A 144,179-nucleotide genomic window follows, 5' to 3' on the forward strand; every position below is an offset into this window, starting at 1 on the left:
CCCGGAGGCTCATGACGCTGGCAGCCCGGCCGGTGGCGATGGCTTGCTTGGCCGGGTCCTCGGAGCGCAGTAGGGTCTCCCAAGCCTCCCATGAGGTAAGGTGCTCCAGGCCCCGCGGGGGAGGATCCGCCGGGCAGAGGAAAAGAATATGGTCGAGGGTGGCTTTGGGGTGGTGGCAGAGGGTACAGGAAGGGTTCGTGTGGACTGGGTGATATCGCGAGCGTATATAAGGGGAGGGCAAAGTGCGTGTTTGGAGCCGCCTCCAAAGTGTCTGATGGTAATTGTCGAGGGAAGGATGAGGTGGGGGGTAGAGCCGACGCTCGGCTTTGTAGGCCTGCGTCATTTCACTGAATGAGTGCATGCGCTCCCGCGAGAACCCCAGGTCGGAGGCCGCCGGTGCCCGGTTGAGAGAAGCTCGGGCTAAAGCGTTGGCGGCCTCGTTTCCGGGATTCCCGGAGTGGGCAGGCACCCATATCAGCTCCACATGGCGGGGCGCGTGCGCGGCGAGGGAGTCCAGTATGCGAAATGCAGGGACGTGAACTCTCCCGCAAGCAAAATTTAGTATGGCAGTTTTGGAATCTGACAGTATATATCGCGCCTCCGTGCGGGTGATGGCCAGGGCAATGGCGGCCTCTTCGGCCTCCTCCGAAGTGGCAGTAGGGGTTATGTGAAGTGTGGCAATGGGTTGGAGGGAGGGGTTCGTGATGGCGACAACCGCGTCCTCGCCCGTGCATGCGGCATCCACCCAAACGGCATACGGTTCCGTGCCATAGTATTTGTGGAGTGCCCGTGCGCGAGCTCTGCGGCGGGGTTCGTGGTAGGTGGGATGCATGTTTTTGGGGGGAGGTTTAATAAATAAATCGCGGTGAATGAGGCGGGGTACCTGGAGCTGTGTGGGATCGGTAACTGGTAGGCGTATACCGAGGGTGTGTAGGATGTGTCTCCCGGTGGTGGTTCTCGCGAGACGTATGTATTGTGTCTGTCGGTGGGCCTCAATAAGCTCCCCTATCGTATTGTGCAGGCCTAGTTGAAAGAGTTTTTCGGTTGAGGTATTTTGGGGTAGGTGTAATGCTGTCTTAAATGCTGTTCGAATCATGGCATCCAGGGTGGAGATTTCTCTAGCCTGGAGTTTCAGGTAGGGGAGCGTGAAGATAAAGCGGCTGAGGACGAAGGCATGAATGAGACGACATAGGTCATGCTCCTTCATGCCCCGGTGGTGTGCAGAAACGCGGCGGATTAGGTGTGATATCGACACAGTTGTCTGCTTGAGTTTCTGTATGGTGAGTGTGTTTTTCCCGTTGTTCTGGATGTGGAGGCCAAGTACCCGGAGAGTGTTTACCTCCGGGATGGGCCGGTTTTCCAGTGTCACGGTGATGGGGGCTGTGGGACAGTTTCGTGTTGTGGGGCGGATTATGAGGAGCTCCGACTTCTCCGGTGAGCAGGAGAGTCCGATACTCCGCGCATGCGTTTGGGTGAGGATAGCCGCGGACTGTAGGGTGTTCTCTATGTCTCCATCACTGCCATGGGTGGTCCATAGCGTGATATCATCGGCATAGAGTGTATGCCGAAGGTGAGGGATGGTTTGTAGCTTGTGGGCAAGGGGAATGAGAGTGACATTGAAGAGGAAAGGGGAGAGGACGGACCCCTGGGGGGTTCCGACCCCACTAAGGGTGTATGGGGGGGAGATGTGGGGACCGAAGTGAATTTCGGCCGTGCGGTTAGTAAGGAATGTTTGAATATAGGTGTACATACGTTCACCTATGTTCAAGGGGGAGAGAGCCGTCATGATCGCTTGATGGTCCAGGCGATCAAAGGCCTTGGAGAGATCCAAGGCTAAGACAGCTTTTGTGTGACCCGGAATGAGGGGGTCGAAAATGTCCTGCGTGAGTTGGAGCATGGCGTCCTGTGCTGACAGATGGGGACGGAAGCCCACCATGCTGTGCGGGTAGAGGTCTTGCTCCGCCATGTGTTGGGTGAGTCGAGCGAGTGCGACGTGTTCGAAAAGCTTGCCTAGGCATGAGGTTAGTGAAATGGGACGGAGATTTGAGGGTGTAAGTGGTTTGTGGGGCTTTGGTATGAATATGATTTTGGCATGACGCCATGATTGGGGAAGAGTGCCCTCCTGCCAGCATTTGTTGAAGTACTCCGTAAGCTGGGCGATCGATTGATCGTCCAAATTGCGGAGCATGGCATTAGAGATCCGGTCAACTCCTGGGGTGGAGTTAGAACGCCGTGCGGCGCGCCGACGGCGCGGCTGAAGCAACGCTGTTCAAGGTCATCCGTCCTTACCGACCCGGGCTGCGCGACGAGGGCAAATCTACAGTAGTATTGCTAACGCAATAAAAAATTCAGGGGGCACTTTGGCTCTCTAAAGTGCTGCAAGGCGAAAGCGTTTCCTGGCGCTCTGTTTGTTTCTATTTAGTTTTTCATTTTTCATATTTTTTATTTTTGCTCCTTCTCTTGTTTTGATTGTTTCTTATTTTTATTTTCATACCCTATTTTATTTTGTTCTTATCTTTGCTTATTTTCTTAATTTATTTTCCTTTTCTTGACTTTATTCCTTTTATTTTATTTATGAAACCTGTGCATTCACTAGATGCGCCTTTATTCATGCTGGAACCTTGAGCCTTCGTGGTGGAGAGGCAGAGTCTTCTCTTCAAATGCCAAAGGCCCTGGTTCGATTCCCACCCTCGGCGCAGTTTCTTTTTAAGCAGTGACGCCGAAAGGCGGGCAAATCTGCCGACGCGTCTGTCGACATACCTGCCGACGCGTCTGTCGACACTCCTGCCGACGCGTCTGCTAACAACAGTATGAGGCATTAAAGGCTTTCGCCTTAAAAGACGAACACACAAGGAGTGAACAACACTCCCTCCTTCATCTCTTCCGTTACTGCGCGGTTCGGGGTTCCACCGAGATATGAGAGATTGCTACTGCGTCATTTCCTCAAAACTAATCTTCAAATTCTTCAAAAAATTCTAGAAGCCCGTGTACTGTACGATATCAGCGCTCATTAAAGAACCCAAGTGGTCGAAATTTCCTAAAAGCAGACCAAACCAAATCCAACTTCCGGAGAATGAAAGCAATAAAAGCGCGAAAATTCCTAGTTGTGATTCGCAGCGACGTCCGTGCCTAGTACATACCAAAGGAATGCTTAAGCATAGGGTGACTGTCATTCACTATATTGCTATAAAGCACAGAAACTGCCTCACTGCGCAGTGCACGCATGACCTGCACCGTAGGTAGCCACGCGCACGTTCCTGTGGGCACACTTTCTCCTTCTCTTGGGGTACAAGTGAAATCGCAAGTTCGTGTCCAATGTAGCTTTCGCTACAAAATTGGCTGTGGTTTAGCTGTGGTTAAACCTGGTACAGCTCATACTACCCCAGGCACAGTTGATACAGTCCATGGCTGAACCCCACCGTTCCTCCTGATTGTAACACCTGTGGCGTGCCCAGATCCACACTTTTCCACTACCTTTGGGAATGTCCTTCCCCAAAGGCAGTACCCCCCCCCCCCCCCCCATCCCCAATCCCACTCCTTCTTCTTGGGAGGCTGCTTTACGGACCGCTCAGCCCAATGGCCGGAAATGGCTGGTGGATCGGGCTTTACGTGAAGCACAAGCCCGTGGACTCCTGGACCAGTAGGGGACCACCCTGAAAGATTTTTTTTTTAAATGAAGTTGTTTCCATCCATCCAACCTGGTAGAGTAGCGAGAGTCTAGCTTCTTTCAGACACGCAGAACTCGATTCAGCGTCACCTGTCGTCGTGGGTGTACTGTCGTCGGCTAAGCGGGCCCGTACAGCCGCGTCGTCCATATGTCGCTTATCGAGACGCTTAGCGCGCTCTTCCTCGGTCTCCTCGGCTCGCCGCCTCCTTTTGCCTTCGTTCCTGCGACGAGCCCTAGCTTCCTCCGAGCTTCCATTTCTACCACAGGCTCCGTATCGTTGATATATATAGCCTGAGTCGCTTTGGGACGTTAAACCCCAATAAACCAAACCAATATATATATATATATATATATATAAAATTCAGGGGGCACTTTGACTATCTAAAGTGGGTAGAGGCGGAAGCGTTTTCCGCACCACCTTCGCTGTTTCTGTGGCACCGGTGGCGTCACATATAATTGAGTACTAATTACTAAGTGATGAGAAATCACTAATTAATGGCTAATTACTGATTATTGCCTGAATACTAATTAACTGGTAATTAATGACGCTTAAGCTTCGCCTTTAGGAGTGGAACGCGACAGCGCGTTGTAGCGCTGCCAGGGAGTCCACGGAACACCACCCGTTCAGCGCGATGCCTTGCCCTTTGAACGCAACGCTTTTTGAGGAAAGGAAATGGCGCAGTAATTCTCTGTCATCTCGGTGGACACCAGAACCGCACCATAGAGGAAGGGAGGAAGTGGGAGTGAAAGAAGATAGATAAAGAGGAGCCGTAATGAAGAAAATGAAAATTGTATTTGAGGAAAGGAAATTACGCAGTAACTGTCTCACAAAATTCAGGGGGGAACTTTTTTGACCTAAAGTGTGGTCACTGATGCCCCTAAGAGTGGAACGCGACAGCGTCTTGCAACGCTGCCAAGGAGTCCATAGAACGCCATCGCCCATTCGGTTCTACGCCTCGCTCGTCGGTGAATTGGTTTTTGAGGAAAGGAAATGTATTTGTTTCTCATTTGTCGGTGGACACCTAAACCTCGCCGGAAGGGAATGGAGGAGGATGAGAGTGAGTGAAGACACCGTATTCACTAGACGCGCCTTTGTTCATTCCAAACCATCGAGCTGGCATGGCGGAGTGGATAGCATGCTCGTCTCTCACGCCGAAGACCGGGGTTCGATTCCTGAGCTCGACCAATTTCTTAATCGGTTTTATATATTTATATGGCCTGACTAGTAAAGCTAATTAGGCTAATTGGGTAATTAAGTAATTAACTAAGCTCAGTCCCACTTACTTGGAGCATCACTATACGATCCCTTCAATTGGTTGCATGGTTACTAGCGAAAGTACAATTGGCCCCGTTTGAAATTCGCGCACTGTGACATCACGACCGTTTCCACCAATTGAAAAGCGTGACATTTTCTGTCGACAACTGCTGCTTACAATGATGAGACATTAAAGGCTTCCGCCTTAATATATATATATATAGTGGCTCAGTGGCTATGGTGCTCAGCTGCTGGCCCGAAAGACGCGGGTTCGATCCCGGCCGCGGCGGTTGAATTTCTTTGGAGGAGAAATTCGAGGCCCGTGTACTGTGCGATGTCAGTGCACGTTAAAGAACTCCAGGTGGTCGAAATTTCCGGAGCCCTCCACTACGGCGTCTCTCAGAGCCTCAGTCGCTTTGGGACGTTAAACCCCATAAACCAAACCAAACCATATATATTCCCGCCACATCTCTGATGACACTGCGTGAATGCGCACAACTGACCCAGAATTGCGGATTTAACGAAGCAAGAAAACAGCCGCCGCGGTGGCTCAGTTGTTAAAATGCCCTACTGCTGACCCGAAAGACAAGGGTTTGATCCCGGCCGCGCCGGTCGCATTTCGGTGCAAGCTAAATTCTAGAGGCCCGTGTACTGTGCGATGTGAGTGCACGTTAAAAAACCCCAGGTGGTCGAGTTTTCCGGAGCCCTTCTCAACGGCGTCTCTCATAGCCTGAGTCACTTTGGGACATTAAACACTAATAAACCATAAACCATTTCTTTGATCTCACTGTTTATCCCTTCCTTTATGGCACGGTTCGGGTGTACATAGAGATATGTGAGACAGCTACTGCGTGTTCCCTTTCCTCAAAAACCAATTTTCAATTTTGTGAAGGAACGCCGTTGCCCATTTGGCGCGACGCCTTGCCCGTGGCGCCACAGCTCAGCGCGCAGCCACGCTGACCTCGCAATTTTCGGTTGGTAAACATTTATTTAAACAGTAAAGGGGCCGAAGGCCCAGATCTAGGGGTCGGCCAGGACTCCTTCGAATCTGGCAGCCTCTAGAGCGAGACCGATGAGCGCTCGTTGGTCGTCCAGGGTAGAGCTGAGTAGACGAGCCTCCCAGGTATGTTGTGTGGGTGTTGTTGTCGGGGGCAAGTCCCCGCCTCTTGGAGGGCAATTATTTCTGGGCGATCTCTGTATTGCAGAAGCTGTTGGAGGAGAGCTTGTTAACGGGTGAAGCCCGGACAGTTCCACTGCCAGAGGGGGAGACGGGTAGAAGTTTTATTGCGAGCCATGTTGGTTGAAGCGTTGCTCTAAGAGCTGTATTCGTGTTTCAACCTGCATGAAGCGGGCACCATTAGCTTCTTGTGTACGTGTCAACCTATCGATTACCTCTGCGAGACCCTGAAGCTGCGTGAGGACTTGGGTAGAGAACTGTTGAAAAGTGTTATTGAAAGTGTGTTCAATGTTAGCCATGCGTCTATCGAGGCATGAACCAACTGAGTATCTGAGTATGAACCAACTAGCCCCACAACGCATATTACTGGATTGTCTATCGAGGCGCGTGTCTAATGAAGGCGAGATTGTGGAAGTTTTGCGTTTGGGTGGAGAAGGCTCTTGCATTGAATCCTCCTCCTGCTCCTCGTGGGGGGGGGGGGGGGGGCAGCGGATCAAGTGGTGGAGTGGATTGGGTAGCTGGTGCGTTGGTAGTTGTCTGTGCGGCCTGTAATGCTGATTTAAGATTTGAAATTTCTAGTGCTTGCTGGTGTATGAGAGCTTTAAGTTCAGCGATTTCACGTGAGGGAGGTGGTGGTGGTTGTGATGGTGGTTGAGAGGCTCGATCTACCCAGCTTACCTTCCTCGCCGTCTTCTTGTTCAGGGTGTCACTGCCGGTAGCCCTGGAGCGGGATGGTCGGGATCTGGACCTGTAGGGTGACTCCTCGCGCTTAGTCCGGCTCCTGGCGTGTCCTTGATCCTGGGATCAGCGGGAGGGCAGCCGAGGGAAGGAGCGAGATCTGCTTTTGGAGCTGCCCTGGGACTGTTCCTGCTCCTGGTGCAGGTCGAGGCGGCTCTCGCGTTGCGTCTGTCAGCTTCCTCCTCGGACTTGTGAATATCCTCCCAGCGGCGTTTGTTCACAATGTATGGTGTACGGTAACTTTCTTCGCAAGTCTTGTCTCCCGTGGGTTGTGCGTCTCCGCAGAGGCGGCACCGGCGTTCACAGGCGTGGCCTGCAGCGGGTTTCAGCGTCCCGTACGTTCTGCAGCGTTGACTTGGCGCAAACATCGGCCCGATGTCTGAGCTCACCGTATGCGTGGCAAACTTCGTAGCGTTTCATGTAAAGATAGCACCCAAAGGGTACGTCATAGTAGTAAATCCATCTTGGGACGCGTTCGTATTAGAGAGCAGAGCAGATGGTGTCTTGCCCATTCCACGAAGTTTGAACATTGGAGGGTTTCGTAGGTCGTCAAAGTTCGCGTGGAGGTCCGCTGTTGTATTGTCGAGGTCGATACCGCGCACCACTCCTCTCCCGCAGGATTCCGGAGCCGCCGCGTGCACAGAGACTTTGTACATCTTGTTGTTGATGTGGACAGTTGATATTCAGGAAGTGATGAGCACGTTTCTTGCTGTGCTGACGATGACCGTGTTCTGTTTGTCGTTAACAAGGAGCTGATCGAGGCCCTTGCCGTCGGTGTCGCGGAGTCCGGCTGCTATCTTTACCGCGACAAAAAGCCAGGGAGCTGAGAAATTATCCGCAGCTAGACCGTCATGGGGCCAAACAATGATCTTGAAATCGTCGCGCGGAAGCCGTGGTTGATTAGAGCCGACAGACTGTTTTGCTAGGCGTCGGCCGTTGGGGAGACAGCTGTTACGTTGCGGTGAGTCATCGCTGCCAGCAACGTTCACGTCGACGCCGGCAGCTGTAGAGCCGCCAGCAGCGTTCGCGTTGGAAGTCCTGGCAAGATCTTGCTTGCGCTTCTTGGCGATCTTGATTATCCAGTCGGTTTGGCTTTGAAATTCTTCTGGGGGTATATCCGTACCTTCTACCACGTTCCTGGCACGAACGGAGAGCAGGCCCTGTGCCATGAGGAACCCATAGTCCGTGCCGGTGGCGGCGGCGGCCGCCTCGGCTGAGGTTAGGCTTAGCGAGACGGGCGGGCAAGGCTAGATGAAAAGCGCCGCGAAAGCAAAAAATACTCCATTTCTTGTCTTTAAAGTGGTATCGATTGATGTTGGAGCACTTCCGATGTCAGTTGTGATGAGTCAAACGTTGATCCGAGCGAAATTTTCGGCCAGCCAATGTACTTTGAAAGGAGCCCATCAGAGCCACGTCTTACTCCTTGACTGAACACCGCGTCTCAGACGCGAAGCGGCTGGCGTAGTGTAGCTCTCGCTACAAAAAAAAATCTCTGCCTCTCCCGTAACCGAGAGTAGAGTAAGCATGAAATGTTTACGGGCCTAATGTCATCTCGGTGGACACCCGAACCGCACCGTACAGGAAGGGAGGAACGCCACCACCCGTTCAGCGCGATGCCTTGCCATTTGAACGCAAGGTTTTTTGAGGAAAGGAAATGGCGCAGTAATTCTCTGCCATCTCGGTGGACACCCGAACCGCACCGTAATGGAAGGGAGGAACGCCACCACCCGTTCGGCGCGATGCCTTGCCCTTTGAACGCAGCGCTTCTCCCCCGGGCCCCTGTGCGCCTGCGCGGCTTTGTTTCGATGCGCGAAGCCCCTAAGAGATCACATATGGCAACAAAGTGTATCGTGGCATTGATGTGCTTTTTGCACGCGTTATTAGAAATCGGAAATTATAATTCCGTGCATTATCAAACACACAGCGACTGATATCTTGATAAACATTGAGAAGACACTGGCAGCAGTTATTTTTTGTGACTCCTTTGGAGTGCAACCGGCGCTTGCATGCCGGTCGCGTAGGAGGGCTTACAGAGTCTCGTTAAATCTCGTTAAGTCTCGTAGGGTGCCCGGATGTTCTCGTTTCAGAGCCCGGATGACTGGAATTCAGTGCCCGGATGAGTGGATTTCAGTGCCCGGATGACTCGATTTCAGTGCCCGGATGACTGGATTTCAGTGCCCGGATGATGGCTCTCGGTCTCGGCGTGACGTCACCACACTGCCGACAACGGGGGCTAAAAGCATTTCATGCTTAAAAATGGCTGAGGCTTAGCTAAGGCTAAGCCTAGTCAGATGCGAAGCATATTGATGACTAGGCTTGATAATACATGGCTTTCCTTGGTTGACGTTCATCCCGCTCTCCATCGGTCTCTGTGGCACGCTGAAGCTTTCGCTTCTCGTTCAAATGAGCCCTGCTTCTAGGCGGCATCCCAACACCTGGCCGCCTCGTAAGTGCCCGGAGAGCGAGGCAAGCTCAGCTTTATACCGCTGCTGTAGCGTCACGCGGTCAGCTGCAGCGCCTCTGATGTGGAGCCTCCACCACCGCGGCCGACCGCGCGAGCCGGCAGCCCATCTCTCCTCTGCTGTGACGTCATGTTGTCACGTGGTCAGCCGCCGCGCCTCTGATGTAGAGCCTCCACCGCCGCGGCCGACCGCGCGAGCCGGCAGCCCATCTCTCCTCTGCTGTGACGTCCTGTTGTCACGTGGTGTCACGTGGTCACGCTAAAGGTCAATGGTAGCTCCACCGCCGCGCTCGACGGGCTGTAGTGTAGCTCTAGTAATATGCTTCGCATAAAAACTAGAACATCTCAGCACTAGCTGGCTTTATCGTCATCGCTGGTGGCTAGATTGCGAGTCTCGGGCTGAAGCTGCTGCCTCCGCCTGGCTGCCTTGTCCTGCTGCGACCTGGATGCGGCTGCGTTGGTCACCGTGACCCATCAATAAGTCCGCTCTTCAATATATACTGTTTATCACTGGATCGCTGTTCAAATACGCGCTAGTACCCGCAGATGTAGTTTTCGTCACTTTTGAGCTCGCTCTCCAGGTTCTTTCGAGTCAGAATGAAAACAATAGGTCGTGTACACATTGTTTTTATGCGAAGCATATTGCTAGAGCTACACTACAGCCCGTCGAGCGCGGCGGTGGAGCTACCATTGAGCTTTAGCGTGACCACGTGACACCACGTGACAACATGACGTCACAGCAGAGGAGAGATGGGCTGCCGGCTCGCGCGGTGGCGGTGGAGGCTCCACATCAGAGGCGCGGCGGCTGACCACGTGACAACATGACGTCACAGCAGAGGAGAGATGGGCTGCCGGCTCGCGCGGTCGGCCGCGGCGGTGGAGGCTCCACATCAGAGGCGCTGCAGCTGACCACTTGACACTAAAGCAGCGGTATAAAGCTGGGCTTGCCTCGAACTGCTGCGACGCGCGTCTTTTCTTTCCTTTTTCTTTTTCCTCTGATCTTTTAACTCTCCTCTATCTGCACGTGGCAGCGGTGGTGGCTTGGCTCGAGCCAGTAGCAGGCCCGTGCAATTTCCTCTTCATCCTTCTTTCAGTCACAACAACAACAACAACTCTTCTCAGTCTGCACGTGGCAGCGGTGGTGGCTCGGATCGAGCCAGTAGGCAGGCCCGTGCAATTTCCTTTTCATCCTTCTCTCAGTCACAACACAACAACAACAGCTCTCCGGGCACTTACGAGGCGGCCAGGTGTTGGTATGCCGCCTAGAAGCAGGGCTGATTTGAACGAGAAGCGAAAGCTTCAGCGTGCCACAGAGACCGATGAAGAGCGGGATGAACGTCAACCAAGGAAAGCCATGTATTACCAAGCCTAGACATCAGTATGCTTCGCATCTGACTAGGCTTAACCTTAGCTAAGCCTCAGCCATTTTTTTTTCGTGTTGTATATAGCGCCAGCAAAAAACGAAAGCGCTGGGTTTTTTTGCAGCGTTAACTACATCGGCCGAGGTTGAGCCGTTTCGCGTGGCTCCTGGAGAGCCGTGCTGCGCATGTGCGAGGAGCAAGTGACGACACTGCGCACAGCTGGCGTGCCTCGCCGCGCGCACTCGCCTTCCTTTCCTTTCGCCTTCTTTTCCATAAAATGATCGGAGTGTAAAACGTTGACAACGCCAATGAACACAATAAACGCCGACGGCCTATGACTTCAGCGCCGCGTTTCTGGCACAACCTTCCCAATGCCTGCAGCCCACATTTCTCGCTCATGAACCCACGTACCTATAAGCATGATTCAGTCGTCCACTGACCCAGGGAGCCATTATGCCCACTTCCTTTCCTTAAAATGATCGGAGTTTAAAACATTGTCAACGCCCACGCCAATGAACCCAAGGAACGCCGACGGGCTATAGCTTCAGGGGTATCTGTTGTTTCAGCCAGAGTCTTCGCTTCGGCGCATACGGTTGTTGCGACGCGCGTCTCTTCTTTTAAGGCGAAAGCCTTTAATGCCTCATACTGTCGTTAGCAGCCATCCCTCAGGAGTGGAAATGCGCGAATCTAGTCCTCATCCCCAAGCCGGGAAAACCACCAACCTTGGCCAACCTCCGCCCCATCTCAGACACTGGCCACTTCCCGGCCCTCAAGACAATTGGCGCTGCCGACGCCCGGGCATCAGCGCCTCAACACGACAAACAGGTGAGCAGCTGGGCTGAGATCACCTCCTCTTCCTCCCATCCCTCACCCTCCCCCGTAACCGTCTCCGCACTCGACGCGGAGTACAAAAAACAGATAGACGTGCTCCGGGCACAGAATGAGCTTTTGCTCAACAAAATTCAGAATTTAGAGTCAAAATTGGCGTCCGCCGCACCGAGCCCGCAGAACTCGGACGCAATGGAGAGCGACGCGGAGATCTCGCCTGCCCTCGTGACAGCCATCTCTGCGATGGAGGAGCGCTTAACCTCTAAATTGCGATATATGATCGAGACCGCCATGGACCAGATCTTGACAAAGGTCAAATCTGCCGTCCCCGCGGTGGTCTCAAAACACATCTCGGACAACCCCCGCCTCCTCCGTCGGACGGGACCCATTAGGGACGTATCCCGCCCTTCAAAATTCAACCGTCTGATTATTGATTCGGACAATGAGGACAGCTGCCCCGCTCCTTCCGTCATCACCCCCTTGATGGCGCAAGTAGCTGGCTCTGAGGCAGCCAATCCCTCCTCCTCCCCCCCCCCCCCCCCCAAGAATTTTAAATCATGGCGAGACACCTTAATCAAAGGAGTTCCGCCATATCCAATTCGGCCATGTCAACTTCAATGACGCAGTGGAACTGTAGAGGCTTTAAGGACCGCACTAAGCGGGCCAATTTCCGCCTCTACCTTGAAACTTTCGAGTCCTTACCAGCCGTGGTTGCCCTCCAAGAGCCAGGCCTGGGCGCCACAATTTCAAATTACACGACGTTCCAACAGGATCCCGCGTCTTGTCTTCTCGTTCACAAAGACTACACAGCAAACCTAGTGGATCTCGACCTCCAACTAGAGTACTCTTATGTAATGGTGACCCTCCTACCAGTCCGCCGCAGGGACCCACCGTTGCATATACTGAACGTATACTGCTCTCCCAAACTAAAGCGAGTGACTTTTGCGGACCTCTTTAGCCGCGCGCTAAGAGTGGGGTATCGCAAGGAGGAGTCGCGCGGGCGTAAGCTGGCGCAGCTTGCGTCCACGTTGGGCCTCACCCTCCACACGGACCCTGTCCACCCAACCCGGCTAGGAAATTCCATGACACGGGGTACGTGTCCGGATTTAACCATCACTCGCAACATACGACACGCAGACTGGCTCAACACCGAGGAGACCCTCGGTAGCGACCACTGCATCATTAACACTACACTACGCACACGCCCCCTCAAGCGTCCCAGAACACAAGCCCATATCCCAGATTGGACGAAATTCAGGCAAAATTTTAACTCACTTGATAATACACCCATTTCCGCGCGAGGCTACACAGCATGGTCCCAACAGCTGCTGGCACACCTTTCCTCGCATGAAAAACACATCCAGCTCTCAGAGGCGGTCACGGACGTAGATAACCACCTTCTACACCTCTGGGAAGCCCGTCGCAGCCTCGTCCGCCGTTGGCGACGCCAGAAACACAATAGAAAGCTTACAGCTCGAATTGCCGAGCTTACCGAGAAAGCAGCAGAGTACGCGGCCCAACTCGCCGACTCCAACTGGGTAGATAGATGCAACACGGCCGCGCGACAAATGTCCAGCCGAAACACGTGGCGTCTCTTTCGAGCCCTAATCGACCCAACACAAACACGAACCGAAACACAAAAACATTTGCACCGAGCCCTGCGCGCTTTTTCTGGCAACACGACTCAACTGGCACAGAAACTTCGGGACCAGTATCTGTGTACAGCCCAAGACCCCCGTGGATCTGCGTACTCTTATGCAGGCAGAGAGAACACGGAGCTGGATCAACCTTTCCAGCTCCATGATCTGCGGGCGGCTCTCGCCAAAATTAAACGGGGACTGCGCCAGGACGGGATAAGGTCACCGTCAAGCTTTTGACGAACCTGCCCGACTTGGCACACCAGTCCCTCCTGGAATACGTCAATGCGATTTGGCGCGGGGACACCCCCTTGCCAATCGAATGGAAAACGGCTTTGGTCACTTTTATTCCTAAAGCTGGCAAACCAATTGACACAGATAACCTCCGCCCCATCTCTCTCACCTCATGTGTGGGCAAACTAATGGAGACGATGGTGCGGGATCGGTTATCTACATATCTTGAAAACAAACAAGTCTTTGCGAGCACCATGTTCGGATTCCGCCCACACAGATCCGCACAGGATGTCCTTCTGCAACTCAATCGGGAAGTCCTTGACCCCCTCGAATGCCCCCATAATGACAGGGTAGTACTCGCCTTGGATCTTAAAGGGGCATTTGACAATGTAACACATGAGATCATACTCACTAACCTAAGTCACACCGACTGTGGCCTCAATACATTCCAATAAATAAGCCAATTTTTAATAGATCGTCAATCCTACATTCGAATTCAAGATAGAGACCATGTTCCTTACCCACTCGGCACGCGGGGAACCCCTCAAGGCGCGGTACTTTCCCCGCTGCTCTTCAATCTGGCCATGATGCACCTGCCGGCCCAGCTGAGTGGTGTCGCCGGCGTGCAGCACGCCCTGTACGCCGATGACATCACCCTGTGGGCCACGCAGGGCAGCACAGGAGACATTGAAACCAGCCTGCAAACAGCGGCGACGATAGTAGACCGCTACGCCCGCCGCTGCGGTCTTCAATGTTCCCCTCAAAAATCGGAATTTGTGCACCTCCGCCCCTCACAGAAGTGCACAACTAAAATATCTCTCTCTCTTTAGAGTGGTCCCATACGCGAAAGTGATGAGATACGGGTACTCGGACTCTACATCCACAAACACAGTCGGCCAGACACTACATTGGCCAAACTCCGTAAGGTGGGGGACCAGGTGGGCCGCATGGTCCGCCGGGTTTGCAACAAACACGGAGGGTTACGAAGTAAGGATGCCTCGCGGCTGGCAAACGCCTTCGTAACTAGTCGAATTCTCTATCCGACTCCTTATCTCCACCTACGGAAACAAGAGGAGGACGCCCTTGAGGTCATCCTTCATAAAATTGTTAAACGTGCCCTTGACCTCCCCATCACTACTTCAAACAGCCGGCTTATGGCTCTTCGGGTGGTGAATACTTTCCGGGAACTCCGGGAGGCGCACCTTACAAACCAGTACACGCGCTTGTCGCTAACGGAGTCGGGTCGCCGCCTTCTTGCTCGACTCCATATCCAACACACCCCTCCAATGGAAGACAGGTTTCGCATCCCGGAACTGTGGAGACGCGCCCTCCACGTGCGGCCTCTTCCAGCAAACATGTCACATGAAGACCATAATGGTCGGCGCCTGGCACGAGCGGAAGCGCTAGCCCGATATTATGGCAACAAAACAGGTGTATACTACGTGGACGCCTCCGGCCTTCACCACGGGGGATGGTACACGGCCGCGGTAGTTCACAACAGCAACACAGTTAACGGCCTAACTTTCAGAGCCCGCAGTGCAACACAAGCAGAAGAGGTCGCGATTGCTCTCGCGGCCTCACATTCCAATTCAAAATACATAATCACCGACTCGCGAGGGGCCTGTCGGAACGTCGAACAAGGCTGCACTCCCTTCCTAGCCTATCGAATATACCAAAATTGCATACGGGATACGGACCCCGCACACCGTTACCTCATATGGGCCCCTGCTCATCAGGGGTTGGCAGGAAACGAGGCAGCAGACGCAGCCGCCCGCGCGCTCTCTCACCGGGCTGTTTTCTCCTCCCCGTCCGATCAGGAACCCGATTTTAATCCGGTCTATACATTCAAAGATATTACAACATATTATCAAAATTGTCATCGCCTTTACCCTAGCCCATGTAAAGGCCAGAAGAAGGCGGATGAGTGGCTGCTTCTGCGCCTTCTCGCCAATACATTGCTGTGCCCGGCAGCGCTAAAACATTTTGACCCCTCCTTTAGCGGCAGCTGCCCACACTGTAGTGCAGTGTCTTCTGACACTTATCACATGGTGTGGGCCTGCCCCTCCAACCCCGCTGTTCCCCCCATACCCAACCCGGGAGGACTGGGAGGCGACCCTGCTCGGCTGCCACGACTTACAGGCCCAACAAGTCTTAGTCGGGCGCGCCCGGGCGGCGGCAACCGCCACTGGGGTCCCATACTAGGGACCTCCACCTAGTGTTTGTAAGGATCGGTCCCTTACGGGCTGATCCAAACATACCTCCTGCTCATTCGTAATAAATGTTTTCACCACCACCACCCTCTCACGTCCTGCGTTGGGAAGCTGATGGAACACGTTATCCACACCAGACTCTTGAGATACCTCGAGGACAACCATCTACTACCAGACACAATGTTCGGCTTCCGCTCTCATTTAGCGGCCACGGACATTATGCTTCTTCTCCATCATCAGGTGGTCATGAAACGTACACTAGACACGAAAGTCATCGTCGGCCTCGATGTTGCCAAGGCATTCGACAACGTCCTTCATGAAGCGATCCTTCAACAACTTCAGGCTCTCGGTGTCGGACATCGCACGTATGCGTACGTCCGAGATTTCCTCTCCGACCGCACAGTACAACTAAACACCGGCACGGGAGATCCTTCCATCATCTCTCCAGGAAACCGTGGCACGCCCCAGGGCTCCGTGCTTTCGCCGATGCTTTTTAACGTTGCATTAATAGGCCTTTCCAAGCTACTCGCCGACATCCCTCACCTGCACCACAGCATTTATGCTGACGACCTCACACTTTGGATCACGCACGGCAGTGACGGCCAGATAGAGGAGGCTCTCCAGACCGCAATCAAACGGATCGGAGATTACCTCATGACAACTGGCCTCACCTGCTCGGCGACAAAGTCAGAGTATATAATCATCACGTCCCCGGGACGACGCCCCCCAAAGATACATCCTGAGATCAACCTCCAGGTGCAAGGTAACCCGATCCCTCGTACAGATCACATAAGGATCTTGGGCTTACACCTGCAGGCCAACGGTAGCAACAACACCACGCTCCAACGCATCGACCAGTCGGTGGTACAGATCGGATGCCTCTTTAAGCGAGTTTCCAATAAGCATCATGGTATGCAAGAGTCCAACCTCCTGCGCCTCGTTCAAGCCTTCATTTGCTCCCGCATCACCTACTCTGCACCCTACCTACGTCTCACTCGTGCCGAAAGCGAACGGCTAGAGGCGTCACTCCGAAAAGCGTACAAGACGGCCTTGGGCCTTCCCATGTCCACAGCTACGCATAAGCTCATGGCTCTCGGAATCTCCAATACCGTGAGCGAACTTATTGAAGCAACCCTCACTGCCCAATACGAGCGGCTCTCACTCACACACGCTGGCCGAGCGGTACTGCAGCAAGTTGGGATCTCCCCGCCGAGAGCGGCCCCAAGTTATGCTGAACTTACCCCGGAATATCGCCAAAATCTCCGCATCCCTCCCATTCCCAAATGGATGCACCCTGAACATCATGCCGAGAGACGGGCCGACCGTGCACGTCAATTCGAGAAACGCTTCAGCGGACGTCCGGACGTCACGTATACGGACGCCTCTTACCATCCCTCGAAGCCAGCGACGGTGGCGGTAGCTCTCGCCCCTCACCGCAGCTGGTACACAGCCTGCAGCATTCGCAATGCAGAAACAGTCACCGCAGCAGAGGAGGTTGCCATTGCGCTAGCGCTAGCTGACCCTAATACCAAAGTCGTCATCAGTGATTCTCAACAGGCTATCCGCAACTACGATGCTGGCCGTATCTCTTGCCAGGCGTTACAGATTCTCCTTTCTACTGCACCCTCTTCCAACTCTCGCTTACTTCTTTGGGCCCCAGCCCACGAGTCGCTCAGCGGAAACGCACAGGCGCACACTCTCGCCCGAGATCTCAGCTGCCGAGCAGAGTGTATGATCGGCCTCCCTGCTTCCTCTGACCCTAATATCTCACGCGCTTCTCTACTCACCACTTACACGGACATACTACAGCACTACCGGCTCGAAAGATGTCTCTATCCTTCCGCACACCGTGATCTAACAAGACGCGAGGCCGTCCAATGGCGCAAACTACAAACTGGCAGTTTTTCATACCCCCTCTTATACAGCAAGATCTTTCCGCAACAGATAGACCCCATGTGCAAACACTGCTCAACTCCAGCCACTCTCATACACATGGTGTGGACTTGTACACATTACAACACAAACAACCCAAACACCCCAGAGACGTGGGAGTCTCTCCTGCGTACTTCCGAGCCGGCAGACCAACGCCGGCTTATCCAGCGCGCGGTGGAGGCCGCGACATCCCAAGTGATCCCCGCCGACCTCCTCTAAGCCAGCGCAACCGGTCCTTAGACTGGTCCCCTGTTTTGGGAGCAATAAAAGAAATCACCACCACTGTCGTTAGCAGACGCGTCGGCAGCCGTGTCGACAGACGCGTCGGCAGCTGTGTCGACAGACGCGTCGGCAGGAGTGTCGACAGACGCGTCGGCAGGATTGTCGACAGACGCGTCGGCAGCCGTGTCGACAGACGCGTCGGCAGATTTCTCCGCCTTTCGGCGCCACTGCTTAAAGACTCAAGGTTCCAGCATGAATAAAGGAGCATCTAGTGAATGCATGGGCTTCATAAATAACATAAGAGTAGTAAAGTCAAGAAAAGGAAAATAAAAAATAAAAATGGTAAATACAAAAATATAGATAAGACGTAAAAATAAAAATAAAAACAATAAAATTAGGAACAGGACCAAAAAAGAAATAAAAACAAATATGAAAAATAAAAAGTAAATAAAAACAAACAGTGGCCAGGAAACGCTTTCGCCTTGCAGCACTTTCGAGAGCCAAAATGCCCCCTGAATTTTTCCTCTTTTCGTTTAATTCCTCTTATCTACGTGGCGGAGTGGTAGCGTCTCCGCTTCAAATGCCAAAGGCCCTGGTTCAATTCCCACCATGGGCGCTATTTCTTTCTAAGCAATGACGCCGAAAAACGGACAAATTGCCGACGCGTCTGTCGACACGTCTGCCGACGCGTCTGCTAACGACAGTATCAGGCGTTAAAGGCTTTCGCCTTAAAAACAGATCAGGGCCGTAGCCTTATGCGCCTTCCCTCTGGCTCAGGTCCTTCCCTCAATCTCACCTCGCGCTACATACATCTTGGCAAAGCAGGGGTAAGCCACTGGCAATTTTTTTTACCGCCCTAGCGAGCGCAGCCAAAGGCGTGCACTGTGCCGGTGACGGGGCCGACGAAGTGCGGAACTGCATGAAAAAAAAAGCAAAACAAGAAACATTTTGGAAAAAAAACAAAGATGCGAAGCGTCTTCATTGCAAGACAACCACAGGTCATCGGCAGTACGGGCTTTCCTGGACAGTCCTTCAAAAATCTTGACACATCGAAGGGGCAGCCGAGAGTAAACAGTGCGGTTATTAAAGTAGTGGAAAACAGTTAGTCATTTAATTTCTTTTGCCAGCAGTCTGCAATATTAATAAATTAATTTTCTGGTCCAATAATTTAGTAACAGAATGAATTGATTTGTGACCGTAATTTCGAAACAAAAATTTCTGGTCCAATGATTTCTTAACAGAATGAATTTCTTTGTGCCCGCAATTCCGTAGCCCAGTTCAGACAGGACCTTGCAATAATCGGCTGCCTTGAGGATCTGTAACTAAGGCTCTGTCGCTTGCTGCCGGCCGGTGTCGGGTGAATGAGAGGACAAGAGCCCGGCTTTGACGAAGACGCCGCGGCCACCGGACGGCAACGCTATGTTCGAAGAGTGTGTTCCTAACTGTCGAGAAGGGATGCCGTTCCTCTTGTCGCTCTCCGGTTCCCAATGTCTGAATGTAACAAATATGTAAATGCATTGTATAAAGGTGCCAAAATCGACACACACGTACAGCCGGCCAAATCTTTAGCTGGCGTGCCTGACGGCCGCGTTTTCCGTGCTCCTGCAGCTTATGACGGAGCGAACTTGCGAAAATATCAAAACAAAGCATGTGGGGTTTAAATCGGGGGAGATAAACACGTTCTTCCCTTTTTAAGCACGGCTGACTCAGTTCAAAACCGCGCTGACCCCACCCCGTGGTCGCGTACGCTACTGAGCGCACGCCGACCACGGCGGGCCGTGCTCTGCGGGAACAAAGGAACGACACACTGGCTGACACAAACAAGGCATTTATTGCTATAGCAACAATAACGCCAGCTAGCAACAAAATACACTGAGGAATCTAGGATGTCCGACTCACCAGCACGGCTACGAGCGAACGTCCGCCCACGGTAGGGCAAAGGGAACTTCGAGGTCGAGCGGGACGGGCTCGGCGGGAGTAAGTTCCGACCGAGGGGGCGCCCGTCGACGAAGAGCGAAGCTGCGAGCGAAACGTCTGCTCGCTTCCCGATGCCGAGGGAGAAGAGACCCCGTAGCTCCCCGCGAGCGCGCAGCAAAACGCCATCCGCGGCGCTGGTGTCGCTGCGACGCGAGCGCCCTCCCCTGTTAGTGGAAAGTCACCGAACCGAGAGGAGTGCTTTGCGGAGGAGCTAACCACAGGGAACTAGCGCGTTGAGGGAAAGCGAACGCAGGGGACGAAAGCGTCCCCACATCCCCCCAACCTTAAATAGACCCCCGCGCCTACAAGTTACATGCTATGGAGGAGTCTCCTGGTCTTCATTCACTTGAGGCAGGTCTTGCAGCGGAGGTCACGCCGACAGCGTGCACGCAGTCTTCCGCGGTATTCCGAAGGCGGCGTGAAGGTCTCCGCTGGGACGGCTCGCATGGCCCGCGGACTACGTGTCCGCAGGCCCGCAAAGAGGAGGGCCGGTTGACCACTGCAGTCCAAGATTCCGCAGTAGTCGCCAGGGCAACAGCAGCCAGAGGTGGCTGCTGTCTGGTCTCGCCACAGCTGCCCCGGATGGATGCGGCGAACAGGATACAGGCCGCTCCGTCGCAGCAGGCGGCAGCGAGACGATGTGCACAAGACAGCAAGCCGCAGTGGCTCCGCTGGATCTGTAAAATTTACGAAACACACTCCGCATGCCTTTAACGTAGGTCACGGGAGGGGAAACGGTGTACACAAGGGCCTGGTGGCTCAATGCTCAACTCGCTAGCAAAACGTGTCGGGCGGCTGTGCAATGCAAAGTTCGAGTGAACAAAGCCCTTTCTTGAGTTGAACGAGAATGCTCGGTTCATGCGAGGTTAAAAAAAAAACGGGTGGGCCAGCAAAGTGCGCCCCCTCTCAATACCACGGTCCGGTGGTCGTGTCACTTTTGACAAGGTGCAGGCAGCTATGAATAGCCTTAGGCCTCACTACCACTGTGAAGGTCGACGACCCCCAACAAAAGAAAGACCCGAAACGGGTTTCGTGCGCGCAGCCGCGAGGAGACATCAGCGTTGTGGGGTGGTCCTCCCCGCTCACTGCACGACGCAGCTGCTGAGTGATCGGCGCCCACCGTATCGGACGGTGTCGGAACGCCCGGTGCCGAGCTGCAATACCAGCGAGCTCGTAACTGCACCCGTGGCCCCAGGCCACCCGGCTCCCAGAGCCGCGACTCCCAGAGTCGAAAAAGAGACAGCGAGAAAATATATACAGAAAACTCGGACCACCCACGCGGCTTCCGTACTCACTCACTTCGGGCTCGGCAACTCCGCGGGCGCTAGGCCTCGCGCTCCCTCGATGCGGACCAAGTGGTTCTTGAAGAAACTCCAGGAAGAAAACTTCACAAAAAAACATGCTGAGCATGTCGAAAAGTTCAAACATGCTGCAGCGCAATACACCTCGCACTCAAGAAAGCATGCCGCAGGTCCTAGCGATCAAAATTCACTCTAGGCCTAGCACTTGTCAAGTCCGGACAAAGAGCGTTCCTCGAACCGAACAGACTGTCGTCCAATGTTCCAAGAGCAGGCCCCACGTTGGGCGCCAGATGTGGGGTTTAAATCGGGGGAGATAAACACGTTCTTCCCTTTTTAAGCACGGCTGACTCAGTTCAAAACCGCGCTGACCCCACCCCGTGGTCGCGTACGCTACTGAGCGCACGCCGACCACGGCGGGCCGTGCTCTGCGGGAACAAAGGAACGACACACTGGCTGACACAAACAAGGCATTTATTGCTATAGCAACAATAACGCCAGCTAGCAACAAAATACACTGAGGAATCTAGGATGTCCGACTCACCAGCACGGCTACGAGCGAACGTCCGCCCACGGTAGGGCAAAGGGAACTTCGAGGTCGAGCGGGACGGCCTCGGCGGGAGTAAGTTCCGACCGAGGGGGCGCCCGTCGACGAAGAGCGAAGCTGCGAGCGAAACGTCTGCTCGCTTCCCGATGCCGAGGGAGAAGAGACCCCGTAGCTCCCCGCGAGCGCGCAGCAAAACGCCATCCGCGGCGCTGGTGTCGCTGCGACGCGAGCGCCCTCCCCTGTTAGTGGAAAGTCACCGAACCGAGAGGAGTGCTTTGCGGAGGAGCTAACCACAGAGAACTAGCGCGTTGAGGGAAAGCGAACGCAGGGGACGAAAGCGTCCCCACAAGCACAGGCTCGCTAAGCACGTGCGTACTATTGAGCTTTGCGCAAGTTTGCTTCGTCATAAAGCGCCGGAGGGCAGGAAAAGCGGCCCTTGCGCACGCCAGCTAGAGATTTGGCCGGCTGTACAAGACAAGAGAACGGGACAGAGCGCCACACACAAGTGGTTATGTTGCAGGAACCACATACGTACATATACTCTGCCAGCGCCGTAAGGAACAAATTTACGCGTCAAGTCCTAACACGCAGGCATTGTTTCGGGAATTTAGGATTTCATTAATTTACCAAAGATGGAGACGGTTTTTACCAAACTGGATTGCCCTAACTGTTTGAGCACAGCTACTATTTTTGATGGCCAGGACACACTTTTTTCAAAGCGGAGCAAAATTTTCGATGCCCGCATTGAAGCTCAGGTGTTTCTGAGATGCAGTAAATTAAATCTGAAATTCTTCATGAGGAGAGCACAAAATCACATATGATGTTCGCTTCAGTTCGGCTCGCACATTTTTGGTAAGCAGCAACTCTGTGCTGCTTAAACTGCGTAAAACAACTCTAGCAACAGCGCTGGTTACTTGAGCAAGACCAGTCTTGCATTCTCTACCTTCCGAACTGGTCTCCCTTTACCTGGCCTTAACATGTAGTTTCTTAACAGTGACCGAACAGCCATGCAGTACAGTAATACGGTGTCACTTGGATACGAGCCCCAACGACTTTGGGCGACGTGTTAAAGGCAGCAAAGCGCAATACTTGCATAGAGAAGTTCAGCAGTTGTCTCCTTTCATCTATAAAGGAGACGTGCAGAAGCAGATTGTGTTACATTGCTGACGTTATTTACATACTCCAGCCTGTGCCAGAAGTAGTAAAGCGTGATCCACGTCTTATTAAAACCATGATCTTGTGGTAGAATATCCGCCTCATTCACTGGAAACAGTGGGTCTGAATCTCGGTTCTGCCTGGGACCCACCAGTTTTGTAATGGATACATGCGTCACACCGCAGCGGTGGTCTAGTGGTTTGAGCATCCGCCTCGCATTTGGGAGATGCGGAATTCGATACCCAGTGCCACCGGATACCCACCGATGACACAATAGGGACAACGATTTTTCTGGCCTGGTTCTCGGCACCTTCAGGGTGAAATGCTTGGGAAATTGATTTCCGACCCCCACCTTGAGAAGATTAAAACACATTGTGCCATGGCGCTCTTTGGCCCCAGATGCCCTTGCACCATAAAAATTCACTATCATCATCACAAATGCGTCGCAAGCCGTACAGGAGGCTTTGCTGGGTGCGAGACGTTTGCAAAACGAGCCACCTTGTCTGCAACCCAACCAAAAGTTTTGAATCATGCCAGACGACGTAAAGTCCGGAGGTTCCTGCTTGCTCATTCCAAAGCCTGAACAAAAGACTCCGAAAAGTGTTTATTTCGTACCACTGTCGCTAAAATGTATCGATTTGATTTATCATAATTTAATTTTACCAGTAAGCTTTCTTATATCAACACTCCGCCGCGCAGCAGAAAAATCTGGTGCTAGTATAGATTAGGGGAATATTTTTGCACAGCCGCCGCGGGACGTGGGAAGTCTTTTAAAATTTGTCTTTATACAATAATTCCAAAAAAGCTCTAATGAACTTGGCGCCCTCAAACTATGCCTGCGCTAGTTCGTGCACCTCTGCACACGCGCCATTGCATCAGCTGTGCTGGACCTACCCGTCCTGTATAGCTGATGCAACCCTTCCAAAGCATTTCCCTAGTCAAGTTTGAATTAAGAGCGCTGTTGTTAGCTTTCTTCTTTCCAGAGGTAAGAACGCCAAATGTAGAACTTATAAGGCTTCCGTAAGCGAATATAGCGCGCGTGCCAAGATCAGCATTAACAAGACCTGCCTAATACAACGTAAATAGAACAAAGGTACAAGCCCTTTCAGTATACGCATGGATGAGAAAAATTTTTGATCAAATCTATCTGATGCCAAGGACAACTACAATAACCGCAGCAAGAAGGCGCGGTGAAGTCCAGTCGCCTGCGTCCTGTTCGAGATCCGTCACAAAGGGCTTGACATCCAGAGCCAGTGAGCTCGCGGCTCCGAGCACGACAGCGGCACCTCTGAAGACTTTGCAGATAGCGTCGCACACATCGGTGTCAAGCATGTCGTTTTGGAAGTACATCACCAACGCCTTCTCCTCGGCAACGCTGAAATTTTGCCGCACGCTCTCGAGGTGTCTCGACATTTGACTTATCGTCGCTAACGCCGGGTACTTCACACAGGCGGCCGCCACGACGTGTCCGAACAATACTGAACCCCACAGGACCGCACGATCGGACGAGGTTTCTAAAACAGGCCTCAGCAGCCTGAGGCGCGTGGTCCAAAGCATGCAGCCCGCCACGTAGTTCAGGATAGGAGGAGTCCGGAACGTTGTCTGGTCGTAGGCGCTGCTGGCGTAGAAGGCGAACCGAGCACGCTGGCCTGTTTCTTTGTGAATGAATGTCACCTGCACAGTGGATATCGGTTCAGTCGCAGAAACAATAAAAAAGAATCGCCTAGTTGAGATCCAGTCAGCAACCAAACCAAACATTAGTGTATTGCTGCAGATACAACAAGGATATTTGTCGCCACATATCTTTTCCATCATTCCTTACACTTCTATAGCGGATTAACCTGCACAGTGAATACCGGTTCAGTCGCAGAAACAATAAAAAAGAATCGCCTAGTTGAATTCAAATCAGCAACCAAACCAGACATAAGTGTATTGCCTAGATACAACAAGGGTATTTGTGGCCACATATCTTTTCGATCTTTCCTTACACTTCTATAGCCGATTAACCTAGATTATTCTCTGCCCGATGGAGCTCTCACAGAATAAACATATACCGACACCACTGCAAAATTGAAACACCAACAAGGGGGCTATATCTACATAAGAATACAAAATTAAAGCTCGCTAGTGATGAAGTAGAAGCGGGGTCTATTAAAAATTTCTCTACAGTCGTGTTTGCGCAATATAAGTTAACATCAAGTGTTCTACATTTTAACCTCCCTTAACTGAAATCATGCCATTGCAACTGTCTTGTTCACGCATCGTTTGACGCTGATAGCCCATTTAACAAAGATATTATGGCCCCGCAATACGCGCCACAAGGCACACAGCTGCACAGCATCCTCTCATCAAACAGTGTCTGGTATGGCTTCCCTGACGTCGTCACAGCTGATAGTGGCTGTACAAAACCTAATCCTGTGGTGTTCTCATTCTTCATGCCACTCTATGAAAGTTCTTCCGCTACGCCCACTCTACCCGAAAAGGATATCATAGAGGGTGTTGTCAGCTCCGCGAAAAGTTGATGAATCGCTGTCATAAGGAGCCCAGCAAACGGCGCCCTCTCGGAAATGGCGGCTTCGGTGCCATTTCATACCTGCTATCAGTGTCCACTTGTGATTAGAAACGAAGCGTGTGGTGCAGCCAGCGAGTCCAGAATCGCAGTAGTGATTACTCGACGATTTCTCAGGCATGACCACTTCGACAGGGACGCCGTAAGAGTTAGACGCTCGTTGCAGGAACATGCCGTTTTGCGAGCCCAACTGCGTTCAGCCGGACCAAGACAAAAGGAGGCCGCTTACACGGGTCAACGCCCTTGGGCCACCCAAGGTCAGACCAAGACACAGAACATTGTTTAGCCAGGGCTATTGCCGTTCACCGTGTACAAATATATACCAACGCAAATAGCGCAGTTAACTCGGCACAGCACAGAGGACAGTCTACTCGTCTGCCAGCGGCGAGACTTGCCTGGCTGGGGCAGCGGTGTTGGTGCTTTCGCTTGGCGCCAAGAATGGGGGCCGCGGTCTGCAGACAGGCTTCGCACGGTGCCCACTCGCACTGGAACTGGGCGTCTGGCCAGTGGAAGAGCACCAGTACGCAGAGGCACGCCGCCTGGCCGTTCTGCTCGAGCCCGTCGCGATGAAGCAACACGGGTTCTGTCACGTCCAGCTGGACTACGGCGGTGTCCTCAGGAAAGCACGAGGCGACGCTGTCTCCATCTGGGCCGGAAAGAGGTTGTTTAAGTATTAGCGCAGATCGAAGACATCGCGAATGTAAACCGCCCGCCCGTCGTACCTGTCTTTTCGATAACTGGGCTCGGAAAAAAAAAGCAAAGTCGTGGGTCTGACTCATGGTTGTTAACTTCTCGCAGAAACATCGTGGATCATAAGAGACGCTTTAGCGAAGAGCTTCGGATTACATCAAAATGCCAGGGGTTCTTTTAAGTGCACTTATGTATCATTACAACCAAGCATTTGCACAGCGCCTCCATAAAATTAAAATAGCAGCGACCGGGGCCAGCATCCAACTCTCGACCTTGGCCTGAGCAGCTGACGGTCGTAGCTTAGGAAACTTGAGGTACACTTAAACCGTATGTTAATTAAGAGCATGTTAATTAAGCTGCATACCCATAAGGGTATGCAGTGGCCTAGGGTACTCTTTACGTAACACCTCGCAGGCACGGTCATTTTCTGCACTGATAAACCTAAGGGGTGACGGGGGGGGGGGGGGGGTGGGGGGGCTCATACCACGTCTGGCACAGTAGTGCAGCAGTTAAGAGATGCCCTGGCAGGTGGGTGTTCAAAACACAGCCACCGGCGGAGATTGTGAGACGCGGGTCACTCTTCTTGAGCAGGCTCTCGCGAACAATAATTAGTTTAACTGCCGCCTGCCTCAGTGGGCAGTTCGCTCCGAATGTGGTGGGCAGGTTGCGATGCCGTCACAGTGCCATGTAACCTAGGTAGTAGCAAATGAAACACCGAATTTTCAGCTCACAACACCGACGCTGGATTTTCTGCAGAACGGGAGCCTTAACGCTCTCACGTTGAAAGTCGTAGGTCTAATCATGCTTCAGTATTGTTACGATGCAGCTGCGGCACTGCAGGAAGCCGGCACGCAGTCTTGCACCTAAGATCGAACTGTTTATTGGGTTCAGCATGTGCTCGCTAAATAAGCAAACTCGGTGGCGGCACCAATGAACACAGTTAAGAATCATGGATTAACATCTCGATAACCCTTGGCCGCGCGCTATTAATTTACTGCGCCGGAACTCAGAAGTAATCGTCTTCCGTCGGGACCAGTTTTCAACGCCGTACAAAAAGACATTGACAAGGTGGTTACCAGTGGCTAATGCGAGATTTAGCGATAGTTGTTAAGGTGCTTGTACTTTACAATATGTTGTGGTAGATAATATGAGAATGACCCCACATGCGTATAGTTTTAAGGCTTTTTCCAGTTTTCCACACGTATTTGTTTTCCTTCTATGGGTCTGCTCTTAATCCGCTCCTCTATAAGCGTAGCACCATCGATGATCCTCTCCTCGGGCGGCACGTTTCGCCGAATCTGTCGCAGATGGACCATGCAACATTTCTCTACTCTCGTCACCTCCTTCCTCCCCCTTGCACGATAACCACGTTTCAGATACCTACCGTGGTACACGTCATGCTCTCGCCATGACCTCCTCCTCTCACCATACCCTTCCTCCACGGCAACCGTTCTTCGCCTTCTAGGGTGACTACCCTACAGTTGGTTCCCATGACAACCACGCACCAGTTGCGCCTTCTCACGCTCTTCCCATACCCTCCCCCTGTGGTAATAATGATTCTCCGATTGGGGATTTCCCTGCTCTCGCCACAACTTCATACTTCCACGGTAACCGCCTTTAGGATGGTTACCCTATTAACCATCCTCTGGTTACGCCTTCCTACTCTCTAACCTTAATATTTCCTTCATGGCAATTCTCCGTGTCCTTCCAGGGTAAGTGTCCTCCGGTTATTTGCCGTGGCAAACGGCGATCGGTTGAGCATTCTTGCGTTCTAACCATACTCTCCTCTTTCCAGGGTAACCATCCTCCATTTGGGGATTCCCCCCCCCTCCCGTCTCGATACCCTCATCCTTCCATTGTACCACCCTCCGGGTCGTTTCTGTGCTAACCATTCACTGGTACGCATTTCTCCGCTAACGTGATACCTTCCTCCTTTAACGATAACCACCCTTCGAGTTGCTCCCATTGCAACGCACCCAGCGGTTATGCCGACAACGAAAGACAACGACACCCTAAAACGAATAGAAACCCAGAAACGGGCGTTTAACGGCTGTCGCTGTAATACACGCGCGTTATTACCGTGTTTCGAGAAGAAACCAGCCGCGACCAACATACCATGCAGGTGAGACTATGGTACAGAAAAAACACTGGTTCCACAGCAGTAAATGTAACGAAACTGACAGATACAAGAAACAACGAAAAAAATGTCATTTGATCTGCGTGGTAAGCCAAATCAGAAGCACGTGTGCTAGTGCTGTGTGGCCATTTTCTTGCATTGCTTGTCGTCCATGCACCAGCCGCCTGGGTCACATAACTTTGTGACCTAATCACAACCTGCCAGATGTATATTTATACACCTGGGCAGATTGCCACAAACCGGTGGGTAGCCTACCACAAAGCAGGCTTCAAACACACACACGCAAACACACGACAGGTAAATGCAGGGAATGACCACTACAAGGGCTAGCACACTAATGATCGCAGCATGCAGCACTGAGGTCTTAAGCTCTGGAGCCACTTCTTGCCTAAGGAGAAGGCTCATATAATGGAAACAAAATACCTGCTTAAACAACTCAAATACCTGCTTCCTATCGAGCTACTCCTTTTAAGGAGACATCGACAAGTCGGGGCGATCCCAAGGTGGACAAAGCGCAGAACGCGAGCGAAGCGCACATATTCACAACCTCTTTCACGACTGACGCACATACTGATCCACCCACAAGCACAGGTAATTCGTTTACTTACTTACCATAATATTTGCATGAACAAAAAGCGATCGCCAGAGCCGGGTGTCTCTGAGCTCGTCGTGCGGTGCGCAGGCGAAATTCTAGCTCTTCTTTGAATGCTGGGCTCAACGACTCGCCGTCCAAGCATTCCTGAAACGAGGAAGAGACTCTTATAATACGGCTATGAAGGACTGAAAACGCAGAATTTTTCTTCTTCTCTAATATTTAACATGAAGATAGCATCGGTATTTATATCTGTTTAAGTCCCGATGCTGCCATGGTCTGTTGGTGACGTCGTAGTAAAAGACTCCGGTTTAATTGAACACCTGGGACTTCTTAATGCGCAACGGCATCCCATGGAACGCGTAGATTTTTGCGTTTCGGCTCCACCGCAATCTATTCAAAACGCGAAGATGCATGTTTGCGGCTGCAGGATGAGAAATGCTTCGGTAATATTTTCTATTGAAGGTAGTAGTAACGCCTTTCCCTGTATACAACTTAGTTTAGCGGCTCTGTAAACGCTTAAAAATCTCTGGGGAACTTATTGGTTCCGGTTGAGATGGCTGCTAATCTGACAATCAGTTCTCAAGCCCTTTGCGGTGAATCCGAGCTTTCTACCTTACCATCCATTCAAAGAGCCTTGAGCTATGGGAGAACACACAACGGTAATACCTTGTATAAGCATACGCATTCAGAAGGAAAAGAGAAAACATTTTTGAAAACTCCTTTAAACGGCACCTTCAGTATTTACTCAATTTCTAAAGAACAGTGCAGGTACATGCATTTCTGCAGCTACATAGTACTGGCAGAGCCCTTCAGTAGCCCAACTAGCTCTGGCTATGGGCTCATCAAATATTGATGTTTGATTTTATTTATGAAAGCAAAGCAAAGCAAAGCAAATCAAGGGTGATAAAAATTTTGTACTAAACTCTATATGGGAGAGCTTGGTGCGCAAGCCAAAGTGACCGCATGGCAGCCGCTGGCGTTAATCGAGGAGGTCGAATGTGATGGTATTCGACCGGATTTCAATGCAGGCACAGTCACTCTCAATGAGGCCTAGGGTTTAGAGATAAGAATGGTCATGTGAATGACTCTCTGGTGGATGTTAGCAAAAAAAGCGTTTGAAAGACTGGTGTCTCAAACCCAGAGAGATGACATAAGGCTAGAAGTGTAAGATTAATTATAACACCGCTAAAAAACATCGTATATAAAGGACAGGGTTAATTGGAGAGACATGGGAGAGACCTTTGCCCTGCAGTGGGTGTAGTCAGGCTGATGATGATAAAGAAATATGTATAAAAAATTGGCAGTGGCTTAGCTCTGGTTAAGCCTGGATATACAAGCGAAAAGCAGCAGTTATGCTTTGTTTGACGTCATGGCTGTCGCAGTTCGCGCACAATGCATTGGGAGCACCACGATAACGGTGCATGCAAGAGCGTTATATAGCCCTCCTTCCGCATGCGTAGTGGTAAATGCGCGCCTGCAACGAATGGGAAAACGATGGCGAGGGGACGAGCGCTCAGTAGCAGCAGCGGTGATGAGGTGGCGCACAAGCGCAGTAGCGCGCGTCTGCGCCGAAAGGTCAGGCGGCAGAGTCGGCGGCGGCGGCAGCGACGGCTGCCGCCGCCTGCTGTAGTTTAATGACGGTTGTAGTTTAATGAGCGCACCCTTTCTTTGAGCAATGTTTGAATGTCCCAATAAGTATGATAAGGCTTCACGCAACAGCCAGATGATCGCTGGTACCAGTCGTGGCACTGTCGGTGCCCTCTGTCTCCATATAAGCGCCGAGCGGGCTAGGATTATGAAAGTGTTGCAGAAAACAGACTTCCGCTTCAATTCGGAATGAAGATCAATAAGACGAAATAAATGCAAGGACGTTGAAGCAAGGTTTTCTGGTCAAGCAGGAACATGGTGGCGCGGCCCCTTTTCATGATGATTAGCAGTACTGAAGGATTCTGCAGGAATTGGCTAACCGACTGATATTTCAGTGAGAATGAGCTTTTTGGTGGATGTCAGTGATCAATTACTCCCTTATTACAAATCTACTCCACCTTGGGAGATTCCCCCAAACATTTCACCTACTAGGTGAAACTCTTGGAGAGATTCTGAAGCTTTTCAATAATCATGTGCGTTGTAAATGGCGTAGAACTGCTGTGATCTGGACGGTGCGTCTGAGAGTGAGCGTGTTTATTCGTGGCGTGGTGTACGGGGGGATGAACACGATACACTACTTGATGTATCTGGTATGGACAAAGGCACAGAAATTTCAGGAATTTCTTTTTACGTTATGCCCCATGACTTGCTTGTTACGTACATCGTAACGACCTTTTACGCTTGCCAATGCCATTACGTTTTCCCCTCTATTCGATGATGTCATACATCATATTCTGGCTGTTTTACAGATTGCGCTTCCAAAAATCGTTATGACCTACCAACAGGCCCAAATTTTTACTCTCTGGATTACAGATCGCCGACTGTTTTGCCTATTCAGAGATTCCATATATTTCGCTCTAGAGAAGCAGATGAAATCAGTGCTTCATAGACAACCAGGAAAAATTCTAGTCAGAATCTTGGGTACAGCGCAAGCGCAAATAGCAATTCGGATGTGGCTCTCTTTAAGACTCTTTCTATCTGTCTGCGTAGTTGTAATCTAAAAGTCACAAATAATCGTAGCATCATTGCATATGCACAAGGGTGCCGATAAGCAAAGAAAACAGCTCTGGACGAGCACAAGCAGCATACAATATGTATGTAGTGTCTAGTCTGGCAGCGAGGAAAAAGAGTCGGGATCGCCGACAAACATCGTACTACGTGTGAATACCTGGAGCAGAGCGAAGAACCGCAGCCTCTTTCCGAGCAGTGGCAGGGCGACCTCTTCCCAGAGCGCATCGTAGCGCGCGCAGCTGAAGAGGTCCTCCACCGGCAGACACCTCAGGACGGCGTGCACAACGGTGGAGCAGCGAAAGGCCGAGTCGGCCGCGGCCCCCATCGCTCCTCCTCCCTCTGCCTCCTCTTCTTCGGGTGTGGCGACAAACCTTCAAGTTCGCTTTTGTTTTCTACCCTTCTTCCTAGAGGCGTACACCCATGGCGGTGAATCGCCCATCGACCATTGATTCCTTGATTATACACTGAAAAGGGCAATCTAGGCTGCTCTCTTTGACATCACGTTGATTATAGAGTCCACCCACGGCACGTTTTTCGTTTTTAAGCAGCTGCTTTACACCTTCTTGAGACTATGGTGCAATCGGTGCCACCATCGTAAGCGTCGCCTTAAAATAGGGAGACAGTTTTCTATGAGCGGTTCGAAACTGGTAGGACCATACGCTGTCTTGTCCACTTGGCTGACACTATTACGGAGGGGTCTGTAAGGCCCACCTGCTATAAAAGGCGTAACCTCGAATCCAATTCAGTCGCACTGTACTGTATGCGTGACTTCCACGTTATCTCGCCGGAATATTCAGCAGGTCGCCTGGTCGACAGTGCTGACAAAAGATCATGTGGGCCCGGAAATAGGTGTGCTCGAGAATGCAGGATTTGGGATCTTGCGACGTAGGGGGAAAATCGAGTAGCTGTTATCCGTAAGCTACAGTTGTCAGTTTCGCTACTGTGGAATTCGGCATTTTGCTTGCAGTTAATCAGCCCATATACATGCAATAGACTTTGTGTGACTGCTGCCCCATGAAGATGGTGCTGCGGCTCCCAACAACCACTGGCATGTTCTCGCCATATAATTTATTTGTTTATGTAGTTATTTATTTGACACAATTAAGGCCCCTCAAAGGGGAATAGCTCGAGCGGGATGCTGTGGGAGGAGGTGGGGAGAAATCTTGAAATCATATAGGTGTATGTGTTAACGAAACGTCTACACATCGTGAACACGAAAAAATGTGGATTGCATTACAGGAAGTAGTAATCATGGAGTAATAGCCACTACATGCTCTACTCTACAGCCACAGTAAACAATACAGAAAGATAAACAAGTTTTGTCGCGCACATTATGCTTAATAAAAAAGTAAATCAAGATGTTTTTGTATACTGTCACCCCGTAGTTCTGTGGTAGTAAACATACTTTGCGCGCCTAGTTTTTGTTTTAGAAGCGAAAAATGCCCGCGGTTCATGAAATTAACTCACAACAATTATGGACAAAAACGCACTACGATTCTTTTCGACACATTTGCTGCTGCTGCCAAGACAATTAAAACTTCAAGCGATTTATAGAATTAACACGCCGCAGTTGATCACAAGCACAGTTAGGATTGGCCTATTGTTAAAGTCGTTATGAATTTTCTCTTTAGTGCACTTTTACAGTTCCGAACGAAATGAATTTAGGTTCGGTTAACATGCCTTCGCCTTCTTTCGGTGCTGTGTGTTGTATTCTCGTCCAGCGGACACCGTCGTTTGATCAGTGGGTCTTAATCTTAATGAAAACAGGACTGCTTCCCACCGCGAAAACCGCTATGAGGCTGCTTCAAAGGGAGACAAACCGGGAGTATGGCTTAATTGCGAGGCCAGTGAACCGTGATTGTAAATATGTCAGGTTTAGGAAGAATGTCTCCCGGGTAAGCTCGAAATGGCGTAAAACCGAAAGCCATGTTGAATGGAACTCAGATTTTGGTAACTACGCGCCGTCAAGCGAACTATTCCCCTGCCACGGTAGGCTAATTCTTTTTCCCTAATATGGGTGACACGTGATGTATTGCGATGCTTTTCATCCTTCAAGCACGGCTTCCGAGAGTGGTCTGCTTGTTCTGTGTTCTAGTGCAAAAGCACACTCCCCGTGTCTCAGAGGTGTGTGTGTGTTTGAGTAGCAATTGGTCACCTCAATCGCGCTCTTAGTAGGAGCTGAAGCCCACCTGCAAACTGAGGCAGTTATGCGCCTTTCCCGATGATTTAAAGAAATTGAAAGTTAGTTTTTGACGAAAGGAAATGGATGGCACCGTAGCTGGCTCGCATCTCGGTGGACACCTGAACCGCGCCTCAAGAAGAGGAGCGAGTGAAAGAAGAAAGCAAGAAAGAGGTGCTGTAGTGGAGGGCTCGGGAATAATTTCGACCACCTGGGGATGTTTAACGGGCACTGATATCCCTCAGCACACGGGTGCCTTATGCGTTTCACCTCAATCGAAACGCGGCCGCTGCGGCCGGGTTCGAATCTGGGAACTCCGGCCCAGTATACGACTGCCCCGACCAGTGGCGTAGCCAGAAATTTTTTTAGGGGGAGGAGGGGGGGAAGCCTCATGTTGCAGTGCGGCCTCCTCACAGAATTTGTGGAGTGATAAAACGCAATAATAGTAACTGCATTGCCATATTGACAATGTCATTGTGTATTACATAACGCTACGTACTGTCTAGACAAGTAAAATATGCAGTTTTTTAAATAAAAGAATTCAATCGTATGCCTTAAAAACCGTGGCAGACATAACTGATACCAATGCTTCCATGCTTTGCGTTTTAATAAGAAAATATCACAAGGTCCAGAACTATATCAGTCCGAAACCAGCAAAGCAGTGCATGCCGCTGATATGAAAAACGTAAAGGCCATGAAACTGTCATCAATAGAGGACAAATATTTTAATGAATCTTTGTCGTTCGAGAACTTTGCCCTTTTGTACATATGCAGCGGCCAAGAAAAAATGTCGACAACGCTGTCCTTCGTACCAGTGTACCGCCTAGCAGGAGCTGCAGTGCGGTCATCTATTGCGAGTAAATACACCGAAATTTTAGTCGCAACGACGAGCATATGTATAAACAAGGAGTTCTGCAAAATATTCTTTAGAAATTTGAAGAGAAAATGGAGTATTAGATATGCGAAGAGAGTAGTACTAGTACAAGACCTTTATTCGGCAATAATTTACAGGCTCAGCATGTCGACCGCCTGGGCGACCAGAAGTCGCTGTTCTTCCTCCCCTTCAGCGCCAAGCGAGTCGAGCCAGGTGGTGATGGATAAAGAAGGTGGTGGGTAGGAACCCGACTGCTGAGCGGACGGGCAATGGAAGAGGCAATGGGCATGGTCCGCATAGATACAGGGGCAGCTGGGACAGGAAGGGTCCGATCGATAGCGATAGAGAAAGAGGCGAGACGGGGTGATAACTGCATTCATTTGGATGTGCCGAAGAAGGCGAGCCTCCGGCACCGTGAGTGATCGATGAGGGGGAGGGTAAAGGCGTTTGTCTAGGCGGTGCTCGAGGTAGACCTCTTTTATTGTGCGGCGAAAGTTTAGTCTCCCACCGTCCTTCGAGGGCTTGGGCCAGGGGATCAACGGTGCCTGGAAAAGTGTCGTGGGCGAGCTGATGGGCCAGCTCATTGCCGTCAAGCCCTGAATGCCCAGGGACACAGCGGAGGAAGGCGATGTAAGGCTGCAATGCGGAGACCGCTCGTTCGACCTCCTGTTGGAGAGAAGGGGTTAGGGTGCGTTTCTGTATGTGGTGTATAGCGGCTTGTGAGTCTGAATAGACTGCGTACTCTTGAAGAGAGAAAAGGAGAGAAAATAACTGGAGGGCATGCGCAATGGCGAGGACCTCGAGGGACAATGCGTCCGGGGGGTGTAGATACGGCCCGCTGGTGTGGGTTTCAGGAGCGGGGAGGTGGGGAGGGCACAGGGCGTAGCCGCAGGAACCTGGAGGAGTCACGAAGGAGGCATCCGTGTGGTCTGCACCCTGGGTATCAAAGAGAGGAGCCGGCGGGCAGGACGGGGACATGTTGGTCGGGAGGGGGAGGATACGAAGATTGGGAGCCGGGGTTCGAATAGGAGAGGCAAACGGGGCGATGGAAATAAGCGACATACCCGCTTGAGTCAGTAACCACTGACCCTGACGGGTAAGGGAAAGCCGGGCAAGCTGCGAGTCACGATGGAGAGAGCGAAGAGAACGGAGAGGATGAAAGACGCCTGTAGCAAAGATCTTAGCGGTAGAGGTAGTGATAGGGAGGTTGAGAGCTGCCTTGTAGAGGCCCAGAAGGGCAGTCTCGAGTGTGTTGGGTTGAGTCTGATTGAAGGAAATGTAGCAAAGCAGACATTTGGGCTAGTTGCTGTGAATTCATGGTGGAAAAAACAGCGCAAACTTAGACAGAAATGCAGCGCTTGTAGTGTCTCCTCTCTTTTCTGTACAGCGCTTGTAGTTTCTCCCCTCTTTTCTGTGTTTTCTGTCTAAGTTTGCGCTGTTTTTTTTCCACCATGAAGGAAATGTATAGTGCAAAGTACAAGACCTTGTTGAGAGCCAGCGCGCTGGGCAACTCGGCACGCATGAGCCTCGTAGAGACCTGAGCGTCGAGTGACCACGCGCCACAGTAGGTGAATTACCGAATGGTAGGTGGTGACAGCGTGGTGGAGGGCTTGCACGTTCTTGGCCGCATGCAAAGGAAAGCCAAGAACTTTGCACTGCGTGACGACAGGAATGGGAGAGCCAGAAAGGTGAAGAGAGAGGAAGTGGTTGTGTGAGCGCTGGTGTGATGAATGGTTGAGAAGGAGAAGCTCGGACTTTTCAGGAGCAGGAGAGAGGCCAGCCGTGGTGAGAAAGGAGTTAGTGAGATCTAGGCTACGTTGCAGGGTGTCCTGTACGTGACCGGGAGAGCCCGACGAACACCAGAGAGTGATGTCATCGGCGTAAAATATATGATGCAGGTCGGGGATTTTAGCTAGCTGGGAGGCGAGAGGGGCCATAGTAAGAGTGAAAAGGGTAGGAGAGAGAACAGCACCTTGAGGAGTGCCACGGGTGAGGTGGTGCGGGTCGGACAGATGGGTGTCTACTCGAAAGCGAGCCACATGTTTAGAGAGGAATGAACGGATATGAGAGTGCATGCGGGGGCCACAGTCTACGGAGTCGAGTTGGGAAAGGATCAGGTCGTTATCAGTTAACTACAATGATATCATTACCTCGTGATCGCATATCATATATCAATCATTCATAAATCAAGAATTAGAAATTGCCGTGATACAATATTTTTTACGCAGTCCTCGACTATTTTCGACACGCGGTGCCGACTACTACTTCGTCGACGGCTTTTCGGCCGGACGAACCGTCTACGCTAGCGCTTAAAACTGTTCCCCAAAACAACAAGCCCGCTTCTGAGTGAAATTGGGCGTTCCTTACAGCAGGTCAGGCTCCTTTCGCGCATATTGCGCACGATTCCTAACGACGCGGCACATTTAAAGGACTTTCTCAGCAATTGCACTGCGTCATTTGGTATACGCACAAGCAATCACCACGCAGACGCTGTCATTCAGGTGGGAGAAAACGTCGCAAAAACATCAGTGCGCTCCCCAAGAAGTGTTGTTTGACTTGTTGTGATGCCGATTTCGTCGCCCACATTAAAGCCGTAATACTGAGAGCTTTATTACAGTTGCGTGTTATCGAAGAATGTTCGAAGTTTTATAAAAATGTTCAGAATTTCGCAATGCGCGGAGCGCACATTTACGCTGTTTTCAGTAAGAGCAAAAGCTGACATTGCAGTTTGTTTTAGCCGGCGCATTAGATCTTGACGCTTTACTTTGTATGGCACTCTTCACATAGACTAAATACTCCTCAATGCCTGCATAATCACTGCTTTGAAATAATACATGAAGGGAAAGTAAGCGTAAAAGATTAGTTAAAAAAATGGCTGAGGCTTAGCTAAGGTTAAGCCTAGTCAGATGCGAAGAATATTGATGGCTAGGCTTGGTAATACATGGCTTTCCTTGGTTGAATACTTGGTCATTTTAATACAACCACTACAAGTGTAGCAAGGATTGCCGTGGCAGCTATATACGGGATCATCGGTGATCAAGTCGCTGCCGTCGGTCTTCAGAAGTTTCCGGGGCACGCCTATTCCGTTTCGTAGCATTCCAGCGTTCCGAACTTGTAGAACTACTGATGGACTCGGTGGCAGCACTGGTGGAAGCATTGCTGACAAGTTCCTCGCTTTGTTCTTCAGTTGTTGTAGAACGTTGTCGCCGAGCCGCATATTGATCACGCCGCTTAGCCAGACGTTCATCCCGCTCTTCATCGGTCTCTGTGGCACGCTGAAGCTTTCGCTTCTCGTTCAAATCAGCCCTGCTTCTAGGCGGCATCCCAACACCTGGCCGCCTCGTAAGTGCCCGGAGAGCGAGGCAAGCTCAGCTTTATACCGCTGCTGTAGCGTCACGTGGTCAGCTGCAGCGCCTCTGATGTGGAGCCTCCACCGCCGCGGCCGACCGAGCAAGCCGGCAGCCCATCTCTCCTCTGCTGTGACGTCATGTTGTCACGTGGTGTCACGTGGTCACGCTAAAGGTCGATGGTAGCTCCACCGCCGCGCTCGACGGGCTGTAGTGTAGCTCTAGTAATATGCTTCGCATAAAACGAGCAGGGCATTTATTTACGGAAAAAATGTCAATGGCTTTAAAAAGCCTTTCCAGACGCGCACAACTGTGCCACTGCAGCGCGGCGCACTTTTCCAGTTTCTGTCTTCGGCAGGGAATCCAAGAAAAAGACGCCGCCATGAAGATTTGTACTCGAAGCCATAATATCTGCAAAGAGCGAAAGAAAAACTGTGTGAAGCCATTACAGATTTTGAATAAGGCGCACCACTTCGTGCTCTAAAGGAGTAGGGAAGTGCACTAAAGTGAAAAGACGTGAAGAGAGGTTGGCTAATAGTGGACGTAGAATGACTGATATTATTTTTGCATATACACTGGCGAGCTAAGAATGCATTTCTGATATATTAGCGCCTGATGAAATTTGCTTCGAGACTTCTTCGGAGGGAAATAAAAGCGGCATGCATTACGCACCTGTTTTCAGACCTGAAGTTGATCATCATCATCATCATAATCAGCCTGACTACGCCAACTGCAGGGCAAAGGCCTCTCCCATCTCTCTAAATTAACCCTGTTCTTTGCCAGTTGCGGTTATCGTATGCCCGAACATCTTAATCTCATCCGCCCACCTAACTTTCTGCCGCCCCCTCCTATGCTTGCCTTCGCTTGAAATACACTCCGTCACCCTTAAGGACCAGCGGCTATCTTGCCTTCGCATTACATGCCCTGCCCTAAGACCATTTCTTGCTCTTGATTACAACTAGGATCTCATTAACCCGCGTTTGTTCCCTCACCCACTGCGCCCGCTTCCGATCTCTTAACGTTACACCTATCATTTTTCTTTCCGTAGCTCGCTGCGTTGGCCTTACCTTAAGCTGAACCTTCTTTGTCAGCCTCCACGTTTCTGCTCCATCGGTTAGTACCGGTAACATACAGCTGTTGTATACTTTTCTCTTGAGGGATATTGTTAAACTGCCATTCATGACCTGAGAGAACCTGCCATATGCGCTCCACACCATTCTTATTCTTCTAGTTTTTTTCCCTCTCATGATCCGGATCAGCTGTCACTACTTCCCCCAGTAGACATATTCGCTTACTACTTCCAGCACCTCGCTACCAACTGCCAACTGCTGTGCCCTCGATAGGCTGCTGAACATTAGTTTGGTTTTCTGCATGTTAACTTCGAGCCCCACCGTTCTGCTGTGCCTGTCTAGCTCATTCATCATGCTTTGAGGTTCATGTACTGAGTGACTCAGGTATTCTCCATTAACTCTTATCCCCAACTCTTCCCATTCCAGGCCCCGGAATACCTCCTATAAGCAGGCGGTGAATAGCATTGGCGAGATTGTGTCTCGATGCCTGACACCTTTCCGCATTAGAATTTTATTAGTGACTTTATGAAGGACTATAGTAGCTGTGCAATCGCTATAAATATCTTCCAATATTTTCACATAACACTCTTCTACAACGTGATTCCGCAATGCCTGCATGAAAGCTGAGGTTTACACTGAGTCAAATGCTTTCTCGTAATCAATGAAGGCTATATATAGGGGTTGGTTATATCCTGCGCATTTCGCTATCAATTGATTGATTGATATCACCTGATTGATTCACACTATCAATCAGGTGATAGAGAAATGCGCAGAATATAACCAACCCCTATATATAGCCTTCATTGATTACGAGAAAGCATTTGACTCAGTGGAAACCTCAGCTGTCATGCAGGCATTGCGGAATCAGGGTGTAGAAGAGTGCTATGTGAAAATATTGGAAGATATCTATAACGATTGCACAGCTACTATAGTTCTCCATAAAGTCAGCAATAAAATTCCAATACGGAAAGGTGTCAGGCAGGGAGACACGATCTCGCCAATGCTCTTCACTGCCTGCTTACAGGAGGTATTCCGGGGACTGGAATGGGAACAGTTGGGGATAAGAGTTAACGGAGAATACCTGAGTAATTTGCGATTCGCTGATGACATTGCCTTGCTAAGCCACTCAGGACAAGAACTGCAAAGCATGATCAATCAGTTAGACAGGCAGAGCAGAACGGTGCGGCTAAGAATTAACATGCAGAAAACCAAAGTAATGTTCAACAGCCTAGCAAGGGAACAGCAGTTCGCCATTGGTAGCGAGGTACTGGAAGTAGTAAGAGAATATGTCTACTTAGGGCAGGTAGTGACCGCAGATCCGGATCATGAGAGGGAAATAACTAGAAGAATAAGAATGGGGTGGAGCGCATATGGCAGGTTCTCTCAGATCATGAATGGTAGCTTACCAATATCCCTGAAGAGAAAAGTTTACAACAGCTGTATCCTACCGGTACTCACCTATGGGGCAGAAACGTGGAGGCTAACAAAGAGGGTTCAGCTTAAGTTAAGAACAACGCAGCGAGCTATGGAAAGGAAAATGATAGGTGTAACGTTAAGAGATCGAAAGCGGGCGGAGTGGGTGAGGGAACAAACGCGGGTTAATGACATCTTAGTTGTAATCAAGAGGAAGAAATGGGCTTGGGCAGGGCATGTAATGCGAAGGCAAGATAACTGCTGGTCCGTAAGGGTAACGGAGTGGATTCGAAGAGAAAGCAAACGTAGCAGGGGACGGCAGAAAGTTAGGTGGGCGGATGAGATTAAGAAGTTTGCGAGGATACAGTGGCGGCAACTGACAAAGGACAGGGTTAATTGGAGAGACATGGGAGAGGCCTTTGCCCTGCAGTGGGTGTAGTCAGGCTGATGATGATGATGATGAGTGTGAATATGGTCCATTGTCGATTATATTTTACCAAAGCCTGCCTGATCACCTGGTTGATTGAAGTCCACCGGTGTCCTGACTCTATTAGCGATTAACTTAGTAAATACCTTGTAGGCAACGGGCAGTAATCTGATCGGTATGTAATTCTTGAAGTCGTTGACGTCTCCTTTGTTATGAATTCAGGTAATGTTAGCGTTCCTCGAAGCTTCTGGTACTATCAAGGTCACAAGAGAATGCGTATACTAGGTGGCTAGTTTTTCTAGCACCATCTCTCCTCCATCCTTCAACAAATCTGTTGTTATGTGAACCTCACCAGCCGCTTTTCAATTTTTTTTTTAAGATAAGATAAGAATTTATTGAGTACAAATCGGTTACATAAATTCAGTATACAGGCGAGGGTCCCAAAGTCAAGCGACTGTCACGGGACCCCCGGTAGATTAATACGAACTTGATTAAAAAACAAGCAGCATCACAGACAGGTACAATTAGCAGTAAGAACAATGGTATTTTAAATAAGTAACATTTATATAATGAGAATGAAATAGATTAGCAGGGCAAAAACAAACAGACAAGCAAAACCAGAAATAACAACCCACTATAAATAATATTGAACAAAAATACAGCGTTGTGAAAAGACATATAAAGAAACAATTGAGAATACAAGGATACAGTTGTCAAGAAACAAAAATAAACAAAGTAGAAATTTCTAGCAAATAATTAAGTACAAGAATTTTCTAAGGAGAATAGAAGCAGTTCACTCCACATTTTGCTGCAAAAGAAAACTTTTTAAATACGATTTAAACATAGACAAAGACATAAGCGATTTTAAACTCGGGGGTAAATTATTCCACAGGGAAATGCATGAGAAATGAGAATGACGTTTTCCATAATTAGTAAAAACTTGGGGAAGCAAAAAATTTTTTTGAGCCGCAAATCTCGTAGGGTTACAATTTTTCAAAAAACATTTGTCGATAAATTCAAAAGAAAGTGCATTGTTCATTAATCTAAAAAACATGATGGCTAGGTTGTAATCAAATAAATTTCTAACGGATAAGATATTATATTGACGAAGCAAAGGGATAGCAGTAACAAGGTATGAACTGCGGGTAATGATACGAATAGCCTGATTTTGAATGTGCTGGATAGAGTGTAAATGACAGTTGTAAGTGTTCCCCCATACTACAATGCCGTAATTAATGTGAGCGTGAATAAAAGCAAAGTAAAGTGATAAGAGTGCTGATTTTGCATTGCTCCTAAGGCTTTCTTTACTTCCTCCTTCGTTACTGGCGGGATGTCGCATTGCTGTGCTCTGCTGCTTCTCCCAGTAACTTGATGATTACACTCGCTACCGTATAGATTTGTGCAGAACTCTTCGGCTACTCTCACTATCATATTGCTAATGACTTTGCCCTCATTGTCTCTTCCGCTGCCTTCCGACGTTGCCCTCTTCGTCTATGCCCAGTTTTCTCTTGACTGCTTTTAGGCTACCTCTGTTCATTAGAGCATGCTCAATTTTCTCCATGTTAAACTTTCTTATGTCGGCTACCTTGCGCTTATTTATTAACTTCGATAGCTCTGCTAGTTCCATCCTGTCTGTGGAGTTAGATGTCTTCATGCTTTGGCGTTTCTTAATGAGATCTTTAGTCTCCTGAGACAGCTTGCCGGTATCCTGTGGAACCATACTACAACCTAATTCGGTGGCACACTTTGTAACGATAGCTGTGAGATTATCATTCATTGTGTCAACAGTACGGTCGTCGTCTTCAGTAAAAGCGGAAAATCTGTTCCGCAGCGACATTTTGAATTCTTCTACCTTCCCTCTTAACGCTAACTCATTAATATCCTTCCGCTTAACTAGTTTCCACCGTTCCCTCTTCAAACCAAAGCTAATACGAGACCTGCCCATTCTGTGCTCGCTACAATGGACCTCTCCGAGGCCCTGCACATCCTGTACGATGCCAGGCTGAGCGCACAGTATGAAGTATATTTCATTTTTAGTCTCACCGTTGGGGCTCTTCCACGTCCACTTCCTGTTTGCTCGTTTGCGGAAGAAGGTATTCATGATCCGTAAATAATTTCTATCTGCGAACTCTATTAATAAGTCTCCCCTGTTATTCCTAAAACCTACGCCATAGTCACCTACCGCCTGGTCTTCAGCCTGCTTTTTACCTGCCATCGCATTAAAGTCGCCCGTCAGTGGGGTTTGCTTACGATTATTCAAAAACCACTCTTGCAAGCCATCGCGTCGCGCTTGTAGTACGTTGCATTGTGAAAACCACACACCAGAATAAGATACGGGTTGTTTATTTTTATCTTGATCATGTTTCTTGTCATGAAAATTATTTCAGCACAAATTCTTCATCTTTATCGGCTGAAGTGTCAGTACTTCAGAGGCCTATATTTTAGTTTGTTATAGCAGCTGCTGCCAAGAGTTGTTGCTTTTGTACAGTTATATATTTTGCACCTCCATCTTGGCCTCTCTTAGCCCTCAAATAATCCTTCATCCATCCGTCTGCATTACTAGAAGAATGAAGAATATAAAACCAAAGACAAAATTTAAGGTATGAGTGGGATTCACTTCCCGTTTTTCTGGCGGAGAGCCGGAAACTTTCATCAGCAGCGACTCTTCCGTCATCGAGCGTGTTGCTGAATGGCAAGGATTAGCGCAAAAAGTTTCGCACGCACGTGAACAATTTGCAATATGTTGCGGAATAAATCTTAAATCAATTGCAAAACAGAACACATCCAGGTAAAAAGCCTTTAGAATACAGCATACATGCTGTCTGATCATACGCTCTACTAAAATGACCCATAATTTGGCTGATATGGATTTTGATAAAACTGATCCATAGTGCTGATTGATCACACGAGTTTTTTTATTGGCTACGGATTCAAATAAGAATGAATATGAGTGATAGCTAGTCAACATATTGCAGAGTAACCATTCTCTTCTATAATAAGTCAACTATATCGCTTCAGCCATATCCACAGCACGATATCTCACAGCAACCTGAGAAGAAGCAACCTCACTTCTTTGCGATAGATAAACCGATGCTCATTTGTTCCTGCAACGCGGCAAATCTACAACAGGATCGAAGTCACAGAGGACAGAAATCTCGCACAAATTTCCCCAGAGGTACCAATTTACCGAAGACACAAAACTGCTATTTTCCTCTAAAGAAGTTTTCACGAGCAAAACTGGCACACTCCTTACATCATGGAGCTTGAATGCTTTGAGTTGGGAGTAGACCACAACTCAAAATGTGGGTACCATGGAATCCTACAGCTGCCGTCGACGAGATCTACTTCATGGTGCCCCAACAGACAGTTTAGAAAAATGCAAAAATAGGCTCTTCGTTGTGCTAAAACTGTATAGTTACTGTCGGAAGGCATGGCTCATAACATTCCTGATTCTACTTTCAGCGGCGTGCAACAATTGTGGCGCAAGCTTCTGTTTCCAGCATATAGTTACATAGAAAAAAGCGCCCGCATCGTTTGATCGAAAAGCCTCTTTGAAAGCCACTATAGTGTTTCCAATAAAAACGCGCCGAAATCAACCGCCTCGAATATTATTTTTAATTGATGCCAAAAAATTGGGCACTTTGTGTTAAGTAGTCTGTCCCTGATTTTTTTTCGTTGCCTGCGATATATTTACATTTGTCGTTAGAAAAAGTATTGGGAAATAAGCTTTGTCCTGTCGCGAGGAGGCGGCGTTTCACATTTTGTGTAGAGCGGAACAGCAACCAAGTAAAAACAGTGCAAAAACACGCAGGACCAAAAAAAAAACTGGATAGTAGATTGAAAAGTAAAGTGTTTAAGTCTATCCCCTAAGCGGCATAATTAAGAAACTTCTTTAGCTTTTGTGCAAGCTTTATAGATTTCCTTTGTAACCGTCTGTCTGCGCTTGGGTGAATGCTTATGAGTAAGTGATGTTTTTTGTAAGTGTTTGCGCATGTTTTACGTGCCCGTATCCGCATGTTGCATTTACTCTGGGTACAAGGGCAAAAAGACACGACGTGAAATGCTCACTCCAGCATACAGGACAGCCGCGCATGCCTGAGGTAAATACGTGTGGTTCTACTTTCAAACGGAGGTGGAAGCAACGGGATGATTTTTCTGTAGAACGCCGGTGTTGGCAATATTGGACGGAGTTTTTGCAGCACCAGAAGGACGAAATGATTACTGAATGATTAGACTCTATGTGACTGGTAGAGGCGAAGAGAAATTTGCTGTTCTGATTGATTTCTAGCAGGATTTAGTAGAGAGGCTCACTGAGAGCTATAAAAAATGACAGTTGCCGGCTGTTTGATTATATAAAACAATGCCTGCTGTAGCAATAATGCACGACTTGCGTACGATAAAACGCCTTTGACATCCCCACAAGCTTCTACTATCTTGACGAAGGGACGGTAGAGCAATATGCATCAAACGGACTTCTAAGAGCCTCTTATACGTACGCGGTCCGAAAGCAAGTAAAACCTTCCGACCTATAACGCACGGTACTGTAAGAATGCATTATTGTAATAATGTACTGCAAACGCAACATGACTAAACCTGTAATTTTTTATTTCGTGATTTTCTTGCCCTCAGTTTTTCATTCACGTTTGCAACTGCTTCTGAGCACTAGCTTTTTTTATTTTTTTACTTGATCACATTTGCTACCTTGACCCTGGTGCCGTTTCTGCCACAAAATTGCCCACGCACCTTTTCATTTCTCAGCATGTGTTTAAAAAATATTGGCTATTTAGTTACAGCCGCGGTTTTGTCCGTTAAATTTAATTTTCCTGGGATCAGTTTTGGACTCCACTAGAACAAATTTTCGTAGCAAAATTGTAACGAAACCGTTAGTCGTACAACGTTCGCGGTGGTCTCATACGCGCGTTAGTGTGTGGGTGATGTGTGTAAGGGTGGTTGTCAATGCACCTAGGGACAGTAATCTTTTCACATTCCTGCACATAGCAGTCCTAAGTGTCTGTGCGGAATTTTTATTCCAAGTTTGATTATTTCCTTCTGATGGTTCTTTCAACGACAATATCAGTAACAAAGACATAGACCAGTACCCTAGAAGGGACCAACCTGAAATGGTGGCCTTGATCTTGCTAGATAGATGTTCAAGGCCACTCTTGTTAGTGCTATGCTCATTGAGCACCGCAGCAACCACAGCGACTTCGCCGTATTCCTCATGAGGTACGCCCACAACTGCTACTTCGGATATGTGATCTGAGTGCGCTTGGAGAATCCATTCTTCAACCTTTGCGGGAATAACCGGCACGTCCATGCACTTAAACATTTCCTTCAGGCGATGCACGATGTGTACGCGGCCATCTTCGTCGTAGTATCCTGCGTCTCCTGCGTTCATTTATTGCATAAGCTTAAGAAACGAACGTTACCATCGAAGACTTGCATCCTAGTGACATCGTTCTCAGTAGCCGAGAAGCTGAAAGCAAATTGTCGAATATTCGCGAAGAAAAGCGACAGAAATACCTTGTCTTCTATTTCCGCCGCGAGCTTGAGTTCACTACTACGTGTCATGTTGTTTTCTGCAGCTGAAGGTGAGGCCTGGAAAAACTAAGCGCAAGATAAAAATGCGATATTGAGCGCCACCCTCGCCGGCGTCCTCTTTTTGAAAATTTTTGAGTTGGTGTTCACAAATAATGTTTATCCACGTTAATTAGATATCGTAGTAATTACTCCAAAAGAAATAAGAACTGTGGCATTCTTGTAGCACCTTCGCTCATAGAGTAAAATATTCCCAAGAAATTGCTCCCACAAAGCAACTACAACTGGAATTGGCAATAAGTTGTCCAGAGACAACAAATCAACATCCGGTACTCTGAAAAGGCATCAGTTATACACAAGCGAAACTGTAGCATTTTAGTATAAGGAGGATGGAATAATGGCTAAACCTTTCACCAGAAAACGACATCCTCGTTCGTAGTGCCCTACCGGCATCCCCCACCACTTCGCCCCTACCCAATGTAGGGGTGTACGTGACGTTGCCACTACAGGTGGCGAACACAGCGACTGGCTTTCCCCCTTCAACTGAATTATAGAAGTTCATGCTGCCAACAAGAACAATTAGACCCTCACGACTTCTAACTTTCAAGAGGAATTTTTAACAGAGAGCCTCATTGGCTTTAAAGAAGTGAATATATCTCTTTGACCGGAACGATGTGCTGGGGGCATTGGTGGGCACGGCCATTGGTGGGCGGCATTGGTGGGCGCGGCATTGGCGGGTGGCCAAGTTCCGTCGCTGTGCTGCCCCTCTACCCGCTGACGCTTCCGCTCATGTGTGTGCCCAGCCCTGGTGCGTTCATTGCCAAGTAAACACCCACCCCTCCCTCGACCCCACTTGCCCCTTCCTCCTTGCTAAACAACGCGAGTGTGCCAAAGCTGCGTACCTCCGACGCCTAGCTTTGCGCCGGGCCACTCAACCCACCCCTCCTTCTCCTCCTCCTCCTCCTCTAATCATGAACCTCCATCAGCTCCGATCACGTCACCACCGGGCTCCTACGCCGCCATATTTAAAGGATCCTCGGTTCCAGCGTCCCTTTCTTCCCCTACACCACCCTCTCCATCCCTGACTGACGAGAGCCGCTCGTTCGACCTCCGGCTCGCTATGCTCGAACGCCAGCAGCGAGAGCAGCAGCGCATTTGCCACGACCTACAAAAGCAGATCCATGCCTTGACCCAAACCCTCCAGACAACCACTGCCTCTTTTACCTCCCAGCTTACAAAGCTAAATGAGCACCTTGCCACGTTCACCACTCCCTCCTCCACCGCCGAGGTCCCCCCTTTGGCTGATCTTGTCGAAACCACCACACAGGCACACCACACTCGCTTGGTTCAGCTAGAGACATCGGTTCTCCAGATTCTTACCACCCTCCAAGCACAATCAAAGCAATTGGAATCCTTCACTACTACGCTCCATCCCTGCATGAGTCACTGCCCCCGGCCAAAAAGAAGGAACGCGTGCCCTCACGAGCCCCTACCTCTACACCATCATAGTGGCTTTTGGCGAGGACCTCGACATTGTGCAGTGGAACTGCCGAAATCTGCGCCATAATAAGACCCCCCTCCACCAATATCTCCTCACCCGCCCATCCCTGCCCCATTTTCTCCTCCAAGAGACTCGGACGGCCCGCACTGTCCCAGGCTACCGCGCCTACCATGTCATTACGTCCACACCACTTGCGTCTATTTATGTACGCAGCGACGTGCTCGTGGAGCCACTTGACATCCCCTCCACCCTCCTTAAATATTTAGTTCGTGTGGTCTATTACCACCCTTCATCCCGCATCTCACTCGCCCTTTTGTCTTTCCGCAACCCCACTCTCACCTCCCCTTTATTCTCTGCCCTGGGCAAGTTCCTTCACTCTCTTCCTTCTAACTCCCATCTCCTCTTTTGTGGGGACTTCAATGCCCCTCATACATTCTGGGGCTACCCTCAAACCCGACCGCCTTCTCCACTGTCTGGCCCATGAACTTCACCTCACCCTTCTTAATACTCCTGGCTGCCCTACTCGAGCGGGCACTGCCTCACAGCGCCCAACGACACCTGACCTCACTTTCTCTCGGAATTCACTTTCCTTTCACTGGCAGGTGACCGCCGAAACTCTTCTCAGTGACCACTTTCTCGTGGATATTCACACCTCTCTTTCCCACATCCCTCGATGTCATCCGGTCATTCACACTGACTGGCACGCCTTCCGCACTAATCTCGCCTCCGACTTCTTTCAGTCCTACGACGACTGCACTTCGCGCATCACTGCAGCGCTCACGTCCAGTAGCCGTCGCATTCGCACTCGTCACACAGTCCCAGACCCAGATCCTCATCTTCTCCGTTTATGGCGTCGCCGTAAACGTCTTCAACGCTGCTTTCGCTCCCAACCCCACAATGCCCAACTATCCTCCCGGATCACTGTTCTGCGGGCCGAGTTCGTCACCCACGGCGCCTCACTCGAGCACTCTCGTTGGAGTGCTCTTTGTGACCGTCTTGACTCTGTTTTGCATTCGCGATCCACATGGTCTCTCTTCAAATCCCTCCTTGGCGCTAAGCCTGCCCTTGCTCCCACTCTAGCTAAAGCCCTGCCTCAGACTCTGATGTTTTTAATCACCTCGCCTCTCTCTACCTTCCTCCCCTGTGGCACCCTCCTACCCGATGTACTCGGGCGGACCCAACCCCAATCTGGACCACTCCTTCACTCTCCGAGAGCTCGAATCGGCTCTGGCTGTTAATGCTACACGCTCGGCTCCTGGTGAGGATGCCATTACATACACCACACTTCGCAACCTTCCTGACTGCGCCAAAGAATTCCTCCTTCAAACCTACAATGAGGCCTGGAACAGCGGCTGCATGCCGAGCTCCTGGACCTCCTCCCTCATTTCTATGATTCCAAAGCCGGGCCAACCTCCCTCTCTCTCTAACCTCCGTCCAATCTCCCTGAAATCGTGTGTTGGTAAGACCCTTGAGCGAATGGCTTTGACTCGCCTGTCTAATTTTCTCGAGGCGAGGGAGTTGGTCCCCCATTCTCTCTTCGGCTTCCGACACCGCGTCTGTGCACAGGACATGTTTCTGATTCTCCAGCACCCCTTTCTGTCACCTACCCCCACTCAAATTCACGCACTTGTGACCGTCGATGTTCGCAAGGCCTTCGACAGTGTGTGGCACGACCACATCATTTCCCAACTCGACTCCCTAGACTGTGGCTCCCGCATGTACTGTTATATCCCCTCATTCCACTCTAAACATGTCGCTCGCTTTCGAGTCGACACCTATCTGTCCGATTCCCACAACCTCACCCGAGGCACTCCTCAAGGTGCTGTTTTCTATCCTACCCTTTTCAATCTTGCTATGGCCCCTCTCGCCTCCCAGCTAGCTGAAATTCCCGACCTGCATCATATATTTTACGCCGATGACATCACTCTCTGGTGTTCGTCTGGCTCTCCCGGTCACGTACAGGACACCCTGCCACGTGGCCTAGATCTCATCGACTCCTTTCTCACCACTGCTGGCCTCCGTCCTGCTCCTGAAAAATCCGAGCTCCTTCTTCTCAACCATTCCTCCTACCAGCGCTCACACAACCACTCCGTCTCTCTCCACCTTCCTGGCTCTCCCATTCCTGTCGTCACGCAGTGCAAAGTTCTTGGCTTTCTTTTGCATGCAGCCAAGAACGTGCAAGCCCTCCACCACGCAGGCACCACCTGCCACTCCGTAACTCACCTCCTGCGGCGCGTGGTCACTCGGCGCTCAGGTCCCCACGAGGCTCATGCGTGCCGAGTTGCCCACGCGCTGGCCCTCAACAAGGTCTTGTACTTTGCACCCTACGCTTCCTTCACTCAGACTCAACTTAACGCTCTCGAGACTGCCCTTGTGGGCCTCTACAAGGCAGTTCTCAACCTCCCTATAACTACCTCTACCCCTAAGCTCTTTGCCACAGGCCTCCTCCATCCTCTTCGTTCTCTTCTCAGTCTCCATCGTGACTCGCAGCTTGACCGGCTTTCCCTTACCCGTCAGGGTCAGTGGTTATTGACTCAAGCGGGTATCTCGCCCATTCCAATCTCCCCGTTTACCTCTCCTATTCCCACCTCTGCTCCCAATCTTCGTATCCTTCCCCTCCCGACCAACATGTCCCCCGTCCTGCACGCCGGCCGTCGTCATGCAGCCGCGCAGCACTTTTCCCCTCTCTTTGATATCCAGGGTGTAGCCTACACGGATTCCTCTTACGTGGCTCCTCGAGGTTCCTGCGGCTACGCCCTGTACCATCCACACCTTCCTGCTCCTGAAACCCACACCAGCGGGCCGTGTCTACACCCTCCAGACGCATTGTCCCTCGAGGTCCTCGCCATTGCGCATGCCCTCCAGTCATTTGCCCTCCTTCCCTCTCTCCAAGAGCACACAGACTATTCATACTCTCAAGCCGCTATACACCACATACAGAAACGCACCCTGACCCCTTCTCTTCAACAGGAGGTCGAACGAGCGGTCTCCGCAATGCAGCCTTCCATCGTTTTCCTCCGCTGGGTCCCTGGACATTCAGGGATTGACGGCAATGAGCTGGCCCATCAGCTCGCCCGCGACACACTTTTCCGGGCACCGTTGATCCCCTGGCCCAAGCAAGCCCTTGGAGGACGGTGGGAGATTCACCCTTCGCAGCACCATAAAAGAGGTCTACCTCGCCCTCCGCCTAGACAAACGCCTTTACCCTCCCCCTCATCCACCGTTCACGGTGCCGGAGGCTCGCCTTCTTCCGCACATCCAAATGAATGCAGTTATCACCCCGTCTCGCCTCTTTCTCTATCGCTATCGATCGGACCCTTCCTGTCCCAACTGCCCCTGTATCTATGCGGACCTGGCCCATTGCCTCTTCTATTGCCCGGCTGCTCAGCAGTCGGGTTCCTACCTGCCACCTCCTTTATCCATCACCACCTGGCTCGACGGGCTTGGCGCTGAAGGGGAGGAAGAACTGCGACTTCTGGTCGCCCAGGCGGTGGACATGCTCGGCCTGTAAATTATGGCCGAATAAAGGTCTTGTACTACTACTACTATCTCTTTGAGGACAATGTCGCTGCTGTGATGGTGCTTTTCTCCCGAGAAAAAGCTTACTTTGGTTCTCAATAGAGCCTTCTTGAGTGGGGTATAAGCTGTAGACGGCTGCATGTCTGGTGCCGAGCTGATCGCATTCCCAAATGAACAGCCATGTCCGGTATGGCACCACTATTCCCTATTCCACTAAAACTTGTTGCTCTGCCACATGAGGTTTTCAAGGGGCTTTTGAAGAACAAAAAACGATGTGGTTCACCTCCTGTTTACAGGAGGTGGGAAGAATTGAGGGTAAATGCCAGCGGAGAATACCTAAATAAACTCCGATACCAGTCCAGCTTTCTTGGACAAAAATTTTAAATATTAGGATGTCGTAAGTAACGGCTAGGGTAATATTGAAAGTAATGTTCTATTCTTCTGATGTGGAGAGAAATCTTAATTTTAAAAATGTTTCCAACCGTCGTATCGAACAGTTAAGTCTGCCATAGAAAACTAATGGGGAACGCTTTTCCAATAGAGAATTGGTTAATAGAAACAAAATTGAAGTCGGCCGTCGGGTGACCTCAGGATGCCGTGATTTTAATATGAAACCTTACATATAAGAAAACATTGCGTTCATAAACGGCTTCGCGATGAAAAATGCTTTTGCCCAGAATTGCTGGGCATGAATGATACTGCCTTGCTAAGCCACACAGGAGATGATCTGCAAAGCATGATCGATGAGTTAGACAGGCACAGCAGAAGGGTGGGTCTAAAAATTAACATACAGAAAACCAAAGCAATGCTCAATAGTCAAGCAAGGGACCAGCAATTGACAGTTGCTAACGAGGTGTCCGAAAAGGTAAGGTAATACGTCTACTTAGGGCAGGTAGTCAACGCTGATCTGGATCATGAGAGGGAAATAAGTAGAAGAATAAGAATGGGATGGAGCACATATGGCAGGTTCTTGCAGGTCATAAATGTTAATTTAACCATATCCTTCAACAGACTAATATACAACACTTGTATCTTACCGGTACTTGCCTATGAAGCAGTAACGTGGAGGCTAACGAAAAGCGTTAAGCTTAAATTAAGGACAACGCAGCGAGGTATGAAAAAAAATTGTAGCTGTAAAGTTAAATGACCAAAAGTGAGTGGAGTGGGGGAGAGAACAAACGCGAGTTAATCACATCCTAGTCTAAATCAGGAGGAAGAAGTGGGCTTGGACAGGGCAGCATGACCGCTGGTCGTTAAGGGTAACGGAGTGGATTCCAAGAGAAGGTAGCCGTAGCAGGAGGCGGCAGAAAGTTAGGTGGGCGGTTGAGATTAAGAAGTTCGCCGGGATACTGTGAGAGCAGCCGACAAAGGACAAAGTCAATTGGGGGAACATGCGAGAGACTTTCGTTCTGCAGTGGGCAGTCAGGCTAATGATTATGATGATAACGAATGCCAAGATAATGACATAGACTAAAAGCGTCATCACTTGCATTTCACTTGTGTGCATTTCACAGAAACACTTGTGTACACTCCTTCCTATCTGACTGCTTCGTTTCCCGGGGTAAATATGTTTCTGTCAGCGGGGGTAGACCGCACGTTCACATGAAACACAACAAATTAAAAAGCCCTGGTGATCTCAAGGCACCAAATGTCGAAATATTAGCCACATCTGTTGATATCGATTGTAAACAAATGAACGGGTCCTCCCCCACTGTGGCAGAGCCCAATAGAAGACCTGAGCCGGTGCAAAATTGCGAGCAAACTGCCGGTGGGGCGCTACGGCAGCAGTAGATCTGCATGCGTGTGAATAAACATAGTGGCTTTTGGAACATAGACCAACTACCTTTCTCAGAATGTGCTGTATACATTATATCGCACATTGCGGATTGCTGCTGTGCTCCGCATATACCACGTTGTACAAGTCTTCCTGTCAAAAGTACCTTGTGCAAAAAATAGCTACACCAAAATATATATTCCATACGGACTATGAATGAAGCGTCGGAAGGGGCGTGGCGCAGATTAAGAAGATAGCGCTTGCCTTATTGATAATGGCCTCTCAGTTCTTAAAGAAAGTTTCGACGTTGGTCTGAGCAGAAACAATGTGGGAACACGGTGCAAGTCGACGGAGTCAATACTTAATTTTCCGTTGGATATCTGAAAAGCCCAAATTACAGCATCCAATATAGCCTTCTTTGGCAATCATCCCCTTGATCGCTGCGACGCAGACACAAAACTGTTGCCTTACAACGATGCATACCGCACCTGACTTGCACCAGCCGTCTTGGTCAATCATCTCGGCAGTTTCCTTCGGTCTCTTGTAGTATTCCTTGATCATGATAGGTGTGCGAAAGCATATCTCGCCGGTTTCGTTGGACCCCAGTTTTTGCCGTGTCACTATATCAACAACCTGCAAGAAAGTTTGGTTTTAGTAGCGGTGCATTATAACTCCGTCATTACTGGTCAGATCGATACACTGTTTGGGACACAGTGAAGTAGTTTCACTTCAATGTGCCAAAAATATGCAGTTTCAGGCCCTAATTCCTTAGGAAATGATTCTTACGTTTTCTGGTCTCTCTACTCCGCTGCATTCTTAAGGAACATCTGCTGTGAGAAAACCATGACGAAGAAGACAAGGAAAAAATATGTCTGGGAATCAAAACACAATAGATTATGCTATAAAACGCAGAGTGTAGTTACAGCGACAATAGAGACAGAAGCCTGCACCTTGTAAAGTTTGGACGGGTCTTCTTGGTATCTCTTTTCTGACGTAACCAAAATTACAACAGTGAGTCTGATGATGACAAAACAAGCTGTTCTCAGATACATTGCCACACTATTCTGCCTCGCCCAAAACACCGTGAAGAAACGATGACCGTAATCATAAATTGTGTCCATGATGCTAGTTGAAGAAAGGTATTGCGGGCGAAGTAACTTTGTTGTAGTTTCTTTAGTTGCTTAACTAAGAAGTCTTCGAGCTGGAACTATGTAGTTTTGCATATATTCTTTTTATAGGAGCAATGTTTATAGCAGCAATTAGTTGTAATTATTACATTACCTGAGGAGCTGCGTTCTCCTCTATTGTTTTTGTAAATTTTATTATTTGTGCTCCATTTCATTTTCTGGTCACTGACGTACTTTGAATTACCAATACCTCCTGCATATATAATAACAGGTTGTCAGTCGAGTGCATCGCAATGAGATGCACAATCACTTACCTAGGTTTGAAATAATAACCACTACAGGCGTTAAAATTCAGCCATAGGTATACCTCGCTTTCACTTAATTGACTGGTCAAGGGCATTGCCGAGTACTACTGCAGCAGTCCTACAGCAGACATGCAGGTATTGCAGAGTCACTTGTGTAGAAGTCATATTTTAGCTCTGCTCAAAAGTTACCTATCAAAAAGATTTCAATATATCGACATCAACGGGTTCACTTCTCACAGAAAGCACATAATTTTGAGGAGTGTGTAATGAAGTGACTCGCACAAACAATGTGGACGGCCACATTAAGCCTTAACGACCACGTTAACGTGGCTGCTTAACGTGGCTTAACGGCCACGTTAAGCAGCTCCTTCGAGCGGAGCTGCTTAACAGACCAGCGCTCTTGAGCGCAAAACCCGAACTTCGTCAGCTTCGTGTTTCTTCTTCTTTCTCTCCTTCATCGGCGCTAGCTACTGGGGCATCAAACCCCAACTCTCTTTCTTACAATGCCCCCCGGGTGAAGAGGCGCCATACTGGCGGCCTAAGGGCACGAGACGAGAGCTGAGTCGTAGCAGGGGTTCAGGCGGTCCAAGTGCACATTTTCACGGCCGCGGTGGCGCTGATCACACGAAGGCGTGATGGGCTCGATCGGATAATTAACTGGGGATGTCTGCTGAACAACGCGATAGGGGCCCTGGTATTTTCTCAGCAGTTTTGTAGACTGCCCTGAGGTGGTGGAGAGCACCCAAAGCCAAACCAAGGAATCAGCACGATAGGACGGCGGCAGATTGGGAGAAGCGCTCGGGCGGTTTTTTGACGGTGCTGGTCGTGCGAAGTAAAGGAACGGGCTAGTTGACAGCATTCTTCGGCATGCGCGGAGGCTTGAGAGGCGGTTGCAAAATCCGACGAATCGGTGCACTAAGGGAGTATGGTGGGGCAGTAAGGGAGTAAGGCTCGCGTCCGTAGAGAAGAACATACGGGGAAAAACCAGCAGTGATTTGTGTTGCAGAGTTGCGAGCGTTGGTAACGAGAGGTAGAACGCGGTCCCAGTCGGAGTAATTGGCAGAAAAATACTTGGCCATCATGACGCCGACAGTCCGGTTAAAGCGCTCGGTCAAGCCGTTCGTGTGCGGGGGGTACGAAGACGTCGTGAGGTGAACGATATGACACTCCTGAAGAAGGGCTTCCACAACGCCGGACAAGACGCTACCCCGATCGCTGAGCAATTACTGAGGCGCACTGTGACGAAGAATGGTGTTCTGAAGTATGAAACCGGCTACATCAGAGGCCGTCGCAGCTGGTAATGGAGCAGTTTCTGCATAGCGCGTGAGGTGATCAATAGCGACGATAATCAAGCGGTGCCCTGCGGAAGTGCTGGCAAGAGGGCCGTAAAGGTCAATTACAACACAGTCGAATGGCCGGGCTGGACAAGGTAAAGGTTGCATAGGTGCAGATGAGTGCGGTGGTGGGTTCGGACATTCCCTGACCCTGACCCTGACATTCCAGGCAAGAGCGTATATGTACTGGCGGACAACACGGTACATGCCCCGCCTATAATACCGAAGGCGCAGGAGGGTAAAAGTTTTCAGCAGACTGGCATGGGTGCATTGCGGGTCATCGTGACAACTAGTACAAATGGCGGAGCGGAGTTGCATTGGAATCACGAGCAACCATTTGCGACCATCGGGGAGGTAGTTCCGACGGTACAGCAGCTGGTCACGCAAGACAAAGTGATGAGCTTGACGACGCAGCGCTCTAAAAGGGGGACGCGCTGAGCGGTTGGCTAAGAAATCCAGAAGAGAAGTAATCCAAGGATCCTTTCGCTGCTCAGAAGCCATATCAGTGGTGCCAAGAGAAGGTGTGAGGCCGGAAATAGATGGTGGGTCAGGATCAGAGGTCACAGGGGAGCGCGAGAGGGCGTCGGCATCGCAGTGTTTACGGCCGGAACGATAAATGACCCGAATGTCGTAATCTTGTAAACGGAGAGCCCAACGAGCGAGGCGGCCAGAAGGATCTTTGAGTGAAGACAGCCAGCAAAGGGCATTGTGATCTGTTATGACACGGAACGGGCGCCCATATGAGTAAGGACGAAATTTTGTGATCGCCAAAATAATCGCTAAACATTCTTTTTCTGAGACTGAATAATTATTCTCCGCTTTTGTGCGTGTACGGCTCGCGTAAGCAACGATGTACTCATTGAAACCAGGTTTCTGCTGAGCAAGAAAGGCACCGAGACCGATGCCACTGGCGTCTGTGTGGAGTTCAGTAGGCGCGGAAGGGTCGAAATGGCGCAAGATATGAGGAGAGGTGAGAAGCTGGCGCAGCATTGCAAAAGCTTCATCGCATGCAGGGGACCAAGCCGACAAGTCGTGGCTGCCAGCGAGAATTTGTGTAAGCGGGGCTGCAATACCGGCAAAAATAGGAGCAAAGTCCAAGAAAGCTTCTGAGTTCTTTCAGGAATGGAGGTTTCGGGAAATCAGCAACTGCGCGGAGCTTGGCAGGGTCCAGTAGTACACCGCCCTTGGACACGACATGGCCCAGGATAGTCAGCTGTCGGGCGCCGAAGCGACACTTTTTCAAGTTCAGCTGCAGGCCAGCGTCACTGAGACAGTGAAGAACACTCTCGAGGCGGAGAAGATGAGACGTAAAATTCTGGGAGAAGATGACAACATCAAACAATTAGCAGAGGCATGTCTTCCATTTAATCCCGCGGAGGATATTGTCTATCATAAGCTCAAAAGTGGCAGGGGCGTTGCAGAGACCGAAGGGCATCACATTAATTTCATACAGCCCATCAGGCGTGATGAAAGCTGTTTTCGTGCGATGGACGTCGGCCATCGGCATCTGCCAGTACCCAGAGCGCACATCTAACGAAGAAAAGTACTCCGCTCCCTGCAGGCAATCCAGCGCGTCATCTATACGAGGCAGGGAGTAGACGTTCATCCGAGTAATTTTGTTTCGCCGACGGTAGTCTACGCAGAATCTATTAATGGAGCCGTCCTTTTTCTTGACGAGCACGACCGGAGAAGCCCACGGGCTGTGAGAGAGCTGGATCACTCCGCGGTGTAGCATGTCGCTCACCTGTTCATCAATGATGCGGCGCTCAGCGGAGGAGACGCGGTGGGGGCGTTGGCGCAGGGGTACCTGGGTGCCAGTGTCAATATTGTGGCGTACCGCTGTTGCACGACCCAACGGTGCTTGGTGGGAGTCGAAGGACGCGCGGAAGCGCTGCAGCAAAGCGATGAGCTGAGTGCGTTGGTGAGGTGGTAGAGCGGCATCGACAGAATGGGAAAACATATCGGGAGAGGATGGGTAGGCGACGTCGACGGGAGGAGTGAGGTCGTTTATCTCATGGGCGTCAGCGTCATCAAGGACAGGAGAAGCGTCGTCGAGATCGATGACATCAATCGAGCCAAGCGATTCTCCCCGAAGTAAAGTGGTGGGGAAAGGCAACGGGTTCGCGACGTATAGGGCGCCACAGCCACCAGAAAGTGTGAGCACGGCATGCGGGAGCATGACAGATTTGCGGTCCGCACAAAGGGGAGAGGGTGAATAAAGGACAGTAGCGTCAGAGAGGTCAGCGGCACAAGAACAGAAGAGAAAGCTGGCACGTCGATGTCGTCAGCGACGAGAATAGGCGCGGCGGTAACAAGGGGGGGGGGGGGGGGGGGGCGTCCAGAAGAGCATAACACAGCGGCAACGAATCAATTTGAGCACGTACACAGTCAATGATGGCGTGATGCGCGGACAGAAAGTCCCACCCGAGGATGATGTCGTAAGAGGAGTGGGAGAGAACGAAGAACTCAATGGTGTAGGAGAGGCCTTGGATGACGAGGCGGGCAGTGCACGCTGCGAGAGGGCGAATGGGGTGAGCGCTGGCGGAACTAAGCGAGAGGTCAGAAAGCGGCATCGTCACTTTTTTTAGTTTGCGGCACAACTTGCGACTAATGATAGAAACGGCAGCACCAGTGTCAATAAGCGCGTTAACAGGAACACCTTCAACGAGCACGTCAATAACGTTCATAGGAGCGGTGATAGGGCTTGAGACAGTCGTTGACGGCACAGTTCTTGCCCCCGGAACTGCGGCGCCTAGTTTTCCGCTTGGAGGGGTGGTGACCGGCGGCGCATAGGAGAGAGCGAACGACGTCGGGGATGCGGTGACCGATGGCTTCGGCTGTAGGAGTCGGAGCGAGACGGCGAGTGATTCTGAGGCGGGAGAGGAGAAAAGACACGCACGGAGGGCAATGAAACGTCGTACGTCGGCGAGCGGTTGTAGTCGTGTGGACCGGATCCGCGCGTGCGGCACCAGCGGGCCACATGACCAGCCAGACCGCAGGCATAGCAAATCGGTCGGTCGTCTGGGCTGCGCCACGTATTCACAGGGCGGGGACCGCTGCGAGGAAGAGGATGGTGAGTGAGTGGCAGTGCAGGAGCGAGCTGCTGCTGAGGGTACACGTTGACAGGTGGCGCATAAGTAGGAACAACCGGCTGAGGTCGTGGGCGGATGACTGCTTAAGCATATGCCAGCGGTGCATGGAAAGGAGGGGGTGGATTAGTGGGCGGCAGGACCTCAGCAACCTGCTCCTGGATGACGCGCTGAATAGCAGGAGACAGCGATGGCGTTGGGGCGAGTTGACAGGTAACCAGCGATAATTGACGGGCGACCTCCTCCCGCAAAAACTGCTTAATGTGCTGAAGAAGGGTCGGCTGATCGTTAGCAGCACCGCCTACCGCTAAGCTCGAAAGGATGTCGTCCGGGCAAATAGTACGCCGGGTGACATGACGCTGTTTGCGGAGCTCGTCGTAGCTCTGACACAAAGAGACGACGTCGGAGACGATTTCAGAATTTTTAGACACCAGCATTTGAAATGCGTCGTCCTCAATCCCTTTCAGAATGTGTCTGATTTTGTCGGCCTCGCTAATATATGGGTTGAGGCGCTTACACAAGTACATGACGTCCTCGCTATGGCTGGTGAAATTCTCGCCGTTCTGCTGGGCACGACTGCGCAACCGTTGTTCGGCACGAAGTTTTCGGGCAGCGGGGCGGCCGAAGACGTCAATCAGGCTGGTTTTGAGAGCCATCCAGATAGTGAAATCCGCTTCGTGGTTGCGGAACCACAAGTTGGCGGCGTCGGTCAAGTAGGAGATGACGTTCATGAGCTTAACGACGTCATTTCATTTGTTGTATGCGCTCACGCGTTCGTAGGAGGCGAGCCAATCTTCGATGTCGGTATCATCCGTGCCGCTAAAGATCGCAGGGTCGCGCTGACGCACGGCACCGGAACAGATGACAGCGATGGGGACAGGCTGGGCAGGTTGGGCCGGTGTGTCGGACGTCGTGGTAGAGCCTAGTAGCCTGGAGATCGTGGCGTAGCTTCAGGGGAAGAGCGGGTAGCACCTCCACCAAGTCTGATGAGGTTACTCGCACAATTAATTTGGATGGCCACAATCTTCATTCGAGTGGAGCTGCTCAACAGACCAGCGTTCTTGGTTGGTTGGTTGGCCTCAAATAAAATGGCACGTACCCACTACGGGGGAGTGGCCGTCTCCAGCGTTCTGGAGCGCAAAACCCGAGCTTCGTCAGCTTCGTCTTTCTTCTTCTTTCTGTCCTTCGTCGGCGCTAGCTACTGGGGCATCAAACCCCAACTCTCTTTCTTACAAGTCCCACAGTGTAGCATTTTGAGCGCTGTCTTAGTTAATTTGTATATTAAGGATATTGTACACATTTGCTCCGATACCAAGTTCCTTATATATGCCGACGACACGAGTGCTTTGTTGTCATCACGTTCTGAAGCTGAAGGAATTACCAAAGCAAATATTTTTCTGCGCAGATTAGACTTTGGGACTTCCAGCAATCATTTAAAAATTAACGCAAACAAAAGAAAGATACTAGTTTTTTGACCAAATGGAAAACAAAACAGATGGCATCAAGGCATTAAGGGTATATTTTACCTAACTTTAGAATGAAATGATTATGTAAACAGTCCAATAAGCAAACTGAGTTGCATAACATGAACTATAAATCGCGACCGCTATGCTCTTCCAAAAAAAGTTACACTAATTGTCCACAACGCTCCCTTTGTCTCCCACCTAAACTATTCTCATTTAGTTTGGGGAACAAAATAAAAACAAATCTCTTGAAGCTTGAAAGTCTGCAGAAAAAAACAGTACGAAGTATTCAAAAAGTTGAATACAGAGCACCGTCTTCACTTGTCTTTGCTTCGATTAATTTATTGAAAGCAAGAAATATATCCGAATACAAATCATGCAGGCAGTACCGTTTAGGTCTCCAACGAGAGAGTTAAGTTTTTACGGAGATGGCAGAATTAATACCTAATTATCCTATCTACAGCATCCGAACTTCAGAACGGTGGAAAGCTCCAAAATGCCGCACTGCCTTTGATCAACAAACACTCCGGTATAATCTTCCGCGATTATTGAATGCTGCAAGAAAATAACGTACGAATGTTTTCATTATGTCTCTCCCAAATATGAACAAATATTTGGCTGCTCATTCTCCCTGTTGTGAATGAACACAAAGCTCCATTTTCATCCTCAGTTACAATACATTTGTTTTATTTTTGAAGAAAAAAAAACGTTTTCCAAGTGTCCAAGAACAGTGCTCTATTGAAACTCTTATTTATTCTTATTCTATTGTCAGATGCCAAACCGTGCTTTTTTGTTTTCTCTTCGCAAAAAAATGCGATATAGTAACTTTGCCTGTTGCCCCCCTCTCGGCTGTGTACTCCTTAAGGGGGCGGAGGATTTCTCAAGCCGCAAATGAACGGCGTTTCCTTCCGCCTCCTATTTTTGTGTGTCTGTCTGTCTGTCTGTGTGTGTGTGCGCGTGTGCTTGCGTGCGTGTGCGCACGCGAAAATACTGGAAGACATCTGTAACGATTGCTGATCTACCATAGCCTTTCATAAACGTTTGGTTTGGTTTGGTTTATTGGGGTTTAACGTCCCAAGGCAACTCACGCTATGAGGGACGCCGTAGTGAAGGGCTCCGGAAATTTCGACCACCTGGGGTTCTTTAACGTGCAATGACATCGCACAGTACACGCGCCTCTAGAATTTCGCTTCCATCGAAATTCGGCCGCCGCGGCCGGGATCGAACCCGCGTCTTTCGGGCCAGTAGCCGAGTGCCATAACCACTGAGCCACCGCGGCGGGGCCTTTCATAAAGTAAGCAATAAAACTCTAGTAAGGAAGGGTGCCAGGCAGGGAGACACGATGCTATTCGCCGCATGTTTACAGGAGATGTTCCGAGGTCTGGATCGGAAACAGTTTGAGATAAGATTTAATACAAAATGCCTAAGTAATTTGCGATTCGCTGATTTCGTTGCCTTGCTAATTAAGTCATCCTGAATATGACCTGAGAAGAATGATCAGTGGAGTTAGACCGGCAAAGCAGAACAGTAGGTCGTAAATTTACATGCACAGAACCAAAGTAATGTTTAACAGTCTCGAAAGAAAAGAGCGGTTCGCAGTTGGTACCGAGGTGCTGAAGTAAGGGATTACGACTACTTAGGAATGGTTGTGACCAGTGATCAGAATTATGGGGGGGAAATAACTAGAAGAATAGCAATGGGGTGGAGCGCATATGGCAGGTTCTCTCAGGTCATGAATGGCAGTTTACCAATATTCGTTAGAAGAAAATATACAACAGCACCGTCTGGGTGGCTTAATGGTTATGGCGCTCGGCTGCTGACCCGAAAGACGCGGGTTCGATCCCGGCCGCGGCAGTCGAATTTGGATGGAGGCGAAATTCTACAGGCCGGTGTACTGTGCGATGCCAGTGCACGTTAAAGAGCCCCAGGTGATAGAAATTTCAGGAGCCCTTCGCTACGACGTCTCTCATAGCCTGAGTTGCTTTTGGACGTTAAACCCTATGAATTAAACCAGAAAATATACGACAGCTGTATATATCTTACCGGTGCTCACTTACGGGGCAGAAACGTGCAGGCAAACGAATGCGGTTCAGCTTAAGTTAAGTACAATGCAGCGAGCTATGGCAAGAAAGAAGACAGGTGGAACATTAAGAGACCGGAAGCGGCCAGGGTGGGTGAACGAACAAATGCGGATTGATTCCTAGTCGAAATCAAGAGGAAGAAATAGGCTTGGGCAGGGCATTTAATGTGAAGGCACTAGAATGCGCTGGTCCTTAAGGGTGACAGAGTGCGTTTCCAGAGAAGGCAAGCGTAGCAGGGGCGGAAGATATTTCGGTGGCCGGACGAGATCAAGAAATTTGCGAAAATACGCTGGCCGCAGCTGGAAATGGACGTGGTTAATTGGAGAGACAATGGAAAGGCCATTTCTCTGCGGTGGGCTTAGTCAGGCTGATGATGATGATGACTGTTTAAAATTCTTTTTCTTGTCATGTGCTGGAACAAACAGGTAATGTTCTCAAGAGTAACAACAGTGCGATTTTTGGTCGTGTTTTAACTCGTGTGTTTACCGATTCTCTGTATGTGCTGCAGGATCGGCTGTCCTGCACAGGCTGCACCCTGTTCATTGTTGCCTGCAGTGAACCTGCTGTCCCCAAAATAAGCTACACGATGAACGCAAAACATTGAACAGGGAAGACAGCAGCACAGTAAGGGAAGGTGTTTTCGTCGTTTTATTTCTTCAGTGTTTTGCGCAGTTAAGAGAAAACAATGCATTGTAAAACTCGCCTCGCTTCACACGTTACAGAAGACTTGTATCAAAGGAACTGCCTCGACAAAAACGCGCGAAGGTTATTGCATGCTGTCTGGGAGAACTAACCACAGAGTAGAACTTTATTTTTTTAATATATTCGTAATTATATGTGTTATATGCCTACACATATCATATATATATATATATATATATATATATATATATATATATATATATATTTATATATATATATAGCGCTGATTGTCAGTAATGTTCAGGCCTGAGAGGCCGCACCTCTAGTTCCAACTGCGCCATCAGTGCTGAGATGGTGGAGAAATGGTCAGCCACAAGGAGTAGATTTAGTTTGATGGAGGAGGAGTTTGCAGGCGCCTAAAAATGTACTCTCTGCCTGAAATGTACGCAAATGGTTAGTGGAAAATATTTACACCAACCTTAATAGAACTAAAGTTGCCAAAGTAATCTGTTGGATAGTGTTTACTTGAGGTGAGGATGAGCGGCCAAGGAAAAACGATAGGTGGTCTGCAGTGCCATCCGCTCCTTCCACCACACGGCAGAAAGCACACTCCAAACAGCAAACAAAGAATATACAACACGTTGTCACTTTCTTCACGCATATGTACCTTGATCTCGGACCACGGAGCTGGGAAGCCAACGTCCGTCCCTCGAGCTCCATGAATGGAGGGTGAGCAGAGGAGGCCCATGCACTCGGTCATACCGTACACATTCGCCATGGTCTCCAAGTCACTAAATACGGTCTGCACAGCTCTGCGGGTTGACTCTGTGAAGCGGTCTCCGCTGACGGTGATGCGACGAACCCCTGCGAGACGGCTGCCCGTCTTCAGCATTTCGGCTGAAAGCGATCGCAATTGCCCAGAAAGAAGGATAATAGCCGACACCTGCAATAAAAGCAGTTTTTGTTGATGTTACAAATGAGCTAAATTGCAAGGCAGTCAAAACTGGATCAGGCGCATAAAGTTTACGCGAAATTTAGAAGTTTCTTAACATTTTTCATTAATATATGAAACGGGCCGCTTGGAAAAAGGAAAAGAAGAATAAAACATTCAAATGATAAACGAAAAAGCTACGATTTGTTATAAGCTTCCTTATTGCATTACTCGACGCAGAACATTCACGCATTAAATTAAGGCACAGACCAACGTGTAGCAGCGGGTGAGCAATGCGAAAAAGGACGGGGAAAGTCCTTCATTTTTTTACCGCTGATCCAAGCCCAGTTGTCGAAACTTTAGCACGGCTTAAGTCATCCGATAACTTCTTTACTGTTTGGAAAGGTTTGAGCTCCTGAAATACACTAGGTCACCTCCATATTAGTCATATTTTAAAGGCTACGAATCTCGCCTACGAATTTCCTAAATGCTTTTCAAGAGCTTGCAGTGTTTCTTTGGGTTGACGCAGCATGCGCGGACGCCGTTCTTCGGTGAGGGGTTTTCATTTCTTCTGTCACCAACAAATGTAAGAGGGTAGGATATATGCGTATTATGTCCAAAGGTCACTTATGGGCACTGTAGGGTACGGCAGTGTAGGCTTCGGATAGGAACTACGATAGTTCATCATCCTGGAGAGCGCATCTGGCAGACATTCTCAGATAATGAATGGCAGTTTACCAGTGCCCTTCAAGATTAAAGTATATAACAGCTGTATCTCAGCGGTCTTCGCCTGTGGAGCAGAAACGTCCGGGCTTAGGAAAACGGCTCAACTTAAATATAGGCCAACGTACCGTACTCCAATAAGGAAAATGACAGGTATAACGTTAAGAGCCAGAAAGAGAGCTGAGTAGGCCAGGGAACAAGCTCAGGTTAATGACATTCAAGTCAAAATAAACAAGAAATGGGCTTGGGCTGGGGTACGTAATGCCAACTCAAGATAACTGATGGTCTTTATGGGTAAAGAACCGGATTTCAAGGGAAGGAAAGCGTAGCAGGCGGCGGTCAAAAGTTACGTGGGCGGATAAGATTTCGAAGTTTTCTTGGATAGGGTAGCCACAGCGGGCACAGGTCCGGGTTGATAGGAGAGATACGGGGGCGGTCTTTGTCCTGCAGAGGGCGGAGTAAGGAACATGATGATGAGATTCATCAAAATCACTGCGAACATGCACTACACGGCTGCTTTGCATTTCGTCTGAATTGCAACGCAGCTTCCACGGCCGGGACAGCAACTGCGTTCTCGGGCTCAGCAGCTCAGCGCTCCTACCACTGCCCCACCAGAGCAGGTAGTAGTAATAAAGGGTTAACGACGCTCCTTGAAATAAACGCTCACTGTGAATAAATGGGTTAACGTGTCACATGTGGCCGAGCGATACGCTGTGAAACACGTTTATCAGCTATCGTTACCTGTTTGCCTAGCTCCGATGGGCGGGGCTAACTTGCGTCTTTTTTTAACCGTGTGAACAGAAATATACATTTTATTATCACCCTTCACTAATACAGGCGTCGTTTTAGAGCGCAGCTCCATGGCTCCCGTTCCAGCAGTTCGCGGCGGCGCCGTTGTCCGTTGTAACCAGCTCCGCAGCCGGGACAGCGCGCTGCTCTAGTTACGCGTGCTCCTGGCGCCATCTCCCGCGACCTTCCGGTAACTTAATTTTCTCTTCGCTCCCCCTCCAATGCCACCCCTGTGCGGCGGCAATCAGAGCGCCGGATCAGTGGCGGCGGATCTCGATATCTGCACCGCCCTAGCCGAAACGCATAGCCGCCGCCGTTCGCCACTGCGAACCGCCTGCATATATAAATAGTTTATTCTCTGCCAGTTCTTTCCGAGCCATCGGCGAGACAACCACTGGAAGTCTGTCGCTGCTGTAATCAAGCTGCGATAGCAGAGGCCAGCGGTGTCGCCGTCAGAATCCAGAGGTGCGCGCCGTCGAAGCAGAAGCTTACGGCCACCGCCGTCGAATTTTTTGCCTCAAACTATCGAAAAGTAGAAACGGCTGAAATTTCGCATTAGGAAGTAACGTAATTGTCGGAATTTTCTGAAAGAAAAATATTAAAATGTCATCACGGGAGAGTTTACAGCGAGAGCCGCACGTTCTTCGACTAAACCAACGCGCTGCTTCGCTCATACCGACCACACGTCACGCGTGCCTTCGCCGTTTATGGGTGTGGCGTGCGCTCACGCTTGACCTCGCGGTCATATTATACTGCCATCACAACTCCTCTCGAAAGCTCTGCTTCGCCGGGATGTGAGAGCCCGCAAGCCTTTTGCGGTTTCCCTGCAGGAACTACGGGCAAGGGACTCTGTCCGCAAAGGGACTGGCCGAAAACGTCTTTAGTTTAATGTCCCGAAATTTCATCTGAAAAATTTTTCACGTTTACGCCGTGCTTCCCAGCAGTTAGAGGCAGCGGCTTCACTGCCATGCTAACCTCACGAAGAGTGCACACGTGCGTAGGGTTTGTAAAACTTTAGAAGCAAAGACTGACCACAATCATGTAGTGTTTGGTCACCTGAAGTGTAGCCGGAGAATAGGAGGGAAGAAGAGGGAAAGAAGGGAATTAAAAAAAAATTGTGTGCTCTTTACGCTCGGCTGTGTAAATCATGACGCTCCCAGGGAACTGTGCACCAGCAGCGGCCTGCTTCTCCGGCTCTTATTTACAAACTTATCACTTTTCCGCCGCCTGCCACGAAAAATGAAATTCGCCCACACCTGCTGGCGGCTATCTTTTCAAGAGCAGTTTGAATAACCATCTAGACGCCTCCGCTACGCGCTCAGCCGGCGCAATCACTGAGGTATCCAGGGATAAAGTTTTCCCCGCTGAGCGGCTGCCGTCTTCGCGTGTGCCCCTGTGGGAAGCTTGCCCAGAAGAAACTGTGGGCTCAAATATAACTGCCACCTATTACGCGAACTCTTGCTTAATCTCTCTACTGAGGAAACAAGCTTAAGCGCAATATTTTTATTTCAGAGACGCGCACAAAACTATCTGTAGAGAGATTGTGTACCGCAAGGAAACGAATTCGCCGTTACCAGTTTCAATGATTTTTTTTTTCAGTACTTTGCGTATAACCGGTAATGATCCTTTCCCAGAGCAAAAGTGCTAGACAGAAAATTACTGCGACATTAACAATAAACAAAGATATGAATGGTTGTACTGACTCCCTTTGCTCGTTGCCACTTTAAGCTCTATAAAGCCTGCAAGGTCTCGAAGCGACGGGACCAAAATTTAAAGCTGTACGAATTTCCTTTTAAAGGTGACATACTTCGTTATTGTTTTTTTTTCTGCGAACAGTTCGCGAATGGAATGTTGCCGCCACATATTGTTAATGTTCTACCTGATGAAGCCTTTTTTCACGCGTTAAGTGTATGATTTTTTGTCCGTGATTGTGAAAGTGCCCCCTGCTGTAATTCCGAAAGGCGGTGCAGGTGCCAAATAAACAAATAAACAATTACCTGGAACTGCTTTAAAGCACACAAAATGTGTGTTGGCGAACTCATAATAGTCTACCAAATGCCCCTTCCATCGTCAAGTAAGAACTGTCATTTCCGTTCCATCAACAGTATTACCGATAATTTATTCAAGTACGTGATTTACTCGCACTGCATAGAATTCTTAGTCTACTGAACCTTTTCGAGTTGGTAGCATGGATTCTAAATTAAAAGCTACACGTATACTTAGCGCTTATCAGTTTTAAGCTTAGTACCCTAAATGAATGACAAAATTATGCCGCAACGCGCAACGCAATTGATGACGGTTGATGAAAAAGGCAATTATTATAATAATGGTGCGGTTGGTGCTGCCTTGACACAGAAATCTGCGCCACTTCTCGACCTGGTGCCTCTGTATCCGAATGTTCTGGTCCGCGTTTCCAGCCTGTTCACTGCCTGTACGGCCTAGAGCATTGTTTTAGGGCTCTGGTATCTTGCTCACTGGTGGCTGCCACCCGAGCATGACCTTCAGTTCGACGCCGCTCAACCCCTACGTTGGCTGTGTCTATGTCCACCCGATGAGGCCAGAGGTTTTACAGCTGTATGTAAAGTCTCGCGCTGAACAACCACTATGGGCACCAGCGAACACAGCAGCTTTCGACGCGTCGAACACATCCCGCCTCGCCATGCGGTTGACCCTCTCCGAGGCACAAGTTGGCTACCACTTTCCACGCACTGTAACGTGTTGGCGACTCGGAGACAATGAATTGACGAACTTCGGCGTCCCTATGCAAGAAGGTGCCATACATTGTCACACACTGGGTGTTCTGACGGCGAATAAATGAACAGGTTCAGTGATTATTTAAAAAAAAAAACACTGTCCGCCTGAAAAAAACTCAGTTCGGTACCCGCTACCAAACGTCGACGTCTCGCATTGATGACATGCGTTCGCTTTCCCACACGAAAGAATCTTAAGTGTCTCTGCCGAAGTTTTTGAGATTTACGGCCTTCACCGCAAATGTTTTCTGTCTTGCCTCAGAGTTGTTGCTCTTCCACTCAGGCGCGTTAAATGACGTACGATTTGGTTCGATTCGTAGCAGGTGAATATCAGATCTTTAATGTGACTGCAAGCATCGCTGAACAGACCCTGCTCCATTGTCAAAATGTCCAGTACAGGTACTGGTTTGGTTCAGTTTATGGGGTTCAATGTCCCAAAGCAACGCAGGCTACGACAAATGCTGTAGTGGAGGGCTCCAGGTATTTTAGAAGACGAAGGGTTCTTTACCGTGGACTGACATCGCACAATACACGGGCCTCAGCATTTCGCCTCCACCGAAATGCGACCGCCGCGGCCCTGTTCACCTGGATGACAAAGTACGATGCAGATATTTCTAACATATTCTATACCGTTTTTCTCTTTAATATTAAATCACTTTCTTTGCTGTTCGCGGTGGGCCGTTCTGGGATCCCCCAAATGCTTGATGTCGTTGGTGCTTTTTTTATTCTGTCAAGAGTGCCTTCTTTTCTTCGGTACTCTTGTCCGCAGTCACTTTTTTTACGTCCAGACTATTTTAGCGGGAAACCATGCGTAGAGATTTAGGCCAAGCACTCAAAGTATTGTTTACTTCAATCCCTCTAGAACATCATAATGTCTCGTTCGCACCACCTGCAGACTTCTGCTAAAGTAATTTTACTTCAGAACACTTGCCGTCAAAATTCTTAAACTTTGCTCCTAAAATGCACCAAATACCCTGATCTAATAATTGGAAAATTGCGTTATCTAGGACACCAGTCCCTATGGGGCTGCATACATCTGAAAAATGTATGGCGGAGATTTCCATGCGTTTTTAACCACTTTCTATCTCATCGAGGCTAAATTCGCAGTTTTTTCCTGGCTAATTAGAAGAGGCCAATCTGGTCCTCCCAAAGGTCAATTGTAGGATCCATTTGGCCGGTCGTAATGACTAAGCATCACGTTGTTATGTTTAATAGTTTAAACACTAGCGGGCGGCAAAGTAATAACTTGTTGAGTTGTCCCTACTATTCTATATGTTGCACTCCTCGACCGTGGCTTTAACGAGATCAGGCAAGAAGACGCGCCTTCTGCGACTGAGCAGTTCACGGCGAAAGGCCGGATTTAAATAAAGGTTTCTTCGATAGACCGCAAGACTACGTCTGTAGGCTAAATATTTACCGCGGGGGCAGGCAATCATAGGCCTATGAGAATTCGTACTTTGTGTGCACTAATAGTAACTACAGTAGGTAAGTTACTTCTTAGTTTTTAATTACGTAAAAAAAGGCATTGGGAAAAAACATGATCCTACTAGTTGGTTTACTTGCAGACTACGTACGTTGGATGTTGCGTTTGCATCGAGCAAAAACTGCAAGCACAAATTCACCCCTAAAACATAGGCAACAGATCAGGCTTTAAATTATACACACCTCATACACCCCCTACTACAGGCTGATGGTGAAAAACGTGCAGCTCTGCACCCTCTCGTGATGTTTCGGTGCATATAATATTCCACAGCTTGCACTCTTGGCGGACGTAAACCTTAGAGTTTTTTATTGCTCGTGGCTTTCACTTAACACATCCCTTGCTCTTGAACCTAATGCTGAAAGCATACCTGCTGTCCTCTTTGTATTGTCTTCAATACTGTTGCCTCGAAACGAAGATGCAATGAGAACGATATGCGAAACCTACTTATTGATTTGGGATTCTAACTGGAGCACTTCGGAAGACATCGAAGTGGGCTGCAAGTGCACCCGATGTTTTCTATGCATCGGTAGAAGACTCGCCGCCTTTAATCTAGAGCCTACTAGCAGGGAGCTCAGGCGGTCGGCACTAAGTAGATGGTAGGATGGCCACCAGAACACTGAGCAGTTCATTCGCAGTGTAATCTCTCTAGGGCGTGCTGAATAACAGCAGTATGCACGATCGATCAAGTGGCGTGATAACACATTGACACTTCGGGCTCATACATGAAAGTGTGGGCATCGAGGCCGCATGCTTCCTACAAAACATCGACTTAAAAAGTATTGAAATAAATTAAACAGGCTCCTACTCAGAAGAAACTTCACAAGAAAGCAGCATTGCAAGCACAAATCAACTTTTGCTGCAGGCGGTGTAAATCCTAAACAGAATACGCTGCGCATATCAAACAGATAACCACATAATAAAAAAGAAATTTAAGCTAGAAAAAGGTAAGAAAAAGTAGCTACGTAGCACCTTGTACTTGCTTACGAGGTCTCTGACTCGTTGAAAACTGGCACTTCCAGACATCATGACTACAGTAGAGCCCAGAAGTACGCCAAAAGTTATCCAGCCAATGCCTGAAGGATGCACGATTGAAGACGCTGCGAGCACGACGTCACTTTCGTCCCATGAACTGCATGGCCTGCGACACCAAGGGACACATGAAAGAGGAATGGAGACGTGTTAGGCGGGCGCAGGGATAGTATCAAGACCTAACACTGGCCAGGTGCGCCACAGACCTATTCTCTTAGAGACGTACACTTCGCAAAAGTGTACAGACTTTCAAAGTACGCTTCACGACAATAGGCAGTACTCGCATGCTTGATGGCTGCCTGCAGACTAGTTTGCTGACGAACATATCACAAGCTTCATGATGTTTTTCTTTTCTAGATGACCAGCGGCAGTCGCCGGTTGTCAACATACTTTCAAGGCCCGTATTGGCGATCTTGAAACTAGTGATGTCCGAAATGGAGAATGTGGAATCGAAGACAAGAAGCATACCGAAGCCAAATTTGGAGGCTACTTTGATGAAGCGGTCATTTATTTGTATGCCGTGTGGCCTTTCGCATAATTATTGTGATAGTGAAAGTGGAAAAAGAGCCCGTGTCTGTGTAGGCAAGAGGAACCCTGGACCTGGCTCTTTAATGTGGTCGCGTATTGCATTTAATGGCGAAGAGTGTGATTACACCAATTGTTTTATAGAAATTCTCAAGGTGCACTGTTTTTTTTTTAGAGATGAGCGTACTTTTGGACAACATTTTTACACCGCCATCGACACTGATGGTGAAACTCAGTGGCTGAGTATAAATGAGGAATACTCTCTGCACATGCCGGAAGGAAGCTCTTCATAAGGATATCTCTGATTAGCTTCCGTCACAACGGCGCATTTAGTGTTCCATTAATAACTGACTGTTTCTGTGTCGTAAATCTTTCAGAAAGTATAAATGTGGTACGGAGATTGGGAAGCTAGAGATGTGGTGCCGATTAAACTATTCGATTCGCAAGCTTGTCGTGCCGGACGAGATGCGGAATGAGATTATGCTCGGCACCATAACATATCAGAAACAATTTCTAACAGCTTCGAGTCCGCAATTATTGTGCAGTGACCTGCAATGCTCGTCAGACAGTGAAGGCTACCCCGGTTTCACTGCGTCCGTGTAGTTTTTGGGGTCGAGGCGCTGCCTCGAGTATAAATGTTTTGGTGTGTACGGTGCTCTCTAAGGAACAAATTGTGTGTTTGAAAAGCACGTTTAGAAATTTAAATGTATTAAAAAGAGTGAGGGAAACAGAAAACATACATAAGGGAGTAATTACTCATTGGCATCCACCCAAGCGCAGCCATACGGCTACAAAGGAAAGCTATACAGCTTTCTCAGAAACTTCGTAGTTAAAGAAAAATTCGTCCTGGTCCGGGGTTCGAACCCGGGACCACCGGTGAAGCGGTGGTCCCGGGTCCCGGTGGTCCCACCTTGGGGGATTCCCCTAAACATTTGACCAGAAAACATACATGATGAGAAGGACTCTGAGCTCCAGCTGTTGAAAGTAGCTTTTGATGTCAGATTATTTAGCATGATATTGACCTAATGATAATAGCGTGTGTTTGTGGCATGTGGTGCATATGGTCAATGGAGCGAGCGTAGCCATTGGTCGGACGATGTCATTTCAGAGAGGTAAAACTGATCTGTTGCGTACAAAGGTCTCTGCAAACGTGGAATCTGCTGATAACGTGTTAGAATTGTTACCGCACCTAATTTGAAGAGTTACTTCTGTTTTACAGCGGCGAAGAGCTCCACTTGCTTCGCCCGTCGATGCCAGCAAAATGCTAATAACACCAACCGCTCACTTGTAAAAACCTGTAGATGTTAGCACTCTATGTCTATCCTTGGGTCTTTGGCCATTTATACCTTCAGATGCCCTTAGCTCTTTGAGAGTAATTTGGTTTTTCCGCGAATTAGGGATTTTTTTCCCGCAGGAAAGCCGATTAGCCAGAATTCTGGTTCACAGACATCTCAACTGTGTAAGTTCGTTTCGGGCCTCTGTAACAACGGCACTGATTTTCATGACAGGAGTTTTCTTGTAGCCCCCACACACACTTGAAGCGTCCACACACTTACCCAAATGTGGCCATTTGAGCCACGAAGCTGTAGTGGGTGCTGGCGGCACCCTTGGGGAAGCCCGTTGTTCCTGACGTACGGCAGATGGTGAGCACGCAAGAACGAGGGTCCTGAATGGGAACCTCACGGAAAGAAGACTCGTCCAGGTCCCGAAACGCAGCAGTCGACACAAAGCCTTCCGCTGGACCCATGGAGAAGAGCCCCTGTGCATGATATTGAAGAAAGTTGGTTGCTCTGAAAACACAAGGCCCCGAACACTTAACTATGCTACCGTTCAATTTTTTCTTACTGATATTTCATCAGCTCTGCTGTTGAGCACCTGAAGGTAACATGAAGTAATAAAGGTTTTTATTTATTCCCAGAGTCGTACGTTGTGCTTTCTTGGCTGTATAGCTAAAAATGCATATATTTTTAGTGGGAGTGTATGGCCCCATATATTTTCAACGTGCTTTTAAACGTGGTTTAGATTAAAAAAATTCTATGTGCCTGTAACGGCTCTTAGGCTCTTATAAGTACACGTTCCGCGGATGACATTTGCAGCCACTTTCGACATAACATTCTTTTAGCTTCTTCTATTCATTCACTATGAAAGAAAAAAAAAGCTCTTTTCTATTCATTTCTGAACTCTTAACTGTTAATATTTCAAAATGGAACATTTTTTTTTTCAGTTTTATGGCTCTGAGCGGGGCCTACGAGTGATTGGTCCACTCTGATTAGAGCAGGTTATCTCATACTGTATAAGGTATTTCATTTCTTGTCACGTTCGCTCTAGGTAGCGCACATTACTTAAAGACTGCCTTCATATTCTGGTATTGGGCTCCAGCCCTGTCAAGTTGAAGAACGCGGGCGCCTCCACAGAGTGTAGCCTATTGCTATGTGCCTTAACATACTTACGCTAGGTTCCGCCCGTTGAGTACAATTGCCAGAACTTGGGTGCTTTGCCTGCACATGCCATGAGATACTTGCTCATCCAGCAAGCCCTCTTCAACCCTACGGCAGTAGCTCGCGTCCTTCACCAAGAAACAAGCTGAATTCACAATTAGAGGCACAAAGAGCCGCTAAGAGTGGTTCGCAGACGTATTTTCTACCTTAATAACTGCGAGGAAATGTTTTGAATGCGATTGTAGTGGGAGGGCCATGTTGGCGAAAACTGTCCGGTGGTGTCTTCGTAAGCTGTGTCAGCGCCTGTGGGAAGCCTCTATCTGTTGGGTGGTGTTTAGAGGAATGACATAAAGAAGAAACTGAAGCTACACAATACATACTCTTAAGGGACATTTTAGCCAACTGACTGATTGCAAGCATATGTACAAAGTACAAGGTATAAAAGGAAAAAAAGTGCAGAAACGAGCTCGATATATTCAGGCACTTGACGCAGATCGCCCCCATTCAGCGTTTTGATACGAAACGGCTCTTAAAAATTCGCATTCTTTCTGCTTCTGTAATGCCCTTTCGCATCAGCGAAAGAAGAGAAGTGCCTAAAAACAAACTGAGATGAAATAAAAATCTAAGAAGTTAAGCGACGCTGAAATCCGTGCCTATATACATACAAGCTGCCAAAGCCGGCGTTGTTGTTCTTCCCTTAGTGGAAGCAAGAATTGTGGTGCCAGCAGAAGCCAGCCTGACAGAGAAGCCAGACGCGCACAACTAAAGTCACAGGGCAGGTGCGTTATCTGGTTTGGTTTGGTTTATGGGGTTTAACGTCCCAAAGCGACTAAAGCTATGAGAGACGCCGTAGTGGAGGGCTCCGGAAATTTCGACCACATTGGTTCTTTAACGTGCACCGACATCGCACAGTACACGGGTCTCTAGAATTTATCCTCCAAAGAAATTCGGCCGCCGCGGCCGGGATCGAACCCACGTCTTTCGTGTCAGCAGCCGAGCACCATAACCACTGAGCCACCGCGGCGGCCCAGGTGCGTAATCTGCACCTTCGTTACGGGTGGCATCGGTGGGAACCACCCCGAGATCCGGACGCCTCAAAGACGGCTTCTTCCCCGATCAAGGTGAGACAGGCAAACTGAGGCACGCATGCGAGGCTTCAGAGAGGCAGATAATGCTTGTTGGGTGATGAGTGGGTGAGAGTACTCTATTCGCTATACTTTACTCCGTTATGTGTATCATCCGACCCTAACCAAAATCTGCTACAACCGAGCTATGCTCGACACTCGATTCCAATTGTACAAAAAAGGTGTACACGTTCGCAATCCGTTGGGAGCTATAGATATATTGGTCGTGCTTTGTTGAGAACGGTCGTCTGCACAGACGATGAAAATATAGCGTCAGGTATGGAGAACACCTCTCCCGCACCACTAACGTATCACGGGGTAAAGGAGGGCAGAATATAGCGTGAGGTTGAAAGAACGAACCTCTCCCGAAACAAACGGATAGCCAAAATTTCGCGGACATGATTTGGCGAAGATAAAGGGCATTAAGCGTTCCCGCAACACAACACTTAGCGAAAGAATAGTAGGCGCGGGCGTTAGGAACGGCGGTTTAGTCTCGCAGAAAGTTCTAAAACAAGTGCTGTATTCGCGTTGGTGCTACTTCAGTTCGCAATGTTTTGCGCCTCGTCCACAATTTTCAAAATGCGGGCGTCGGTGCCAGTGAGCTCTAGAATGACGATAAAGAAAACCGAACGTGCTCATGTTGATTGCAACGTCAGTTAGAACACCTTTTGGCACTCGTAAGAGAGCCACCAACAAGCGCAACACACATTTGAGTGAAGGTGGCTACAACGCTTGCTTGTGGATCACAAATTTCTACATTTTCGTGTTATTAAAATATCCCCCGTAGGACAGCCAAAGGGAAAAAATAATTGAACGAGCATTTAAGCCCAAATAATCCGAATGTAATCGGTGGAAACATTGCGGATACAAATTATATAATGTGTATGATAAAGTTGAACACATGATAATGCAACGCTCTGGCTAACCTATGTACGAAGAGTTATTAAAGGGACCATGCAAAGAATTAAAAGCCGCTTGTAAATGTTAGAAGTGATGCTCAGAAGCATTCACAACAAGTATGAGTCTTCGGAACTGAGCCGGCAATTTATTATGAATTTTTAAAAATCGTGTTTTTTAAAATTCGCGGGCCGTTTGGTGTCTTCGTAGGGAGCCATTTTGGAACCAAAATCGGGAAAACAGACGTCACTAGTCCCATGACGTCGGCAGGCCACCACACGCTGTTATTCGCTCGAGCCGCGGCAGCTTCGACGTCACGGGCATACTTCCGGTAGCGGTGAAAATCGTCTGCTCGAGCCGCCGTGCGCCCCCCTCGGGCAAGCGCGAGCCAGGGCATTGCCTTCGCGCATATGTTTTCAATTTACCTCTGCCGCCTCTTTCTGTCGCGAGTTCGGGAGCCAAGAAAGCGCAGAGACCGGAGAGACGGTGCCGACGCACGCTGCTCCTCGGGAGTGGGACAACCGGAAGTCGTAAACCGAACGTCAGCGAATGACGTATTCATGGGCGGTGCCCAGTCCCAGAGCTCTTTTCTTTATTTTTTTTATGGTGCCCCGCGCGTACGAGTTGAGGGGGGAGAGGAGGAGCGTGATTTTTAATCGTCTATAACTTGGTTGTTATTGATGCTAGCTCAAAAATTCTTGCGCTGGGGTGACGAGTGATGGATTGCCGATCTTTACGTAATCTCGATAAATTTATTTCATAGTCCCTTTAAAGAAGTAATTCAATGATGTGACTGCGACAAATGCAGAAATGCGCTCTGCAGCACACGATGATTCTTTGCAGCCGTTTTCACGCTGACACCGTTTTTTATTTTGTGGTGGAGCAATAGGGTTCAGCACCAGAAACTTATTTTACCGGTCGTCTACGCATGCGGCGCGATTCAGTCACAGCAATGTCGCAAATTTGCTTTCACGGAGCGTTTAACCGACTCCTAAACTGGGTAGTTAGCAGACAGAAGAGCGCGATGTTAGAACACCTTTTTTTCGGAATGCGCTGATATAACTGTTCCCTAGTGCGACGAGGGGAATCCAGCAGCATTTTATTGAAACAATTTTCTACGAGCTTTGTTGGGTACTTTAGAAAGCTGCTCTGAGGGCTTGGTGGTGCCACAGAGAATTTTGCTGTCCTCACATCAGAACACTGAATACCGCGGCGATTTTTCTGCAATTATGACACTTTTATAGGCTTTCAAGTAGCAATTATAGTGTAGGGCTATAAAGCAAGTTTTTCAGAACAAGCTTGACCAGTATGCGATGTTCAAATGGAAAGAGCTGCTATTCCCAAACTTCCATTCCTTTCAAAGAAAAGGTACGCGCTGCTTAAAGTTATCTACGGCGCTTGTTGAATGCTCGTTTCTTTTCCGAAGGGTACTTGCCTGCCTGCATTAGATGCAATATCAATTTGCTGCGTCCATAGGTTGCAATATGGACCCAAGTGCCTGCTATTATATCCCTGAGCTGGCATAAAGATTTATTCAAGAACGAAAAGGCAAAATGCAGACGCGGATGGCGTACTCTCGTCCAGTTTCGTCCCTGAGCTTAGCCAGCGCTCCGCAACTATCGCCGTTTAAAGAGTTGTTCTCGCAAGTTTAAAACGCAAGAGATGTGCTCACAGTGTTTAGCTCGAACATTACGAGATGGGCCCAGCCAGCGCAATTAGCTGGCAATCTCGCTTATGATAGGAGCAATGAACTGTCGTGAAACGAAGACGCTGTTTCATGTTTGCATGTCACACTTGTAAGTGGGCAGAATACGTGCCACAAAGTTAAAGAACGTAGGGTCGAAAACACAGATACTGAAGCTTTGTAAACGTAACTGTCGGGTGTTGTGGAAGATTACCATACCATATCGGATTTAACTGCTCCTTTTGCGTTCGTCACCCATCAGGAACACGCTTGGATGTGGAGTAAAATTTGATGCACGGCAGTACATTGTTTTGAAATGATGTAACAAGAAAGCAAAATATTTTTGAGTTGGAAGAGAAGGCAGCTCTGTGTCTTCGAAAGTAGTTTTTAAATGGAAAGCATGCCTTAGCAGAAATAACAAGGGTCGGCATTACAGTCTTTTACCTTTATTTGTAGAGCTTCCACCGCCTTACAGGTCTTTTCTGCGAAAGCAGGCTCCGTCAGAACGTGGGTGCAGTCGCAGTCACAGATCATGTTGCGTAAATCCCCTGGACGCACACGAAAATAAACGCAATTATCGCTCGCTGTTGACAATTTTCCCGGTCAGCATTGTTGTACCATTATGGTGCCTCTGGTTCGAAAGTACAAGTGAACCTCAATGTTAGAATTTAAAATTGTTCTTGCAGTATAAAATGTTGAAGTAATCACTTTTCTGCATTCTCTGCTTATTCACGAGGCAAAAGATCATCAACACATTATACAAGAAATTTGTCAATACTGGCAAAAAAGCAAAGCCCACACTTCAAATATCGTGCTTTTTTATGGTCAACGTTAAGCACGTAATATAAGCACTAATTAATTAACATTGGAGATGATCCTGACCACTCTGTGTTGATCCAGTCTGCTCGCAGCAACAGTCCCGTATATTTTTTTCTGACAATACACATCACAAGATAGTCGGGGTACAGGTGTAGGAGAGCGAGGCCCGATGCAGAAGCAGAATGTGGTTGGATAGATTTCTACTTACAAGAACCGCGACACAAAAAAAAACTTCCGGATGAGAGCACAACGACACATATTGAAATGAACGAGGGAAATGCGTGATTTCGTTCAACATTTTTTTGCGCCTTTGGGTGCAGTTTCCTGTTAGTGGGAGCGACAGCAAAACATTCAGTCCGTCTCTTTCTGAGAGTCGTTATAAGCATCAAATGCCTGCCTTACCGGCGTGGTACTTCCTGCTATCTGCTGATGCTGCTATCTGTAGATTTAAAATCGTGTTCGACCAGGTGATGTATTTTTTTAGAGCAGCGTTCATTCGCTTATTTACTTGGGCCTTAAGGAGCAGCCTTTTTTCCACCGCACCTGGGTGCACAATCAGCCTTTCTCACAAGGACGTTCTGCGAATGCCAGCCTCTTCTGCTCCAGCTCCACTGGTTGAAATGAAAACCGCCAGCTCCTACTGCGCAGGTGCATTTCATGTTAGTGAGAGGCGCATGCGACAGATGGCGGCAGCAGCCAAGCACCCATTGGCCGCGTCGCATACGCAGCTGGCTTCTCTCAACAAAAATTGCGAGGACACTTTGGCAACTAAAGTGTTCAGAGGCGGAAGCTGAGGACCCATGCCGTGATGACTTCCGGTGGATGTGACGTCACATTGTTCCCGTGGCTATATTGATACCCAAATTATACATCTTTCGGGGCTAATAAGTGTTAACTACGCTTAATTAGACATTTTTCCATCTAATTTGACACAAATCCGACGTTTTTCAGACCATTCTGTGAAATTTTTTACTACGCCGTGACGACTTCCGGTGGATGTGACGTCACACTGTTCCTGTGACAATATCGATAACCGCGCTATTTCGGCGCAATTTCAAAATTTTTTGCGATAATTAATTAACTATTTAATCTACAGTCATTAAACATCGCTTCTACTTTGATTTTTTCCTCCTCTATCTGAAGCAACCACTCGTTTTTCCTATCATTTTTAGTTCCCCAGTTTTAAACGATAACGGATGACAGCATGAGTCATTAAACGCTTTCACCTTAATATCGCGTCTGCGTCTCCCACGTGCGTTGTCTTCAACCCGTGGCAGACAAATTTTTGCCACTCCCCAAGGGGCCCCACTTCTTATGAAAAAGGCGGATTCATCTTTGTCACAAAATCTATTGCTTCCTTCTTTGGAAATCAAACTCAAGGTGCGTTCCATATTGTGATTGCGTTATAGTTTATGAAATTTTGACGTTCCAAAGCGACTCAGGCTATGAGGGACACCGTGGTGAATGGCTCCGGAAATTTCGACCACGGACGATTCTTTATTGTGTACTTACATCGCACAGTACCGGGCCTCTACAATTTCACTCTTGGGCTTTGACCCCACCTTGAGCAAACCAAAATACCTTATGCCATAGCGCTCTTTGGCCGCAGGTGCCCTTGCGCCGTAAAAATCCACTTTATCATTAGAATTTCGTTTCCATCAAAATTAGACCGCCACGGCCGGAATCGAACCCGAGTCTTTCGGACCAGCAGCCGAATGTCATAGCCACTGAGCCAACACGGCGGCATAGTAGAACTGATAGCTACAGTACCGTTGACTAGCAATAGCCCTACAGTTATCTAGCTAATGCCAGAGCAGAGCTAACAAAGTAGACTTCAGGGGTGCGCAGTGATGGTAGGGGCGATTAAGATTTTAGGCCACTTTCATGTGCCCCAGCACCGCTAATGTTGCAACATCCCTAGCAGCCCCTAAAGTCTCCATAGTGATAAGATAGCGGCATATTCCATTTAAAGCGCACTTCTTAAGCGCCCGTTTGTAGATTGATCTGCGTTGCCGCGGGTCAACCCGCGGATCAACTGAGTCGCGCCAACAACCGTTGCTGCGACTGGGAATCGAACCAGCAAGAGCAGCGCGCTCTCGCCCTTCGCGTGGCACATTGTCGCCTTCGTGAACTGATAGTGATATTGCAAAGAGATACACATTCTCGCACACTGTTTACTGCGCATTGTCGTCTTCTTTAATTTGTACTACTTTCGAGCTAATACCGTCGCCATACGTGCCGACGACCAAGCAAATCAAAACAATTAGCCTAGAGAGCCTGAGACTCCGACAGAGCTGCGCTCAAATTTCGCATTAGTAGGAATCGTAATCAGCATTAAATTTTTGTCTTGCCTGCTTCCTCCTGGAACCACCCTTTCCATTACCTCTTGCATCGCTTCCAAAACCATCAGACTTGTTCAGCGGTTTTCTACTAACAAACTCGATGTCGGGGCACACAATATCGCGTGCTGTTATACTTGGTTGTTGGTGTAAAGCTTTCTCGTACTCTATGGATAGTCTTTAGCACAATCTTTTACGCAGCCAATTCCGGGGTTGCGGTGCCTTCTGCACGCGCTGAAGATCACCGTTTTAGTAAACAAAATAGGAACTACCGCCTACTCCTCCACGCATTAGGCAGGCACATACAGCCTTCCAAGATGTGGAAGTAAAATAATATGCAGAGTATGTCAGAAAGTGAATAGATCAGCGGGAAGGTCACGAATACCTCGGCTCTCTGTGTTCTACCTTCATGACTGAACGACTATCTGGTTAGAGTGTGCCACTTGCACTATCACTACTACTCTACAACTACTACTGCTACGACCACCACTACTACTCCTATTACTACTACTACTGCTAATACTACTACAACCCACAGCACTACTATAACTAATTCTACCTTCTGAGTGGCTAGCACGTTACTACAGATAAGTTATATTGGCGTCTCCTCCGTACCCGGGTTGTGGCGAGCGCATTTGTCTAGTAAATTAAAATGTGTGTTTCGTTAAGATAGCACTTTTTAAAAGGAATTTTGTATTCTGTTTTTTTTTTATCGTTATAAGCTATTTTTACCTTAATTTCGACCATATATTATTCCGCTTTCTGTGATAGCGTTCATGTTTTCGTAATTGCTTGTTTCGTTACATTACATTACAAGATGCTCAAAGAAGGGAGGAAGAAGAAGACGATGATTAGTGGGCCGGCTGTCTGACACCGGTCCGTAATTTTCGGCTTTATTTTCTCACTTCAAAGGTTTTCCAGTTTTTTTTGGAGTGTGTCCTCGACGTGCGACGACCTGGGGGTCCCTGGCCGCCGGCAAAAGCACGTCAAGCGACCTCCTCGGCGCTGTGCGCCGTATCAACGCCGACACGGAACATCACCACCAGCTGAACTCCATGCTGCACTGATGGCAGCAACGGCAGCGGCGGGTCCAGCGGCCCCTGTAGTTGCGGCTACAGACCAGGGCCCGGCAAACAAGAGACTGCGCGACGACCAAGCCAGCAACGAGCCTCTGACCGACCATCCAGAGGACATGGATCAAGCATCATTCACAGTTGTATCGTACAAGAAAAAGAGAGCTACCGGTGTTCCTGTCGTCTTCAGGCCCACCGAGGAAGGAGGAAGCCTATGGAAAGCCAACCCCAACATTGTGGCTTCGGCGGTTGTAGCATCGGCTCAAGAAAAAGTCCTCAGCCATCGTATTCACAAGGATGGGAGCCTGATGGTTACAGTATCGACGCTGCCCGCCGCCAACCGTCTGCTCACGGTAACTAAGTTGGCTGGAGTGGCTGTAGAGGCCCGAGTCCCATACTCTTACATGGCAAGCTATGGCAAAATACAAGATGTACCTGTCACCTACACAGACGAAGTCCTGCACGAATATCTACGCGACCAAGGTGTCCTGTCAGCGAGGAGGCTAACAGCCTACACTCCTGAGGATGGTGGAAAGATCAAAGAGGTACGCCGTCGCGCAGTTATATTAGAATTCGCAAAAGATGCGCCGCTACCAAAACGAGTAACGCTTGGGTTCTGTAGTTACCCTGTAACTGAATACGTCGGAGCAGCAACTCAATGCTATAAATGTCAGAGGCATGGCCACATATCAAGACACTGTAACGGCCCCGTGCGCTGCAAAGTGTGTGCTGGCCCCCACTCGCACAAAGAATGCACTTCGAGAGCACAACCTAAATGCGCTAACTGCGGTGGCCCTCACCCTGCTTCCTACGGAGAGTGTTATAAAAAGAAAGCAGCCACAGTTGCTCGCACGGCAGAGCAAACACAAGGGAAACCCCCTAAGCGCCATGAACCACCACCTAACCCCGACGTGGTTTTCACGACTACGGCAGCTCTTTCCGAGAATCAATCAACACAGCGTGGGAAAGCACCTGACAAGACCTACGCTGATGCAGTAAAAAAGAAGCGTGGGAAGTCCGTTGGTTCTTCTCCTTCATCAAAGCTGCTGCAGCGCACTGCACAAGACCCGACAAACAGCGTCGCTCGCTCTGAGCCTAAGGCGCCACAAATGACAGGAAGATCAGCGACAAGCAGCAAACCGGAAGCTCTGAACAAGATGTCACATGCCTACTGATTCCGATGCTGTTTGCAGCCATCAAAGCTCTTATCCGTGCAAACCCCTCGTCAGGAGGACTCCCAGAAGTAGAAGCTGTCCTTGCAATGGAGCCGTTGGTGTCGGTCTCCTACGCTCCGCAGGGGCGTAATACCACACTTCAGTAATCATGGCTTCCACAGCGAGAACTTCACCGCAGCTGACAATCAACAACATCTTTCGCACATGCACCATTTTCCAGTGGAACGCTCGCGGGCTACGCTCTAAACTCTCACATTTCCGACAGCTCGTGCGAGCGTACCGCTTCCCCTTCATAGTCATCTGTGAATCACGCGTCGAGGAAACTTTCCGACTCCAAGGATACTATTTCCATCATTCACAACGACCAGATAACGTCAGCAGATTGCTGATAGGCTTTCGCAAGGATATCCCGGCCTCGCCGGTTGATGTCCCGCCTCACAGCGACAATGAATACGTGTGCGCTGTCACAGTTATTGCCGGACAACAGTACACTCTGATTGGAGTATATCTTGAGCCAGGCACGCCATTTGATGCTTTGAGACTTGAAAATTTGATATCAAAGACGCCCTCTCCGCATATTATTTGCGGAGACTTCAATGCTCATAATGAAATTTGGGGCAGCTCACATACATGTGCCCGAGGTGCCAAGCTTGCAAAACTTCTCTCCAAGCATTCAGTTCAGCCATTAAATGACGGCAGCATCACCTACCTCCGAGGCGCGACGACTACCAGCAGCATCGACGTGACATTTGTCACAAGTTCATTCGCCCACAACTTTGGCTGGTGCACTGATTTGGAGACACGCGGAAGCGACCATTACCCAATCCTCATATCGGCTTTCCATGCGCTGAGGAACCCAAAGAAATTCCTTATAAAATCTACAGACTGGGACGCATACAAGGACGCTGTAAGCAAAGGAGTTACTGCGGCAACTCGAAATGAGGAATTAGCATCGACAATGGCGTATTGCCTGAGAGCGAGTACACAAATTACAGCTAAAAATGATAACCTACCTTCAAATGATGACACATTCCAAAGGCTTTGCGCTATACGCAGGCGAGCTGAAAGGAAAGCTCTGCGCACAAAAAGCCTCGATGACCTACGTGCATGCCGACGGGCACAACGTCACATTCGACGCTACATGGATAAACTGAGTCGGCAAAAGTGGCGTGACTTTTGTTCTACGCTGGATGTGCGCCAACCAGTAACCAACATTTGGCGGATAGTTAGAGGTATGCGCACGCCACTTCAACAACTCCACCCCTTCGCTGCACTCTCCCTTCACGAACAAAAATCTATAAAAGAAGTCTCAGAAGAATACTGCAGGCTACTGTCGACAGGGTCAGGACATTCGACACTCTCCGCAGATGGTCAAACAGGCATCCCAAAGGCGGCAGTGCCAGCGTTAGACCTGCCTTTCACAATGGAAGAACTATCCACAGCTATCGCGGAGACAAACAGACACACATCTCCGGGTCATGATGAGGTGACCTATGACGCCATTGCTAAGCTACCCCACACCTCCCGTCTTCGACTCCTGGAGTATTACAATTCTTCCTGGATGGCTGGTGAGGTCCCCACGGAATGGAAGCTGGCAAAAATTGTGCCCGTTTTGAAGCCCTGTAAGCAGCCAACAAGCTACGCATCATTCCGGCCCATTGCCCTACTGAGCTGCGTAGGTAAGCTCATGGAGCGCATGATCTCCAAGCGCATAATTTGGTTCCTAGAAAGCCGAAATGAGTTCCCCCAAGAAATGAACGGGTTCCGTCAAAACAGGTCGGCGACTGACAATATCATCGCCCTCGTCTCATCACTTGAGGAGTACCTTCATGCTGGGTACATCCCGACAGCCGTTTTCCTAGACATCAAGGCCGCCTTTGACTCTGTCTTTCACCATGCAATTCTCGCAGCCTTTGGCAGTCTTGGTCTTGGAGGAAGGCTATACAAGTGGATTGGGCATTATTTAAAAGAACGGCAAATTTTTATGACCACTCCAGACGGTCCAACTCGCTTTCACGCAGTGGAGAGGGGCGTACCACAGGGAGCGGTGCTCAGCCTCTCTTGTTCAATATTGTCCTTATTCACATAACAAGAAACCTTCCGCGAGGGGTCCGCATAACAATTTATGCTGATGATATCTGCATCTGGACCGCATCACGTTCGCGCTATATTACCCAGCAACGTCTTCAGAGAGCGCTATTGCACGTTTCGATGTACCTGGCTTCCAGAGGTCTTCGTCTATCGCCAGAAAAGAGTGTTGCAATGGCGTTTACAAGAAAAACGATGACCCGATATCCGCTGCTCCTAGGCGGACGATCGCTGCCATATGTACGATCTCAGCGATTCCTGGGTGTTGTAATCGACTACAATCTGTCATGGTCACCTCAGATAAAAAAACTTAGCCAGAGGATTACTGCAGCATCGCAAGTGTTCAGGTTCATGGCGGGAACAAGGTGGGGTAGCAACTGCCGATCAATGCTTCTGCTTGAAAAAGCCTACGTTGAAGGAACCTTGCGCTACTGTCTACCAGTGCTTCAAAGATTATCTACATCAAGCAATAAGACTCTCAATGCCGCACGGAACAACTGCCTGCGAATATGTCTTGGCCTACCAAAAGGTTCCTCTGCGTCAGGAACAGTAGCGGAGGCAGGATGTCTCCCACTAGAGGTGATTGCCGCCCAGGAAACTATGCGTACCCATCTCCGCCATGTCCTGCAAGGGAAGAAGCACTTCCTACACCGCGTCCATCTAACTCACAGCAACTCTAGCTTTGGCCAGGCAGTACAGCTCCTGACCCTTCCTACTATTAATCAGCCACAGAAGCTACTACCTCTGGCCTTTCCTCCATGGACACTCTCTCCTCTAAAGGTGAAGAAGTCTGTTCCAGGTGTGAATGCAAAGAGCCGCATGCCACAGGCAGCGCTTCTGCAAACTACTCTCGCCTACTTAACGGAGGAATATACGCAGCACATCCATATCTTTACCGATGGTTCAACTACTAAAGAAACCTCTTCTTGTGGCCTTTATGTACCCTCAACAGACCATGCCCTTTCTTACCGGCTGCAGCGGAGGACATCCTCTACGACAGCTGAGCTTCACGGCATTAAGGAAGCTGTTTCTTACATCCTGCGCCGAACCGCCGGCCGTTGGGTTATCTTCACCGATTCAAAAGCATCGCTGCAGATCCTCGCCAACCTGCTGAAGAAAACGAATCACCAGCCAGTTTCCCTCGACATCGGGTATATACATCATTTAGCTATTGCCGCAGGCCACTGCATAACATTTCAGTGGGTACCTGCTCACTGTGGCATTCTGGCTAATGAAAAAGCAGATGAAGCGGCCCGTAAGGGCCATCAACATCGGAGATACATTCGAACTTTTTTCACGAAATGAGATGCGTCCCAAATGGCTAAAAGTTTTGCTTACGAAGAAACGTATCGGCTTTGGAGTTTGCCGACACATCAGTACCAATTTCTTCACTCAATCGACCCACATCTTAGATCAAGACTCTCACCCAGAATTCCTCGACAACTGGAAACACTTTATCACCGACTTCGTCTGAATTCTGCATATACAAACCGCTTGCGATACCGTTTTGGACAAACGGACAGTCCGCATTGTGACAATTGTGCCGCGGTAGAAACTGTGGAACATATCCTACTTGTGTGCCCTGCGTATGCTAACGAGCGTGCGTACTATGAACATTGCATGCAGAAGCTCTGCCCAGTGCCCCTAACAATGGACAAAGTTTTAGGTCCCTTAGCCTGCTTCAGGCAACAGAGACTTGCAATGAACTTTCTTTTTTCATATTTAAAAGACATTGGACATCTAGATAAGCTCTAAATTCACTTGCACGTTACCTTCATGCATTCTTCATGCAGTGAACTTCGTCAGCCCATTTGTCGGACTATGCGCTCCATCATTCCATAGGTTACATCAATACTCGCCATTGCATCCTAAGTACCCATTTCATGGCCGCATTTTATCTTCGTTTTTTTTTCTTTTACCTCTTCCACGCTGCTCTCCTACTGTTTTTTTTCTCCCAAATTCCCCTTCCTACGCAGAGTAGCATGCCAGCGATTTTTAAACGCCGGCTAAATTCTCTGCATTTCATTAAAGAGTCTCTCTCTCTCTGCTCAAAGAAATAAAGACAAAAAGAAAAAAAGCCAATTGGACCCGTTCATCGCGTGTGCATATTATCTTCTATTTTTGTCCACGGTCTTTTGCGCAGTTTCTAAGTTCATAGAATGGCCTTTTGCGTCGGCATCCATCTATCTTTTGGTGAACAGTACTTTGTTAGTTTCCGGCTGATAGGTTGTTACGGCATTTGCGGGATACAAAAGCCAACATTGTCGGCAAAGTTCGCGTCATGGTAACGGTCTGTTATCACACGCAGATTTTAACGGGAAGACATCATATGACTCATGGACAACGAAGCCCGACACCGAGGTGTCAAAGAAGAATGAATTCCTTCCGAGCGTGTGGGAAATTAAACCGAGAGCTTTCAGGGCTAATATTGCGAGAGGCTAATATTGCTGATACGGGCACTTGTTCCAAACTCTAGGCCTGGCTCCGAAGACGAGCATACAAGCTCGGAGCTGCTAGTGCAGGAGGACTCCGGCCTAGCATGGGATGTCGATATAAGCTTCCGTAGTGCTGCAAGACATCATGGAGCATTGCTCCCCGAAGGAAAAAGCAAGAGATTGAGCGCTCCGCCGCACTAGAAAACAGTAGGCTGTAGCACAAACATTAGTGTGCCACTGCTGTGTGATGCAGAGTGAATGATATAAGGTGCAGTGTTGCAATGTGCACTGCTTTTACTCTGTAGGGTGCGCGTGGCAACTCTATTTTTTTGCTGACTTTTGCTTCATAGTCCTGAAAAATCAGAAGCCAAAATATATGGCGGAGATACCAAAATCGCTTACTTTATTTCTGCAGAGGAAATTGAATTCCTATAATAGCACTTCATGCTTAATGCTGTGCCACAGCCACATATTGCGACAGTGATCATATGTGGCACTTTCACCTAATGCACTGCAGGCTTATAAGTAAATGTCCCTGTATTGCCAACTGCCAATGTAAAGTGTCTTGGGTCATTTATGAAATCGCATAAGAAAAACGAGCATATGAATTCAACAGATGAATTAAAACTGGCATAAAGTGATCTAGCTTGCTTTATTCTTAGTGTATTCAGAGTAACCAAAAACTGCGCATGGATATTGGCTAGGGAACACTGCAGTGAAGCATTAGGGACATATCTATGCCACGGTTCTTCGCAAGTGTCCTTGTGTAATTTTTGCCTTCTTTTATCGTGCATGAATCTCAATACAGTCAGCAGTGGTCCATGTTCACATTATTGATCCCTTCCAGATCATAAATGAGTCGCCTTCAGCGGCACAACTAATGATGGAAAGAATGTTCGCATTTGTGGATAAGAGGCGTGAAAGCTATTGAGGAACACAAAGCATTAAGGCAGGGTTGTCCGTCAACATCGCTGCTTTTGACGGTGTATAGGAATACAGAAAGAAGGCTACAAAAGTAGTCTAGGCAATAACCTCTCTAACAGTTTAGGTGGAAGAGTCGTAGGGTTGCCGATACCGTGTTCTATGGATGCGGTTTGCATTATTAAATAAAAACTAGGGAGGTTTGCAGGTAGACTCTAAGTAACATTTTTAGACATGAGGGGGATGCTATAGGCTATACTTCTCCGGAAATGAGGCTGGATAATATTCAATAACATCACTTATACGGTGATTACGATACTAAAGTATAGGATACCCATCTTGAGGTGCGCGTGAATCAAGAGGATATTTACTTAGCAAAATAAGCGCAAACGACTCGGTCGAAAGAGCCAAACCGAGCCGCGATAACAAGGACTGAGAATTATAGGGGTAAAAGAGGTTTGAAGGAATTTAAAGCTATTTGAAAAAAACTAACCAAGGGCTTCCTTTTAGAAATGCCTTGGGACGCAGAGTTCAGTCGAGCCTAGGAATAAACGAGAGAGCTGTTAGCAAGTAAGCATTACGTGCTCAGTGCAAAGCCACAGATGAGGTATTACAAAGAGATGGTTGTGCATTACTTAAAATATGGGTAGGGCAAAGTGAAACACCGTATAAAAAAGGTCTGAGGAAACCGGACGACCAAAGTTTTGCATTAATGATTTCAGGAGCTTTTACACAGAGAGTGTTGATTAAATGTACGGGAAAGAACCATTAAACTAATCGGTAAGTTTGCGCGAAACCAGAATGGAGAAATAAAGAGAATCAAATCGGAAGGAAAGAAAACAGGATCAAAGGCAGAAAAAATCAACAGAGAAAACCTGACTACGGACCTGTACAGCAAATGAAAAAATCATGTAATGTAGACGTCATTTTATAATGATTCAGAAGGCAGCGTCCGGCTGTATGAAGACTTATCGGAGTGTCTTAGAATTTGCAATTACAAGAAGAAATTAAACAAATCAGGATGATGAACCGTGATTCATGTGGTAAATCTATAGAAACTATTAAACGCGTTTTAATAGTATGTAGTTGTATCCGCTCATCCAGGTGTCGATAGAAACACACTCTATCCTTTGGGCTCCCCAATTTATAGAAAGGAAAAGTAATATGAATGAATCTATATTCGGTGTGGACACCAAACGATTCAAAGACTGGTGGCTTAAAAGCAATACAATGATACAAAAACGCAGCTTAACAGTTAAAACTGACGATAATTAAAAGTTAACAAAATTTGATTTCGTGTTAGAAGGAAAAATGTTTGCATAGTCTCTGTAAAGTGGACAGATCGATTAGATGTATATAAGAAAAAAAAAATGAGTGTGGTACCCCCCGTACTAGGGTTGTTTTAATGGGGACGTTCTTATTATGCATCCATCCTTTCATCTGTATTTCCATCCCTTTATTCATGCATTCATCAACCCACCCACCCATCCCTCCGTCTGGCCGTTCATCCACCTGGCTCTCTGTCCATCCATCCACCCACCCAGCCAGGAACACGTCCGGCCATCCATCAGTCTATCTTTACATTTGTCAATCGTCATTCGTCAATCAAGCATCCAGCAATTGATCCATCCACTCAGCACCCCAGCCACCTACCCGTACTTCCGTTCCGCCATCCACACATCCGCCGAACCTTCCCTACCTTCCTTCCCCTCCATCTGTCCATCCGTACGTCCATCCATCTGTCCATGTACCAACCAAGCACCATTCATGCCTTCGTCAGACTGGCCCTCCATCCATCCATCGAACCACCCATATATCCACTCATCCCTTCCTCTCTTTCATCCCAACCCCTCCCAGTACATCCCATCCCAATCAATTCTATTCCATCCCAACCCATCCCAATACCGAGGTTTATAGTATCTATAAACGTTGTCCCAATACATCCCATCCCAATCCATTCTATTCCATCCCAACCCATCCCAGTACATCTCATCCGAATCCATTGTATTCCATCCCAATCCCATCCATCCATTTTATCCCAATCCATTCCATCCCAATCCCATCCATCCCAATCCCATCCATCCATCCATACAACATTCTGTCCAGCCGTCGCGGTGGCTCACTGGTTATAGCAATCGGCCGCTGACCCGAAAGACGCTGGTTCGATCCCGGCCGCGGCAGCCGAATTTCCATGGACGCGAAATTCTAGAGTCCCGTGTACTGTGCGAAGTCAGTGCACCTTAAAGAACCCCAGGCGGTCTAAATTTCAAGACCCCTTCACAAGGGCAGCCCTCATAGCCTAAACCGCATTGGGACGTTAGACCCGTAGAAACCATAAAGTAAACAGCAGTACCGGAAACACCGCTGTATCCATCACACTTTTTGCCCCTGTGATGTATTTTAAGGCGAAAGACTTCAGCGACTCATACCGTCGTCCGTTAGCAAAGCGTATCACACGCGTTTAACTCGGAAAGTAAAAAAAAGATATAACTAATGGTTGCTTTAGATAGGGGAGCAAAAATGAACCTAGAAGGCAAGTTTGATGACTGTAGATTAATTAGTTAATTAATTATAATAAAGAATGTCGACATTGTGTCAAAATAGCCCGGACGTCATTATAGCCACGGGAACTATGTGACCTCACATCAACCGGAAGTCGTCACGGCATTGTGTACTCGGCTTGTGCCTCTCAACAGTTTAGTTGCCAAAGTGTCCTTGCACTTTTTTGTATGACAAGTAAGTAAACACGTTGGTTAAATAAAGCTGTTTTGCCCCCGTCTACCTGCAAAAAAAAAGAAAAACAGGATTCATCTCTTCCAGCACCATGTGCCGAATCCTAGCGAAAATTCAGAAGGAGCAGTGGAGGGCGCTTGTGCTAGCAGTGCCGGCGTAATTTCTGAAACTCGTGCCTGTCCTGACCCGCACAAGAAAAAAGCTCTGGTGCAAGCAACACGTATTAGGAGCCACCGTGACCGCGATCTACTCCCATCCGATAAATACCTAAAATAGGTTTTGAGTAGCAGTGCTTTCAGTTATTTACTGAACACCGCTTTTAGACCAAAAGTAGCGTGTCTTGATTTTCCCATGTGAAACGGCGCTGCCGGAGATTATTATCTCCAGAGGTGGGAACGCAAAGAATGTGCAAAGCACTGTAGCAATAAGTTATTTGGACGAAGATCAGCGGGAGATTATTGGCACGTTTAGTACTAGCAACGGCGCCGAGCTGAAATGAGAACACTGCGAAATGTGTTCTGTATACTAAAGAGCTTCGTACTGCATCACATAAAAGGCAAATACTCAGCTAATGACGAGACACGAAAGTAGTCAGCACTGTGGCCGTATTGGCCGTAGATAGGCCAAATGGCCTATCTTCATACTCTCCTAGTATTACTAGCTGAAACTTGGGTTGCCTAGAGACAAAATAATATAAAAATGATCCATTCCGTGACCATTCCGTGATTGAAATAATCCATTCCGTGACCGCTAGCTTCGCCTTGCTTGTCGCACCGTTCTTTATTGTGTTCTTCTATTCAAGGATTTTTTAGCGTGCGGAACGTCTCCCGTCTGCACATCTTTATGGGTTCCGCACGCTACGAGCAGAACGGTGATGTAAGCCACAATATTTCAACTTTATGTGCTAGACTAGAAATATGAAATAGTCGATAAAACAACAGAGCGGTCTTTTACATTTCCTAGGCCGCTAACTTACTCTCTTTAAATAGCGGGCTCAACAAGGCGATGCTCGCCCCAGAGAACACACAGGCCCACAAGGCAGCGAAGTTATGTACGCTGTTCCCAAGGTGCACGCACACCCTGTCGCCTGGTTCCAAGCCGTGCTTCTGGAATCCCGCTGCGTAGCGTTGCATGAGCACGAAGAGCTCCCTGCGTGTGACGATGTCGACTCCATCCGCCTGCGTTTGCATTTTCAAACTTCAGTTCACTACAGCATATTTGACCGTAATGAGCGCCCATTTTGCTCATACAGGAAGATGCAGCACTTCATAGCCCTTCTCATTCGACTCGATTATATCTTTGTTTATATAAATTCTCGCCTCCAATACAACATCGAGCATCTAAATATACTCGTTAAATATAGGTTCTGACATAAGGGCCTGTAATAACGAATGATTGTGGTGCAGAAAAAGCAATTTCTAAAAAACTATTACAAAATATTTCCCCTACATTTTTTTGTATTGCCGTTATACAGTGGACATTATAAAAAGAGCAGGTGCCACAGCACAGGAAAGCTACATACCGGCATCAGACGTCCAATAGAAAAAAAGACTAAGAAAGAATAGTTCACAGCAGTAACAGCAGTCTCTTTCATTTCATTTGAGCGCGTCAGAATGTTAAAGTAACAACCACAATCCCAGAGGTATACAACAAGTACATCAAGTTATATGACGAAAGGTGTACCTTTGATCGTAGTCAAACGAGGGCATTATGTGGAATCTGTGTAGCCATTCCACCTGGGAGTTGAAGAGATTCATAGAATTTTCCCAGTCGGGAAACAGCTTGACGCAAGTTCTGCAGAATCTCACATAGGAGAAACACAGCGTTTTTTGAGAGGGCGAATACTATGCATGTGTAATATTTATTTAATCGTTCATATAATGAGATTACAGCAAAGTCTTCCACGAGGCCTTCCTGACTGAAACCGTTTTTTATCAAGAATCAGGTTACTACACATCTATCTGGAGGCGGCCCGCTTTGTAACATCGTAGCAAAAGAGCAAAGACCCCGCGGAAACTGTAAGGACTGAATTTCGACAAAGCGGTTGCGACAGTCCTCATACCGTACCTCAAAAAAAAAAAAAAGGAAACTTTTCTGTGGCCCCAAACAAATTTAAAATTGATATGCTTTTGACTTTGTCTTGTAGGCGGCCTTATTTTCGCCCTTACTTGTTGGGCGAAATTCTTGTAGTAACAACAAAATTTTCTCCTTGAAGTTAAAACAAAACCAGTTCTGTCTTTATAACAGGCTATTTCAAAACAATGCAGAAAATACCATTTAGTCATCAAACGAAACATTTCTATGATATTTTGCGAGTTACATTGCTTTGCTTTTCTACTGGCTCTCATTGGTTTGCAATGAATGAGTAAATATGCATTATGCATAGATGTGCCTTCAAAACTGTAAATAATAATTACCTTTCGTGCTAAAAGGGTCCAATGAGTAGATGTCATTTTCATAAACACAAGCTGTACTGTCTGGATTGATTCATTCCTTCCCCGAACGGCAATATAATGCCGCGAAAGGCAATATATTGTTCCCTCTAGACAATATGGATAGAAAAGCAAAATTAAGACCTCCTTGTAATTAGACAAGTTACAGTCTCCACCTTTGTCGAAAACTGCTATTTTACTAACCTTAACATTTTCAGGAAAGTTTCATGCAATACGATAGGGTTGAAAATGCGTCGGATTAAAAAGAGATGTGCAAGACAAGCTTTAAATCAAACGTATTTCAAGACTTTTGGCGTTAGAAAATATTATCTTCAGTAGAATTGCAAAGACCTGAACACTTCATGACAGTTCACCGATAGAAACGCGTAGTCTCTTGTCAAGAAGCCCGTTATATTTAGTGGTGCGAGCTGGGACAAATTTTTCTTGTTTCCTATTTTTAGTCCCAAGAGCGGCGAGAATCTGGGGGTGGTCTGCCTGGCCGTATTGTAGGCGAAAGTAACGAAAGGGAGGACGTCCTCCCAATTAGAGTGGTCTGAAGCAATCTGCATAGATATCATGTCTCCAAGCGTGCGGTTGAAGCGTTCAGTGAGAACGTTAGTTTGCGGGTGGTAGGCATTGGTGGTACGGTGTACAGTCCGACATTGTCGTAGCCTCGCTTCGACACCCTCGGACAAGAAAACTCGGCCCCGATCGCTCAAAAGCTTGCAGGGCGCGCCGTGACCTAACACCAGGTGACTCAGAATAAAACTTACTACATCACCGGCGGTAGCGGTTGGAAACGCTGCTGTTTCTGCATAACGTGTCAGGTGGTCGACGGCCACAATCACCTAGCGATTGCCGGTGGCGGTATAAGGAAGTGGTCTGTACAAATCGATGCCCACGCGGTCAAAACCTCGGCTTGGACATGGTATAGGCTGCAGCGAAGAAGATGAATGGCGTGGAGGAGATTTCGGGCGTTGACATTCGTTACAGGAGCGGGCGTATTTCTGAACGCAGGAATACATGCCTCGCCAGTAGAACCGGAGGCGAAGTCGTTCGCATGTCTTGAATACACCGGCATGAGAGCAGTGAAGGCCGGAATAATAGAATGCACAGATTTCAGATCGTAGATGGCGTGAAACCACAAGCAACCACTTTCGCCCGTCAGGGAGGTAGTTGCGGCGATATAGCAGTTGATCTCTAAAGGCAAAGTGGGCGCTTGGCGACGGAGAGCTCGAGGTGCTGAATGCGGCGAAGGTTGAGACAAATAAGCCTGAAGGGAGGTGATCCAGGGATCTTTTTGCTGCTCAGAGATCAAGTCTCTGAAGCATAGAAAAGACAACAGAACCTCGGATGATGAAGGCGTCGAAGAAAAGTTGGGTAGCGGGATAGGAAAGTGGAACAAAGCATCCGCGTCAGCATGTTTCCGCCCAAACCGGTAGACAACACGGATGTCAAATTCTAAGAGTCGGAAAGCCCACGGAGCAAGGCGTCCTGTGGGATCCTTGAATGATGATAACCAACACAGCGCATGGCGGTCGTGACGACGTCGAACGGGCGGCCAACAAGTAAAGGCGAAATTTGTGAAGTGCCCAGACAACGGCTAGACACTCTTCTTCCGTGACTGTGTAGTTGGTCTCCGCCTTCGTTAAAGTCCGGCTGGCATACGCGACGACGTATTCATCGAATTCGTCTTTTCGTTGAGCGAGCACAGCACCGGGACCGGCTCCGCTGTCATCAGTGTGCACCTCAGTGGGTGCGGCGGGGTCAAAATGTCGCAGGTTGGGCGGGGAGGTGAGAAGAGCCCGCAGTGTGTTGAAGGCGTGGTCGCAGTCCGATGACCAGTGAGACAGCTGAGACTTAGTGGTCAGAAGGCGGGTTAAGGGCGCGGTGACTGAAGCGAAGTTCGGTATAAAGCGACCGAAACAAGAAAAGAGGCCAATGAAACTGCGGAGTTGCTTCGCAGTCGTCGGCTTCGAGAAATCGGCAACAGCACGCAGTTTCGACGAGTCAGGAAGCACGCCATCTTTGCAGACTATGCCACCCAAAATAGTCAATTGGTGGGCGGCAAAGCAGTACTTCTTCAAGTTAAGTTGCAGTCCAGCGTCAGAGAGGCACTTCAATACTGTTTCGTGGCATGTAAGATGCGATTCGAAGTCAGGCGAGAAGACAACAATGTCATCCAGGTAACAGAGGCAGGTTTTCCATTTCATGTCGCGCAAAATGGTGTCCATCATGCGTTCAAATGTCGCTGGGGCGTTGCACATCCCGAACGGCATGACATTGAAGGCATATAATCCGTCTGGAGTCACAAAGGCTGTCTTCGGGCGGTCACATGCGGCATTGGGAATCTGCTAGTACCCTGAACGTAAATCTAAAGAAGAAAAGAATGCGGCGCCGTGGAGACAGTCGAGGGCATTGCCAATCCTAGAGAGGTGGTAAATATGCTGACGGGTGATCTTGTTTCACCTTCGGTAATCGACACAGAAGCGAGCTGTCTTTTTTCTTAACGAGGACGACTGGTGAAGCCCAAGTGCTGGTGGAAGGCTGAATGACGTGGCGCTGCGGCATGTCGTTGAGGTGTTCTTGTATGACTCGGCGCTCGGTGGGAGAGACGCGGTAAGGGCGTTGCCGCAACGGTGCGTTACCACCAGTGCAGATTAAATGGGCAGCAGTATCGGTGCGGCCTAAGGACGCTTGCTGGACGTCGGAGGAGCGACGAAAACGGTTCAGCTGCGCCAGAAGTTGCTCACGTTGAGCAGGCTGCAGGCTAGCATCGATAGCAGTGGCGAAGACTGATGAAGCGATAGAATCTGGGGCCGGGCAAGGAGGGCTGAGGGCGTTTAGCTCTACTTCATTTGACGGAGACGGGAATGGAGTTATATGAGCAGGGTCAAGTGGTTGAGCGCGTCCTAGGCAGGCACCAGCAAGCAAAATCAAATTGAAGGGAAGCGGATTTGAAACAGGCAGGAAGGTGACGCTGTGTTCCACGGTGAGCACGGCAAAGGGCAGTAGAAGGGAATGGCGGCAAGCAAAATCGGATGGGGTGAACAGGACGGCAGAATCCGGCAGCGAGCCAGAAGAGACGGTGGCGAGGGCAGAAGGCGGCGCAGGAACGTCGATCTCTTCGAAACCGAAGAGTTAGTCAAAGACAGGCGCAACGGTGACCAACGGTAGCTCAGAAAAAGCAGATAAGTCAACTTCAACGCGAGCGCAGTCGATAGCGGCGTTGTGCTGATACAAGAATTCCCAGCCTAATATGACGTCATATGAGCGTGAGGGCAGCACAACAAATTCGACAATATATTTTGCGCCCTGTATGTAGATCCGAGCAGCACGCACAGCTAACGGCCCGATAGGGTGCGCCGTTGCAGTTCGAAGTGAAACACCAGATAGCAGAGTGGTTACTTTTCGCAGTGAGCGGCAAACATGAGCAGCGATGATGGAAACGGCGGCTTCACTGTCCACAAGGGCGTGGGTAGCAGCACTTTCGACACGAAGATCAACAACATTAGCTGGCGACGTACGAGGACTTTAAAATTCGGACACAAATGCATTTCTTGCCTCGGGAAGTGCAGCTAATGGTTTTCGGAGGTGGAGGGCTCGTGCGGCGGCGCCCCGGGGAAAGCGAGCGACGACGAGGTGAAGGGGCCCGGCGTGTGGTGAAGTGCGGACGGGTTGTCGGGAATGGAAGTGGCGATGAGTCGGAAGGTTGGTAAGACCGGCAAGCACCATACCGGGGAGCATAGCAGTCTAGTAGCAGTGGATCGCAAGACGGGAGCGTGCGCGTCGACAGTGCCGCGCGACATGGCCGGTGATGCCGCAGTCGAAACACACACGGCGGTTGTCTGGAGTGCGCCAGCGGGTAACGGCTGGCGGCACAACAGGGAGAGGAGCAGACGTCCGGGACTGCGGTGACCCGGGAGATTATAGAAGCAGAGAGAATAGCACCTCTGGGAAGTACTTCAATTAGTTGACCATTTTAATTTCCAAAAAAGAACTAGCATTTCTGAGCATATCAACGAAATACCGAACATGGGTACTGGTAACTGGTAACGCACAGTTATCGCGCAGGTGTACTGTCATTTTCATGGGAATATTGGGGACATCTACGAAGCACTTGCGGTTTCACAAAATAAAGCAATTTGAAATACCACTCGTCCCTGTCTTTTCTTCTCCGGTGTTGCTTTAGCGGTTTGAAAAATGTCATACTTGCACAGCTGGGTCGATCCGCCACATTTCTTATACCTTCTAGGCAACGGGCAGTAAGCTGAACGTTCCATAATTGTTCAACCTCTTGCCGTCTCGTTTCTTATGAATCAGGATCATATCAGCGTTCTTTCAAGTTTCTGGTACGCTCGACGAGAGATAGTAATGTCAAAACGCGCACGAGCTGCGGCAAACGTTACTGATATCTCAGTGCCTTCAAAGCGTTACTCAAGATTTCCCTTACAGCTGCGTATATAGGGTGGCTGATTTTCATTGCACAATCTGCTTTCCTTCTGCAAGAGATCTGCTGTTATTTGATCGGCGCCAGCTGCTTTCCTCCTTTGTATTGCTCTTCTTTGTACATTTTTCGTCCCTGGAGGGTTGTCTCGCTGCTGCGCTCTAATGCCTCTGTCATTGACGTTTTGATTACAGTGGCTACTGTACCGAAGTTTTCTGCTACTTTAACTGCCTTATCCTATTGTTAAAGAAATTACTCTCGTTTCCTCTTAACGCGTACACCTTGTTTTCTACAGTTCTATTCGGTGTGTAGGGTTGAATGCCTTCTTGCTTTGTTGTTTCCTGATCCGATCTTTCGTCTCCTGAGATAGTTTCGCCACCTCCGAATATTTGTTCCGTAGTTATATCCTGATTACCCTTACTTTCCCGCTTACCGCTAACTCGTTAATGGGCAATGAAGCTTCAGATTTTCTTTTTAGTTCACTTTTCATTATTTATCTTCTTACGCGCACAACATTGACACTTCCCACTCCAGCGCACAGGCCGAGGGATTGTATTCTCTGGAGAGACATTCGAACAACACAACAGTTTCCTTCATAGAGGAGGACCATCAAGCACGCATTATCCTATTAAAATCAAGAGTGCGTGCGATGACGGAAGCACAACTATCTGGGAAGCTTTGCGTCTTGCAAGAACGAAGTCTGCAGGAAAGGGACGGAATAGTTGTCATCTCCGAAAGGAGCTGAAACAACATACGGTGCGGAAGGCTGTTTTCCCTTGGCACTCATTAGTTCCACGAAGGTCGCTCGCTTCCAGTCCGTCTGTGATATCTCCACCCTGATTGCTCTGGCGCCATGTTTCTGCGGACATCGGCTACAGTGCGCTGACTACGAAACACACAAAAAGCTGTTGAGAACCGCATACGAAAAACACGCGTGTCATAAAAAGAAAGTGTAATGTCTAAGTGATTAACCAAGTTACATATGCCGTTAGCATCGTCAATGTAGACATCGAGCAGACCACAGAATGCTGTCAAGAGAGTTCACTGTCATGAAGGGCTTTCTCTCCCTTCTGTGTTGAGGTATTCATGCCTTATTTTATAAGAGAACAAAGTATGTACTCACCAGCGCCGGCTTTTCCGGATCTTTCCGCAACGCGTCCTTGACAGCGTCGTAGAAGGAGCAGCAAGGTATTTCCACCGTGGGAAAGGGCGAATAGACAATCCGGCCTTCGATCCTCGCCCGCATCTCCACCAAGTAACCTCTGCCTGTAGTGTGCACCGTGCTTCGTTCACGCTCCTCTGGTCGTGTTTTCGGTTTGCCTAAGAATAAATCGTGAAATAATCGTAAATTAGAATGCGAAAGCGTTAGATGGGTATGCTACGCAGGAAGTGTCAGCAAAATGTGTTGCCTGAAGTTGGGACCCTCTTACGTCACTAGGCATGTGACGTCATCATTCGAATAAAATAAGAACACAGGGGCCTAGGTTGAAATCAAACCTGGTGACGAGATAGGATGACACAAAATTTAGAGTGTGAAGATGTCACACCTGTACTGAGCCACAATCACTGCCGCGCACAGAGGATTATGTTAGTAGGATTATGTATATTGTTTTTCCGTGGGCTAGCGTCTTCGAGCTAGTGGCTGCTTGTCTCGGCATTCCTGTCTCTAAAGGTAACATTTTGGGCGTTGCAATTTTGTAGCTCACACTTAAAATACTGTGACCCGCAACTCCGCTGACCGTATGAACAGTGCCCTTATGAAGCATGCTTCACGCGCAAATCTTATTACATGCGGGGAGGCAGCGGTGGCAGTCTAGAGTTACTGCTTTGTCTTGGTGTTGCTTTTCTGCAAGTTTTTGCGAACAACGCGGCTGTCTGTGTCCAACATTATCGCATTTCGTTGCACTGGCGGTGGTTCAGCTCGTAGTGGTAGCAAGGCGAAGGCGGTGAGCGCAGGCTGAACTCTGCCTTCTCAAAAGGTCCGATAATCCTGCGTCCGAGCTTGTCGGCTTAGCCTCCCGTGGACGCTGCGGCAAATGGCGGCGTGTTCTGTCGATGCACAAATGCACGATTGGCGTCTCAATACTTCGCTCTTTCAATTAAGCCTGAGGGTGAGGATTTATTGCTGTTTCGTCAGTCCCCTTTGCAGCGCTTATCGGTTTTTGCGTCGCATTTACGCAGGAGCGCCCTCTGAATGTGCTCAAGAAGTTATTACTCGAGCATACCTACGCGAAGGTAAATTTTACATGAATGTAATAAACACTGAAGTCGCTGTTATTACGTAACATTAAATGATGTCCTTTTGAAAGAGCACAGTATAGAGGGAATATATCTAGCAGACAATGCCTCATGCTTCTGTGCTCGCCATCACCAACGCTGCAGTCAGTGGTCCAATTAAACACGCATGTGTATATGGACGTACCTACCTGTTTTGCAGTCTTTAAGGCTTGTGCTCTTGCCATTTAAAAGTTTTTCTTTTTTCGCGTACAATGGCTTCTGTCAGCGTTAAATGAAACGAAAGAAGAAAACGAAAACGCGCAAAGCATGACGTGTTCTCAGGTAAATGCTGCCATTTATTTGTTGCCTGCGAAAAATAATATGGAAATAAGTGAGGCGAATATCAAACTTAGGATAGGTATATAAGTCAAGATCGAATATTTCGTACATTCGTCGAGGTCTCGGAAATGTGCAAATGAAAAACGAGCAAGCAGCTTATTTCTGAAAGCATACGGATTGACTACTGCATCTATGAAATTTTTCACTGCAACCTTGAAGCGTATAACAATCAGAACTACGAGAAAATGCATGTTTTCAAAATACTTAGCTGTAAAGCAAACAAATTTTCTTGAGTGGTATGCCTTTAATTGACATGTATAGAAGAATTAATCTAGAAATGAAACAAAACATATTGGTACGAACATCTTTTTAACACTTTGATTAACATGGGAATGACGACCTATTTGTGTTAAGATTACAGTGGAATAGTTCTCTCGATAATTTTGGGACGAAGACCATTTTACAGAGACTCTGGCGGGTGTGGCGGATCATGGAGAGGTTAGGCACCGTATACCTGGCTTCGTTCAACGCGAGATACTAATGTCTATACGCGCACGAGCTGCGGCAAGCGTTGCTGATATCTTAGTGCCTTCAAAGCGTTACTCAGGATTTATTTTACAGCGCTCGTTTCAGTTTCTCTCCGCAAATTATACCGGAAATGAGCCGGTCCTCGTCTTCAAAAAATCAAGGAAGAGAAATTCATGCTACAGTAAACCACTTTTCCTTAGGGTATGCATTGTTTTGCGCATTTTTCGGCAAACATTTTTGGTGCCTAAATTTTCTGTAGAGCTTCGCATACGTTTACCACGTACTTCTGCGTGAAGATGTGAAGTACTGAAAGAACTTAAAGCACCCGGCTTTTCACGTACACTGGAAATTCTACGAATATCGATATTTTTTTTTTATTGTGGCCAAGGAATGATATCAAGTCCTAAACATTTGACCAACAAGTCCTAAAAGAATGCACAAGCAGCATTTCAAAGCAGCCATGTATCCAGAAGGAGTCCGGTAGTATCATTCGCTAAAAAGCAGACCATTCTTGCAAAAAATAGTGCCTAGATACTAAACTAGTGTACTGCCACGTTAGGAGATGCATAATGCGATTTTGAATTCCCCCATATATTTGTTGAGCCCCCGCGGCGGCTCAGTTTTTTCTGCCTTTAGTACACATCATAGTAGAAAGAAATAATCGAAAAGTGGGTTACCTGAAACGAGCTCCAGAAACCAGTTCAGGAGGGCACCTTATACGACAGGGCATGCGCCAGGGCGCATTATATACACCTCTAGCGCAAAGATAACCCACCGGCGAAGGGAAGGTAAAGGAGAGGGGGTGGGGGAATACGCGCAGGGCAGGTATGACGCTGATAATATTTCACGTGGATGTCATGGGTCTCTAAACACTCGAGGGTTTGAAACCTCGAGGGTTTAAAAAAAAAGCCTTCCTGAAACTTGACGCTGGGTACATGGCACGTGATTGCGAATGAGTAAGAGGTGACATAAATCTATATTGCAGATGGCGTGTGTGGCACAATAAAATCTAAACTACAATTCTACTGAAAGTTGAATTAGTATTGCATGACGCAGGTGGAATCTACAGAACCTCGCATAGTCAAAGCTGCATCGTCGGCCCACAAATGACCTGCTGCTCCAGCCAATACGTACAAAGCATTAAAACGCAGCAGGTACTGTCGCAATCACAATATTGCGGGACGTCGTAAACCGTGGCAGAACAGCGTCCCGTGCCATCTAACAGCGCAGCCTCGCTCCTTCTCCCCCTTTGATGCATCTCTGCGCTGTCACTCCTAGCACGCGTGGCAGTACATAGATCGCCGCTAGCGCCAGGTGCCGCTTGGGAATCTAGCCAGCATCTGGCTCAGCCGCTGATGAATGAAGCAGTTAGCGTGTGACTCTTGACAACGATGAGGGAGCGTGCAATTATGTTTTCTCTGTTTTTGTTGTGCGAGTGTATGCGCGCTGAACGAACAGGCCTCAAGGCTGAATGTCGGGATGACCAACTTCTTGTCGAGAATAATTTTGGTGTACCAAGCACTCCCTTGAAATAGCAGTTACGCAAACATATAGGCGAAAAGGAAAAGCCAGATTTATTGTGCGCATGAAAGAGAAAGCCACAATACTCGGCAACAATTCTCTCAGATGTGTTCCTCGTGTCCAGCGCTCTGCGAAGCTCATGTGCCGTTGACTTGACGACGACGGCATTCACTGACTGCAGTTGATCTGGCGTCAACCCGAATGACACATCGAGCTCGTACAGGACCGGAATGTGCCCGACGTGAAGGCAGAAAAGAGTGAAGGGTGCAAGCAGAGCGCCGGTTGATATGGGTCTGTCAAAGGACATTTTGATGAAACAAAAAATACAGGCAAGCATGCAGGCTTCTAAAGCTCACGAACAAGCCGCGGATGTTTGGCTGATCCAGTACCACGTTCCTAATGCCCCGTTAAATTGCCATCCACGGCGATTACTTCTTGTAAGCCTCCTGGCATGGAACGGTAAAGAGCTGGCACCAACTCAGTGTCAGAGCGCAAACACTCCCACTCGTGGCTGAGGCGGGACCATAGCGCCTCGGCTGTTGTTGCGCCGAAACCTGTCGAAATGAGACGCTTCTTCTCCAAATGCTTTCTATGATGTTTAAGTCCGCGTCGTTTGGCGGCCACTGCAACCGGTACACGCTTCGAGAGTCTAAGAAGGACTCCACAATGCGAGCTGTGTGTACAGGGCTGCGCGGTCATGCTGCAGCCAGTACAGCCCGTCCGCGAATGGGCCGTCCAAGACGTAAGGCACCAACGTGAACTCTATGATGTCCCTGTATGCTGCCGCGTTGAAGCGCCCGTCAATGCGCACGAGGGGCCCAAGTCCATCTTTCGAGACGGCGCCCCAGACTGAGACGATGCACCGGCCACTTGAAAGCACACTTTGCGTGTAACTCGGCAGATACCAAGTTGGAGGGAAGGGGGAAAGTAGATGCAGATGAGAATATTGTTGAGCCAGCTTGCTCGTAGTTCACTTGTTTTATAAGTGGAGAGCGTACTGGCAGAGCAACTGCTGTACGTGAAATTTATCACAGGGAAGCAGCCAGAAAAGACATTTCACAGCTAGAGTCAGCTGCACGCATGGAAACACTGCAGCAGTAAACCACTGTTAAGCTGTTATGGTCCAATATGTGTTGCAAGAAAAGTCAGGCAGTAACTATGAACCTGATGGAAGAACGCAAGATTGAAAATGTGGTTCACTGCATAAGCACACTCGGAAAAAACTCCATATTTCATGCCTTTCACGGGGGCCGCCGCGGTGGCTCAGTGGTTTTGGTGCTCGGTTGCTGACCCAAAAGACGCGGGTTCGATCCCGGCCGCGGCGGCTGGAATTTCTTTGGAGGAGAAATTCTAGAGGCCCGTGTACTGTGCGATGTCGGTGCACGTTAAAGAACCCCAGGTGGTCGAAATTTCCGGAGCCCTCCTCTACGGCGTTTCTCATAGCCTTAGTCGCTTTGGGACGTTAAACCCCATAAACCAACCAACCAACTAAACCAACCGAATATAACGGGCGACTTTAAAAGTGTATACCAGAGAATATGTGGCTATTTTTGTCTACCTGCCACTGACCGGCCGCCAGACACGCCGCTCTTGGTCCCACCTCGTGCTGAAAGTCGACTCGTCGGTGAAGACCACGTGAGACCAGTCAACCACGGTCCACTACTCCAGGGCCCGTGCAAACTCCAGCCTCTGTCGTCGCTGCTTGTCAGACAGATGGGGCTTTTGAGCCTCCACGCACTTTTGAAGTCCGGCTTCCCTCAGTGTTCGCCTTATAGTGCACAAAGACACCTGAATCCCCAGCTCTTGTTCCAGTTCTCGTGCAGTGATGACGGGATCGGCGACTGCAGCAGCAACGATCAGCTGGTCTTCTTCCTCCTGTGTGGCTCTTCGACGACCGGAGCGCTCGGCGTCCGTTATTCTTCCGTTGTCTTCCCGGAAGGCACGAATAGCGCGAGTGACCGCGGATTTCGATCTGCCCGTGCGGCGGCATATTACCCGCTGAGGCACTCCTTCGACAAAAAGAGGCGCAGTAAATCGTCTTTCTTCGGCAGGAACCCTCGGTGGCATTTTCGTATGTGCAGAAATGCATCAGAGGGACCCGCTTATATACCGACTGTTGCGTAAATCAGAGAAAATCGAAAAAAAAATTCTCTCGGCCTAACCGCACGTTTGTTCGGGTTAAAATTTCGCACAGAGATCACATTTGGTGGTCAGTTTTGTTTTATGCTCCATTTAGGTGGGATATTCGCCTGATTCGGTCAGAATTATTTGGAAATCCCCATCGTCTGCGGCGAGGGGGAACCAAAACCGAAAGACTTCGCAGCACTGGTATCCGTGGCGCCATCTCGCACTAACTGGAGAAACGAGCCCTCTACCGGGGAGAAGTTGGACTCACATAGCTAAGTTGTGGGCTTGGCCTTCTCTTGATCACTATACGACCGCATTTTCGGTGATGTCTTGCGCTGCTTCGCAGCAGAGAGCACCAAGCAAAGATAATTTGCTCACCAACTTAGCACACGGCCGGTCTCGAGGGGGGCGCGCTCGCTCTTTTTCGCGCGCCCCCCTCGAGACCGGCCGTGTTTTTTTTTTTTATTCGAGAAGTCTGCCATGAGGCATAAGTTGAGAAAAGGGGGAGTGGAATGTAGGTTACAGAAAGTTAAAAGAAGGAGTGTAGACCAGTTTCGGCGAGGTACTCGCATAGGCTGCTGGTGAAGTGATTGTCCATAGTCCACATCACATAGTCCCCGTCGCGGTTCCACCACAGGCCGACCTCCCTGAGGAGCCGTTTTCTAATAGTGGCCGTCGCTGGGCAAGTCCACAACAGGTTCCGCACATCACAAATGTCCGGTGCAGCGCCGCAGTGAGGGCACCTGTCAGTTGCTGGCAGATATTTATCACCCCACCGATAACGGACAGATAGGGTCAGGGCCGCCCCTGCCCGAATCCGGCGCACTGATACCTCCTCCTGCCGAGTAAGACTACGGGGGAGAGGGTGCGAACACGGAGGAATTAGAGCACAACTGGGTTTCTCGGGTGGGCGCGAGATGGCGCTACGGGTACCAAAGCTGCGAAGTCTTTCGGTTTTGGTTCTCCGTCGCCGCAGACGATTGGGATTTCCAAATAATTCTGACCGAATCAGGCAAGTACCCCGCCTAAATTAGTGTCAAATAAAACTGACCATCAAATGCAAGCTCTGTGCGAAATTTGAGCCTGAACAAACGTGCGGTTAAGCCGAGAGAATTTTTTTTTCGATTTTCTCTGATTTACGCAACACGCGATACCTTCCATTAACAATCTCCAGCCAATAACAAGTCTCCAGGTTTAGAACAACTGCTGAGGTCACTGTGTCGAAGATTGCAAGGAAATGTCGGCACAAAAGCTCATGGGTAGCTGCTGATACTGTTTTAGTGACAACTTCGTGCCGTTCGATGCCAGGACACCTTCAAGTAATAATTGCAGTGGATGGGAATTTCACTGGACATTAGCAAAGTCGGACCTGGCTAGCAGAACACGCGCCCCCGCCCCCCCCCCCCCTCCGTTCTTCGCCATCGGGTTTAGAAGGCTGCATGTCTACTTGTGCATTTTTTTATTGCGCCGAAAGCGCCGTTCACATGCACATATTGCATGTCGCTCCACTTGCGCCACTGACCCTTTTCTGCCTCCGTCTCTGACACGCCTCTTTTCCGTACGGACTCGGCCTCAATGTGTCTGGCGCATTCCGGTTGACGCCATATTAAGTGCAATCAATGAATGCCGTCGACGTAAAGTTAACTGCGCATTAGTGTCGCTTAGTGCTGGACTCGCGTATACATCTGAGAGAATTGTTTCCGAGAGTTAATTCACTTTAAAGGAAGGTGTTTTTACTTCCTTGCCGCAAAAATTAATCACACATTTCCTTGCTTTTTTTTGTTTACTGTAGCTATATTTTTCGCGTAGGCCTTGGCATTCCACCGTTCTTCTCGTCCAGGAGTAGTTGTTTATCCTAGCATTCGGGGTTTTGTTCCCACTTAAGCGTGTGCGTGCTGGAAACAGAGGGCTACGGCTGTGAAGAACATGCAAACGAATAAAAAAAATGCGAGGACCATCTTACGTTATGACTCGGCAAATTTGCACACTAATACAAGTGACTCGTCATTGCAAGTCCCCTCCCCTTTCCCCAGAGTCGATCCTCCGCGAAAGCGGCAACTGTCTCCATCACCCATCGCAGCCGTTTAGGCAGACCTGGACATCGAAGCGGCACCTGGCGCTCGTTCCGATCTTCATGCGCCGCGCGTAAGGTAGTAGTGAGGCTACAGACATCCCTTAGAAGAAAGAACGAGCGGGAGTGCGCCGTTAGGTGGCGCAGAACCCGCAGAACGCAGTTCTGCCACGCTTTCCGGCGTCCCGCAGTATTGTGATCGTGACAGTGCGTCTTTTAACGTAACTTCATTTTTGAGGCTTCATTGCATCACACCGAGCGATGCAGAGGAAAATGGCAGCTGTAATGTTGAAAGACAGAAAGAACGTACCGCCGGTTATAGAACAAACGCGAGTGTACGATGTTCCAGCTCATGGCTTGCTTTCCTGGACATGCAATAACTAGTGCCACCTGTTGGATGCCTTAGCACTCACTGCGTAACTCAATGAGGAGATTTTAAACTTGTGATTTTGAGAAAGCTAGAGAGCTGCAAGTGGTTTTGCCCTAACATGGAGATTATCATCGCCAATAAAGCCTCCTCGCTGCAACGTCAGACCTATAAAATACTTTCTGCGCTCACAGCAGCAATTTCCGACAGCCGAAGAAAATCAGTAGGATGTACCGAAAGTTCGAAATTACCGCGGCTAATATCATTTCAGCGCCCCGCCGCTCATGGTAAAGCGCTTAAAACGCGAAGCGTTTGTCCAGATTTCCTGGGTTTATAAAAATGGGATGATAAAATGCACTTTGGCAGAGAATGTGAGATGTGGTAACGGGTTCTTCTTTCAGATAATAGCCGAAAGCCGCAGAAAGTCAGATGGGTTATGGATACTCGAAGACTCGAAGTGGATACTCGAAGTGGATGGATCACTCGTAATGAATGTAAAGAAGAGGAAACGAAGAGGAAAAAAAAATTACAATGAAATTCAATCGGAATTTTGTATCCCCTTAGCTCTTCATTGATAACAAGCCTTGATATCACCACACACGTATGCTGTAACAAGACATCCCATTGCAAGAACAGTCATGCAAAAATAGCTTGGTACATGAAAATTGTTTATTTATTTAACAAACACAGCAGGCCCTAAGTGGGCCCTAGGAGGAGGGGTGAAAGGAATAAATTATTGTGAATATGAATTCATCGGAATAACAGCGTGAAATATAAGTGACATCAAAATGCAATGAGACATGTTCAACTCTAACAAAAAACGTACGCAAATACGAAGCGCGGCAATGAATAAGGCGTCAACAATCTGTCAATGGAATTAATGGACATGACCACACCTGAAAGCAGCTTGTTCATTTCCTCAATAGTTCCCGGGTAGAAATAATATTTGTAGCATTAATTTTTGCTTGATACGGAGTTAAAGAATGCGCATAATGATGTCTTGTGGGACAAGATGTAAGGGCCGCGAGGTTAGGTTGAGAACTCATGACGAGTTTGTTGTTTTTCAGCAAAAATAGAAATTTTAGTCTGTATTAACCTGCATGTTTGTAGTTGTGGGATGGAATTTCCTTTAATTAAAATGCAGGGAGAATCATATGTGCGATAATTTGAAAAGATGCAGCGCACGGCTTTCCGCTGGACAGTCTTCAGTGCCTCAATATTCTTCCTGGTATAAGGGTCCCAGACTGTGCAAGCGTACTCTTGTTTAGGTCTGATGAGGCCAACTGCTTCACCCGGGAAGGAACGTTTTGAAGTTTCTTTCCATGTTTTCTGCCGGAGGATGAGCATGTATTGGCAATATGACTGTTCCAACTTAGATTATTAGTTATGGTAACACCGAAGCATCTATTCTCCTTAACTTCTACAAGAGGATGCTATGGAAGGGTGCATAGAAACAAGTGTACAACTTTTTTGTTGATAATCTTCATAAAAACTATTTTGGCGGCATGAAGCTGCCTGTTCCAATTACTGGACCATGTGTCAATTTTTTATAGTTAGAGTTAAGAAGAATTCGGTATTTAGATCAAGTAAGTCATGTCTGCTCACTAAGTTTGTTAAGAAATAGCTCCTCGCATTGAAAAAGACACGTGTAGATCGAAAAAATGTTATCTTATAATATCGATGTCTTATGTCTACTGCACTCTCACAATCTTGCAAGTGGTCCAATACAGCCTGGAGAGTTGCTGATGCGGTTTTTCAGTGTGTATTACTGGCACCAGAATAAGCACGCAAGAACTCTTAGCAGGTCGCGTACATCGCTATAGATGTAATTTGATGTAACAACCCTCGTAAGATATACTTTTTTCAGCGAAAATAAGTCAACAATGTCTCGATGGACCAGCAAGCTAATTACGCAACTCAGCGAACAACGTGGTTACGCGCGGGTATGCCGCAGCATGACGAAGATTTCGTGAAGGCCGTAAATGCATTGTAAATGCATGTAGTAGACACTGTTGCTTTCAATGTGCGTTGCAGCGGCCAGTTCAACTGGGCTACTTTTTCCAAAGAGGAGCAGCGGTAGATTTCTTCGGCCTTTTTTTTCTCTCTTGCAAACTGGACGTACAAAGGGCTGCTCTGCATCCCATAGAGATCTGTTTCAAGGGAATTTTGGCCAGCTGCTCCTTTCAGAATCTGAGCACGTTTGCTACTTCCCCGTCCCCCTCCCGAAAAGAAAAAGAAAAGTTATTTTATTTGAGTGGAACCTTCGACTCATGGTTCCACGCTTCGGCTCAACCAGCGGTTGAAGAAGTACAGGCGCAATGTTTTTGCGTGTCTGTCTTCTTGTGTCTTGAACGTGGTTTACAGGCCCAACAATCATTATGATTAGGTTCGAATGGGCAGTGCGCACCCCTAAATAATTAGTTACTAGTGATTTTCTGCAGGTAGTTTCGGTATGCGCCACCTTTTAGTGCTTCATGATGCTATGGTCGACCGACTAATACGTTCTGATGACGTAGCTCAGAAAACTATGCCATGAGTAGTTTGTACTCTCATGCCTCTAGCGTGTGAGTTTTAGTACCAACCAGCGAAGTGTGGGGAAGTAATCGCCATCTGAATAATAATTTCACTTGGCAAGGAATTCGGCCACTACGCTAACGCATTTCGCTTGCTACCGTTGCTTTGGTTATTTAACTTCACCTGCCGCACGGCCGTAGTTACCGTACGTAGCGTGTTTACCGTGCAACGGTGCTAAAACATCCTACCAACGGCTCTGAGAACGTCTCCAGGCCGTCGGCAAACGCGGTTTCGGTTTCTCTGCTCCCGCCTACCAATAGCCATCGCTGTCCGCATCGCCCCACACTCTAAGCACTGCGTGTGGCTGCTCCTGTGGCTCCGCGACTGCTCTCTTAATTAGCGCTTTTTGGATAAGGCAGATAGAATGAGCCACCTCCGCATTATATTTTTAACTTGTTTACTTTACCTGGCCTCAGGTGTCTTCCCTATGCTTTTTATCGCAAAAGCATTTGCAAACAGTACAGCTCTCGTCTTACGTGCATATGCAATAAAGTCTTAACTCTTATTCCCTGATATGAACATTGTCCTTTGTCTTTGATTCGCTGCAGAACGCTGCAGTTCGAGTGCTATTCCAAGGTTTCATTGTTTGAGAGGTTGGCCGCCTTATTACATTCCTTTTTGCTATCTCAGCTATCGGGTAGAAAAATTCCACGATGAAGCAAGAGTAAAGCGCAGTTGCACTGAGATCCGGTAAATTTGGAAAGCACCGTTGGCGTGAAGGCAGTATGAACCGACTAACCGCTGATGCAATCGATCACCATACCTCATATCTTTTAGCTGCTCAGAGGCTTAGCCTAAAAAAATGCCTGCATGTCGTCATATGATATACATAGCAGTGACACCCACCTGAGGCCGAAACAGTGCATGCCACGCACAAATGTAGATTGCACTAAGCGATAAGCGTTTGCGTCTCACTTTACCACGCTCTGCCTATCTGCAAAGACGAAAGATATAATGAGAAAAAATAATTTTGAGTTGAGCTCTTGGCAGAGCCGAAGAAGCTGCTTACGGCACGCCGGAGTGCTGGGTTGCATACTTATTTCTTGCAATCCCGCCGTATATCCCACTGAAACGTACATACGCGAACGTTGATGCATTTCGCCTCCATTCTAATCACGTGACGGCTTCAACTTGTTTTGGATAATGGGGGTACGGGGTCGCTGCTCGCTTGCTGCTGCTACTGCTTGCCGGTTGACGGAACCGCGGTAAAGCCGACGTCAGTTCCCACCACCAGGACAGGAGTGCCGTCGAGTCAATGAGTTGTGTCAATGGGAGGAAGATTACGAATGGGTTTATTTGCATTTTTACAAGCGTAAGAGCAAACGGCAGATGCAACGGGAGAGTCAATGGGAGAGTCCCCAATACCTGCCACCAGGATGTAAATGGCCCGTAGATAGACAGAAAGAAGCATTCCGTTCGCACGGAGAGTGCTAAGTTTAGAATACAAGGACGCGAGCATAAGTAGACGCAACAGGCTGCAGCGTTCAAAGCCTAAACTTAAAAAAAAAGAAAATACGCCCAAATGGGAGCAAATGGCTTGTCCTCTAGTGCAGACTGAAAATCAGCTTTATTTGCTCCCTATAAACGGAGTATTTTTTTACTCTCCTAAAGAAAGGGGGGGGGGGGGGGGGGTATGTACCAGGAAGTAAATTTTTTACTACCCACAGAAGAGGAATCCAAAAGTAGTGATGGAAATTTATCCTAACTCAGGATCATTTTTATTGCAGTGCCAGCGGCGGAAACGTACAGGTAGGTGCGGGGGCCGCCGGCAACCCAGCTTGGGAAAATGCATTGCGCAAATGTCACCCCGCGTCACGCATGCTTTTCGCCATCTGTAAGCCCAGCGGCGGCGTAGGCGGAGGCGACAAGAGTCGTGTGCTTGTTGTTTGCTTTTCGTTTACGAGCTCGTTTCGTGCCTGTGATTGTGGATAAAGCAATGTAATATTAGAATAAGGAGTTGAAAGCTGCAAAGGACTCTCGGGGTAGTTTTCGTGGTCATGCACCACTCTTTAGTTGACTAAAAACCTGAGCAGAATGAGCTGAAAATTACTACGCCCCCGAAAGTATTCTGGTATAGCTGTGTTTGCTTTCATCGTTACTTGTTTAAAACTTGGTTTCTTAATACTTCTGAGGAAAAATGTAGCCTCATTAGCTATATACACAGCTCGGTGTCGAAACTATGTTCCGTCATATTTCCATGCTGATGCAACTCGCTACAGTCTGCTGAAATGCATTGCGATAACCACACCGAAAAAAGCCGTGAGAATGAGGCCTAATCGGGGGCTCCAACGGGGTGGCGACACTAGCAAAAGGAGGTCAGGTATGGTTGGAGTGCGGGAAGCTTCACAGGAGCAGTTCAGTTATGTAGCTTTCTGTAGCGGAAAACGGCGACAAGCCGATACCTTGTAGCGCGGTAGGCGCACGTGAAGGAGCTGGAGTGAGCAGAGATCCAGCGGCGATGGTAACCAAGAGGCCGTCACTCACCGCCATCACGCGGACGGTGCAGAGGGCGCTTTTTTTTTTTGCTCCACTGAGGAGTTCGGGCGCATTGAGACCACGAGACCGAACGAAACCCGATTTCAAGATGGGAGTTATAAGGAGAAGAATCCCCCTTTATGCTCATTATCCTGTACAGGCGGTAAAATGGGTAACATAAAATACTTTTATTCCATTCAAATGGAGTGAATGTTTTCACATACGGAGTTTAAAGGGCGACGCCAACCATTTAAACTCTCAGTTGTGTTGATTCTTGTTTGCAGTGTACTCACGCATTGCTTATCGGACGTTTCCATTTGTGTCATGTATAGGGTAGATCAATAGTTTCCAGGCTAGAGGGTCTGCTTTTGAGCGGTATAGCCGGGCAGTTAGGACACCCCCGAAGCTCTAAATATCTGTAGAGGGTAGAAGGAGTGCATTTTAAATTCAGACAACATTGATAGCTTTATCGGCATCTTAAGTGACAGGATATATAGAAGGAAACCAGACCCTGTCGCTGGAGAACATTTGACCAACCATGTACATTCTTTTGCTGGCCAGTGGCACTCAATGGTTTTCTTTCTCTGCTAGAAATGGTGTGACAGCATTAAAAACAGAACACTGTATTCCACTGCGTCCGCGAATGTCCTGAAAGTCAGAGGAATACTCGGTACTGTTGCTCCAAAAGTTTGGTCTTCCAGGGATGCTATACACGAGTCCCACTGTACATCTTGGAAGCAAAACACTTGGGCGCATTAATTTTGGGAAAGCCGGTACATTCGCGGTGCGATGCAGCAAAAACGGTGAGACATGAATATCCTCAACATGATTTTGCGAAGCTTGTGCTCATATTTTTTCTCGCTTTCGAATCAGCAAGGGAAAGCAGGAGCGGGTTTTGTTAACTTGCGGTGCTGATACTCACATCGAAATGTCCCACGTCGATAAGTGGTTCAGTGTGTTTGAACAACGTGCACAACAGTTGAATGGTTTGGTTTATTGGTTTGGTTTATTGGGGTTTAACGTCCCGAAGCAACTCAGGCTATGAGGAACGCCGTAGTAAAGGGCTCCGGAAATTTTGACCACCTGGGGCAGTGTGCGTTTGCTTCGTCGAAAAAGATAGCTGTACACTTAGATTTTTCTTTATTTGCGAAGAACCTTCAAAGGTGCCGCCGCGGTGGCTCAGTGGCTATGATGCTCGGCTGCTGGCCCGAAAGACGCGGGTTCGATCCCGGCCGCGGCGGCTGAATTTCTTTGGAGGAGAAATTCGAGGCCCGTGTACTGTGCGATGTCGGTGCACGTTAAAGAACCCCAGGTGGTCAAAATTTCCGGAGCCCTCCACTACGGCGTCTCTCATAGCCTTAGTCGCTTTGGGACGTTAAACCCCATAAACCAAACCAAACCAAACCTTCAGAGGTACTAGTGGAGGGGAGCCATAGAATTATCCGGTAACACGCGATGTTTCCCACTCTAAGAGAATCTTATTCTTGGTGCTTTCATTTACCTGGGAAAAAGAAATAATACCCCGAGATTCCTGCGGCCTTTTCCGGCCTTGTTATAAATGCTGGCCAATGCAGCTGGAAACGCTGCAAATAACGCCAGAACTCGCCTACGCAGGTGGCTTTCTTCACTATGGGACGTCGTGCTTCGATCGCTGGGTGCCTAGTTTTGACCTTCAGCTGAGTTAGAGGTCAGGCAGTGAAAAAGAGAAAAAGAAATTGAATAACAAATATCCTTTAAGGAGCGCTCAGCGAGGCTATCGCCGCAGGCAACACACCTCGTGTAAAACTGCATCACACTCTCGTGCAGTGCACTGGAGAGCGTCGTCTTCCATCTGGTCCGTCCCGTGGCACTGCCTGCTCACCGTCGTCTTCTACGTAGCCCAAAGCCGTGCTTTCACTCCGATTCGAATGTAGCAAAATATTCTCTATAGTTTTTGTGTGAACAGCGTAGGATTTGCTACGTATAGGGCTGGACAGCTTTAGTTTAGCAGTTCGTTGCGGTCGCTTGCCGTCCTTTTCCAATTGTCTCTCCATTGTGGAATTTCCCTGATGTTGCACGCTGAAATGATCTGTGAATGCTAGAGTGGTCGCATAAGCTGGGAAGCTCTCTATGAAAGCGGTTTTGTAACGTGTTAACACGATCCACAACAAGTGCTGCGTAACAGAACGAAGTCGAAAGTAAGTATTGAAGGTAACTACTCGAAGGCAAGTACTGCAGTGAAAAAATTTTCAGTACAACTGAGAGCGAGCTCACATTCAACATAATCATAGATATCCCAGGAGGGGTACCTTTTTATTCCGTTCTACCTTATTGGGTCAACATTTGCAATAAATATCATCCCCGCCCCCCCTCATCATTCGTTTGTTTAGACCACTGCATTTGTGAATTCCCTCCTCCATCTATTTATTTCATACAACGGAGTAGGCTGCTCATATTAAAGGGACACTGAGGAGAAATGGAAGTTGGTGTGTATCGACAGAATACCAGCTCCTGATTACAAAAACGCCACTCATACTAACAAGAAAGCTCTTGTAACGTAGAAAAGAGCAAGAACCAAAATACAGGTATCGCCGCCACAGGCCAAACTCGCAAGTACAAGCGTGATGACGTCATAGGACAAAACAGTGTTGCTAGAACCATTGACTCTAGAAACACTGGGACCCGAGGGGCCACGAATCACTGAGGCGCAGCCAATGCATGCGCAAATCTCCTTGACGTCGCCGGATGGCGCCACGTACCCAGCAGCTACGGGCTCGCCTGCAGCATCGGGACCAATCAATGCCTGCTCATCGGCGGTATGCGGGCTTTTAACAAGGTACACGGTATGCTAAAGGTGTCTATTTGCGAGAACTTCGTCGACGACTTCGAGAGCGGGATCCATCGTAACGCTGGAAAAATGCTGGTGCAAACGTAAACGAAGCGACGGTAGCGACGGCCGCAAAAGCCGATAGATGCCTTCAACGTGCGGCCGGCGGTAGCTTTCCTTTCGGCTGCTGCTAGGCCGCACTGCTGGCGGGCAGAAATCACGGACTCTGCGTCACGTCTTGTCACGTCATGTTTCACGTCGCTTAGTCCTGTGTCGTCATAAGAGAATCCCAAGTTTGAATCAGAGCAGTGGGAAAAACTTTTTCAACTTCGAATCCCGCTGACGTCCAAGTGGCAACAATGCCATGAAATGCCGAACTATTGGATTTCTCTTTAAAAAAATATTAATAGAGCTCTCCTCACTGTCCCTTTAAGGCGAAAACCTTTAATTGCTCATTCTCCCGTCCGTCCGTCCGACCGGCGTTACATCCAGCGCCTGGGGTGACTCATCGACAAGCGCAGATGATAGGAGCAAACGAATGGCAGCATCAGATAGAGGGGACAATATGTAACCCCGACGCCAAGTTTGACGACTGTAGAGGGAACAGATATTTAATTATAGGCAATTATAGCGAAAAAACAAAGAAAAGAATGAAATTCGTTGATATATCGCGGACGTCGATATAGCGACATTAACGATGTGACGTCTCATCCACCGAAAGCCGTGACAGCGTAGTGAAAATTATCCCAGAATTGGCGGAGAAACGCCGGCTTTGTGTCAAACTAGATTGCAAAATGTGTAATTAATTGTAAGTAGGACTTAAGATCACTCAAAGATCTATAATTTCGGTAACGATATCTCAAAAACGAGGAAAATTTGGTGATGTCACATCAGACGAAACGACGTCGAAGCAGTGTGATCCGCCGCCAAGCAAAAACTGCCGACGCGCTGCGCATGCGCAGCGTGACGTCACCGCTTCCTTTCGCCACGCTCTTCTCCTCTGTTGTGAAATGAATTCAAGCGCGGCAAATTCAAGTCAGTGCAATGAGTCGTAAACGGCTTCCGCCTTCCCGCACTTAAGATCTAAGTGCCTCCAACGAATTATTACGTCCATGAAGTCACAACTTCCACATTAGATGCCACAACTGGTTTCTAACTCTCTTCTAAGCGAAAATAGTAAATCGGAAAGAACGAAATCGAATCAGAACACCTGTTTTATTTTGTCGTGTAACGCTGCAGCGTGTTAAGCTAATGCTTACTCTACAATCCTAGCCAGGAATTTGGGACAGCTGTGAAGATCAATGGTTTCTCCCCGCTGTGGCGCATGACACGAAACTGCTTTATTTTATTTTTGATGAGAAGGACAGTAAACTTTATTGAAAATGTCATTATTTTTGCAGCCTCCCGGGAGGAGTCTTTTTTCTAGGACACCACTGCAGCCGCTCTAGAGAGAGAGAGAGAGAGAGAGAGAAAGGAATATTAATGAGAGGAAAAGGAGGAGAGGTCGGCCGTTGGTAACATGGCCCTGGCCTGCTACTCCACACAGGGGAAAGGGAAGGGTAGGAAAAGGAAAGTGCGAATGAAGGTTGATGAAGGCAAAATACAATGAGTTTCATGGGTTATGTCCGCACACACACACACACTGGCTGGCACTCGCATCGCAGTGATGAGACGCACGTGATTTGCATGCGTGCCTGCACATTTTGGAGGAGTATTATTGTCCTTAGACGCTAAACAAATTTTCTAAGTTTATGTAAGCACTGATGACCTCTCTATTAGGAAATCTCTCAGTTCTGTACATTTGTTGGTGATGACATCCTGGAAGATCATAACATTTATCGAACGTTTTCAGTGTGTGGGCATATAGGGCTATATAGGAAACTTATTTTTTTACGCTTAAACCGGAAGTTCAAATTTAGCGAGCGAGTTAGCCCGAATGCACTATTACCATAGGCAAACCCCGAGCCGTCCATTGCACATCGTCTTCTTCATGAACTAATACTACTATCGAACTAATGTTCGCGATTTGAGCTGCGTGGCAGTAGTGACAGAGAGATGTGCGCTGCATGCGTTGGAGTGGGCAACTTTGCGGCAGAAACGCGGCACTAGAGCATAGGTGGCCGGCATACTTTTGGACAAATTGGCATTGCAGATGAAAAAAATTGACGACGCGCTAACTGGCTGTCTGGGTCAGTGGACACCTGGATCGCGATTTCAGGCAGTGGCTGTGGTGTCCACCTGCAAACAAACTGTACTTTTGTATTTTCGCACAAAATTCAGTGCTCAGCAATACTAAACCGCCAGCCCTTTTTTTATATTTGTGCCTTCAGACAAATTTGTAGTCGTGGGTATCAGTGGTCGCTAGCTGTCCTCTAAAGTGTAGGGCAAGAATGTAGGTTGTTGTTTTTTTTTTCACCCCAAGCATGTACAAACAGGGCTTACAAGAAACTTTGTGACGTTGGTTTTGTAACTTTACAGCCCATATTCTGTTCACCAGAAAAAATGGTAGTTTGTAGAAATTGAGCACTCGCATCTCTTTATCCCAGTAGTTTATTTCGAGCTCGTCTTTTGCACCTGAATGTCTACTCACCGGGCAAAAAGTCGCAGTATAAGCAACTAGCTACATCATATTCTTGTCACGCCCTCGACTCAGTCATAGGCTTCCGTCATATCTTCAACTTCATCAGCTCAATTCATCTTATGGGGTCGGTACCAACATCCATCGCTAGCATCTACATGCTTGCTATAGAAAAGAGAGCACTAAAAAAAATTCAAATGAAAAAACTTCCACGAAGTGAAGCCTTAATGCCTGCTTTTTTTTTCCCCACCCTCCTGGATTTCTCTCCCCTGATGCACCTACGAGCGCTCTTCAAAGCAGTCCCAGGGAGCGTACCTAATGCTGGCAGCAGCGGGCTTTTGTGGCCTTCTCAACAAAACTGTCAATTAATATGGTTGGCTCTGATTTTCCTCCCGGTTTCGCACTTTTTTCCACTCTCGTAGTCTTTGCTTTTCTTTTCGGCCTAATTAGTGTTGATTGAGCAAGCGAGGGCTGCCCTCTCAATTAAAACTAATCCGCACTCAGTTTCGTTGGTTATTGTAACACAGTAATCACAGCGCGGGAAGAACGCAGGACAAAGAGAAGACGGTACAAGCGCTAACTTTCAACACAGCGGATTTATTGCACACCTGGAGCACATATACACAAATGATACAGCCGATAGAAAGATGAAACGACATAACAAAATGCCACATGCCGTCATGGCATGAAATCGAGCTCTTTCCTTGATAATGCCACAGACGGCCTGCTGGCGCATTGATCTCCTGCCAGTGCAATCCCATACGCTTCCTTGATTTCTCTAGTTAAGACGTTATGGTGCCGATACAAAATGACGCTGTTAACGAAGAGGGGCGACAAGGTGGTTCTGCGTCACATTTTTTACAACGGGCCTTCAGATCGCCATCTGTGGTGATGTTTCTAACTTTATTGTTGTGCTCCAAGAGGCGCGCATTGAAACACCAGCCCGTTTGCCCTGTGTATTGCCTACTAAATGAAAGAGGAATTTTTTGTACCATTCCCTTCCTGCAAGGAACGTGGGCATTTCTGTGCTCAATTCTGCACTGAGGTTTCCGCGTTCTGGTACGGGAGCTCTTTTTGCACGCACTCAAAAGCTTTTTAGATGCCGTGAATGCTACTTTTACGCCGGAACGTTGCCCTACCTTCTTTAGGTTGTGAGAGACCTTATGCAGGTAGGGAATCACGGCTACGTTTTTTTTCTCGCTTTTTGGTTCCATTTTCCTTCTCTCCTCCGCTCTCTGTTCGTCGCTCATGTGTGACACAACTTTTCTTCTGCGATGCAGGCCTTCGGTGGGTGAGACAATGACATGTTTGGGACAACTCGCCGCCTCCAAACGGCGATCTGGCGGCCCATTGCAAAAAAAAAGGTGTCGCAGAACCACCTTTGAATCCCCTATTTGATAAGGCAGTAATTTTGTATCGGCACCATAACGACTTGACTAGAGAAATCAAGGAAGATTGTGAGATAGGGCAGGAGACCAATGCGTCAGCAGGCAGTCTGGGGCATTATCAAGGAAAGAGCGCGATTTGATGGCACCACGGCATGTGGCGTTTTGTTATGTCTTTTCATTCATTCATTCATTTATTGATACTGTCAGCCTTTCTCAGGCTATTACAGGAGTGGAAAACCTAATAAATTCACATTCAAAACAAGGTACATTTCACAACTGCGATATCGACACAAAAACAAAGGAAAAATCAAACAGTAGACAAGAATAACGTATGCAAGTGCTGAGGCAAAACTATTACATTGTTGTACTACGGTCCAGGTAAGATTTTAGGCATTCTAGAAAGGCCTCCAGGGAGTTAATATTTACAATGGACTCTGGCAGCATGTTCCATTCATCCTTCTATCGGCTGTATCAGTTGTGTATACAGGGTGTTTCACCTAAGACTTTCTGCAATTTTTAAGAATAAGCTATTTGAATTAGATGCGCGCTTTTTCTGGCATAGCATTGTCAGTGGTGTAGTACATCATAATGCAGCTAAGACGTGCTAACTAGCAGGCTTGTTAACCAATATTTAATACTTAACTTTTAAACTATTACCGTTGGGCTCCTTAATTATTGAGAGGCATGTAGCCCACCGTAAGTAATGTCCATATCCGTTTTTAGAATTTCGAGAACGCGATTATCCTCGGCGCTGTGGCCCAACAAATTTTGGCTATTTCGACGAGTTACGTGCACTGGAGAGGTTGCCTTGCCTGCAAGCTTCTCAAACCGCATGTATTTTGGCGCGATGTAGGCGAAATTTGTTGGGCCGCAGCGCCGAGGATAATCGCGTTCTCGAAATTCTAAAAACGGATATGGACATTACTTTCGGTGGGCTGCATGCCTCTCAATAATTAAGGAGCCCAATGGTAATAGTTTAAAAGTTAACTATTAAATATTGGTTAACAAGCCTGCTAATTAGCACGTCGTAGCTGCATTATGATGTACTACACCACTGACAATGCTATGCCAGAAAAAGCGCGCAACTAATTCAAATAGCTTATTTTTAAAAATTGCAGAAAGTCTTAGGTGAAACACCCTGTATATGCTCCTGGTGTGCAATAAATGCGCTGTATTGAAATTTAGCGCTTGTCCCGTCTCGTCTTTTTCCTGCGTTCTTCCCGTGCTATGGTTACTGTGTTATAATGAATTACCAACCTGCCCAAGCCTATTCCGTTCGTTAGTCATCGTGCCCACTATCTCCAATGGGTAATGAGGATCGACCGCCCTCTCAGAGATTCACTGCGCCAAGGAACTAATCAGCATATCTGACGAGAGCTAACTTCATTGTCAACACGATCATCATCATCACCGTCGTCCTCAACTCGGTTACACCTACTGAATGGAAAATGCCTCCCCATAAAGCGCGTATCCAGGGACGACCCATGCCTCCCACCCCTTGGAAATCATGCTGAATTCAGCTCCCACACCACCTGTCTAGTCTCTCCACAGTGCTCTTGAACCTCCCTCCGGCCCCCGATAAAAAAAATTACCTTGCACTCGACCCTGAAAGCAACTGCTCCTCGCTGTGAGCCTGTTCTCCATTTATCGCCAATGAGCACTGTTCTTCGGCCACCCTGTTCTCTAAGCCCTGTAATTTTCCAAACCTCCTCCTTGCCCTCGACTCACTGGAGTCACATGCCACATTTCGTTACCATAAAATACCCTGTGCTACCCTACCGGGCCGTCGATTATCCACTGGTAGCGCCGAGGAAATCGAATGTTCTCACTTCATTTTTGCTCTCTTATGGTTTCAATTCACAAAAAGAACCAAACTAGGCGACCGCTTACGTGAACATCAATATCGGCTGCAAAAAGTTATCACTCGTCCTTTCGAAATTTAATGCAGAGATTGTGACTCGCAAACAGCTTTTTAAAAATCTCTGCCTCTCCCGTAACCGAGAGTAGAGTAAGCATGAAATGTTTACGGGCCTAATGTCATCTCGGTGGACACCCGAACCGCACCGTACAGGAAGGGAGGAACTCCACCACCCGTTCAGCGCGATGCCTTGCCAATTGAACGCAAGGTTTTTTGAGGAAAGCAAATGGCGCAGTAATTCTCTGCCATCTCGGTGGACACCCGAACCGCACCGTAAAGGAAGGGAGGAACGCCACCACCCGTTCGGCGCGATGCCTTGCCCTTTGAACGCAGCGCTTCTCCCCCGGATCACGTATGACAACGAAGTGTAACGTGGCATTTATGTGCTTTTTGCACGCCTTATTAGAAATCGGAAATTATAATTCCGTGCATTATCAAACCCACAGCTCCACTGATATCTTGATAAACATTGAGAAGGCACTGGCAGCAGTTATTAAGCATGAAATGCTTTTAGCCCCCGTTGTCGGGAGTGTGGTGACGTCACGCCGAGACCGAGATCCACTCATCCGGGCATTGAAATCCACTCATCCGGGCATTGAAATCCACTCATCCGGGCATTGAAATCCACTCATCCGGGCATTGAAATCCACTCATCCGGGCATTGAAATCCACTCATCCGGGCACTGAATTCCAGTCATTCGGGCTCTGAAACGAGAACATCCGGGCACCGTACGAGACTTAACGAGAATTAACGAGACTCTGTAAGCCCTCCTACGCGACCGGCATGCAAGCGCCGGTTGGTCTCCAAAGGAGTCACAAAAAATAACTACTGCCAGTGCCTTCTCAATGTTTATCAAGATATCAGTCGCTGTGCGTTTGATAATGCACGGAATTATAATTTCCGATTTCTAATAACGCGTGCAAAAAGCACATAAATGCCACGATACACTTGGTTGTCGTACGTGATCTCTTAGGGGCTTCGCGCATCGAAACAAAGCCGCGCAGGCGGACAGGGGCCCGGGGGAGAAGCGCTGCGTTCCAAGGGCAAGGCATCGCGCCGAACGGGTGGTGGCGTTCCTCCCTTCCTTTACGGTGCGGTTCGGGTGTCCACCGAGATGGCAGAGAATTACTCCACCATTTCCTTTCCTCAAAAAACCTTGCGTTCAAATGGCAAGGCATCGCGCTGAACAGGTGGTGGCGTTCCTCCCTTCCTATACGGTGCGGTTCGGGTGTCCACCGAGATGACATTAGGCCCGTAAACATTTCATGCTTACTCTACTCTCGGTTACGGGAGAGGCAGAGAATTTTTTTTTGTCTCGTTTGGAGACCAACCGGCGCTTGCATGCCGGTCGCGTAGGAGGGCTTAGAGAGTCTCGTTAAATCTCGTTAAGTCTCGTACGGTGCCCGGATGTTCTCGTTTCAGAGCCCGGATGACTGGAATTCAGTGCCCGGATGAGTAGATTTCAGTGCCCGGATGAGTGGATTTCAGTGCCCGGATGACTGGAATTCAGTGCCCGGATGAGTGGATTTCAGTGCCCGGATGAGTGGATTTCAGTGCCCGGATGATGGCTCTCGGTCTCGGCGTGACGTCACCACACTGCCGACAACGGGAGCTAAAAGCATTTCATGCTTAAAATCCAAGGGGGCACTACTGATGTGTGGTTAAGATTTTAAGCTTCGCCTGTGTGTGTGGAACGCGACAGCGTCTTGCAACGCTGCCAGGGAGTCCACATAACGTTATCGCCCGTTCGGCTGTACGCCTTGATCGTCGGTAAATTGGTGTTTTAGGAAAGGAAATGTATCTGTCTCGCATATCTCGGTAGACATTGAACCTCGCCCTAACGGGAAGGGAGGAAGATGGGAGTGAACGAAGACGCCGTATTCACTAGACGCACCTTTTAAGCATGAAATGCTTTTAGCCCCCGTTGTCGGCAGTGTGGTGACGTCACGCCGAGACCGAGAGCCATCATCCGGGCACTGAAATCCACTCATTCGGGCACTGAAATCCACTCATCCGGGCACTGAAATCCACTTATCCGGGCACTGAAATCCACTCATCCGGGCTCTGAAACGAGAACATCCGGGCACCGTACGAGACTTAACGAGATTTAACGAGACTCTCTAAGCCCTCCTACGCGACCGGCATGCAAGCGCCGGTTGGTCTCCAAACGAGACAAAAAATAACTGCTGCCAGTGCCTTCTCAATGTTTATCAAGATATCAGTGGAGCTGTGGGTTTGATAATGCACGGAATTATAATTTCCGATTTCTAATAACGCGTGCACAAAGCACATAAATGCCACGTTACACTTCGTTGTCATACGTGATCCGGGGGAGAAGCGCTGCGTTCAAAGGGCAAGGCATCGCGCCGAACGGGTGGTGGCGTTCCTCCCTTCCTTTACGGTGCGGTTCGGGTGTCCACCGAGATGGCAGAGAATTACTGCGCCATTTCCTTTCCTCAAAAAACCTTGCGTTCAAATGGCAAGGCATCGCGCTGAACGGGTGGTGGCGTTCCTCCCTTCCTGTACGGTGCGGTTCGGGTGTCCACCGAGATGACATTAGGCCCGTAAACATTTCATGCTTACTCTACTCTCGTTTACGGGAGAGGCAGAGATTTTTTCATTCAAAACCATCGAGCTGTGGGATTAAACCTGCGGGATTAAAGGCCTGCGACCTGTGGGATTAAAGGCCTGTCCATTTTTACCAATATTCACGCAGCCCGCAGTGTTTTAGAATGCTGTGATGGCACTGATGGTCGGGTGGCTATTCTCCAAATTCATCTAGAAAAGGGATTTGACTGCGTCGCCCATGAACTTTTGTTTTCTGTATTACGCCTCGTTAATGTAGGTTCTGTTTATCCGTGAGGGTGTGGTCCTGGCATACCGGAACTGCACGACGAGATTGATTGTTAACAAGAGTTTGGGGGCCGCCATTCGCCTGCAGCGTTCGGTGCGCCAGGGCTGTCCCCTCAGCCCCCTGTTATTTTGTATTTACGTCGAGAGACTTTGTTGGAAAATACTGAAAAACGGGAGTATCAGTGGACAGAGTTTACAAGCAGCCGAAGTACAGATCTTGGCGTACGCAGATGACATTACTGTGTTTGCGGTTGACGAGGGAGGCATAAGCGAGGCTGTTCAATGTGTACGCCAATTCAGCCAATCTACCGGCAGCGGTATTATTGGTCGAAGTGCCTGGGGCTTTGGCATGGAAGGTGGCCATCTACGCCTGAATGGTTCGCCAGTGTGCTTTGGACGACGACACGAGATAAGTACTTCGGCGTTCCGCTCGATGCTTACCGAGACATTGAACAGTATTGGAAAGGTCAGGTCAAAGAGAAACGGGAGAGAGCGGATAAGTGGAAAGGAACAACCTTGTCCATTTTTGCCAGAGCCACTGTTTGCAACTTGTTCTTTATCAGCAGGCTCTGGTAATTAATGCAAGTTTTGCACTGTTCAAGGTTAAGCATTCAAAAGCTACACAGGATTTTCGCCGTCTTCATCTGGTCCTCTCAATGGGAGCGCTGCAGCCGGACCAACCTATTCAGACGGGTACAAGACGGAGGGCTGGGAACGGGCCATTTGTTTTTGCGGCAGCTGGTCAATCGTGTTCTGTTTTCTCGGGACACAAGAGACCCGTTTTTGCGCACCATATGCCAAGTTGGGCTGCGGCGCCTGCTGCCGGAGTACGTAGTCTCTGCTACTGAGGTTTACTTTAGGATCAGCGGCCTTTACCGAAAAATTGTAGCGAGTGTGAGATTCCTTTCCGCGCGGTTTTCAAATGATTTTTTGTCGATTGTGAAACGGAAGGAACTGTACCGTGCCTTGTGCGATATAGTTTTCCCAGAGCCCTTGTACAGGGCCTTGTACAGTGGAGGCCCAGGCAGCGATGTTTTAGAGAGGGTTAAAAAAAATGCAGGTGCCGCCAGGAACAAAAACCTTTTTAAGCTGCGCACTGGCACCTTGCCGGTAAAAAATTTTTTAGAAGGAAAAGAATTTTTTTTACCCTGGGGATCTCCCTGTTTAATTTACGGAAAGCCGGAAACCATAGAACACGTGTTTTTACACTGTTGAGAAGGGGTTTATTTTTGGGATGTATTGCACCGAACCCTAAGAAAAGAATTACCACTTCACCCGTATGGCATCCGTTACTTATCTGTAGAAAATGAGGATAGGGTACCGTTTGTCTTAATAATGCTGATAGGCCTCCACTGTATATGGCGCTCCAGAATGGCAGGCTACCATTGTGACAAAGACGCAAGACCTGCCCGAAATTACTTCCGGGAAAGCATGGACTGGTCTCTGGCCATCCAGAGAGCCTCCGGAGTGGCTCTCCAGACTAGAGCCGCTGTGCAATTTGCGTGAATTTTAATCTGATGAAGCCAGATTTATGCTGGCTGACCACGACAGTGCCGTGTGTATGTACTTAGCGTTTAGTGTGTTTTGTTGATTGTTTGTTTTGTGGAATGTTATGCGTCAAAGCCAGGCAATAAAGGAAAAAAAAAGCTGGCATGGCGGAGTGGTTAGCGTGCTCATCTCGCACTCCGGAGGCCCTGGTTCTCATTCCCCAACTCGACCAATTTCCTACTCTGTTTTATTTTTTTATCTGGTCTCACTACAAAGGTTAATTAGGCTAATTGGTTAAATAACTAATTAACAAAACTCAGCTCCACTTACTTGGAGCATCACTATACAATCCCTTTAATTGGTTGCATGGTTACTAGCCGAAGTACAATTGGCTTCGTTTGAAATTCCCCTCACTGAGACGTGACGTTCATTTCGACCAATTGAAAAGCATGATATTTCTGTCGCCAGCTCCTGCTTACAACGATGAGGCATTAAAGGCTTCCACCTTAATTTTAAAAGCGGCAGCGTGGCAGCAGTGCCAACACCGGTGGCATCGTGTCCCCATACATTCTCACGTAGTGGAAAATGGCCCTACTACCCACAACCCTACGTGACATTCGACTAACTTTTTTTATATGTTGATAGTTTTTGTCATTATGCGTTTTCTGTCCCTCTATTAAGTATTTTTCTATTGCCCCTCTCTTTTGTTCTTCGTTCTTCTCTTCACTTCATTATGTGGTCCCCTCGGAAACAAACAACAAAAATGCTTGCCAAAAAGCAAAACGAGCTCCCAGTTTTCGGCAAAAAGCCGACAATGCTCACTAAAAGCTCCCCGCACACAGTGGCGTCCTCTCTCGACGCGCTCGGAACTGCTTCCAAATTTCCGCGGTAGGCCACGGCCAATCTTTTGAATAAAGCCTACTAATTGAGTGACTACGGCGCGTTATGGCAAAGGTGCGCCGTCGTATTACATAAAAGATCTTAACACACATTCACCTTCTTTCTTTCCTTCCTTCTTTCTTTCTTTCCTTCTTTCTTTCTTTCCTTCTTTCTTTCTTTCCTTCCTTCTTCCTTTCCTTCCTTCTTCCTTTCCTTCCTTCTTCCTTTCCTTCCTTCTTCCTTCCTTCTTTCTTCCTTCCTTCTTTCTTCCTTCCTTCTTTCTTCCTTTCCTTCTTTCTTCCTTTCCTTCTTTCTTCCTTCCCTTCTTCCTTCCTTTCCTTCTTCCTTTCTTTCTTTCTCTCTTCCTTTCTCTCTTTCTTTATTTGAGACAATTTGTTACAAATTGGATCAGGAGGCAATAGCAAAAGGCCCGGATGGGGCCTGACTAGGCTATGCCCCCCTGACAGCACAGGCAGCACAAGTGTACATATTGTCACGTTCTAGTGACGGCAGTCCAGCGGTCAGGAAGACACCAACCAGTCTTGGAAACGAAGCTCTTTATTTGGGCTGACTTGCGCCCGCAAAAGAACTGAATCACTAGGCAGCGTAAGCAACAAACGTGCGCGTCGGTCGTCGAACTACGAAATGCCCGCTGCTCGCGGCATCGTTCAGTTTAAAGCCAGCAAGGAAACTTCGAGATAACAGGTCGAGATGATCTAAAGTAATCTGGAAACACGTAGATGCAGCTCGGCATGGCTGTGATCAATCGAGATTAGTCCGGTCGCTTCACGCGTCACGAACAAAAATGATAACACTCCTTTCCTGCGCCCTTGAGCGTGAACGAACTAACACTACAATGATACGTGGCATTACCCACCTTCCAAAGAAGCATCGTCTCGATGCTTTAAAATGAAAATAAACACGGAGAATGCAAACTTCGAGTCTATTAGCGTTCATAATGAGATTTAAGGTCGATGGTAAAAGCTTGAAGTCTGGCCATGTCGTCGGTGTCGTCGTTTGTCTTCGTCGTTTATCTTCGTGGTTGTCGTCGTGGTCGTCGTCGTGGTCGTCGTCGTGGTCGTCGTCGTGGTGGTCGTCGTCGTGGTCGTCGTCGTAGTTGAGGCATGGTCTTCTGTTTTCGTCGATGGAGGATCTTAGTTCTTGCGCTCAGAAGCAACCTCACCTCCAGAGGCTGCTTTATTTAATTTAACCTTCGGGGGCTGGGGGAGCGGCCACGCACGGCGTAACCTCGGCTAGGAGAAACAAAGCGCGGTGAAGATGGCGACGGGGAACGTGATAGGCGGCTCGACGATGAGCATCCTTCCCGACGCAAAAACTCTTCGATTGCGGCTGGTCGCAGGCCAGGTCGGGGTCGTGGGGCGTCGTAAGAAAATCCTCGGATGCCCATTCTCCTGTATTGGCGGTACCGGAGAATGTCACCGGCTTCTCCGCAGTGGAAGCATAGTTGGCGGCGCTGGTCGGGTGTTCTCCACTCGTCGCATTTTCTAGGCCGTGTGCGACGCTCGTAGGACGGCCGAGTTGAGGCGAGAGGGCGGCGCTAAAGCGCAGCTGGCTAATGGCGATAGGGGCTTAGGTGCCGTCGTCGAGGTGCAGGACGGCGCACTGCTGCGGCGTAAGTCATTGCTGGAGGCTCCAAGAGGCTGCGTGGTAGACTGGAGTCAAGTCCTCCGGTGAATGACTCGAAGGGCTGGCGTCGCGACTTGCTTGGGGTGTCCGGTACATGGAAGGCTACCCAGCACCTCCACCAGATGTCACGTTCTATTGACGGTAGTCCAGCGGTCAGGAAGACACCAACCAGTCTTGGAAACGAAGCTCTTTATTTGGGCTGACTTGCGCCCGCAAAAGAACTGAATCACTAGGCGGCGGCGTAAGCAACAAACGTGCGCGTCGGTCGTCGAACTACGAAATGCCCGCTGCTCGCGGCATCGTTCAATTTAAAGCCAGCAAGGAAACTTCGAGATAACAGGTCGAGATGATCTAGAGTAATCTGGAAACACGTAGATGCAGCTCGGCATGGCTGTGATCAATCGAGATTAGTCCGGTCGCTTCTCGCGTCACGAACAAAAATGATAACACTCCTTTCCTGCGGCCTTGAGCGTGAACGAACTAGCACTGAACGATGAGGCGTTAAACGATGAGGCGTGAACGATGAGGCATTAAAGGCTTCCACCTTAATTTTAAAAGCGGCAGCGTGGCAGCAGTGCCAACACCGGTGGCATCGTGTCTCCATACATTCTCACGTGGTGGAAAATGGCCCTACTGCCCACAACCCTACGTGACATGCGACTAACTTTTTTTATATGTTGATAGTTTTTGTCATTATGCGTTTTCTGTCCCTCTATTAAGTATTTTTCTATTGCCCCTCTCTTTTGTTCTTCGTTCTTCTCTTCACTTCATTATGTGGTCCCCTCGGAAACAAACAACAAAAATGCTTGCCAAAAAGCAAAACGAGCTCCAAGTTTTCGGCAAAAAGCCGGCAATGCGCACTAAAAGCTCCCGGTACACAGTGGCGCCCTCTCTCGACGCGCTCGGAACTGCTTCCAAATTTCCGCGGTAGGCCACGGCCCATCTTTTGAATAAAGCCTACTAATTGAGTGACTGCGGCGCATTATGGCAAAGGTGCGCCGTCGTATTACATAAAAGATTTTAACACACATTCACCTTCTTCCTTTCTTTCTTTCTTTCTTTCTTTCTTTCTTTCTTTCTTTCTTTCTTTCTTTCTTTCTTTCTTTCTTTCTTCCTTTCTTTCTCTCTTTCTTCCTTTCTTTCCTTCTTTATTTCTTTCTTCCTTTCTTCCTTTCTTTCTTCCTTTCTTTTTTTCTTTCTTTCTTTCTTTCTTTCTTCCTTTCCTTCTTTCTTTGTTTCTTTCTTTCTTCCTTTCCTTCTTTCTTTCTTTCTTTCTTTCTTTCTTCCTTTCTTTCTTTCTTCCTTTCCTTCTTTCTTTCTTTCTTTCTCTCTTTCTTCCTTTCTTTCCTTCTTTCTTTCTTTCTTCCTTTCTTCCTTTCTTTTTTTCTTTCTTTCTTTCTTCCTTTCCTTCTTTCTTTCTTTCTTTCTCTCTTTCTTCCTTTCTTTCCTTCTTTCTTTCTTTCTTCCTTTCTTCCTTTCTTTCTTTCTTTCTTTCTTTCTTCCTTTCCTTCTTTCTTTCTTTCTTTCTTTCTTCCTTTCCTTCTTTCTTTCTTTCTTTCTGTCTTTCTTCCTTTCTTTCCTTCTTTCTTTCTTTCTTCCTTTCTTCCTTTCTTTCTTCCTTTCTTTTTTTCTTTCTTTCTTTCTTTCTTTCTTCCTTTCCTTCTTTCTTTCTTTCTTTCTTTCTTCCTCTCTTCCTTTCTTTCTTTTTTTCCTCCTTTCTTCCTTTCTTTCTTTCTCTCCTTCTTTCTTTCTGTCTTTCTTTATTTGAGACAATTTGTTACAAATTGGATCAGGAGGCAATAGCAAAAGGCCCGGATGGGGCCTGACTAGGCTATGCCCCCCTGACAGCACAGGCAGCACAAGTGTACATATGATTATACATCACAAGCAGACCGCAGTACAACACATCAATACAGAATACAGAAAGATACACACAGTCTTTCATTACACTCTAATCTCTGTAGAAAGAAAAGGAAAATAACTTATTTGAACTGTACTAATAAAAAACAATATCTTACGTACTGCATCAAGTTTATCAGTAAACAAAAATGTTTCACCAAACAAAACTGATGTGAAATGCAATCCAGTGTACATAAGTAATGGAATATGACCTATAGTGCAGGATGGTAGTACAACATAATGCAGATTAATAGCACCAAGAGTTGACTCAAGAGCTTAACCCATGCACCTCCTGCTCAGATAAAAATATTGCTTTAACTTGCTTTTTCAATTCAACAGGAGACACAACAGAACTTATTAGGTTTAATATGTCAGGGTATTTGTTGAAGAGTTGTGGTATTTGCGACGATAACCTCTGTAAGCTATAGTTTGTACGTGATCTGGCCCTCACTATTTCGCTCTGTCTTAGTTCGTACGGGGACTGTTTAGCTTTATAGTTTTCTTCAAATTCCGGTATATCTGCACGGTATTGGCGTAGCGCTTCCAGAGATAGTTCTTGTTCAAACAGTTGTTTTACCTGAAGAATGCTATATCTGGCAAAATATGGGGCAGTACTTTCCGTGTAGGGCACGTTTCCAATGGCCTGCATAGCTCGTTTTTGTAATGATAATAGGTATTTCATATTTGTCTCGGTTGTCGTTGACCACACCAGAGAACAATAAATGAGACGTGAGTGGACAAGTGCATGGTATATTTTACGTTTAACCCCAGACGGGAGAAATGATCTCATTTTTTTCAGTAAGCCAACTGCTCTACGTCTGTACTTCTCGCACAGATAAACAGAAGTCAACTGAGCAGTACTCACCCGTCTGATCAGAGGAGAGCCACACGAGCAGCGCCATTCGGTTTGTTGCAAGGAAGAAAAGAGCGCATTTGCCACCTTTTTTCTGTGATCTGCGCATCAAACGCTCGAAACGTGTGCTAGCTGAAAGCCGATAAAACAAACGTTTCTTGTATGTTCTACTGTTCGTGTTGTTGCATAGCACTTATTTCCAATTTATTAGGAGGCATCCTTGTAACTAAGTCTCGTAACGAGACTCAAGCGGCAGCAACTGATGCCAAATTTACCCGCCCTTTCAGCATACATCCTTAATCCCACTCTCTAAAATTGCTCATCTGACCCTCAGAATAAAGTCTGATCCCTCTCTTTCATAATTTCGAGAAAGCACCTTATGTAACAAATCTATCTCCTCTTCTCTCTGACAGTACTAATTATTCAACCTCTTCAGCTTCTCATGCATACTTTATCGGGAACTCTCAGATATCGCTGCATTCTGGGCTTCGTCCTACGACCTTTTGGACGGTAAGAGGTCTGAAGAGGTCAGTTAGAGGTCTTGAGGTTTGGATGCCCATTCAACTGAAGATCTTCGATGAATGATGGATGTAGCCCCCTTTTCTTTTACTCCTGGAGTGGTTACAGCCGCAACCAGGCCGCACCATGAATGCCATGCCCAAATGACATTCAATGTCAAGGCCACTTGATATTGTTATTCCGGAAATGGTAGTGGTTAATACGGTTGAACACCTAAAACTAACTCAGCCTATGAGCAACGCCGTAATGGAGGGCTCTGGATAATTTCGACCACCTGAGTTTCTTTAACGTGCCCTTGCATCGTACAAGAGACGCGCCTCTAGAATGTCGCCTCCATAAATTGGTTGCTGCCGCGATGAGGACCGAACCCGCGTATTTCTGGTCAGCAGCCGAGAATGACCACTGAGCCACCGCGGCGGCTACATTTAAAAAACGTAGTTGCCGTTACCGCTACCACTATTATTACCATTACCACCACCCGCGCCGCGGTTGGTTACAACCTTAAAAACATAGCAATAGCCCATGGCGTGAAGGTTGCGGTATCACTCCGGTTACCTAGCGCAGCTGTAAACGAAAAGTAGATTTTAAGAATGAAATGCTTTTAGCTCCCGTTGTCGGCAGTGTGGTGACGTCACGCCAAGACCGAGAGCCAACATCCGGGAATTGAATTCCACTCATCCGGGCACTGAATTCCACTCATCCGGGCACTGAAACGAGAGCATCCGGGCGCCGTACGAGATTTAACGAGACTCTCTAAGCCCTCCTACAGGACCGGCATACAAAACTGCTTCCGCGCCGTCCCCAAGGATGGCGCAGCGGCCCCACACTCACCGGCTGCTGGGCCTTCAGCTCATGACGTTTCCTCCTTTGGCAGGCAGACGTATACACGCTCGCGGAGTATTCGAACGCGCTGCATATACATTCTTGTCAGGCCTGCGTGTCGTCGTGTCCGCGTACGCTTCTGCATCGTCCTGCATTTAAATGCCGCCACCGTCACGGCTGCTTAAGCCGAGCAATGGAGCCTGACAGAAACCGGATACAGCTGACGAGGCAGGGCGGAAGAGATTGCCCAGACACTCACAGGAAACGACTGCGTCCACATGGACCAGTGCACAGTATGTGTGGTGTGGTGTGTTGAACACTAGACCCATTTCAAGATTTTGACTAGTACCATTTACAACCAATGTGTTACGCCCGCAAACATTTCATGCTTATTCTTCTCTCGGTTACGGGAGAGGCAAGATTTTTTTGTCCTTTTCTTTAAAGCATACCTTTCAGGCATGAAATGTTTGCGCATATACTTTTAAAACCCGGTTAAACGACGAGAACAGCAGCCGTAACTTAGTTCGTTAAATCTGAAAATTAATCAAGGAAGGCATTTTACGCCCTTCGAAATATAACAGCTAACGCAGCGGCACCCAAGAGCTGCAGCTCGGCATCGTACCGGCCGAAAACCTGCGCCTGCGTGTATGAGAAGTCTGCGAAAGCGGTCCGATTCGATGAGTGCGTGAAAGCGCCATCTGGTGAAACGGATGCGAAGTTAGGAAGCGCCGCCTACTGCCGAGTCCTTTGTTCCGCGCAGCGGCGCAGCTTGCAACCGCGTCAAGACAAAACCAGGTCTGTGTCTTGGCCGCCTAGACGTTACTACTGGCACGTTACCAACAAGCGTGCGAAACAACGGGGGAAAATAGGGGGGGGGGGGGGGGGAATCACCATTTCTTTTTTACACAGTTATTCCCGGAAAAGTTGGTTAAATCGGGTTTCGTGGTCGTTCGTTCTGTTATTTCGAGCTATGGAGAACATTGAAGATTATGGGCTATTGCCGGAAAATCAAAATTTGTTCGTTAGATGGGGAACTTCGTAAAATCGGGTTTCGTTAGGTCGAGTCTTAACTCGTCTTCTAATTACCTTTATGATTAGGTGTCAGGAAAAACATTAGCAATAGCCGGTTTCCTTGTCGCGGATGGAAAGTGTGGGATGATGATGAATGTGGGCGAAAATTCACTGCAGACTTGGCTTGCGTCTAACTCGCCAAGGGAAACCGATTTAATGCCAGATGCTCTGAGGGGTAGTTTTCCCACCGAAAATTCCAACCCGCCTTGGGTTTCAGGAAACGTGTGTATCCTCCCTTCTGAGCGGAATACTCCCTTCTCTTTTTTTTTTGTTTTGCTTGAAATGAATTCTTTGGGACCTTCGTCACTGGGTCTACGACCGGTGGTCTCAAACAGAGAGCTATATTACTATCACGATATTTGAGTCTTACTGCAGGTAATATTGTACTGCTGCCCTATAAAAACACTAGAGCGACAAAAACTCAAACACGCATATACAGTCCGGAATCCACACATCAGGACACCCATTCTTAATGTTCACGCCAATAAAAATTTCTCTGCACGCTTCATATTATCTATTATTGTCTAACATTACATAACAGTGATATATATTAACCCTTCCAGCCTGAAAAATCAAAAGCTTCCCATTCTAGTAATCCCAGTAATGTGATGCAGCTACAATTCAACTAAGGAGCCTCTTGGAGCGCCTTTGCAACATCGAACTCAGCAACTTACATCTCAGGCTTATTGCCAAAATTCGGCGGTGTCCCCGGGATGTCGATGCATCTGCGAAGAAGGTGAAAAAGTCTGAATGTCTTTCATGCAAGCTTGTCTTGGCTCAAAATGATTTAATCACAGCTGTCCAGAGCATTCGAGCGTATGGCTCTAGACTTCTACACTTTCTCCTGCAACACCACCATCACAGGACTTGCCCTCAGGTGGCCTGGCATCCTGAAATTTTCATATCAAAACCTTCGTACACTGCCCTTTATAAATTCCTGGCTTACTTCGCCAACACCCTTTCCCATTGCCACATTCGTGATAACCTCGCCTAGCTAAGACCCTAAGCATAAACGAATACCTCGCTGCAAAGAGGACACGGCTCATTAACGTATATGCTGGGGGTTTCAATATTATCCTCCGGTGCACATATTTGCAGAGAGATGTGACTGCGTATCAGGTGCTTGTCTATCAGTCATCAGCTGTGAGGTGTTCTATCAGGGACTCTCTTCTCGCTCCTCGGCTGCAGAGCACAGCCTTCACACGTCGCAAGTTTTGCTGGGATTCTGCAAATGTTGCTCCAGAGCAGTGCGGTCAAACTTGTTCCAAACCTGGGCTATTCGTCAGGCTGAACCGCGAGCTGCACTGCAACATACTGCCAACGCCCTTTGCCAGACCACGTCTACCAAGATGCTAAGTGTATACCGTGGAACATCCCTGCAGCTTCCGCATCGTAAAGATTGCTTCTGGTAGCAGCCAAAAAAAATTCTTAAGCAAATGACATCATATACGTTGTCGCGGTTACGTTTCGAAGCTACCTTTTTGACAAACGTCTTCTTCCAACGCATCTCTCGCAGATGATGTCGTCAGTTTGACGACAGCAGCACAGCACAACCATAGCATCGAGTAAGCCCGGTAATATGACCAGTTTAACAATATGGGACCCCTGAACTAGGGATACCGTCGACATTCTGCCCAGCAGGGAGCGAACTCTCACTCGCGTAACAGTGTTTTGGGGCTTGTCTGGGCCCCGAGTACCGTATGCCACCGTCAAGGTGCCCTTGCCAGAGAAATTAGTTGAGCACCAGGACCCTACTTTTATGTCTTCCGCTATACCTCCTAAGTTGATGTCAGCCAATGAGCCCTCGATGCCCGTTAGCCAGGATATTCGTTAGCGAGTTTTAACCATAGCATATTCAAGTGGTCGGCTCTTTTCATCTCTTACACTATCAGTAAGTTCAATGGCGTAAGCGAAAATTCTCTCAATTAGACCAAACAATTTCCATGTCAGATCCTTTTTCGTAGGAGGAGCTTCAAAACCAAAAAGCGTCAAAATGAATTCGTGTTTAGCGCGAATACACTATACCGATAGGTGAACGCCGAGCAAGGTCTCAGGATCTTTGTACGCTTGAGGTGTTTGTAATCTTGTCATATTTCTAGGTTTGTGCCAAGTGAAAGCAATGAATAAAAATAAATACCTACGACCGGAATTCAAAGCCGTGGCGGAGCGAATAGATGAGCTTCGCAGGCCGCTGCGCGAGAGCAATAGGCTACCGCCGTAGTTCTTTTTATGCGTAGCATATTGCAATCACTCAGTTAGGCCCTTCGACGTGGCCGGGCAGCCACCACCACGTTTAAAAAAAAGGAAGAAAGAAACAAGAAAAAAGAAAAAAGGGAAAAAAGAAGGAAAGAGAGAAAAAGTAAAGAAAAAAGGAGAAAAAGGAAAAGAAAAGAAAAAAATAGAAAGGCTGAGCATGGTGGCGGTTGCCACCGCCCCGTTTCAAAGCGGGCGCCCCTATCCATCCATCCATCCATCCATCCATCCATCCATCCATCCATCCATCCATCCATCCATCCATCCATCCATCCATCCATCCATCCATCCATCCATCCATCCATCCATCCATCCATCCATCCATCCATCCATCCATCCATCCATCCATCCATCCATCCATCCATCCATCCATCCATCCATCCATCCATCCATCCATCCATCCATCCATCCATCCATCCATCCATCCATCCATCCATCCATCCATCCATCCATCCATCCATCCATCCATCCATCCATCCATCCATCCATCCATCCATCCATCCATCCATCCATCCATCCATCCATCCATCCATCCATCCATCCATCCATCCATCCATCCATCCATCCATCCATCCATCCATCCATCCATCCATCCATCCATCCATCCATCCATCCATCCATCCATCCATCCATCCATCCATCCATCCATCCATCCATCCATCCATCCATCCATCCATCCATCCATCCATCCATCCATCCATCCATCCATCCATCCATCCATCCATCCATCCATCCATCCATCCATCCATCCATCCATCCATCCATCCATCCATCCATCCATCCATCCATCCATCCATCCATCCATCCATCCATCCATCCATCCATCCATCCATCCATCCATCCATCCATCCATCCATCCATCCATCCATCCATCCATCCATCCATCCATCCATCCATCCATCCATCCATCCATCCATCCATCCATCCATCCATCCATCCATCCATCCATCCATCCATCCATCCATCCATCCATCCATCCATCCATCCATCCATCCATCCATCCATCCATCCATCCATCCATCCATCCATCCATCCATCCATCCATCCATCCATCCATCCATCCATCCATCCATCCATCCATCCATCCATCCATCCATCCATCCATCCATCCATCCATCCATCCATCCATCCATCCATCCATCCATCCATCCATCCATCCATCCATCCATCCATCCATCCATCCATCCATCCATCCATCCATCCATCCATCCATCCATCCATCCATCCATCCATCCATCCATCCATCCATCCATCCATCCATCCATCCATCCATCCATCCATCCATCCATCCATCCATCCATCCATCCATCCATCCATCCATCCATCCATCCATCCATCCATCCATCCATCCATCCATCCATCCATCCATCCATCCATCCATCCATCCATCCATCCATCCATCCATCCATCCATCCATCCATCCATCCATCCATCCATCCATCCATCCATCCATCCATCCATCCATCCATCCATCCATCCATCCATCCATCCATCCATCCATCCATCCATCCATCCATCCATCCATCCATCCATCCATCCATCCATCCATCCATCCATCCATCCATCCATCCATCCATCCATCCATCCATCCATCCATCCATCCATCCATCCATCCATCCATCCATCCATCCATCCATCCATCCATCCATCCATCCATCCATCCATCCATCCATCCATCCATCCATCCATCCATCCATCCATCCATCCATCCATCCATCCATCCATCCATCCATCCATCCATCCATCCATCCATCCATCCATCCATCCATCCATCCATCCATCCATCCATCCATCCATCCATCCATCCATCCATCCATCCATCCATCCATCCATCCATCCATCCATCCATCCATCCATCCATCCATCCATCCATCCATCCATCCATCCATCCATCCATCCATCCATCCATCCATCCATCCATCCATCCATCCATCCATCCATCCATCCATCCATCCATCCATCCATCCATCCATCCATCCATCCATCCATCCATCCATCCATCCATCCATCCATCCATCCATCCATCCATCCATCCATCCATCCATCCATCCATCCATCCATCCATCCATCCATCCATCCATCCATCCATCCATCCATCCATCCATCCATCCATCCATCCATCCATCCATCCATCCATCCATCCATCCATCCATCCATCCATCCATCCATCCATCCATCCATCCATCCATCCATCCATCCATCCATCCATCCATCCATCCATCCATCCATCCATCCATCCATCCATCCATCCATCCATCCATCCATCCATCCATCCATCCATCCATCCATCCATCCATCCATCCATCCATCCATCCATCCATCCATCCATCCATCCATCCATCCATCCATCCATCCATCCATCCATCCATCCATCCATCCATCCATCCATCCATCCATCCATCCATCCATCCATCCATCCATCCATCCATCCATCCATCCATCCATCCATCCATCCATCCATCCATCCATCCATCCATCCATCCATCCATCCATCCATCCATCCATCCATCCATCCATCCATCCATCCATCCATCCATCCATCCATCCATCCATCCATCCATCCATCCATCCATCCATCCATCCATCCATCCATCCATCCATCCATCCATCCATCCATCCATCCATCCATCCATCCATCCATCCATCCATCCATCCATCCATCCATCCATCCATCCATCCATCCATCCATCCATCCATCCATCCATCCATCCATCCATCCATCCATCCATCCATCCATCCATCCATCCATCCATCCATCCATCCATCCATCCATCCATCCATCCATCCATCCATCCATCCATCCATCCATCCATCCATCCATCCATCCATCCATCCATCCATCCATCCATCCATCCATCCATCCATCCATCCATCCATCCATCCATCCATCCATCCATCCATCCATCCATCCATCCATCCATCCATCCATCCATCCATCCATCCATCCATCCATCCATCCATCCATCCATCCATCCATCCATCCATCCATCCATCCATCCATCCATCCATCCATCCATCCATCCATCCATCCATCCATCCATCCATCCATCCATCCATCCATCCATCCATCCATCCATCCATCCATCCATCCATCCATCCATCCATCCATCCATCCATCCATCCATCCATCCATCCATCCATCCATCCATCCATCCATCCATCCATCCATCCATCCATCCATCCATCCATCCATCCATCCATCCATCCATCCATCCATCCATCCATCCATCCATCCATCCATCCATCCATCCATCCATCCATCCATCCATCCATCCATCCATCCATCCATCCATCCATCCATCCATCCATCCATCCATCCATCCATCCATCCATCCATCCATCCATCCATCCATCCATCCATCCATCCATCCATCCATCCATCCATCCATCCATCCATCCATCCATCCATCCATCCATCCATCCATCCATCCATCCATCCATCCATCCATCCATCCATCCATCCATCCATCCATCCATCCATCCATCCATCCATCCATCCATCCATCCATCCATCCATCCATCCATCCATCCATCCATCCATCCATCCATCCATCCATCCATCCATCCATCCATCCATCCATCCATCCATCCATCCATCCATCCATCCATCCATCCATCCATCCATCCATCCATCCATCCATCCATCCATCCATCCATCCATCCATCCATCCATCCATCCATCCATCCATCCATCCATCCATCCATCCATCCATCCATCCATCCATCCATCCATCCATCCATCCATCCATCCATCCATCCATCCATCCATCCATCCATCCATCCATCCATCCATCCATCCATCCATCCATCCATCCATCCATCCATCCATCCATCCATCCATCCATCCATCCATCCATCCATCCATCCATCCATCCATCCATCCATCCATCCATCCATCCATCCATCCATCCATCCATCCATCCATCCATCCATCCATCCATCCATCCATCCATCCATCCATCCATCCATCCATCCATCCATCCATCCATCCATCCATCCATCCATCCATCCATCCATCCATCCATCCATCCATCCATCCATCCATCCATCCATCCATCCATCCATCCATCCATCCATCCATCCATCCATCCATCCATCCATCCATCCATCCATCCATCCATCCATCCATCCATCCATCCATCCATCCATCCATCCATCCATCCATCCATCCATCCATCCATCCATCCATCCATCCATCCATCCATCCATCCATCCATCCATCCATCCATCCATCCATCCATCCATCCATCCATCCATCCATCCATCCATCCATCCATCCATCCATCCATCCATCCATCCATCCATCCATCCATCCATCCATCCATCCATCCATCCATCCATCCATCCATCCATCCATCCATCCATCCATCCATCCATCCATCCATCCATCCATCCATCCATCCATCCATCCATCCATCCATCCATCCATCCATCCATCCATCCATCCATCCATCCATCCATCCATCCATCCATCCATCCATCCATCCATCCATCCATCCATCCATCCATCCATCCATCCATCCATCCATCCATCCATCCATCCATCCATCCATCCATCCATCCATCCATCCATCCATCCATCCATCCATCCATCCATCCATCCATCCATCCATCCATCCATCCATCCATCCATCCATCCATCCATCCATCCATCCATCCATCCATCCATCCATCCATCCATCCATCCATCCATCCATCCATCCATCCATCCATCCATCCATCCATCCATCCATCCATCCATCCATCCATCCATCCATCCATCCATCCATCCATCCATCCATCCATCCATCCATCCATCCATCCATCCATCCATCCATCCATCCATCCATCCATCCATCCATCCATCCATCCATCCATCCATCCATCCATCCATCCATCCATCCATCCATCCATCCATCCATCCATCCATCCATCCATCCATCCATCCATCCATCCATCCATCCATCCATCCATCCATCCATCCATCCATCCATCCATCCATCCATCCATCCATCCATCCATCCATCCATCCATCCATCCATCCATCCATCCATCCATCCATCCATCCATCCATCCATCCATCCATCCATCCATCCATCCATCCATCCATCCATCCATCCATCCATCCATCCATCCATCCATCCATCCATCCATCCATCCATCCATCCATCCATCCATCCATCCATCCATCCATCCATCCATCCATCCATCCATCCATCCATCCATCCATCCATCCATCCATCCATCCATCCATCCATCCATCCATCCATCCATCCATCCATCCATCCATCCATCCATCCATCCATCCATCCATCCATCCATCCATCCATCCATCCATCCATCCATCCATCCATCCATCCATCCATCCATCCATCCATCCATCCATCCATCCATCCATCCATCCATCCATCCATCCATCCATCCATCCATCCATCCATCCATCCATCCATCCATCCATCCATCCATCCATCCATCCATCCATCCATCCATCCATCCATCCATCCATCCATCCATCCATCCATCCATCCATCCATCCATCCATCCATCCATCCATCCATCCATCCATCCATCCATCCATCCATCCATCCATCCATCCATCCATCCATCCATCCATCCATCCATCCATCCATCCATCCATCCATCCATCCATCCATCCATCCATCCATCCATCCATCCATCCATCCATCCATCCATCCATCCATCCATCCATCCATCCATCCATCCATCCATCCATCCATCCATCCATCCATCCATCCATCCATCCATCCATCCATCCATCCATCCATCCATCCATCCATCCATCCATCCATCCATCCATCCATCCATCCATCCATCCATCCATCCATCCATCCATCCATCCATCCATCCATCCATCCATCCATCCATCCATCCATCCATCCATCCATCCATCCATCCATCCATCCATCCATCCATCCATCCATCCATCCATCCATCCATCCATCCATCCATCCATCCATCCATCCATCCATCCATCCATCCATCCATCCATCCATCCATCCATCCATCCATCCATCCATCCATCCATCCATCCATCCATCCATCCATCCATCCATCCATCCATCCATCCATCCATCCATCCATCCATCCATCCATCCATCCATCCATACGTCACGGAGGAAAAGCTGCTGAGAAAATTGAGTGCCGCCAAGCAATACCTCGCGCCAAAAGATCGCGCAATATGCAACGCATTCTTGGCTTAACCAAGCTAAGCTTGGGCATTTTTTTTTTTATTGCAGGAAAATTAAACCTGCTTAGCCACCCCGCAGCTGAACACGCTCCGTGTTATTGCTTGGTTTGTCGGCCTCAAATAAAATGGCACATACCCACTACGGGGGAGTGGCCAAGACACAGACGGTGAACTGCTGGGAAGATGAGCGTTTATAGAGGAGGAAAAGGAGTAGCAATAGGATATAGGCTGATGCACTAAAAGAGCTCTCGCGCATGATGATGATGATGATGTCCTCAGGCTTAATGGCGCATACCCACGGCGGGGTATTGGCCAAGACACACGCGGTGAACTGCTGGGAAGAGGACCGTTTATAGAGGAGGAAAAGGAGTAGTAATAGGGGGGTATAGGTTGACAGATTGGACAATGCAACGACATCGTGTTATTGTACAACACACTCTCCCGCCGTGTGTTGAACATCGTTTTCTTCACCAAGAAATTACTACGATGAAACTGAGATTCGTGTTTGAGCCCCATGGCGATAGTGACAGAGATGTGTGGTGCATGCGTTGGCGTGGACAGCGTTCTGGCAGAAACATGGCACTGGAGCAATACGCATTGTCGTTGACAGCATTCCTGCAGGAACGCGGAACTGGAGCACAGGCCGCTGGCGTACATTTGGTTAATTATCATCAACGATGAAAAAGTTGAGGACGTGCATAACTCACTCCCTGGGTTAGTGGAAACCTCCTTCGAGCTTTCAGGTGCGTGGCGGTGATGTCCACCTGCACAAAGCTGTGCTCTCGCGCAATATTTCAAGCTAATGAATGCTAAACTGCCATCGATTTATTTTTCGTTTTGTTTTGTTAAAGTGCACTACAGGTAAGCCGCACTTGAAGGGTTCAGGAGCAAAGCTGGATTCTTGGAACAGTGGCATCACTTGAAAGGGACCTCACTTTTGGAATTGGCAGGGCGGATGTGCCTTTTTAGTTGACATACGGGATTTTATTTCTCTGCACAAGGTACACGGGAAGAAGAATTTCACGGTATAAATTTTGCGAGAAGTGGCAGCCGTTTCCAAAGTGCCCTCCACACCAACTTTCGTACACGCTTTGCGATCACGTAGTGCACAAAGCCTGTAGTTGTACGCTGTGTAGTGAGACTCTCACTCCAACCGCGCAAATCTCAACTTTTGCAGAGCTGACGACGAGAACTCTACTCACCGCAGGAAGACGTAAATTGCTGACTGTGTATAAGGAGACTCACAGCATAGCCCAGAAAGGAAGCCCCTGTGTTTTTTACTTTTGAGAAAGGATGCGCCTGGTGGCTAAGTAAGACTGGGATTAAAGCTGGAATTTTCTTACGCCAACTCCAGTCTGCGATGCCTATTTTGTGTGAAATTGCTGCCTCAACATCTGCCCTCTTTCAGCGCCAGGAGCCGCCGCAGTGGCTCAGTGGTTATGGCGCTCGGCTGCTGGCACGAAAGACGCGGATTCGACCCCGGCAGCGGCGGTCGAATTTCGATGGAGGCTAAATGCTAGAGGCCCATGTACTGTGCGATGTCAGTGCACGTTAAAGAACACCAGGAGGTCGAATTTTTCGGAGCCCTTCACTAGGGCGTCCCTCATAGCCTTAGTCAGCTTTGGGACGTTAAACCGCCATAAACCTTACACCTAAACGACTTTCAGCACCCTTTTACGCGAAATCCCAAAACAGGTCTTCTCCTGTTCAACCTTCTTTATCAACTCATGCTAAACTCATCCATAAAAATATCCGCGTGAGGAAAGTCAATAACAAAGTGAGCTTGAATACCCTCTATTGGCAGTACTCAAAAATCATCTAATTTTCACCATTTCTGGTACTTTGATGCCTCCCTAAATCTTCGTACACGAGTGCTTTGGCATCTAGCCGGCATCAAAATACAAGCGCCGCGACCTGAATGCTAACTGCCGCTCTTCGTGAGACATGAAGTCAAGATACATTTGCTTGAGCCGCGTGCAAGTAAACGACCAGTATTCCCAGTCTGGCCTGAACGCTGACATCCTCAACCTAAACGCCGCTTTCTTAACGGCGTGTATTAGACAGCACAAAGCTGCAATGTCCGCCGATATATATGAGCACCAGCAGTTCACAGCCGACGAGAGCTAACTTTTATTTGCAAAAAATTCCGTGCAGCGTACATTTTGATTTTATAGGCATGTATATAAGCGGTGGTTTAAGGAAGCCCCTCAATAATTTTTTTAAATAGGCTTTTTGAATAAAAAGATGGCTTCTGTGTTATTGTAACGCAAGTACTAGTGGATGTCGGAAAATTATGTCATAATAACTACTGACCACATTTAAAAATTAAAATAAATTTTAACCATTACAAATAGACATTTGGTTGCAATTGGAAATGTATAGGTGACCAATTCTAGTAAGAGCCATTATAGTTTTTAGAATTCCAAAAAGCAATTACCCGCTCTGATATGGCATAGCGAATTTCGTAAATTTCGCCAAAAATTTCGCGAGATAGTTCCCAAAATTATGCAGCCTTGGCATTGATTGTAATCGCGTTTCGGAAATTCAAAAATATGAAAGAGATATTCCCGTTAGCCTGCTACAAATTTCTATTTGCCAGCAGATTCGTGGCTGCAGGAGTTGAAAATAACAATTAGAATTTGGTTAACCACGATACTAGTTAATGTGATTCACCTTTCTTGTAGGGTTTAGCGTCTCAAAGCGACTCAGGCTATGAGGGACGCCGTAGTGAAGGGCTCCGGGTAATTCCGACCACCTGGGAAAGCGACTCAGGCTATGAGGGACGCCGTAGTGAAGGGCTCCGGGTAATTCCGACCACCTGGGATTCTTTAACGTGCACTGACATCGAACAGTACACAGGCCTCCAGCATTTCGCCTTCTTGGATATGCTTCCGGGTGATCGAACCCGCGCATTTTAGGAATGTCATGTGGA

General features: G+C 48.3%; 3 protein-coding genes across 3 annotated transcripts; 1 reads left to right on the top strand and 2 right to left on the bottom strand.

Annotated features, from left to right (window-relative positions):
* The first annotated feature begins 15,639 nt into the window (after window positions 1–15,639).
* On the top strand, window positions 15,640–17,719 carry LOC149360109 (uncharacterized). Its single transcript, XM_089569196.1, has one exon. It carries the CDS (start codon window positions 15,683–15,685, stop codon window positions 17,717–17,719), a length of 2,037 nt encoding a protein of 678 aa, XP_089425322.1. The 5' UTR covers window positions 15,640–15,682.
* Window positions 17,720–23,842: 6,123 nt separating this feature from the next.
* Window positions 23,843–31,673, bottom strand: LOC149360110 (uncharacterized). The gene is made up of 4 exons (XM_089569197.1): window positions 31,506–31,673; window positions 28,708–28,834; window positions 25,664–25,914; window positions 23,843–24,373 (listed from the first exon to the last, which is right to left on the bottom strand). The coding sequence occupies exons 1-4, from the start codon at window positions 31,671–31,673 to the stop codon at window positions 23,843–23,845; spliced, it is 1,077 nt and encodes a 358-aa protein (XP_089425323.1).
* A 6,327-nt stretch (window positions 31,674–38,000) lies between these two features.
* On the bottom strand, window positions 38,001–99,170 carry LOC149360111 (uncharacterized). The gene is made up of 9 exons (XM_089572179.1): window positions 98,990–99,170; window positions 91,964–92,165; window positions 77,849–77,952; window positions 72,818–73,020; window positions 70,677–70,845; window positions 63,699–63,974; window positions 53,479–53,623; window positions 45,774–46,046; window positions 38,001–38,159 (listed from the first exon to the last, which is right to left on the bottom strand). The coding sequence occupies exons 1-9, from the start codon at window positions 99,110–99,112 to the stop codon at window positions 38,032–38,034; spliced, it is 1,623 nt and encodes a 540-aa protein (XP_089428305.1). The 5' UTR covers window positions 99,113–99,170; the 3' UTR covers window positions 38,001–38,031.
* Between the last annotated feature and the right edge of the window lie 45,009 nt (window positions 99,171–144,179).

Source organism: Amblyomma mixtum, chromosome 2 (assembly GCF_055824585.1).
Source record: "Amblyomma mixtum isolate Tamu chromosome 2, ASM5582458v1, whole genome shotgun sequence".
NCBI lineage: Eukaryota > Metazoa > Arthropoda > Arachnida > Ixodida > Ixodidae > Amblyomma > Amblyomma mixtum.

What these genes read in the sequence shown, in the direction of transcription:
- LOC149360109 (XM_089569196.1), top strand. Translation starts at nt 15,683, where the DNA reads ATGGAACACGTTATCCACACCAGACTCTTGAGATACCTCGAGGACAAC.
- LOC149360110 (XM_089569197.1), bottom strand. Translation starts at nt 31,673, where the DNA reads ATGGGGGCCGCGGCCGACTCGGCCTTTCGCTGCTCCACCGTTGTGCAC. An exon ending in GGTTCTTCGCTCTGCTCCAG is followed by an intron (nt 28,835 to 31,505) that starts GTATTCACACGT and finishes TCCTCGTTTCAG; the next exon opens with GAATGCTTGGACGGCGAGTC. An exon ending in TTGTTCATGCAAATATTATG is followed by an intron (nt 25,915 to 28,707) that starts GTAAGTAAGTAA and finishes TTTCCGGCCCAG; the next exon opens with ATGGAGACAGCGTCGCCTCG.
- LOC149360111 (XM_089572179.1), bottom strand. Translation starts at nt 99,112, where the DNA reads ATGCGGGCGAGGATCGAAGGCCGGATTGTCTATTCGCCCTTTCCCACG. An exon ending in GAGCCCGCTATTTAAAGAGA is followed by an intron (nt 77,953 to 91,963) that starts GTAAGTTAGCGG and finishes GTGTGCGTCCAG; the next exon opens with GGGATTTACGCAACATGATC. An exon ending in ACCTCGTAAGCAAGTACAAG is followed by an intron (nt 63,975 to 70,676) that starts GTGCTACGTAGC and finishes CTTTTATTGCAG; the next exon opens with GTGTCGGCTATTATCCTTCT.